Below are 144,179 nucleotides of genomic sequence, written 5' to 3' on the forward strand. Positions count from 1 at the left end.
GCTGTCAATAGATACGCTTTAGAATGACATATCTATGAATGACATATATTTATTGCATTTCTTTTACTGATTACAGAATGTTTATGTCGTCCCACCAGCCGAAGAAGCGTTGTCAGTGTGGAAACTGCCATAAAGGGGAAAGAGAGACTTGAATGCGTGCTGCATAAGCCATGATGTTTTGTTTGAGTTTGTTGCAGTAGATGAATTTGTCTAATTGTATCAGCTAATACTATGTGAGTGGCCACGACTTGATGAATATTTTTAATAAAAGCTTTATGCCGAGATGAAAATATTTTTGCTTGTAAAAATTATATAACAAAATAATATTGTTGAAGATAATGCAAAACATGATTTGCAGAATATTGTAGTGAATTGGATATGGTATATGGATGTCCGCAGAACTAGAGAATGTGAGTTCAAATCCAGTTTGCAGCAGACTTCTCATCCTTAAAACTCTATCCCTGTCTATATTCTTTTCAAAGACGTGGCTTGCTTATTTCACTTCGGTAGTATTCGGTAAGAATACTACTAGTAAGAAACTAGTATGTAGACAGTGTGGGCAATGATATACAGCCCTGCCCCAAGGATAGGCGACATAATGTAGGCGGGGCTTATGGGAGGCTGCATATAGTATGGGTAGCTGCAGAACTGTGCTGATACAAAGACCACGTTCTACATAGTTGACTTGACAGAATTACCGTAGACCGGTAGAATTGGTAGTCGGCACCCAAATGTTTACACAACATTTGGAGAAAGTGAGTAGAACAAATTTTCGATTTTCGTTACTTGAGGCCTTTGAAACATTCCTAATAATGCATCTGTAGCAGGATTTAAAATTTTATTCTAGCCAACATGAGCAAATACAAAATAAGATATATGCCAATAGAGCCGCGTAAGACTAGACTTTTATCCCAAATAGCCGATGTGAATACGAGATATAGAGACAGGTTGCCTAAAGCGTGACATCATTTTGGGCAAGTCTTGGCATGTTTTTGTGGCCTGAGCGTTTTTACGGCGATCAGATTTTTTCGGTTTTAATCTTCAAATATCTTGGCAATGCGATCGCTTAATGCAACAAACAACATATCAACTGATAGAGAAAAAAAAATGCTTTCTTTTAAGATCAAGTTAAGTTTGACGCAACCACATCTTTAACTGAACTTGGTAAGGAGTCAACACTTTGGAGCCTGTTTTATGATTAGATTTAACTTCAGAGCTGTTGGATTTGTGTTCTTCCGCCATAAATCTTTCAACTGAAATAAAACCCAGTAGGTTGAATTTTAGATATATTTAATAGGAGAACAAGTTCAAGTGAAGTGTTTATTTTTTAATAATTGTACTAATTAAAAGTAATATGTGTTTGTGTGTTCCTTTACATTTAAACATGTACTCGTGTTAAACCTACTGTAAGTGCTGTAACTCGCATTGACAGAAAAAGTAAAAAACTTGAAACCTTTACTTTTTTTACATTTCCTTAATCTTAGGTTTTATCAATAAACACCTAGGCAGAAATATAATGGATTTATTTCATGACTTGATGATTTATAAACTAAATTCTGTACCGCACACATATTACATAAAAGTTATAAATTTTTAATTCATGTACTTTAAATCTGCTAGAATTGAACCAAACATAGTGTTATGTCTTTTTTTAGGCAAGCAAGTCTGTGACATTCTCAACATAAAACCATAAATATGTTTGACGTTTGGCTATCACCAGTAAATAATAAAGTTGAATGTAGTCATGCTAAAAATTTATGGTAATAGGCTGTCTCCATATAATGTTCCTTAATAAATGTATGACAATCTTTTTCTTTTGTTTTAGTGTTAAAATATACTGTATTTTCAGAGAAATTGATGAACACATAGACTATTGTGTCTACTTAGCAAGAGTCTGTTGTGGAGAATGAATCAAGTTTGATTTATAACTATTCCAAGATTTATTAAGCAAAGTTTTTCAAGCTGATAGCTAGAAAAAGCTTCTAACTAGTTTGAGACGCCGCTTTCAAGCTTTTCTCCTACTATGAAGTTGTTATGAAGTTGTCGGTCTTTTAGCAGGTAGTCAAACAAACTTTCCCAAAGTCTAGATTTACTGACAAGTTTTATAAAAATATTATGTTAGTAAGCTGGTATGGTACAAGCTGGTTATTGGAGTTCGTAGTGTGAGAGGTATTGCTTTCGTCAATATACTGCCCATGTTCTATATTGCTAAGGGTACATCATCTGTGTTTATAGGTACCTACAGGCACATTTGAAGCACTTAGACAGGCGTGCAATCAACCAAAAACTTTTGTCATTCTGTTGCCATCATCCGTGTCCATGTCCCTTCCATGCTGCTATAAGAAAGGTTTAGTGGCTATCGCATTCTGAAGTGTTATTTGTGGTTGATTTTCTTGCCAATCAATTTTTGAAAATATACTTCAAAGTATTATAACATAACAGATTAGAGTTTTGTGATAAAATACAGCCAACGTTTGCAGTTAAAATATAACCAAAAAAGTTGATTTATACATTTATTCAAAAACTTTTCTCTCCTTGATCACACTTAGGCTAGAGCCAGGAAATACAAAGCTTGTAGTTATTAACAACATAAACACGTAGACTTAAAAAGGCTTCGAGTGAATAACATATATGATATAAAAATTTTCTACTTGCTGCTAAAGAAAATTTCGAAAATGATTTTCTGTAACACACTCAAAAAGCATGACAAATCCTACAAGTAAGTTAATAAGCTTAGTTTGGCTAGTTATGACTAGAATCATGATTTCCTATTTGGTGAGCTTACTCCTTAATGATTTGAATTCAAGCTGTTACTTTTAAGGCAGCACAGCCTCAACTTGTCTCAGTCTCGATAAGATTTTTTATCTCCTATCACTCTTAACTCATTCGCACCTGACTAATTTCCAAGCGATTAGCCCCAAATACTGCTCAGTTTTCAGAAAGTTGTCATAATTCCTATTACTACTGCAAAAAACAGACTAGAGATAATTTACTCATTTAAAGTGCACAAGAACTAACCGAGTCTCCTCGTTCAAAGGGTATTACATTCATATCCACAACTTATATCTATTTTATGTGGATCTGTGTCTGTAAGAAAGTAGTTTCAGAAAATTTTTGACTTTGAAGATGATTTAAAAATGAAAAAGTTAATTAAAATGTGTGCAATTGCAATAACTTCTTTTAAAAATTTATTACGTTAGATTTACTCTCAAATAATAAAAACTTATGGTTTTTGCAAACCACTGTAAAGTAAAGGGAAAAAATTTGAGAGCAGCTTAAGTAAATAATATTATTATTAGCAAATATAAATTAATATAATGATACTAAGTGATATAAATTACATTTAAATTTCCTCCTAAATATGTTCTTAAAAATTTATATCTGTTTCAATACATTCATAATGTTTAGTTCATGCATAGTTTTTCATGGTGATAGTATGAAAAACCCAAATAGATGTTTTATATACTGTCATATATATTCACTTAAATTTTACTGATTTGTAATCTGAAATAATAACCGCTAATTGAAATTTACATGATTGCAACAGAATCATCTTTGATATTTATTAGGCTAGATTTATTCTCAAATAATAAACTTATAGTTTTTGGCAGCATACAACTGAAAGTCAAAGGAAAACAAATTGAGAGAATTTTAAGCTAATAATATTTATAGTAGCAAACATACATTTGTGTTACCTTCTAAATTTCTGTTTGAAAAATTAAGATTCCGTATTTTAGAAAAAAATAAGTCAAGCTGTGTTGAGTGTCTATATGTGTCTCATAATCCATAATTATGTACTATGTAAAATTTTGTTTTAATTATAACTTGCAGTTAAAAAGAAACCTAAGACTAAACAGGTGATCAAATTCTTGATCGTCAATTGTTGTACTCTTTTTTATTTAAAAACTTTTCAAAAATGAAGAAAACTTTTAAACCAAAAATAGATGCATAACAACTTGGTTTATCCTTTAGTGGCTAGGGTATCATCTATGTTAATTTTTTGCTGCAACATCACACTCTTGTGTATTACTTGTGTATGCAAATGTATTAATGACTACTTATTTCGTGATATATTTTAGTATACCATTACATTTTCAGGCAGTTTGTAGAAACATTTTTGTGTTTTTTAAGATAAAACATAAGGTCTAAATATTAAGGTTAATTTAATAGCTTGAGGTTGTTAAAAACATCCAACTATATCATCTGACCTGGTGTCATGTTTATTACAATTGCAAAAGTGTTTATTTGAAGTTGTAAATAATTTTCTTTAAATATTTTGTTTTTATTTAATGATTTCCGGTTTTTTAATTTCATTCGGTGAACTTCACTTTAAAGCTAATAGCATCATCTCATAGCTAAAATTTTACCATGTTTTTTAGGCTTCATATCAATTAAAGCTTGTAAAAAGATCTTTGTAGGCTTTTTGATAGCTGACATACAAAAAAGCTTTATATCGTTTAATATTTGAAATTTTAAAAATTGACAAAATGAAACTCAAAAACTTTGCAGCCAGCAGTCAAGTAGTACATGTAGTATAATAGGACTCTAGACAGTTATTCAAAGTTTTCCTTTTATTTTGAAAATATTTTGGTAAAGGTGGAGTCTGCGAGTATAGAATGCTTTTAAACTCTGTTTTCCCAATGATTCACTGTATTTATAATTTCTAAAATGATTTGCTAAAGCCTTAAATTGGGCTGTTTTTCTAATTTAACAAAAAAATAATGAATAATAAATTTATTGCATATTCTAAGGAGAATTAATAATTAGCCAAGTTTTATGGACAGGTTTGATGCAAGACATTGTAAAATACACTCTAATAACATAAATTATTTTGCTTGTAATATGTGTTACCTCAGAACTGTAGTGATGTGTTTGAATACACCTCATGCTAATCCTATGATCATTCTGAAGAGAATATGTGATCATGATATCAAAAAATCTAAATACTCTGCTGGAGAGAAGAACGGCTTTACAGAAAGAAACAGTTATTTCTGTTTACGATAGAAAGTTTAGAGTATGGTAGATCATACCAGAACTTTCTAGAACATTTTGAAGCAGTTTTACAAGAAATAATTTAAAGGGCACAATGTTGTTAGAAGCAAACATTTCAGACAATAGTACATGGTGATACAGATCAAATAATTTCCTTTGATGCTATACAAAAGCATGTACTCTTTTAAAAAAAATTATAATTATAAGTATCATATCTGAAACTATGATTAGAAATGCAAATTAACTATATATAACTCTGTATTGCATAATTTCAGATGCTAAATTTACCCAAAACTAAACTGAATGTGCAAGTTAAGGTTAAATCATAGAATTAATTAGTTTATTTCCGAGAAACAAAATAACTTATTGTTTTTAACTATGGCAATATATTGATTTGGGTGTCATGGGTTTGTCATTTTCTCAGTTGAAAACTATTATGTTTTGGTGTTTGATATTTCACAGTTGAATTTAGTTATATACTAAAATAGTTAGCTAAACTTGGTGTCTAGTACAGCACTTAAAACTCTGAAGCTGTCTAGCATGTCTTTTAATACAATAACTTAAAGAAATTATTTCATGAATCTTATTTTGAATTAACTCCATCTTTAAGCAAACTTGACTTAGAGTAAAAACATCAACCACACAGTAGATCTTGAAAGTTACCTGTAAGATGCAGTGCTGACAGTTCATTATTTAATAAATTAACCATTTTAATGAGATAATTAAATCGATATCGCTGAGTTGTACATAAAACGGGAAAAACGTATCTGTTGTTTTCATTGTTATAGTTACAAAACTAATGAGAGGTTAAAATTTCAACTAATTAAGATAATGATACCAAGTAATTTTCTTGAGGTTTTTAAGCTTTTTTCTCAAAACTGTACTCTACAAATATTTTGAAAAACTGCTCATCAACAGAGATAATCTGAGATCAAATAAAACATGTTAGGAGAAAGAATGCTCATGGGCAGCATTTGTGTAAAAATTATTTCTGTTGCTGATACAATAAGACATCAAATACCTGAGCAAAAAATCCCACATAGTGTCATACGAAGATTCTCTTGAAAGATCTTCAATAGAAATCAACTGATTCAAATCTGTTTCATGGGTACAATTAGCGTAAAATTAGAGTAAAATTTCTTTTCTCGTCTTTTTTTGATTTCAATGATATATCTGTTATAACATATAAAAGTCAGATATTTAAAGCTAAAATATTTGTAATAAAAATTCTTTTTAAATAAAGTGTTTATTTAATCAATAAAAGTATAAATTCTAGGTATAGGTGGTTGTCTTCCCTTAATTCTAAACATGTAGTAGTGCTAAACAAGGCTGCTATAGTATTTAGTAAATATTGCTAGAGTAATAATCTTTACTCTAAATGATTTATTAGTAATCAGTTAACCACCAGGATTTACAAATTTAACTAATCACTAGATCACATTTTTTAGCTAAAATGTGTATGGTTCATATATTACACTATTATATATAATTTTTACATCTGTAGTAAAAATACTGTAAGTGTTCAAAGTATGAGCCATTAAAGTTATATTTCTCATAGCAAAGAAATGCTTTTGTCAAACAAGTTTATGCATTTCTAGTACCTAGTCATTTGCTACAACTATTCATAAGATCAAATGCATACAACTTTACAATACTTGACATACTTTTAGCTGACAAATTATGTATAAACTAGTAGTATAATATACATGTAATATTACACACGCTAGAAGATTATGTGCTGTTTAAAGTTATATATATATATATACAAGATGTACTTTTTTACATTTGTTTACGAGCGTTTATCCTTAATAGATTACTGCAAAAATTTTACATAAATATGGGTAGGCATCAAATACTTCACAGTTACTGAATTAGGCACCTCAGAGTGTCTATGCTCCTTGACACTTTCTGATTGGTTAGTTTGGTATGAAGGAGTGTATCACACAATTTTTGAACAATAAAGGATAAATAACTTTTAAGGTGGTGAATATTTAAAATAAAATATTTTCTTATAATTATAAAGTTTTTTAAGCCCCACTTACAAGTTAGAGTTTGGGGTGTTGCAAAAACCAGATAAACTCAAATTCAAATGTAGTTTTTTTAAAAAAGGTCAAGAAAGTACTGAATGAATGTCAAAGAAATGTCAGACTCTTGCCTATCGATTAGCTACTATATGAGAGTAGGAGACTAGCAGGCTTGCTCAAATAGCGTATAATTATCTATCTTACTCTGTACAGTGTCAAGCAATCTACAGTTGATCTGTTGTAAAAAAAGGTTTCTAGAAACAACTTCCTAAACAACTCAACCTGATAAGGTAGGTAATACAAGTCAGGCAAAAAACTATAAAATTACTTTAAAATTAAACAAAAAAATGTACTTTGATACTTTTATTTTTAAGATTACGTTACTTTATTCTTACAAATCAAATTCATATCAATAAAACAGTGATGCATCTAGTCTGACGCACCTTTTGAGTTGTAAGTAAGAAGTCAGGTAGTGTTTCATGTTAATTGTAAAAAAAAGTATATTTATAACTGTATGGACCCATTCATCATATTGTTTTTAATACTTTTCTCGGAATTATTACCTATTAGCAATTATGTTTTGAAATTTTTTTTGTCAAATACTAATGCAACAATGGACTCAAAATTATTGAATAACAGAGACAAAATTTATAACATGCTACATGGATAATTAGTAAAAGTTATCTGACCCTATGATTTGAACAATTCCCCAAAAAAACCTAAAAAACCCTAACAATGCACTCGTTGATCACCTGGAATAATTGTGGGCTTATTCAGCATCTGGACCCTAACAAAATGTTACACACGGTTAAATTAAAAAATATGTATTTCAGATAAACATTGTAATCAGATGAGTTTTTTAGCAGCTGTTGTGTTTTCCAATGTACAGTTCGATCTGCGTTTATAACCTTAACCCTCCTTCCAAAAATATTTTCAAACAGAAAATAGTTCAAAGCTTGAAAATAATAATGGTACATCAACTGATGTAGTAAAGGATATCTGTTCAAACAACATAATAGGTTTTCAAGGCACTTCCGTGATAGTATTTGTAATAAAATGCATCTTACAATGCAGATAGCACACAAAGTATACCGAATACCCTATACATAGCACACAAACCAAGCAGCTAGACTGGAAGGTATTACTGTATCTGTAACATCTCAAACAAACCTAAGTTCATAACATATGTAACTAACAGTTATTTACATTTTATTTAAATATATTTTATTTGATACGACACTAATTAGCAATGTAAAGTAGGCTCAGTGAAACAATATATTGTGAAGCTCTCTTCTCTTAGAAATAGTGTTTGGCTCCTAACTGATTAGGGTGAGTTTTCATGGCTTTGTTTGCGTCTTCAGCCAATCAATCGTTCTCTCTGTTTACTGTAATCATAGTTGTAAAGCATGCTCAATAAACATAACACATATTTCGAAAAAATTTTCACTGAAATTAACACACCTGAAAATCTGTATGAAAATTAAAGACCTACATAATTTACAATGATTAGATTGTTTTTATATGTTACTATAATTTTCCCATAAAACAGCCCTTGTTACAAGCTAAAACTAAATCATAGACTTACTCATTTCTGTTCCATAAAATGAAAAACAATTATTATTTTTAATTATAACAATAGATTCCGGTGTTATGGGTTTGTCCTTCTCTCCATGTAGAACCAATCCATCTTCATTTGTAACTACTACATGCTTTTGCAATGCCTTTGCTGTTATTCTGACGGTAGCATCCAAATGTTCTAGCAGACATTCGTACTCCCCGGTCTTTTCAAACTCTTCCAAAATTAATATAAAACCTTTTTCACCTCCTGGGAAAAAGAGAGAGTAGTACTCGGAGCAGTCTCTTGCGTGAGAACAAATTTGGTTTAATATGAAAAGAAGGTGGACATCAACACTGTCATAATGCCCTGCTAACGCGATGAGGAAACAATTGTCAAAGGCAGGATGATCAATATCCGGCCATTCTTCATTCAGTTGACCATCAAGCCTGATTCTGCCAATTGAGTTTGGCCAGTAGTTCAGATCAGCTAAAATACATTAATAACTATTTTCAAAAGTTTCATTGAAACGTTAAGTTGCTATGATAGATTTCAATAAAGATAATTGGTATCATAAGAAGCTCAAAGAAAGTAAATTTCATAAGTGTTAATATCACTTTCCTTGGTAAGCGCAGATATCAGTTAGTAATAATAGCAAGTCTTTATTAATTTTGATCATAAAATTATTATTGATCCATCTGTTTTTGGTAAATTATATTTAGACTTTAATAAGTTGATCACTTTGCTTTAGAATTCATTCTACATTTTTTAACATGATTTAAAAGTTATTGAAACTTTGACGCTATATGTGAGCTTTTCATCAACTTTTAACATATGCATATTTATATATCGAGATTAATTCTTTCCGGTAACTGATAATTTTTTAAGAATTCTTAAATTCTTTGCTGCTGGTCTTATGAGACAATCTAAAAAACTGAAAAGATAGACACTTATTGCAGTACCTTTGTGAAAATGGTTTCCGTATACTTCAGCTTTCACTAAAGTCATAAAATTTTCATAAGGTTCATTAGAAGCTGGTTGAATTGCACTAGTTTCTTGAGTTAAATTATCATCAGAGTAGTTGGATTCGTCTTTTGCTGCTGCTATTGATTTTTCATCTAGAATGAATAGAAGTCAGTAATTTGGGTATCTGATATCTCTTATATTAAAACCATTTTACGTCAACACTATGGAACTAGTTTCATGATCAGAGTTAACTTCAGAGCTGTTGGATTTGTCTTCTTCCGCCATCATTCTTTCAACTAAAATAAATGAAAGCCAGTAAGTTGAATCTCAGATATATTTAATAACAGAATTATTTTACATAAAAATTTATTATTCTATATTTTTTTTCAATTCAAGGTTTTATTTGTTAGTGTTGTCTTCCCTTACACCCAATGATGTACCAGTGTCTAACACAGGTGCTGTAACCAGCAATTGATAACTGAGGTAAAAAATTTGAACATTTACTTTTCTTATTCTTCCTTGTTCCTATTCTTGCACTTCACTGATAAACATCCAGTCAGCAATCTAACAAGTCCATTTCAAACCTTACTAATCCATAAACTAAACTCTGTACCCATTACATAGAAGTTATAAATCTTAGATTCTTCTACTTTACTTGTGATGAAGCTAACATAGTTTTATGTCTTATTTTTATGGTAAAATACTTTTTATTATTAAATGAGGTTTACAAGATAAAACCACAAACACATTTGGCGATTACCAGTAAATATTAAAATTAAGTGTAACCATACTAACAATTCATTCAGCATGTTAATAGGCTGTCCCCATATAATGTCCCTTTATAAATGTATGATGTACTTTTATCTCAAGTGTTAATATGCCGTATATGTCTTCATAACAACTGATGAACACATAGAAGATTGTGTCTACTCATCAAGTCTCTGTTGTGGAGGATGAGTCAGGTTTGACCAGTGCCTCTTCCAATGATTAAGAAGCAAAGCTTTTTAAGCTGATAGCTAGGAAAAGCTTTTAACTAGCTTGAGAAGAAGGTTTCAAGCTTGTCCGCTATTATAGAGCTGTGTATTTTCTAGCTGATTGTCAAACAGATTCTTCTATAGTCAGGATTTATTTATAAGTTTTGTGAAATCTTTATGTTAGAAAGCTGGTATGATAAAAACTTGTAACCAAAGTTCATAGTTTGAAAAGCAATTCTAAACAAGGTGACTTCATGATATCCGGTAAAATGATAAAAAAAATAAATAAATTAAGAGACTGTAGTGGCAGCTAATCAGGCACTAGATGTCTGAAATATTACATTTTAGACAGCACTCATTGTCTGTAATATTACATTAGTCAATGTGTGTGTGTGTGCGTGCGTGCGTGCGTGCGTGCGTGCTTGCGTGCGTGCGTGCGTGCGTGTGTGTTTATTTTCATCAACAAAAACAATACAAAAAAATAAACTGCATATTAGTAAATATATCAGGTTAAATACAAATTAATGAGAAAATGAAAAGAGTATAGCAAAATTCACTCAACCTGAGCACGAGATAATGATGATGGAGCCATAGGTGGGCTGTAGCCCAGCTAATGTTGCGCAAGCCCCAAAAACAGCCAACAGCATCAGAACAAAGGCAGGCCTCAGCCTACCCCAGTCAAAGAGACTGGAGGTAGCATTTTACTTGCTTTTTTAAAGTCAAATTTGTTTACAATTTTGTTCAATCTGTCAGGGAGGTTATTCCAATATAAGGTTGTTTGATATTGAATAGTTTTTTGCCCAGCACTAGATGTAAATAAGGGAATATGAAAATTTAGAAGAGAGTGACGAGTGCCATAAGAGTGTGGTGGTCTCCCATTTCCAGATGAAGGAAATACAGTATGATCCCTTAGCAGCAGCTTTAACGTATATAACTTATCTATAGGTAAAATATTAGTTTGAGTGAACAATTCTTTTGATGGATAGTCAAAGGGTTTATGACATATAATTCGCACTAGCTTTTTCTGAAAGACTTTAATTTTATTTAAAAATATGTCAGGCGAATTGCCCCAAGATTCAAGGCAGTAAATAAGTTTAGAATTCACCAAGGAGTTATATAATGTAATCATTATTTCTCGTGGAAAGTACTTTGATAACCTATAGAAAAGTCCAACCGCTGGACGAAGGTCTTTTAGTATGTTAGATATATGAGTAGACCAATTCAGATTATTATCAAGCCAAACACCTAAGAATTTAAAATGATCAGTCTGTTTTAATATGTTATTTCCTATTTGCAGAGAGGGCATTTTTAAATTAAATTTGTTCTGCAGATTTTTCATAGCATATAATTAGTTTTCTCAATATTAATTGTGAGTTGGTTACTGATGCACCAGCATCGGAAGATTTCTAAATCTTCATTTATCTGAGGTAACATGCTGTTAAGGTTACTTGATTCTAGAAAAAAGAGTGGTGTCAACTGCATAGAAATTAGGTTGTAAGTATTTTAATGATTTGCAAAGATCGTTTATATAAATCAAAAACAGTGTTGGGCCCAAAATTGAACCTTGTGGAACCCCACAGGTTTCGCGTTTTTCAGTAGAAAGTACACCACTAATTTTTGTTCGTTGAAATCTGTCGCGTAAATAGCTTCTAACCCAATTAATACTTTGACTACTGAAATTTAATTTTGTTAGTTTTCGTAAAAGTATATCATGGTTAATAGTGTCAAATGCTTTGCTAAAATCAGTAAAAATTCCTAAAACACTGTTTCCTTTATTAAAAGCCTCAAAAGTTCTATTCGTAAAAGCTGACAAAGCGTCAGAAGTTCCACATTTTGCTCTAAAACCAAATTGATAGCTATTCTACAAGCTATTTAGTTCAAGATAGTTTATTATTTGATCATTTACTAGCCTCTCTAATATTTTGCTAAAAATTGGTAAAATAGATATAAGTCGATAATTTGAACATAGAACACGATCACCTTTTTTTAAAGACGGGCTTAGTTGTAGCAATTTTCATTTGTTTAGGAACCATACCTTGAGTAATGCTATTGTTAATTAACTTAGTAAGAGAGATCACTAACGACTGGCTAGCTGCTTGTAAAATTTTACCAGAGATATTATCTAGTCCTGAAGCCTTGTTGGCTTTAATGGACTTTATTACACTTTCCACCATACTACTGTCAACAGTTGACACATTAAAATGTGCGGCATTCGAATGCGAGTAATTTTCAGTAGAGTCAGATCTTAAGTTTTGGAATTTAGAAGCCAGTTGATGTCCTATATTACTGAAATAAATATTTATTTCATTTGCTATCTCAAAACTATCTCTTGATTCTGCAGGACGTTTGCTTGTAATTTTAATCTTTTTAGGCTCACCAGTGTTAGCTTTTTTCAATATCTCATTGTTTATAATTTTCCAAACCTCAGTAGGGCTATCACAGCTTTCAAATGCTAATTTGAAATAATTAGCTTTGGATTTTCACAATTCACTGGTGAGCTTGTTTCTTAAAGCCACACACTTAGCTTTTAGCTTGGTATTTAGAGGGGATTTTAAAGTCTGTTTAAATAGCTGGTTTTTTTGCAATAACTGTTTTTTTAATTCAAAAGTAACCCAAGGTTTATTTTTCCTAGCAGACCCATTAATTTTCTCTGATTTGACGGTTGTAAAGCAAGCAATGATTGATTGCAGTTTAGATAAAAATTTGTTATATTGCGATTCAACATCAGCAGTGTTAATATCCCATTTTACTGCTTTCAAATGTTCAGTTAGATTTTTATAATGAATAATCTCAAAAGTATTTAGTTTGTCCTGATCATCAGGCATTTCATTTTCGTCAACAATTGCAAAACTAGGGAAATGATCGCTAAAGTCAGCTTCAATAATTCCAGAAGTTATTTGCAATGCATTTTGATTTGTTAGTATATGGTCCAGACAAGACCATTTTTGGAAATGTCGAGTAAAATGTGTAGGAATGTCAATTAAGTTTGTTAGGTTATAAATGGCTCGTAAATTCAAGTAGCTCTCACATGCCTGCGGCTCAAGGGCATCTATATTCATATCACCTGTGATAAAATGAGTGGATAAGCAAGAATATGAAGAAGATGATAAGAATCGCTCCAGGCTGTGCAGAAAATTATTTACATCAGAGCAATGTAAAATAACCTTTAATTAAATTTTGTTTTAAAAATTTTTTTTCACCATTTTTTGTTATAAACTTCAATATGTGTGTTGCATTTCATTTTAAATTTTATAGGTTGTTTAAGTTTTGAAATCAACTCTGCTAAATATAATAAATTTTATACTATATTAAATAATACTGTGATATGCAAAATATTATTTTATTATATTATAAAGTGCTATAAAGATTATAATGCAATATGTTATATAATAACACATTGCATTATACTTTTCATATAAAATTATATTTGAAAGTGGAAGTATTACGTAATATTGTATTACATATTGTTATTCTATGTTATAATTATGTTTACCTATATTGTATTAATTACTCAAATGTTACTTTCCTTTTCCAATAAATTGTATATAAAGGTATTATTATTATAAAGGTATATTATAAAGGTTATGTTAGGTGTCCAGCGTAGTGTCAGGCATGCTAAGTATGTAGGCTGTAAACTACATGAGTATGTGGAGTTTATGCATAATCATGTGAGCAGTAGTCAAATGGTATGGAAAGGACAGCTTGGTATAGGGGTTAGTATAGCTGTCTGCAATTCTGGAGGTTTTGAGTTCACATTCAATGTGACACAGATTTATTTTAGTAAATTTTAGCGCTAAAACTAAAAGATCAACATACAAACACTAAGATTGATATATAAAAATGAGAAGCAGGATTTATAAGCCTATACTAAAAAGAAACAAACTACTGTAAGCTGGAGATGTAATGTTCAAACATTTTATAAATTCTTATTTGGTATTTGTAAACTCAAGTTGAAGCTTTTTCAAACTATTACCTTACAAAATCTAAAAGTGTAAAAAGCTCTCATAATACGATGTCTTAGCATAGCTGAAGTTGTTATTGAAAAGTGAGGCAGGTCAGTAAACCCCGTTGCAAACTGAAGCATAAGCTTATTATAACCTGATGACATATAAAAGCCCTTCCAATATAAAGCTCTTACAACACGGTGAGCTAGAATACCTAAGGCTGTTATTGATATCCGAAGCAGGTAAGTAGACTATATATATAATTTAACAGGTTTTGAGTTTCTGCAACCTTCAAATGGTAATAATCTTTTTCTGAGTAGAATACTTTTTTTCTGTAGGATAGGAAGTTTTTCGAAGTGTAATGTACAAAACCTACTTACGTACATAATACTTGACTGTCAATCCATTGAAAATTCCTTAACTTTTATGATTGAAAATTTGTGCGGCTATAGCTAAAAGCTTTCTTTAAAATCTTTACAGTTCTAAAAAAGCTTGTTTCATTAGGCTCGCATGTATGTAAAATAGTTTTGTATTGTTACATTCTGATGTTTTGTTTTGCTATACAATAAAATATTTAATCAGCACCGGCAATGACATCTAAAAATATCAAAGCTGACTTGTCAATATATTCTCGAAAGATGCATCTGCAATTGATAAGCAATATATATATATTGGATTCAGCAGGCTATATAGCTATATAGCATCTAACAACCTGTTATTCTAGAAAGTTCCATTCAAAGTTTATCAACAATAAGTATGTAAAATCTAACATGTCACATTTCTGGAAGGTTCTATTTTCAGTATATCAACAACTGCTATGTATAATATGTTTTGGCTCCTTGTTAGTCTAGGGTTTCTGTCTACAATTGATCAACATTAGATATGTATGCTCTAGGACATTGCTAGCTTAAAAGGTTTTGGCCACAGTTGATAAGTAACGAGAATATAATATTTAACATCGCGTTTCTTCCTAAAAGTTTCTAGCCAGAGTAGATCAATATCAAACATGAATAACTTCACTGGTTGCTGGCATTGACCCAAATAGATAGTTTGTTATGCAACTAAATGTTCAAAATGACTTTCCAGTCATGTACCGTTTGAACTTCTTTGGGTGTAATACAGAATAATCTTTATTAATTGTTGCAATATTCATAATTACTACTTAATCGCCGACTTACCTTCAGCCAGTTTAATAATTACAGTATATCAATTTTAGAATTGTAATTGTTCCTATCAGCATGGCAGCGGTAGAAAATCTTATGTTCCTGGAGAATGATTCTACTCAAGAAATGCACTCAAACAGATGGCTTTCAAGAAGATGTGACTTTGTCATGCCTCGCAGATTTTTTTCACATCATATGCGCAAAATGAAAGTTATGAAATATTTTGTTTCTTTTGTCTCTTATATCTATATGCAATTTAATTGATAGGTTGGTTTTCCTTATTATATTACTAACAACCATAATCCAACATTTTGTGTAATAATACCTTTATATTCTAAATTTGTAAGACACCAAATTGTAGTCCCAGAAGTCTAAAACATTTATGTTGTATATTTTATAGATCGGATGATCCTTAGACCTTTACTAAGAAGATTTAATAATCGTCCCTTGACAAGACAAGGTTACTTTTGAAGTTGTATTAGTTTTATTACAGAAGCCTCATGGTGGTAATTTAAAGCTAACCAGACTCTCTAGTTACTGACATTGAATAGTAGTATCTGGCTTACCAATAGCACCATTTCACTTTACGATATACAACGTATACTGTTCTGTGTCCCAGTTAAAGTTTCTCAGATCTTGATTACTATAAATCTTGTTCCCAAATCATTTTTACTATGACCAGAACCCCTGAGCCAACATAATCTTAAAACGCATAATAAAGGTGATGAACTAATATGAAGGTCAACCCCATATATTTATAAAATGAATGGTGCCTAATATTTTTGTATTGAGAAGGTTTGTTAGTTTTCCTGACCACAAACTATGTTTTTTCACAACATATGGCTGCAGTCACTTTGCTGTAGATTATCACTACTGTATCTAAGATGACTGGAAAATGCGCATTTGTTTTCTCTTAACTTGCTAGCTTGCTCCTTTAAGGTACAAATAATAATAGATAAAAATAATACTAATATTTTATATTTTACAGGTAGGATGATACTTAGACCTTTGTTAAGGAGATTTTATAATCATCTCTTGACTAGACAAGGTTAGGTTTAAAGTTGTAGGCCCTATCAGTTTTTTTGCAGAAACCTAATATTGCCAATTTAAAGCTGACCAGACCTTTTAGGTACTAAGAGTGAGTAGTCGTGATTGGTTTACAATTAACAGCACTTCACTTTTAGGATATCAGAAATATACCGTAAGTCCTCATGCTCAAGCCGCGCGGCTTGTGCTCAAAACCAGATGATTCACGAAAGAAAAAATAATCCTCCAACAAGCCGCATATGCCCACAGACCGCGGCTAATGACCGAGGTTTTGTCGTCCTAGACCCCCTTCAGGAGCGAGAGTGTTGAGAAGGGTTTCGGGATACCCAGTACTCTTGAATAAGAAAACAGGCTACATCAGTACATGTGAAAAGAATTTTCTTTTACTTCCAAGTTCGAATTAAAATTTCTAAACCCTTGCATCAACAACTTTTTGTCATGTCTCAGCTAAATTTTTATTGCGCTGTTAGAGAGCTTCACGTTTATGGAAATATGCGGTCAGGAATGAAACGGTTTTAATGACCTACGACTGTGGTGAGTTAAACATTAGCAATAAATTCTTCGCTAGTCTAAAGTATTCCATAAACATGACCCTGAAAATAAACGAGTAGGTCGCCAAAATCCCGTACATAAAATTGTATCATGACTGCGGTTCTATGGTTATAGCGCGGAACTGAGCAAAGACCGCATTTATCGAGAAGCCGCCCTAAGCCTCACGTAAGTTTTAAAAACTTGGATTTAGCCGCGGCTTATTACCTTGAACCAGAAGCCGCGCTCAACGACAAGCCGCGCGGCTTGAGCATGAGGACTTACGGTACTGTTCTTTGTCTTGTTTATCTTTAAGTAGATTATTTAAAGGGCTGATAAGTTTTTCGTTACCTGGGTGCTAAAAACCTTTTACCAAAATTCTTTTTCACTATGACTAGAAGCGCTGAACAAAGCATCTTCTTGAGATACCTAACATACACTTTTGTAAGTCATGAACTTATATATGAAGGTTAAGACTATATGTTTATACAATGATTGATGACTAATATGTTTGTATCAAGAAGGTTTGATAGTTCTCCTGACCACAAACTATTTTTTTACAAAGTACTGGCAATTTCATTTTGCTGTAGGTTAGTACTAAAATATGCATCTGTTTCTTCTTTGCTTACTAGATTGCTCCTCTAAGGTACAGTTAGTAATATATAGTAATAAATACATATTTGGTTCTTTTAAGGTACAAATAGTAATATATAGTAATAAGTACATATTTGGTTCTTTTAAGGTACAATTAGTAATATATAGTAATAAATACATATTTGGTTCTTTTAAGGTACAAATAGTAATATATAGTAAAAAGTGTTTCACCAGTTTTAAGAACTAGAACTAGTAACTGAATATCAACCATTAGTTTTGTTGTAGATGATTTGGACACATATCTTATGCTTCATGGCAGAACTCATGATATTATGACTTATGACATTGTCCATCAATTTGAGTCTGTTATTAAAATAATAGGATTTGCACTTAAGAAGACTATCCTTGTCATTAATGAAAGAGGATCAGTAGTATTTGGAGATAAGGATACATCAATCACATCTGACACCATTGTTGTAATTGTATATAATGATCATTCATTCTCTGGAACTAAACTAAGTGAGTACATTTTGACTACATATTATTCTGCAATTAAATTTGATCATCATTTTTACCAAGATCTAATATTATTGAAATTCTATTGCTTTGATGTCTGTTAATGGTAGAAGTTAGTTTGTGGTTAAATAACCATCATGTTTCCAATATAAAAATCTAATGTTACTGTTTTTGCATTTTATTGAAAACAGTGGAGGCCTTGAATCCAATAAACCCAGATTCTTCATATCTAAGTGTGAAAGTCATTTAACGTCTCTAAGAGTCAATCACAACATCTTGTACTTTTTTCATAGTTTGTTTTGTAATACTCGGTACTTTTTAACATGTTTTTGTAAGTTTCTTTGCATTTTTGTCAATATTTTTGTAATTTCATAGTTATATTTACTTCTATTTGCAATATTTTTTCCTAATTTTTTGCATCTTTCATGATTTTTCTGCACCTTTGTATTTTTTATAACATTTTGCATAGTGTTTTTTGTACTTTTTTAAAAAATTTTGTACCTTTTAGTAATTTTTGCACTTTGTGTGAATTTCAAAATTTTGCAATTTTGGTACTTTATGAACTTTTTTGTGAGTTTTTGAATTTTTTGAGTTAATAGAGTTTATTCAGTATTTTGTATTTTTTTGTATTTTTTCATTTATTTTTGTACTTTTGTGTGGTAATTTTGGGTGGTACTTGTGTAGGTACTTTTTATAAAAACAATTACCACATGTTTGATTGATAGGTAAATCTGCCTTTTTAAATTCAATTTTCGAAGGTAGCCAAGTAAGCTTAGTATATTCCTAGTCTCTATATATACTCCTAGTTTCAGTGAAACAAAACAATCGGCAGCACAGAGTTCTTTCCGCTTAGATCAAATATGTAGTGTATATAGATAGACATTGCCTTGTCAAGTACATGATCATGTATGCACATCTTTGTATATCACTAATGGCAATTTCAACACCTGAGATCATGTCTAAACATCACCTGTATATAAAACTAGAAATTCCACTGTCATACAACCCACGACCAAAGTGATATTGGAAAAAAGAATTGGTATTGATGGTTGAGAAATGCAATATTAGCAGTCAAATAGCACTGCAGTGCAATATGATAACTGCAATGGTAGCTGTAATGTACTGGGTGTGGGTGTTATTATGTACAACAAACAGCAATAATGAAAGGAAAAGATTATATGTTTATATCTCTCCTCCTGCAATAGGAGAAATGCAATATTGGCCAATATTAGAAGTAAAATGCACTGATATTATTAGAATAACCAATATTATTAATATAGCAATACAGTAATAATAGAAAACCAATGGAAATTTTTGTTTAAATTTCAAAACGTCATAGCTAACAATATCAAGAAGTATCAAAAAGAATATCCAAACTTAGTAATAGTCATACAGTAATAATAGAAAACCAATGCACACTTTTGTTTACATTTCAAAACGTCATAGCTAACAATATCAAGAAGTATCAAGAAGAATATTCAAACTTATAATTAAATGTTCTCATAAGAATCGTTAGAAAAATATCATTGTTATTTCATTTAACAATGCAGTAACTTGAACAATTTCTTTAGTAATACAGTAATAATAGAAAACCAATGCACAATTTTGTTTACATTTCAAAACGTCATAGCTAACGATATCAAGAAGTATCAAGAAGAATATCCAAACTTAGTAATAGTAATACAGTAATAATAGAAAACCAATGCACAATTTTGTTTACATTTCAAAACGTCATAGCTAACGATATCAAGAAGTATCAAGAAAAATATCCAAACTTAGTAATAGTAATACAGTAATAATAGAAAACCAATGCACAATTTTGTTTACATTTCAAAACGTCATAGCTAACAATATCAAGAATTATCAAGAAGATTATCCAAACTTATAATTAAATAATCTCATAAGAATCGTTAGAAAAAAACATCATCGTCATTTCCTTTACTTACACAGTGATGGACATCAGTTAGAATACCAAAGTACTCAAATGTGTCTAAAATGTCAGTTACTTTGAAATCGGTAAAAATGAAACGATTTCAGTACTCCTACGTTAATTACAGGAACCTTCGGCAATTCGACAATGCTATAGACAGGTGAAATGTGCACGTTATTTTTTTGTGAAATGCGGACGACTTAATCGTTCTATTCTCTGTCGCTCGGCGTTTCAATTTCCGGTCTTGACTTTTACAAAAGTGAGGCTTAGCAAGTTTTAATATTGATTTTCGTCCAAATAAATCTGTCTATTTGTGTATAATCCGATCAGATGGGTAAGTTTTAAGATAATAACGACGGTTTAAAAAGACTTGGTAACATATTTAAATAGGCTTATAGGTGTTTTGTATTGTTATTATACTTTAACGACTACAAAATAATGGTTAAATGTGTTGATGAAATTTCAAGACAAGGGTTCGTCTCTTGTTGATAAATAATTTTTGTAAGTTAGTAGGCTTATAGGTGTTTTGTATCGTTATTATACTTTAATGACTTTACAAAACGATGGTTAAACTTGTTGATGAGATTTCTGTGCAAGGGTTTACGACGGCTGTTAATGAATAGTTTTCGTGAGTTGTGTGCACATGTGCATTTATCCTAAATCTCCCAACCAATCATTCCGCTCTCATTTAGTCGTGGGAAAATCAAATTAATAACCCATATGTAACTGTGAAAAAAAGAGAAAAGTTATGAGGCACTATCACAGCAAAAGTTGGTTATCAGGAATCACTACCGAAACAGCTAGATGTTTTCAGATAACATATTCTATTGTCTTCATCAACTCATTCATAACCATCTAACCAAAATTTGCTTTATAAATTCGTTTTGAAATATACACAAAAGGTATGATGAAAGGTACCGTGATAGTGGTAAAGGCAAAAGTATTACATTATTTAGTTCTATGGTTAAGTGTTGTGAAGACCATTAGCTAACTCAGAAAATCGTTTGGTTTCTGAAAGTTGATGGAGATAATGTCCAGTTTATGTTTGATACCAGGGCTGAGGTGTTAGCTGTAATCAAAAGAGACAGCCTTTGATGATGTGGCACACGCATTTGACCCCTACAGCGGCGCAGCCGAATGGAACTGTTGTGATCGATTGTTCTGATGATGATGCAGGTGGCAATGGTGGAGGTGATGCTTGTAAGTGTGATGCTAATGATGGAAATGACGGTTGTGATGACAGTGCTATCAAATATGGGGTAGATCATGAGTGTTGTGGTGAAGATAGCTGAGCTGGTTGCATTGATAATAGTGACAATGGTAAAATTGGTGATGGTGGTTGTGGGGCACACAGACACTTGCACGCTCAAACACACGCGGGCACATTCACACACGCACACAAACCTGTGAGCACACAGCCACACACAAACACATACACACACACACACGCGCACACACACGCACACACGCGCACACACGCGCGCATACACACGCGTGTACACATATACACATACGCTCACACATACACATGCGTGGGCGTATGTGTGGAAATACGGCTGGAAAAACCATTGACTGTCTTGGCAAAAATTGAATAGCGTGAATTAAGAGTAGATGGTAAAGTGGGAGCCCAGAGTGAAAGTAAACATAGATTTGTGGAGAGCGAAGTGTACATGTTGAAAAGGCTCAAAGGCAAAATTTTTGGGCATATCTGAGTTGAAGCAGCTGAATATGTTGCCTGTGGTCAACACAGGAAGCAGCGTGAGTTTGATTCAATAGGAAAGTTTAAAAAAAGTTATATGGTCTAGGCACTATGCAAGGTTTTTTTTAGAAAGAAGATAAATAGCCAGTCAGGCTGTATTCACCTAGACTCATGGTTGAAGTGGAAGTACTCACTGAGTGCTGTTCAGGACTAACTATATCACCTAATGCAGGAGGGTAAAATAAGGACGTGTGTAGATTTGAGAGTTCTGAACAGATCTGTCAAGCGAGATGTTTATCCTCTGTCTAAGATTTCAGATTTGCTCTAGAATTGTCAAAGGGAATGCGGATTTCAAAGGTAGATGCAAATTGCTTTAGGTAATTGGAAAGTTCAGATGAGGAAAATATCAAAGTCATTGACGACTTTTATTACCCCTCAGGGTAGGTATAAGTTTTATCGGATGATATTTGGTATCTCCTCCGCTAATGAATTTTTCAAAAGAGCAAGGAAAACAGGTTATAGGTAGTATGAAAAGAGTAGTATGTTTGATGAACAGTATCCTAGTATACGGGAGAGATGCGGATGAGCGTTGGTCGAGATTAAGTGAGTTGTTGAAAATACATGTAATCAGTTGTTCAGGCATCACATTGGGGAAAGATAAGTTGGAGTTTGGCAGAAGTGAGAGCAAGTTTATGGGCCATTTGGTTAGCATGACTGCCACTAAGCCAGATTTCTGTAAAGTTTAAGCAGTTTTAGACTTGAAACCGCCGGCTAATAAAACTGAGATGAAATTTTTTCCAGAGATGATGAATTATTTGAATGAGTTTGGCAGGAAGTTAGCAGAGTTATGCATACCAATTCCCAAGGTTTCAGGGAGTAGTTCAGATTGGTATTGGGCCTGTTGCCACATCATTACTTATACGCACTATGCTAAGTTTGATATGTGATGTGCTATTAATACTGTTCCAGAACATTCTAATGATTTATTACTAAATGTAAGCTTTAAGCTATGTAAGCCCTGTAACCTATGTAAGGCGTACTGGTTTGGTTATATGAAAACTCCTGTTACATGAGTCGTTGTAATAGTCTTTCTCTATTTGAGTTACTTAATATACTCATGGCAATTGGAAAGTATTTATCATCTCACTGGTTGCTAAAGAGTTGTATAATATAAGATATTTAGTTAGATTTTTTTCTCAACACCAGTCATTTTATGCTGAATGTGGTGATAATTTTAAATTTTAAAAATTGTCTATGACCTTAAGGCAAGTTTTTACAATTTTCAGCTCATGATCTGCTTGAAATAAAAAAGGTTTTTGTAACACGCCAAACTGCATTAAGATAAAAACAAAAACTTCTATTAAAAGTAAATAAGAGCTGCATGAATTAACAAATGTCCTGATTTGTTAGGAAAAACTTTCTTTTGAGAGGAAAACTCAAATATTACTTGCTTAGAACAAGTTTGAGTGAGAAGGTACCAAATCTATAGCAAGGGAAATTTTATTTTTACACTCACACCCACAGTCACTCTAGTGAAAGACAAACAATTAGGAACAGTTATTTGATTTTAGTCGGAATTGAACCATATGATTTCTTAGCTAAAGTAAGATTAAGATAAAATAATATCTTTATTTTCCTTAGCTTTTACCTTACCTTAGACAAAAAGCAAATTTTTCCGAAACTTCGAGAGTTGTCTATTTGTTTGTTAAATTGTATGAGTCTCCTGTTGCACTCAATTACACACACACGCGCACACACACGCACGCACACACACGCACGCACACACACGCACGCACACACACGCATGCACACACACACGCACACACACACGCACACACACACACGCACACACACAGATGCACACATGAACACGCACACACATGCACACACACGCAAATACACACACGCACATGCATGCACACACACACACATATGCACACACACGCACACACACACACGCACGCACACACGCATGCACGCACACACACATGCACATCATGCACAGACCGTTGAAACCACAAGCACACCCATTACACATGCATGCACACATGCATGCACACATGCACAAACACACCACACATGTACACCACACACTCAGACCACACCCACATGCATACACACACCACACACCCACATGTAGGCACACCACACATGCAATGACACAAACACAAACAATGACACAAACAAGCAATTTAAATACTCTTCGCAACTAAAATTTTATTTTACATACTCACACCCACAGACAAACTTGAAATGCAGACAATTGGAATCAGTGATCAGATTTTAGCAGGAGCTGTACTGAACTATAAAATTCTTACTTTCTTGCAAGATACAAGGGGTTAAAAAATTGAAGACGTCCCATATTTTTGGAAGTCCTCAATCTGTATGATAAATTATAATGTGAGTTTCTAAATGCATGCTTATACAAGTGTACACAAAACACATTCAAAGTTAACCTTCAACTTTTCGGATAAGCATTTGTCTATCACAAGGTACGCATAATACTTGTCCCATTTATTCTCACTCATCTACAAATTTGAAAAAATAATGTGTAGGTCTATGGAAGAAATTTTGCTAATAATCATTGAATCAGATTGCACATCAGATTCACACAAGCCCACACATGCATTAGCACAGAAACACAAACAAGCATACATACCAACAGACATGGACACACACTTCTACACACCTGACATGCAGAACCAAAAACAAACACACACACAAACTGAAATGAAAAAATGCATCCACACTTATCAAACAAACATACAAAGATGCGAATAAAGCCACAAAAAGTCACAAACAAAAACACACACACCGAAACATGCAAAAACACCCAATTGAGCAGCCAAACACTTGTGGGCACACATACAGCAAACATACACATCTGCTTACAAATTCATACAGCTTGCTAAAAAACAAGTGCCACTCCAGCAATTAAAAAATATTCTCAAATTCAATGTGGATTCAAGTCTAGAGAAGAGAGAAGCCAAAAATAAAATAAACACTATTTATATCATAGAACTCAGCATTGAGTAAAAAAAGTATGTGTTGCGACCATGGGAGAGTAGTCATATCTTCAGGTGTCTTACCAGTTTTTCAAAAGATACACCAAGCAAATAAGCCAACAGTTTGTGAGCTTGTTGTATTAGATTTAGCATATACAAGTTGCTTGTAACCAACATTAAACTTGTACAAACTTGAAGAAGTACCAACCAATTGAAAATTAATATGAGCCCTGACAATTTCTTTTGTCTGGTGTGTATTCCCGACTGACAAAAAACTAAAGAACACTTGTCATAATGCAACGAAAATTAAAAAAAACGATTTGGTAACATGTGTAAAGTTTTCAACAATTTGGATTTTCAGTAAGGTTTTTTTTAGTCTGTATTAGCAAGCGATGTCAAGCATTAGTGTCTCTTATTCTTAGTTACCATAAAAGTCTTACTAATAAAGCAATCATATTAAAAAAATAAAATAATTCCTTTTCTGAATCTAAATAGATAACATAACAACTTCTGCTATCCCTAAACATATTTTAATGAATTATAGATGAAAGCCAATAACTGCACCTACTAAAACTTATGTACAAAATAGCAAAGAAAATTCACTACAGTAGTGCACAATCATTTGTAAGGGCAACACCAAATCACGCTATTCTTCTCTACAGGAAAAGTAAATTGTTTGAAATTTATTAATTATTCAAATAAAAAATTAGCAACACCAGATGAAGCACTCATAGAGTTGAACCGACACTTTCAATAGTTAATTAAATAACAAATAAAGTTAAGTCTGCTATGGACATAAAAGCACACCAACTAATTTAAAAGTAGTACAGCAGAAATAGCTCATGTAAAAGATTTAAGTTGCCACCTTTACAAGCTCTACATAAATGAATAACTTAGTGAGCATTGAGTTTAATAAGTGTATTCGCTACGCCTATTATTACACAATAAAGCATTCAACAGTTCATAAGCAGGATCAAATGGGCTCTGAACTTTCTTGTCTTGGCTTCGCCTTTTATATGAATCTTTGCTAGGAGGCCTGCCTCCTTATGTATAACCCAGGCCAACTGGCTTAGGCTGTCCTGAGTTGTGCTGATTTGGCTCAGCAAGGCCGTTCTGAATCGAGCCGAGTTAGTCTAAACTAAATCGAGACACCTTCCTTCACACTCAGCCTTTTAAATAGGACTAATAAACTTATTAAATGTTCTGATTACAGCAATTTATGACATAAGACATCTAAACTATCCTTTTCAGCAAAAAACTGTTATCACAAAGTATTTTGCTGCAGAGACTCTTTTTTTGCTAGCTAACAACACGAGAAATGACTAAATAGAAGATTACTCTGAGATAAGGTGTTCCAACAATGTCAATACCCCCTTTATGCTGCCTGTCCTGCAATAGGAAAATCTTTTTGTCAAGATTTGTCAATAAAAATGCTCTTGGTAAAAGCAATTATGTCAGCAGACATACTTATTCTGATATAGCTTTAAAAAAGATTGAGAATTCCACAAACTTTGTTGCATGAAGTGAAGTATTTACATGTATCGTAGCAAAAAAGAGTTGTATCATCCTTTCGTACTTACGTGTATATTGCATAATACGACATAGCCACCTGGTATTATCCATTATCAAACGGTCATGGCTGCGACTAACTGCCCAACTTTGATTGTGTCAATAATGACTCCTGAACTTCAGCTACCACCTCCTTCATCTTAATCTCACTCTTACTTATAGAAGTGAGCATGGCAGATGTGTTGTGGAAAGGTTATCTACCACCTACTTCATATCTAGAGACAAATATTGCCTCAATATTACCTCTAGATCACCTTATATTGTTTGTTTTTACTATATTCTGGACTCCTCGCCTGGCCTACTAAAATCTATCTCATCACTACTATCTCATTTGCGTTTTCCACTGTCTCTTGGACTACCCCAGGAAGGTATCCACTTTTTAGATCATACCCTCTTTCACTACCCATACGGTTCTGGACACCACTGCTTTCTTTTGACACATTCAATGCCTCCTTCTCAATCTCAATTCCCAAGAAGCCCCCAGAAGTATTAGTTTTTAAAAATCTGTTCGAGCTATTAACCTTCTCACAAGCTCCAGTGTGTGCGCTTATGTATATGCGAGCATGCAAGCATGTCTGTATCGGTATGTGTACACTTGTGTGCATGCGTGTCGCGTCTGTGTGTGTGCGTGTGTGTGAGTGAGCAAGCGTGTGAGTGTGCAAGTGTGTGTGTGCATATAGTTGCATGTGTGGATAGGTGCATGTGTGTGTGCTTGCATATGTACAAATCTGACTGTGTGTGCACCGTGTGATATATTGATATAGTCACCATGGTATAGCATTTGAAATTATAATTGTCCAAAGAGTAAAAAAGCTTGAAGACCACATTTAAGTAACATACATGCCTATAAAATAGAGTGGCAAAGTTGAATACAAGTTTGTAAGTTTGTGTGTTTGCAAACTGGTTTTATATTGTGATGGAAAAATATGACACTCAACTGCTTCACATCACTGAATACGCAATAAACAATTAAAACTAGGCTGCACACAATACAGAGACCTGCGCTAGATGTTCACCCCAAACAAATATATCTTCATTGAAAACTCCAAAAAAACTACAGAAAAATCAAAAAATATTAGTAATAGTAACAGCTTAAGATATCCCCAAAGGTCAGATGCCAACATACAGAGTTTTAGTTAGTAAATATGATATAGATTGATTGCGTAAGTATATGAAAAGGCTATTTTGCAGCCTCCTGCCAAGTTTTGAGTGTCAAAAGATAATCTGTAATAATAATATCCAAAATTGCCGAATAAGCAGAATTGATTTGTATAAACCAATCAGCAGGCAGCAACGGTTTGCTAGGTAGATGCGTAGAGCAATCCTAAACTCAGCGCTTGCGTTTCAACATGTATATTTCAACTTTTTTATTTTCGGATTGTCATCAGAAGCTTTGAAGGTGCGCTTTGAGTATCCAGGAAAAAGGAAAAGCTTTCGGCGGCGCGTGAAGGTGCAGATTGATGTTGGCACATTTCCTCCCAGCAGATAGTTGGAATCACAAAGACTGACTTGGCGTACTCTCTCCTGAATCTATAAAGACCATCTAAAATTCTCTAAACACTAATTTGGTATCAATTTTTCATTTTGACCTGTTCACTGTTTAAAAATTTATTTTTAGTTGAAATATCCTCTTCCTGAGAGTTAATATATAGAAATTAAAATCACTTACTATTTTGAATAGACTCTCAACGTCTCTGTGGCATGCATGTTTGTAGAATGTATAAACTAATATCCGTATGAAAAATGATCCATGAGTGTGAGACCTTGTTGATGTGTAGGCTGTAAAACAAGATATAGTCTGTTATTGCACTCTAATCAGGCATGGAAACTGAACACTTTTATAACCTGTTGTATTATTTATGTTAGTCTAAATAAAGTTTTTAGATAAATGTCATTAGGAATTTAATATAATAAATAATAATGATAATAACAAATGACTGAAAAGAAAGCTTATCAACATTAACATGGTTTCATCGAGCTTCAGATGAAGAAAGAAAAATAATTAACACTTTTATTGCTCTCTTACTAGCCAGACTACTACTACATACTAGAGATGCCTGAATACAGTTGATACACACATTCACTGCTAGCCTTCATGATGCAGAAGTCATCTACATTTAGTACAGTAGGGGGATTTAAAGGAGGTCGTAGTTCATTCTTAGAATCTGTGCCGAAAAGAGACTGTTTTGGACCGCTGGCAGCTGTAGATCCTAAATCAGCAGATGAGGACGCAGTATGCCTTGCAGACAAGTTGTGTGATACTCCGTAATCAGAGAGTCCTGAAGTACAGTAACAAAGAGTAACTTCGTGAGTGTTGTGACTAGTGTACATAAAAAGTTGTCGTAAGTTCACTAAGCTGATATTTGGGGTCTAAGAATAGAGACAAACTAATTATCCCCAAAAATTTACGGCTCACTTATGGATGTTATAATAATAACTTTCCATTTTCAGGTCGAATAATCCCTATAGTGCTTTGCAATCATCAAGTTAGTCCATCTAGTACTTTTATTGTTAAAAATAGTATGTTAAATAATAAAGTTGTTCATTATTAGTTACACAAAAAATTGTCAATTTGTTTCAAGCTTGTATTGGGGAAAAAAGATTTTATAACCATTTATCCAGGATTGCAGTTTGCTATGATCTATTTCTCTTATACCAACCTCCAGAACAAGCTTGTACAATAATGAGTTTAGGTTTGCCAGCCATTGCAGGAAATCTCTGTGGAGACAAACTGTCTCTAATAGATACCAATGAAAACTGCTCTCCATGGTGGTCTAAGATCATGTCTCCATCCGTTCCATGACTCATTATGATCAGTACAAACATTCCCAGTTTGTGGTGCTCTTCTCTTTTCGTTTCCTTTTCTATCTTTTTAAGAATTTCCTGTTACAAATGTTAGATTGAATGCTTTAAAATTAAAGAGCGCTTCATTACATATATGGTGAGAAATTTTATCTAAATTCTGCTTGTTTTTGCTAAACTAGTAGTATTTCATATAAGTTATTTGTAAAACTTTTTGATTTAAATAAAAATTACAGTTGGTATTTTAATATGTGCTTGTCTTGTTAACAGTAAAAGACTTTTTATAAAATGTTTAAACTTTTCCTTAAACCTTCAATATATCATTTTTTAAAGATTACTACCAGAAGTAGTATATTATTTATCAAAATATATATGCTGATCAATGTTATTTAAACTTTGTTTAGTTTTACTTAAATAAAAACATTTAATTAAGGTGATTAAAACATTTCAATTAAGGTGAATCGTAGAACAATTGGAGTCGGTATTAAAGCATATGCTTGTCTTGGTAAAAAAGTAAAAAAAATTTTTATAATTGTTCAAATTTTTGTTAAATCTTGAATATTTCCTTTTTTAAAAATTGTTTGTAGAAAAATTGGGTTTGTTAAAAGAATTAAGTAGAAACTAAACGGTACATGACTAACATTATTTAATAAATTGCTTGTCTTTAATTATGAAGATTTACCGAGCAGCTAATAAAAATCTAGCGTGAAAGTATTCCATCAGTATGGAAACTGCATTTATGACACTGATGATGATGCAACTACATTATTCTAGTTTAACTAAACTCATCTGTATCTTGTAAAACTTATGAGAATTTGAATACACTCGTGTATTTCTACGAACAAACTAGTTTCTGTTGTAGCTACCTCACGACTCAAGTCAGTATGTTCGGTTTCGGTTTTGGCAACATCAAATTTCAAGTCTTTGAGCAGTCTTTGCAAGTTTGCATAGTCAACTTCAGAGCCGTGCCTTGTTTCGCCAGTGTGCTGAAATGTTTTGATGTTGAAAATAAGGGCTCTCCCTTTGATTCCCTCACTCATTTTGTAGATCTAAAACACAATCAATGACCAATTTGTTGTCATTCGTAAAGAACCTATTTAAGTACATAACTACACATTTTCATAGCTCAATTTTTTGTAACTTTACCAGTTACATTATTTCTGTCATTTAAAGTCATATATAACACTTATAAAACTGTGGTATGACAAGCTGGTCTAATGGAAAAGTTCTAGCTTAGCAGGTATTTATCTATTTGCCTGTCTCAATTGAATAACTTCAATATATATTTTTATGATAGTAATTGAAGCTGGGGTGGTAGACAGGTATAGAATTGTACTGAAATATTATTAGAAAAAAATGATGGTAGAAAAGGTTTGACATGTAAATTTACTGATGCTGATAAGAATCAAAAAATTAAGAACAACAATACTGTAATATCAACAAATAATCAATAATCATTAATAACAGTAATATCAACAAATGAGATAAATAAGAGGAAGTTAGATATGTTATTATTATTAAATGAGATAAAATAAAAGCTGTTTTTTGCTGACGTAAAGTAGAAGCTATCAGTTAGGTTAGCAAAGTTTACCACATTCACTATGGTATTATTATTTTACCAAAAAGATATTTTACGAAATCAATTATATTTCTTGTGATCTTTCACAAAATGTTCTCTAAGTCATATTGGAATTGCTTTAAACAATAACTACATGTAGATTTGAGCAAGTTATAAGTGGTCTTTGATCTTTGGTTTTCAATAAAATTTCTATTATAGCAAATCATGCACAAACTTAACAGGTGCGGGTGATCGCCACACAATATATTATTGTTCCTTAATTTGTTTTAGACAGTTAAAAAGTTTATATTTGGTTGTGTTGGCTCACTGATCTAGTATAAGTGTATGTCTCGTTTGTTTTCTTTAGCAGATTCAATTTTTTTGAAGCTATTTGAGCATGTAAAAAATCAAATCAGGTCAAAACTATCATACTATAATTAATTCATAGTAGTGGGAAATTTTTCGGTACCGGTTTATTATCTTTTGGTACTGCTTATTTCATCGCAGTTTTACAATCACCAAAATATTATGTTAGAGACAGATTTGATTGTAAAATATTTTTTAAAGTGTTTGTACAAACTCATATAACTCAGTTCTAAAGCATAATGATTGCTGTTTATTTAGTTAACCATTAACAATGTTCTAAACAATGCTAAAATGTTCTGTACCTTTAGAAATAGTTTAGCAAGGTAAGTTCAGACACTTTAGTTCATGTTCAAAGAAGTTTACCGTTTAAAAATTTGTTAGATTATTCGCATATGGCAATAGTTGCAATTTTAAATAAAAAATAGAAGATTTTGTGAGAATTGATATTGTGCGCAATCAAATTAAAATAATTAAAAAAATCTCACTCTAAGGCCCAATGAGTTTGACATGATTCTCTCATTCAGAAAAGAAACCGTCAATTAAAATTTGTTGAGTCATATGATATTCATTTTAGGAATCGAATGAGCTACTCTGTTTTTATATTACAAAGTCCATCTTCTGTTGAACCAAAAATACCTCATTTTCATTGCTATAGAGGTCCTTCACATGTCTCTTTGTTGTGGGAATCAGCCTGATTATAATCTGTTTTTCTGTTTTCTCATCACAGTATCCTTCTTGTTCAACATCAGATAAATCACTGTCCTCATCAATGGCTGAGCTTTGCGCTTGATCCATGTGTTCGACATTACTCATTGCTAAAAGAAAAACACATTTAAAATTAAGTTTGACGTTTCATTTTAACGTAAAAATAAACATGTTTCAGAGGAAGTTTCTTGTACCATTCAGCATTGTATTTACATACAAGAGATTACAAATAGTTCGATTATTTATTTTATAATCACCTGGTTTTCCTGGATGTTGTTGGAAAATACATTTGAAAATGCTTCTAGCCAACATGATTTCTTACCTCTTGCAGAGCTGGATTGGAAAAGTTCCAAATTAGAAAGATACTCATCAAGAGCAGCGACTTCATTGTCAGTAAGTTGAAAACCTACAATAGAAAGTTGAGAGGTTCCTATGAGCTTTATTCAATTTGATGCTTATATGGATTAAAGTTTACCATGTTTAAACTGCACATTAATTAGTTTATGAGGGTAATGATCTAATTAATTGGCAAATTGCAAATTTGCTAATTGCAAAATAAAACGGTATATCAGTGCATCGTTTGGGATCTAACAGACTCCACACAAAATTTTTAGCAAAAATGATATTTTACTCACATGGAAATTTCAAAGGGGTTGGAACCTGTGTAGAAGAAGTAGAATGTTCTTTACAAACAACTGGTTCTATGCCAGAAAATGTAGAAACCTTCAATGCAGTTTTTCCGCTTGCCTCGTAGAGGCAGTAAAGCCACTTGGGGTTAACCTGTGAATCTGGCTCCTGATCTCCTCGGAACATGCAGTGTGAACAGTAGATACGAACAGCTACATGGCAAGCCTTCCATGATTGAGACAATTGTTGGATGATGGCATCAGCTACATTAATTAAACGCTGCCAAGATGTGCCAAGTTCTCTGGAGGTAGTTGCAACTTGTACTGATACAACTTTTTTGTTGAAATCATGCTTAACAGTGGTTACGCTATTTCCATGTCTGATAGTCACTCCGTTTTTGTATGCCGAGGATTGGTGAAGAGGGTTGGAAAGAAGGTTGAGCACTGTAACGGATAGTTGCTGATGAACATACTTTGGTATGGACAAGCCTCTAAGAAGGATATCAACCTTCACCCGCAACACCCCTTCTATTTTGAACAAGTCTTTCAGAGATTCGGAAGCCAAAGATGGAACCAAAAATTCTGCATGAGGGGACTTCCCAAATGGACCATGCATCATTAAAAAAGACTCCAAAAGCCCTACTGAAACAGCAAAGGAAAAACTAGAAGCTTCGAGAAGATTTTTCAGAAGAGCCTCAGCCAGAATGCCATTATGTAGGAGTCGTTGCACTAGTGCTTCATATTCAAGCTTGTCAATTACTCTGCCTTGGTGGGCAAAACAAGCAAACTTTGTAAGATGATCATTCCACTGCTTTTGTGAAGAATGATGAAAGAGCAGATTTATCATAGATGTGATTTCACCGAACCTGTGAAAAATGTAACCGGAGAGGCCCTCAATCTTTTCAAAGAAGAACAGTCGACCACAGTTGTGCATGTATCGCAAGACAATCAGTGGGTCTGCATCTGGAAAATGATTCAGAACTTTTGAGACTTCAACATATGGCTGTTCAGAACATTGTTTAATGAAAAGCTCCACAGAATGCCAAAGTTTTGGCAGTTCAATAATGTGATCTTCGCATCTGCTGTTCAGATTCTTCATAAGAAGTTTGATGTTGGATGTCACATCCAGATCTTTTCCAAACTCAAAAATCTCACCTTCATTGAACAATGGTAGCTGTCTGTTAGATAGATGCTTAATTGCGTTAAGAGTTTTTGGAGAAAGACTTTCAAGTTTATTTTCCTCTTCCAGAAGTTTTTGACGTATCAGCTCAGCCTCTGTGAGAAGATCCATACGTGCTTGATTTACCTGATCACTTGTCAGTTCATCCGTGTGGGTGAGAACAAGAATTGGTGAACCAAGCTTTGGGCAAGCCAGGTATAGATGAGCCAGCCAATCGAAGCAAACATTTCTGCATGCTTGTTCTGGCCCTTCAGTTTGTGCTCTTTGCGCGAAGTCGGCCAAGTCCACTACAATAAGGGGAATGCACTTCTCCTTGCTAAGAATACAATAAGCATGGTGGTAAATTTGATTACCTCCATAATCAAATAGCTTAACTTGTGTGGTCTCAAGAGGTAAATCTTTTACTTGGAAAACTCTGGTTGTCTCATCCTGTTCAGAAGTTTTTTCCCGATATGTCAGAACACGCTTGCCAGCTTTTAACGTTTTAAACAAGCTTGTCTTTCCTGAGAGTGGACTTCCGATAACAGCTACTGGCACTTCTATCAGCTTCACCGGTTTTTCAGCAGCAAGATCAATAAAAAACTTTCTGATAGCTGTGATTCCTTGTTGACAAACACTGTATGGAGGTTCTTTCAAGCTGTCATTACCTCGACAGTCAAGCTTAACAAGACTCTTCATTTCTAAAACTGCACTTTCTATTTTTAACAGTTTTGTATTCCAACCCAGGTCTAGAAAAGCCAGCTTATCCAGCTTGTAGATCCACAGTGGGAGAGATTGTATGTTGTCGTTGTTAGATAAGTTCAAAACTTTCAAATTCTGAAGACCATGGCATCTAAAATAATATTCTTTTGTATTTCATAATTTTCAAACACAATTCATTTTTTCATCTGGTCAAGAGATTTAATAAACAATTACATTATATTATACATATGGCCATGCCGATTTTAGTGCGCTATTGATCCTTTAATGGTAAGTGAAAACTGTATTATCTGAGAGCTCACATTGTTCAATTATAAAATAAAGCAAACTATGAGGATATAGTTGAATGTGATTGCAGGCTGTAAGCATTAAAAATATTCTTTAGAGCATGATGTGATCTTATGATAAAATTTTTTATGAAAATAAACTCGACGCCACTAATGCCTCTAAAATATAGCACTCCCAGAAATCCAGCTACGCAAAGCAACTCACCAAACCTTTATCTATTTATATTAAAAACAACAATAATAAATAGCTAGCAGAGATGTTTGTAATAACAACTATTCTGCCCTATGTTGACATAACCCTATATCTCTTCAATTTTTCAAAATTGATTTTTTAGTCTCAAACTCATTTTCCTTGCTCAATGTAAGCTGGAAAAAAAAATTTCTCAAAAATTTCCATGGGAAAGCCATTTTTTACACTTCATAAACCCTATATCTCCCACTAATAAAATATAAACTGCGGACATAACCCTATATCAGCTAATACAGGGCTTTGTCTGCATAATATGCTATTCAATTGATGTCCAACCTGCAGACAAAGACAATCAACAACATTATGCCATCAATTGTTTGCAATTCTTGTCGCTATAAGTTTGCCTTGTTGTTAACGACTAGACTGTGAGGCTTCATGGATAGGTGTTGCAGAATGGTAATATATTCTGAGTTCATGGAATCATATCACACTGTCTGAAGTTGTGTGATATAAATTTTGCTGGCAGACTAATTTCACCAGTGAGTGCTAGTCAACCAACAGCAAGAGTTCACAGATATATTCAATTTTACAACTCGCAGATGTATTCAAGTTTACAACTAAGTACTACTTTTAATTTATATTTTTTCATATCCAAATGGATGGAGAAGCCGGACCACTTGATATCAGAGCTCCAGCAGCAGCAACAGGTATGCCTATTTCATCATTGCGATCCATCCACTACGAGTAAATTTTGTGCGATAAACTTGTTCCAATATTAATATGATATAGCATATTTATCTTGTCATATTTTTGTATATTCCAGTGACAATAATTAATTTATGGTTTATGTTTTAGGAAACCAAAATGATATTGGCACCACACCAAAGTGTAGGAGGACAGATGAGGCAAAGAGGCAGCACAATATTGAAGAAGGCTGTAAATGTTTATGACTTTGGTGACTTCACAAAGTGTGTGGCAGCAGCCTCAGTTAAGGTTTCAGTGCCTGAGGTTACTCAGTTTGTTAACTACAAGAGCCACCAATCGCAAACTAAGCTGCAAGCAGCTGGCCGTCCAATGCTCAGTGAAGTTAGTGTGGTAAAGTTTGTAAGAGGAAGCAGAAACTTCACTTACAAACTTAATCATGAAAATGACACTCATGGCTGGAGTTCGACTTTCTAAAGTCATGGTATAAAATTTTGGCTGACCAAGGACTGATGCAGTCAGCACATCGGGGAGTAAGCAAGCAGAAGAAGCAGGGACTGGTCAAAAACCTGGTTGAGAAACATACGCCACCGAGCCGTCACCGATTTTGGAAAAATTTGGTAGTCAGCAATGCTGTAGACTTGGTCACAGACTTTGAGTGGGCCCATATAACTATATGTTAAGCAAGTGATCCTTCAATTATTATATAGCGATACCGAGGTTTTATAATCGGTGTGGTATAATGATTATATTTGACTGATCTCCATATGTGTTTTGCAATGTTTCTCTCTTCTAAACCATATATCAATAATTCAATACATATTTGTTCAAATGTACATGCTAATATGTGGATTATTGCAGGTGATAAAATGCTCACAAAGCCCTATATCTCTAAGTAAAGGGTCTCATCTGCATAATTTTAGTCAACAAATGACAATATTAGCTCACTAAACCAATTATCTCATTGTTTATCTCATTGTTTTCCTCGAATCAAAATTTCAATTGATAATTATATTTGAGATAACCATACAAACATTGTGAAAGAAATTTTTTTTTATTATATTCATATGTTTAGGCTAGACAACAAGCGCTCTTAAATCATCTCTGCTGAACAACTTCACATTCCGGAGATATAGGGTTATGTCAGCACAGGCCAGTATTATAAAGCTCTAAAAATGCTAAAATAACTCCATTTTGGTGTTATCGCAATGACAAAAATTGATTCATATGAAAAATGTGCACTATTGTTCAGATCGGGTGATTACCTTTTTCTTGATGTATTAGGAAAGCGTTACCTGAATACTTTTAAAAAGGAGTTAGCTGCTACAACAAAAGCCTTGACAAATGAGCATGGGTGAGGGGACATTAAATGAGTGAATGGCTAAACAATTTTGATCTGAGGGACATTACTTATTCAAAGGTCTAGGCTGCTTTAGGAGGCATGCAACCAAACAGAGAGCTTTAGGTGCAGGAGGAAGGAAGCTCCTACTGGAAGAACTTCCTACTGGAAGAAATCCAGGAAGAACTGTGGAAAGCCTGCCAAACGGACCCAATAGATACACTGCTCCAGGAGCAGAAACCTACTGAGGGCTCCGACAGGACTTGCCTGAGGAAGCGGCGTGCTCCTACTGGAAGAACTTCCAATGGGAAAAAACCCATAAAAAAAACCAGCGGCCGCGGACACAGTAGAGGCACTGCTCTGGGAGAAGAGCAGAAACCTACTGGAAGCCAGACATGGCCAACAGGAGAGCCAGGAGCACGGGTGTTACTGATGCCAAGAGCTCAGGAACCGGCACCACGTTTCAGGACTTCCCAGAATACTGGAAAAGGAGATGTGGAGTATTTTATTGCTCGCTTCACAGAGGTAGCCGACGCTAACCAGTGGACAGACGGAGCAATGCTATTGCACTTCCGGGAAACACTGGGCAAACAGGCTGAGGACTACAGGCGGGCCGATGACCAGGAGGCCATTTGCAATGCCCTCCGGGCAAGATTTGGGCTATCCGCCAGGCAAGCGCTAAGCCAGCTCAACACCCTTAGGCAAGAGGAAGGAACGACGTTGCAGGAGCATGCTATGGAGGTCGAGAGGTTGGTGCACATTGCGTACGGGGACCTAACGAATCGTCACCGAAATAGCATGGCTATGGAGACCTTTTGCAGCTCGCTGAGGGACCCTGCCCTGCAGAGACATCTGTTGGCCGTACCTACGCCCACACTGGAGGATGCTGTATGGGCCAGGAATGACTACCTCCAAATTCAAGGAAGCGAGTGTAGACCCACCGAATCTTCAGTACGAGCCCTGGAAGGAGGAGCCTCTAACCAGTTGAACTCGGTCAAGACCGATGTTACAGAACAACTAGCCTGACTGGTCCAAACTCTCATAGAAAAGGTGGAACAGCTCCAGGAGCAGATTCACACTCAAATCAAGAAAAGGAGCCAGCCAGCTACTCTTTGCTGGGGATGTGGCCGACAGGGGCATGTACGAAAAAATTGCCCTCGCCACACCAAACCGGCTTCTTGAAACGAAGGACGGCCACAGCAGTAGCTCCAACAACTGGCTGTGTCAAGACCAAAAAAACACGGAAAGACAATAGGATTTCCCGAGACTCGGCGGCGGCTGGTCTCAACCAGCAAAGGCTAGCCCAAGGGATATTTGTGCACAGGAAGGGCCTGTGGTGACACGGAACTATTACCAGTCCTTGGGTGAGACTGGTCTGGACAGCCCCCCTGTCCCGGACACGGCCTATGCCCCTCCGTGCGAACGGCAGCGACGTAGCCCGAAACGCAGGAGAGTGACCACCAACGCCCCTCCACCCCAGACACTGAGGACCATTCCCACTGGATCGGACAGTCGAAAGTCTGCCTTAAAAACGGCAAAGCCGACCTCTTCTCCACTTTGTGGGTGGCGATCACGGGAGCAGCAGATTTACTCTGAACGTGGGATGGCCCGAGGGATCGACCTCGCCCTACCATGGAAAGGAAGCCTTCCAGGCCTCACGGAGGATGTCCTGAAAGATCCCACCAGGGCGCAAGCCCTCAGCCGACTCCACTCTAACAGCTATTTCCTCCTGGGAAAAATGGAGGGGCGGCCCATCCAGTTCCTGTTGGACACCAGATGCACCACCATTTTGATCAATAAACAAATATTTGATCGATTGCCAGGAGCCGTGCGGGACCGACTCGAGGAAAGTGACAGCCACAGGCTATTGGCTGACAGGACACGACTCCCCTTCTATGGGATATTCGTCTGACGATCCGCTTGAGGGATGTAAAGACAGAGGAAGTCTTCGTAGTTAGCCGACTGAGCGAAGATGCCATACTCGGAATGCCGTTCTTCATGGCCCCTCAATGCGCTCTTAAGTTTGAGCAACCGTTGGTCCAAGTGGATGGCAGACAGCTAGTCTACATGGACCGGCTTGGTGGCTGCTACAGAGCAAAGTACAGGTGATAAGGGGAGTAGTGGTTCCCGCCCGAACAGAGATGGCGACACACTGTCGCATCACCATGCGGAACTATTGCCCCATGGAACTAATCGAGGGTCATCACCCGCTGCATTAAGACTGGAGCAACCTTTGACCTTCCGGTCCAGAGCCACTATTGGCACTTACACGGGAGTGGAGACCCCACTGGTCGAGGAGGACGATCCCTTATTGTGCAACGCCGGTCTGACTTCAATCAATGGAGTGCCGGCTCACCTTGAGGAATTGTTCCAGTTGCGTCCCTGCTGCGTCGGTATGCTACAGTGTTCAGTACGGGTGGCGACGATGTGGGAAAGACCTCAGAGGTGAAACATTCTATTCCGCTTAAAGAGGGCACTCGGCCAATCCGACAACCCCCTCACAGACTCGGACCGGAGAAGAAGGCAGAGGCCGGGAGGCAGGTCCAGAATGTGCTCAAACGAGGGCTCATCGAGCCAGCCGGAGGGGCTTGGAGCTCCCCCGTGGTGTTGGTCCAGAAGAAGGATAGGAAGTAGGGTTTCTGTATTGACTAACGGTGTCTCAACGTCGTCCCGGAGCAGGACGCCTACCCGCTACCCAGGATCGACGACAGCCTGGACGCCCTGTCCGGCAGTCGCTATTTTAGCATGCTCGACCTAGTGAGCGGGTATTAGCAGGTACCCCTGGATGCAGAGGCGCAAGAGAAGTCGGCTTTCTCGACACCGTCTGGACTGTAGAAATGGAAGGTGTTGCCTTTCGGACTGACGTCTGCACTCGCCACCTTCCAAAGACTCATGGAACACGCTCTGGATGGCCTCCACTCGAGAAAGCTGCTGCTATATCTGAATAATCTTATCGTCATTGCCCCGGATTTCGATACGCATTTCCATCGGCTGGAGGAGGTTTTCCGGAGACTCTACAAAGCCGGACTGAAGTTGAAGCCCTCCAAATGCGAGCTATTGCAATCCCAAGTCCGCTACCTGGGTCACATAGTAAACCAAGACGGAGTCTCTACAGACCCCGACAACGTGGGGGCAGTCGCAAAGTGGCCGAGTCCGCGCGGAGTGAAGGAACTCCAAGGATTACTCGGGACGGTCGGCTACTACTGGCAATGTATCCCAGAGTTCGCCACTATAGCGCACCCCTTGCACCGACTGACTGCAAAGGGATAGTCCTGGTGATGGACAGAGGGAGAACAGGCCATTTTCAACACGCTGCAGGAGAGCATCAGTGCCGCCCCGATCTTGGGCTATCCGGATCCTCGGAGGCAGTACATTCTAGACTTGGATGCCAGCGGATGTGGAGTGGGGGCCGTGCTGTCCCAAGAACAGGAGGGCTGCGAGAGGGTCATTGCCTACTACAGCAAAACCCTCATCCCCTCGGAACGCAATTACTGCGTCACTCGACGGGAGCTACTTGCGGTAGTGAAGGCGATCAAGCACTTCCGGTCGTATATGTATGGCCAGGAGTTCTTCCTACGGATGGACCACGCTTCACTCCGGCAGCTATGCTGGAGGAGGGAGCCCTCAAACCAAGTAGCCAGGTGGCTTGAGATCTTGGCAGAGTTTCGCTACATCCTGGAGCACCGGTCAGGGATCCCCCACAGGAATGCAGATGGATTGAGCAGGCAAACCTGTGAGGACTGCCAGCAATGCACGAGCATTGAACAGAGGGACGGGCCCTCGCGGAAAATGTTGGCAAGGGAACAAAGGCCATTAGCCGCGTGGGTACCGACCAGTTGCCTGGATGTTACTCCCGCCCTCGTTAGAGCGGGATCGACCCTGGGTAACGTTGCTTACCCCGGGTGCCAGCCAGCAACCGCGCATGGGACTCCTGCCTCAACAGCAGCGGGATTGATCCTGGGTGCCGGAGGTTCCCCCGAGGGGCTATCAGCCCAACCAGGAGTGACAGGACCAAAGGGCGAACTTGCAAGGACACAGGCTACCGGACAGGGACCAGTGGCCATCACGCACCGTGCTATCGCTGCAAGAAAGGAGGTGACAGCAGAACACCTAGAGGTCGGGAGCAGAGAGCTGGACATCCTGCATCGCATGCAGGGCTTTCTGCGCATACGACGGGACGGCGGGCTGGAAGCACATGTAGCCCTGCAGGGCCACGCCAGTTGGTGCGCTATCTGCCCCCCGGCCATACGGAAAACCACGGTGTCGCAAACACACGCTCTGGCTCACTCTGGGGTGAGAAGGACGATATGTCGCCTCCAACTGACGTGGTACTGGCCCGGACTGACATCCACAGTCAAACGGCTCGTCAGGAGTTGCGAGGTGTGCCAGGCCGCAAAGCATAGAGAGACAAAGGCGGCCGGAGGAAAAAGGAGGCTCTACTCAGGACGACCATGGCAGAAGGTGGCCGTGGATCTGGCGGGGTCATTTCCTGTCACGCCAAGAGGGAACAAGTGGGTGCTGGTTCTCACCAACCACTTCACTCAGTGGCAGGATGCATTGGCACTACTTGACGCCACGGCCCTGGTGGTCGCCAACACACTGGATGAGCAGGTGTTCTGCTACCTGGGATTGTCAGTGCAGATCCACACGAACTAAGGAGCACAGTTCGAGAGCCAACTGATGGCCGAACTGTGCCAACTCTCTCTGGAACATAGGGAAGACCTACACGACTCCGTATCATCCACAGGCAAATGGAGTCGTGGAGCGAAATAACCGGAGACTCGGAGACTCATTGAGGGTGCTGCTCCTGGCTCAGAGGCAGGACGAGTGGGACCTACTGCTCCCCCATCTGATGAGGGCATACAGAGGCACCCCCACTTCACGACTGGAGAAACGGCCAACATGCTTATGTTTGGACGAGAGCTGAGGTTGCCAGATCAGCTAGAAAGCCAACCCCCACCGACCGAGTTTTTTTTGCCCACGAACTCTCTCAGGAGGTGCAGCAGAAACTGCAGACAGTGCACGAGGCACTACGGCAAAGCCAAATGGAGATGCGGCAAGAAGACAAGGAAGAGCCACCGCTGTACGCCCCAGGCGGCTGGGTGTGGCTCACGAACAAACGCCGGAGACGAGGAAAAAATCCCAAGCTGCAGGTGATGTTCATTGGACCATACCAAGTCTTGAAGGCCTGGAGGAACCACACATATCTGGTGGAACGGCAGGGCCAGTCTTTTATCCAAGGAGAAGGAAAGCTAAAACCCTATCATGCTTGCCCAGAGAGGTTGGGACAGGCCCCAGCCTCTCTGGAGCCACAGAGGGGTCCCAACATGAAAGCAGTGCAACCCAGCAGGTCGGAAAAAAGGCAGGAAGAGGTTAGGGTAGATCCTGTACCAATAATGCCAGCCCCCAGATAGGAAAAGTTGCTAATAGAGGCTGCAAAAATCGAGGGCAGGAGATAACTCCGGGAGAAATTCCAGCCGGACCGGAGGAAAAAGGAAGTCAAGGACGCCATCCAAGTTCCGAGGAAATCAATCCGGCCACACGGAAGTAAGTTCAGGGTGAACCGGAATCAAACCCGGTAGACACCGAAGAGACCACAACTCCAGATCCCATCAGCCCCGCAATCCAATCAACTCCGGTTCGGCACAATATGAGGCCGGCCCGAACAACTAGGAAGCCGGTACGATACGGAAATGGTGTATGCTACTCTACGGAATTAACGGAAAACGGTCCGGAGGTCGCGCGGGAAGGAGGTAAAACGATTCTCATGGACACAACCAATGATTTCTTATTAAAGCACTCGTTTTCCCTGGACAACATCAGAGTGCTGGAAAAGATGGAGAGCGAAGGCAACATATTTCTACAGGACTTACTGACTTCAGTCACAATGAGCTTGGAAGAAGCTGGAGAAGGAGTGAGTAGGCCAACACCGGCAAACGTGGTGGCCTACAAAGGGAGTAACACGGAGAGGGATGTGGCACGACGGCCGGATTCTGCCATGTTGGAATTCACTGAGGAGGGAGTAGAGGCGCTGTTGGATGCTACTCTGCCAGAGAACAGCGTGGAGGAGCTGCCCAACGAGGCCATACCAGAACCAGTGGAAGAAGAGTGCTGGGTGACTGCTGTGTGCACGAAGAGGAGACGGGTAAGCCCCCCTTCACCGGAGTTGTCTTTTTCTCCACCGGCTGTTGCTGTGAGAGAGAGCACACCCGTGAGGGAGCCAAAGCCAGAGAAAATCAAGTCGCGGAAGAAGGCCATCGTAAGGACTATCAAGTACCTGTCTTTCCGGACTATAGCACGAGCGGAAAAGCAGATGAGAGATGGGAGTTGCCAGATCTGCCAGTTTACAACCAGCACCGGGCGGATCCAATCTCACGTACGGCAACACTACACCATGTTTGTGTGTCCCTGCAATTGGCAGCACATGTCAAGGGACCAGATGTTGCTGCACTGCGCGACTCACCAGCAAGGAGGAGTGGAGCCGGTGGTGCATCTGATGGACCAAGACTCCTGGGAGTAGTTCTGCCAAGAAAACATGAAAGGCTCCCTGACGATGGCTGCCTGCACACTCACTACCAGAGGAAAGAGGGGCCGCAGCCCCCGGAGAGGAGCACAGCAGGCCAGGACACTACTGTGCCCCCCAACCCAGGCGTTAGCACAGGACGCCCAGGCGTGGATGAGGGCTGCCGAGACGATGCAGACGGTCCTATGGCAGGGATAGCTAGATGGCCGGGAACGCCAGTTATTATTGAAGGAGATAGAGCGCCTCCGCCACAGAGCCCGCCAGCATGAGGCTCTGGCCCAACTAGTACTCCCTCAGGATGTGAATTGGAGACCGTAGTCGCCAACGGGGGGAGTGTGTGGTGGATGGGGTCCCGTAGCATTTAGCCAAACCAAGCCGATGCACAGCCAAGTCATCTCGAGGCAAGCCAAGCCACAGCCAAGCTAGAGCCGTACCGACTTAAGACTGAGCCGAGCTGGACCGATCCATGCCGGGTCTAACCAAGCAGAACAAAGGCGGGGTCTAGCAGCTATATACATGTAAGCCCGAACAATTTCAGAGCAGAGCAGTTCTGGGCCTGTTCATTGCCTGTTACTTGATTATTTCTTGTACACATTGATGAACTAAGCAGAAATATATGTATTGTACTCATGCACGAGTCTTGTACTAGTGGAGGAAAGTGAAGGTCGCATTAAACTTTTACAATACATTACCTGTCACTGTTTTAAAAACTGTTTTTAATACCCGTTCAACATCGGGTATTGCGCTAGTGTATATATATATATATATATATAAACTATATTAAGAACTGAAAACTTTTAAAACATTTTACAACTTAAAGTTTCATGGTTGCTACCATTCATCAGGTAAAATTAAAATGATTTGAAGCTCATATGACTGTACGTAAAAACACATCGAGTAGCTTAACGATAAAGGCCAGCTACATATATGGTAATACAACAATTTAATTGGTTCATGTCACAGCATTGCAAATTAAGTGCTTATTTGAATGTCTGCACTTTGACACAAGCTCGTTTCTTGAGTTTAAGCTTGCAAGCTCAGGTTTGTATAAAATGAAGTATTTCTCCCAAATACACAAATTACAGCGTTTACTGGTCTTATTGTAACTACTCGCTTTTTTCAATACTCTCCACTTGATGTCGTACTGGATGGATCGATCTTTAAGCTGCCATATATAATTACTTAGTTCTGTTGAAGTTCGTTTTGATGGATTGTGGAAGCTGCTACGATGGTTGTAATATCTTTTCTTGAATGAGCCCTCTGTCAAGCCAACATATGTCTGTTTGGTAGCATTAGGTTCTTTGGTCATAACTGTAGCCTGATAGATGACGGAACTGGACAAACATGCATTTGGCAGTGGACACGTACTTTTATCTCGACAGTTGCATGTTGCTGTTGGCTTTTCATTTGATAGCTGCGCTTTGTTGTTATTTGTAATAATCTGTCCAATATTCTTCATGCAGCTATAGCTAAGTTTTAAATTGTTTCTATTAAATATCGAATAAAGTTTGTGATCTTTGGGAAATTCTTCACTCAGAGCTCTGAAGAAAAGCTTTCCTATATTGGTGGCAACATTTTTAGAGAAAGGGGGGTTATACCAAAGTATATTTCTCCTGCGTTTGCTTCTGGGGTTATGCGATGTTATATTCTCACTAAATGTCAGTTTATGATGGTATCCACTTCTATTAAGGGCTTCTTGGTGCTCTTTTGTATTTTGTCTAAATATATCTTGATTTGATGATATTGCGGAGAGGCGCAGGTTGACTGATGCTGGAATGTTTTTGATGATGGAAGGTGGATGGTTAGATCTTGTGTGCATGTATCTAGGAACATTATTAGGCTTGCTGAAGGGTCTATATAATTCATTCTGTAGATCTAACGATATATCCAAAAAGTCAACGGTGCTTTTATTTGCATCTACAGATATTTTCAGCCCATATCGATGGAATAATGTGCACAGATTTTTCTTGAGCTTCTCAGTCTGTTTAGGAGTTGCTCTCACTACGCCAAGTCCATCATCTCGGTATAATCCAAAAGTCTCTTTTGTGATTTGGTTTATCTGATGTAACATAAAGCAGCCAACCAGTTCACATATTTCTGCTCCATCATAGGAGCCCATAGCCACATCGAAGCAGTCTGCATGTCCTGATTTCCCCCATGCTTCATGATCACTATATACCTGCAGACAAAACAACTAACTACTACAAGCTGGATTCCAACACTTACAATGATCTTCTCAAAAACAGTATCACCAAGTCTTATAGCAAGGTCGATAATAACACTATATCCTCCATCACGAGAGAAACAATGGAGATAGCTGATTCTCTTAACATCAGTGACAGGATAGACTCATTGGCAACCAATGATGCCTTTATCACTTTAAAAGACCACAAGGCGAGTTTTGCATCTAAACCATCTTGCCGCCTAATCAACCCTACTAAGAACGAACTTGGCATCGTAAGCAAGAACATAGTAGAACGCATAAACTTTAAAATAAATAGCGCCATCAGCATAAATCAATGGAAGAACACACATGACGTAATCACATGGTTCAATGCTATTCCTAATAAGAAAGAGTGTAGATTTCTATCTTTTGATGTTGTTGAGTTCTACCCCTCCATATCTATTGACCTTCTATCTCTAGCTTTAGACTTTGCTACCAACTACGAGACTATAACATCTGATGAGCACAGAATAATCTTGCACACCAAAAAGACCCTGCTATATAGTGATCATGAAGCATGGGGGAAATCAGGACATGCAGACTGCTTCGATGTGGCTATGGGCTCCTATGATGGAGCAGAGATATGTGAACTGGTTGGCTGCTTTATGTTACATCAGATAAACCAAATCACAAAAGAGACTTTTGGATTATACCGAGATGATGGACTTGGCGTAGTGAGAGCAACTCCTAAACAGACTGAGAAGCTCAAGAAAAATCTGTGCACATTATTCCATCGATATGGGCTGAAAATATCTGTAGATGCAAATAAAAGCACCGTTGACTTTTTGGATATATCGTTAGATCTACAGAATGAATTATATAGACCCTTCAGCAAGCCTAATAATGTTCCTAGATACGTGCACACAAGATCTAACCATCCACCTTCCATCATCAAAAACATTCCAGCATCAGTCAACCTGCGCCTCTCCGCAATATCATCAAATCAAGATATATTTAGACAAAATACAAAAGAGCACCAAGAAGCCCTTAATAGAAGTGGATACCATCATAAACTGACATTTAGTGAGAATATAACATCGCATAACACCAGAAGCAAACGCAGGAGAAATATACTTTGGTATAACCCCCCTTTCTCTAAAAATGTTGCCACCAATATAGGAAAGCTTTTCTTCAGAGCTCTGAGTGAAGAATTTCCCAAAGATCACAAACTTTATTCGATATTTAATAGAAACAATTTAAAACTTAGCTATAGCTGCATGAAGAATATTGGACAGATTATTACAAATAACAACAAAGCGCAGCTATCAAATGAAAAGCCAACAGCAACATGCAACTGTCGAGATAAAAGTACGTGTCCACTGCCAAATGCATGTTTGTCCAGTTCCGTCATCTATCAGGCTACAGTTATGACCAAAGAACCTAATGCTACCAAACAGACATATGTTGGCTTGACAGAGGGCTCATTCAAGAAAAGATATTACAACCATCGTAGCAGCTTCCACAATCCATCAAAACGAACTTCAACAGAACTAAGTAATTATATATGGCAGCTTAAAGATCGATCCATCCAGTACGACATCAAGTGGAGAGTATTGAAAAAAGCGAGTAGTTACAATAAGACCAGTAAACGCTGTAATTTGTGTATTTGGGAGAAATACTTCATTTTATACAAACCTGAGCTTGCAAGCTTAAACTCAAGAAACGAGCTTGTGTCAAAGTGCAGACATTCAAATAAGCACTTAATTTGCAATGCTGTGACATGAACCAATTAAATTGTTGTATTACCATATATGTAGCTGGCCTTTATCATTAAGCTACTCAATGTGTTTTTACGTACAGTCATATGAGCTTCAAATCATTTTAATTTTACCTGATGAATGGTAGCAACCATGAAACTTTAAGTTGTAAAATGTTTTAAAAGTTTTCAGTTCTTAATATAGTTTATATAAATGCTCTATTTTAATATTGAGCATTCTCTTCTAGTGAACTGCAACCTTCTTCTTCATCAGTATATATATATATATATATATATATATATATATATATATCTGAGTGTTTGTTCATTAGTCTGCCATCTGTATGTCTAGATATGGCAATAAACTAATAGGAACAAAATGATCGTTGTACACTTAACATGAACTTGAGAAATCTGTTTCTACAGAAAAGCTGGCTAAGCGCTATGCACTATGAGTTACGAGTGTCGATCAATTGTAAGATCAAATCGTCACAACAATGCCATCAAAAAATATATAAATCTATAAGCTATATACTGACATTCTATTAAATGCTACAATTATATATCCATGAACAAGTGACATGAATGAACCATGCTTATATTTACAGAAAGTAAACTTAATGTTTTTCAAACCAAATCAATTACATCATTTGCTCGGAAAGCTGGGTTCTGATTGTAGCTATCAATGGAACAAACATCTTCTGGTTGTTTAATAGCTTCTACAATGTATTCTCACCTCAACTTTTTTTCTACTCTTCCGAACTAGTTGAAATTAGCGTCCAAACAAGTTTTTGACAGAGCCAAACCTTCACGCATTGCATGGAACCCAAAATCAACCGGTAAAGGTTTTGCTCGCTCACTTAACTTTTGTACGGTTGTAAATGTAAACTGTTTTTTATGAGTTTTAGGTATCAAGAACATGTTAAACAAAAAACTGTAATTAGCCTGCAACAATTATTAATTATTTTTATGGTAGCGCTTTCTATTATTATTGTCATGGTAATGCTTTCAAATATCAACAAAAAGAAGAAAAGCTTTGAAGTCGGACAGTGAGATAATTAGTTGTTATTGATGTATACGATTCATTATTAATATTATTTTGTAGACACTTTTCGACTGACTGTCAAAGACTGTCAATAAATTTGAAGATTGTCAACGTGGCGGAAAAATAAAAATCGTGTTCAATTAAAGAGTGGCGCTCTATTTTTCAATCCCTCTTAGGATGGCCGTTGAATAGGAGTGGTGTTCATTTAGAGGTTTTATGGTATACATGTATATGTTAATATATATGTATACACATATATATAGATATATATATATATATATATATATCGCAGATATCGTACTCGATATTCAAGGGATTGCTAACTAATTGCCAGAATTCTAACTAAAATTAATCCATTATTAATAACAGAACAAGATAAAACATGAGCCAATTTTTTGCTAATAACATAACATAGTCAGGTCCGAGGCTTATAACTAATTTTTTATTTAATCGACCATTCATTTGACTTTGACACCATTTTTCAAACTTTAAGGCAAATAGACACAGCAAATAATCACCTGGCATATTTTTATAAAAATCTAATTGATGTATCATTAAAGCCGCCGGCCTGCTAAAAATAAAGTTGACAGTTTGATAAAATTAACAAAAATTACTAGTTTTTGTTTTAAACCTATGTGAGAAGATGATACACACATGAAAGGTTACTGTATTAGATATTGAATTACAAAGAAATAAGGGTGTTTCAACAAAGAAGTCGACATGGCTGCGTATTAAAACGTAGTAAAATTTTCTCCGATATGGATTCCTATAAAGCATATACATATGTACTTCTCTGGGAGTTGTTTTATTTGACAGTCTTGTAGGTCCAGTTCTTCTAGTAAACTCATTGCTGCGATAGCCTCAGGAACCTCTCCAAAAGGGTTAAAAGAAAGATCTAATTTTCTTAGAGACATCATTGTGTCCAACCTAAAACCAAAATATTGTAAACCAGTAGGACTCTCACTGAATATCCCTATATTTCATGAAATTTTTGTAACAGAAGTATTATAATTAGAACTATATTATAAAACTATAACCTCACAATATTTGTTTGTTTACATAAAAACCAAAGCAGGACAGGCATGGAGAGCTATGGCTAGTCAGAAAATATATAGCACTAATACATACTACACCCATAGGTATACCCAACAAATAATAATCATACATATTATGTTACTCATCATACATATTATATGTTACTCATCATATATATTAAATGTTACTCATCCTGCATATAATATGTTACTCATCATACATATTGTATGTTACTCATCATACATATTATATATTACTCATCATACATATTATATATTACTCATCATACATTATATATATTACTTATCATACATAGTATATGTCACTCATCATACATATTATATGTTACTCATCATACATATTGTATGTTACTCATTGTACATATTATATGTTCCTCATCATACATATTTTATGTTACTCACCCTGCATATGATATGTTACTCAGCATACATATTATATGTTACTCATCATGCATATGATATGTTGCTCATCATACATGTTTTATGTTACTCATCATACATATTATATGTTGCTCATATTATATATTACTCATCAAACATATTATATGTTACTCATCATACATTATATATATTACTTATTATGCATAGTATGTCACTCATCATACATATTATATGTTACTCATCAAACATATTATATGTTACTCATCATACATATTATATGTTACTCATCATACATACTACACGTTGTTCATTATACATATTATATGTTGCTCATCATACATATTATATGTTACTCATCATACACTATATATATTACTTATCATACATAGTATATGTCACTCATCATACATATTATATGTTACTCATCATACATATTATATGTTACTCATTGTACATATTATATGTTCCTCATCATACATATTTTATGTTACTCACCCTGCATATGATATGTTACTCAGCATACATATTATATGTTACTCATCATGCATATGATATGTTGCTCATCATACATGTTTTATGTTACTCATCATACATATTATATGTTACTCATCATACATATTATATGTTGCTCATCACATATATTATATGTTGCTCATCAAACATATTATATGTTACTCATCATACATTATATATATTACTTATCATGCATAGTATATGTCACTCATACATATTATATGTTACTCATCAAACATATTATATGTTACTCATCATACATATTATATGTTACTCATCATACATACTACATGTTGTTCATTATACATATTATATGTTGCTCATCATACATATTATATGTTACTCATCATACACTATATATATTACTTATCATACATAGTATATGTCACTCATCATACATATTATATGTTACTCATCGTACATATTATATTTTACTAATCATACATATTATATGTTACTCATCATACATATTATATGTTCCTCATCATACATATTACTTGTTGTTCATTATACATATTATATTTTACTAATCATACATATTATATGTTACTCATCATACATATTATATGTTCCTCATCATACATATTACTTGTTGTTCATTATACATATTATATGTTGCTCATCATACATATTATATGTTACTCATCATACACTATATATATTACTTATCATACATAGTATATGTCACTCATCATACATATTATATGTTACTCATCGTACATATTATATTTTACTAATCATACATATTATATGTTACTCATCATACATATTATATTTTACTCATTACACATATTATATGTTACTCATCCTACATACTAAATGTTGCTCATCACATATATTTACTCTTTTATAGTAGTTTAATACTAGTTTTATTTCTTTTGTTTTATAAAAACTGTTGTAGTTCATATGATCATATGCAAATATATCAGTTCACACAAATGGTTATGCTTTAAATTTTTCTACCAGCATTGGTAATCGAGACAGGTTATTCAGAAATATTCTATAATAACTGAGAAAACTATTAAACAATCATGTAAATCCAGATTTTCTTATTGATTCAGCTGTATTCATCCTGAATACATAATGCTGAAATGCAAAATTTCCTGAAATGTGATGGACAGGACAATCTTGAAGTACATGTAGCTGCATGATGTTTTCCATAAAGTTGTAATCTCAAACTAATTATGGTTATAAATTTTAATCATGTTACAGAGTTTATTATATTCAAAATTAAACATTTTAACAAATTATGAGTATTCCTGCTTTCAATCTATACACATAAATCTCAAAGTTTGTGTGTGTTTCTGTGTGTGTTTGTCTAGCTATAGCTATTAAAATCTTGAAATTAAAAGCTCGCTGCTTGCTGGATTTGAACTCACGTTGATTACAACTGCAAGTCTAAAATCGACAAATTTAACAATTGAGCTTTAGAGACTTAAAATTTTAACATGCTCTAATCATATACTGTACACCTTTTACTCGATTGCACATGCTACATGACGTATTGATAGAAACTTTATTAATTCTATGAAACACAATGCTTTTTTGTGTTTGCTTGAACTTTTATTTCCGGTTTTTCGTAAGATTTAATTGCTTAATCGCGGTCAAGGCTAATACTTTTCACATGGACAATTGTATTATCTCGAGTAGAAATAGCCTCTACATTCTCTCTCCGTTCGATCAGACAAAGTACCAGACAAAGGCATTCCGGTATCTCATTTTTACATTTGTACCAGTATTGAGCAGCACCATTATCGTCGTATTCAAAGAGTAATGGATATCTTCTGCTGGAACACTAACCTTTTGTATACACAACCACTTTTATGCATGCACTGTTATTATTAATTCAACAAATTCCAGATTTTTATTTTGTTTTCTCAGTTCGTATTAATAGTATCATTACCAAATCATATTTTATTGTAATCGCAACAAAAGCAACTCATTTAGCTATTACTTGCTAATTATTTCATGTTTACATTTAAACACTTTAGTAGTTGTTTTACGTTGTTTCTTAATTTATTTGAACTGCACACAACACTTTTCTCATGATATGAAAATGGAAAGTTAGAGTTTTAGCTGCTGTTATATGTTAAATGAAAATAAGTTTTCTGTTCAAAGACTTTTATTACCCAGGGAGCGCCGAGCATTCAACTAGTAAATATTTAACAGTCGTATGTATCATATATACAGATTTATTCCTTTCTACACAAAAATGTGGTTTGCTTATGGTAGAGCAGTAAAGGGTTTACAATCTACAATAATTTTTGATCAATAATTTACATGTTTTAAGCAGGAAGTTGGAATAGGTAAAATTGTGTCATAAATCATTACTCACTCAGCAGATGTTAAAATTACTACTACTTGAGGTACCAAAATTATTGAAGCTTTATTAAATAAATTTTCCATTTATGTAGCTTTCAATAAATAGCTTGCTTTGCTGGTGGCAAAAACTGAATCAAATTTTCTCATACTATCAAAATGGCTGCCTGTGATCACACTTAAGCGCAACGTATTTTCAATTACGAATGGCTGAACTAGTAGTTGCACCATCAACACACTGAAGATGACAACTCTAAGTTGGTGACAGTTACCGAATTTTAACTATTAAATATGATATTTAATTGATATTGAACTAATGTTTTTTTGTAACTATATACATGTATTTACTTTGCATGTATTTGCTATTTACCTTTGCAGGCAATTATGATAGTTGAATGATGAATGACTAGTACCATTCACTTTTTGTTTCTACTTACTACTGACTTCCTGTGTACTACTGAAATTATGGTGAGAAAGGTGGTGAGAAAATAGATAAGTGGCAATCATGTCAAAATGTGTTCTTTTGCAGAAACTTAGACATACAAACTACAGATTAGAGTGTATTTTCCCAAAAAGGTCACTGATGAAAGGAAAAATGTCATCTTTAAAGTGCTCTTTTAAACTAGGCATTTTTTTTAGTTGTTGAGGTTCAATTGCCACTAAACAAAGACATGTCTAGCCAGGATCATAGAGCAACAGTTTGTGAAACAATGTTCTTAGAAACACGAACAGACTTTGCTTGCGATAAGCTGAGCAGATGTGATACTTGATATTCGCGGGATTGCTAACTAATCAACAGATTTATAACTAAAATTAATCCAATTTTAATAACAGACGTAAATTAACACATGAGCTAGTTTTTTACTCATAACATAATATAATCTAGTTTGGCTCTCCGCTTGTAACCAAATTATTTATTTAATTTTTCATCTATTTGATTTTGACCCAATTCCTTACACTGTAAGGCATACCCAGCAAATAATCGTCATGCATATTTTACGTTGCTCATCGTACATGTAAATGACCAATAAAAGCACTGTGATGTTTTATTAAACTATGTTAATTCATATTATCACATCCAGAAATTTTACCTCACAGGTGAAAAAAGATGAAGGAAAGAAAATTCACAGCGGCAGTAATTAAACGTTGTTTTGCATGAATATTATCTTATAATTGAAACAACTACATGTATTTTGGTATCACCACAGTTATCTTGTGTTGTAATGCATGTATATGCATGGACAAACTGAGAGCAGTTACTTATTCTTATCTACAAAGTTCAATGCACAATAAATATAATCATTTTACATAGTTTTTTATTTATTAATTTGTTAAACACCTCAATTATTTGTGAAAGAATTAACATAACAATTTGGTGGTATGATTTAGTTATTTAGAGAGAAATTTTAATGTTTTTGTCACATTTTTTAATCAATAATTAATTTTCTATTAATTCAAAGCGAGAAGTTCATGTCTTTTTTAGGCACGGATAAAAGCTTTTTGAATATAAGATATTTCTAGACATGAAAATTTCAGTTCCTGGTTGGTTTTTAATGAAAAAAAGAAATGATAGTAATACCAACAATACAAAATGTAAACTTTTCCATAAAAAGAATATGTTGTGATGTCATATTCTAATCTTGTTACAAAATATATTTTAATGAACTTTACAAAACAGCTACGAAGCTAATTTAATGGCTATTTTACGATGTGCAATGTAATATGACAAACATTAGTGGTACTGAGTGAAGAGTTTTGCATCTGTGTAAAGACTTCATAAGAAACTTTAATACTATTTTCATAAATGTTTATTATGGAAGGTATATCAAATACTCTAAACTCAGTTTAAAACCAAGCAAAGCACTACTGAATTAATTCAACACAATTTATTGCTGCCAGTTTAGCAAACAAGATGCATGCAAATCCTAAAGACTGTTTCATATAAATCTACTGAATGTATCATTGAAGCAACAGCCTTTTCAAAAATAAATTTGAGAGTTTTATAAAATTAACAAAAAATGACAAGTTTTTTGTTTTAAACCTATGTGAGAAAATGATAAACGCATGAGCCATTAGTGTATTAGATGTAGAATTACAAATAAATTATGGTGTCTCAGCAAAGAAGTCGACATGGGTGTAAATTAAGAGGTAGTAAAATGTGCTCTCATATGGATTCATATAAAGTATTTAAATATTTACTTCTCTGGGAGTTGTCTTATTTGACAGACCGATAAATTCAGTTCTTCTAGTGAACTCATTGCAGTGATAAAGTCAGGGACATCCCTGAAAAGGTTGCCAGAAAGGAGTAATCTTCTCAGTGACCTCATCGTGCTCAACCTAAAAAGAAAATATTGTAAACTAGTAAAACTCTAATCAAGGATCCGTATTTTTCTTGAAAAATCCTCTGACAGAAATACATGTATTATAATTGGAATTATAGTACTCCAAATTCCAACAAAAATGTTATATTTAGAATTATGTTATAGTATTATATAACCTCAGATTCTTTGTTTGTGTACATAAAACCAAAGCATGGCAAACATGGAAAGCTTTGACCAGTGACAGAATATACAACACTAATACATACTACACTCATGGGTAAACCCAAATAATAATCATACATATTATATGTTACTCATCATACATATTATATATTCCTCATCATACATATTATATGTTACTCATAATAAATAATATATGTTACTCACCATACATATTATATGTTACTCATCATACATATTATATATTACTCATCATACATATTATATGTTACTCATCATACATATTATATGTTCCTCATCATACATATTATATGTTACTCACCATACATATTATATGTTACTCATCATACATATTATATGTTACTCATCATACATATTATATGTTACTCATCATACATATTATATGTTACTCATCATACATATTATATATTACTCATCATACATATTATATGTTACTCATCATACATATTATATATTACTCATCATACATATTATATGTTACTCATCATACATATTATATGTTACTCATCATACATATTATATGTTACTCATCATACATAATATATGTTACTCATCATACATATTAAATGTTACTCATCATACATATTATATGTTCCTCATCATACATATTATATGTTACTCACCATACATATCATATGTTACTCATCATACATATTATATGTTACTCATCATACATATTATATGTTACTCATCATACATATTATATGTTACTCATAATACATATTATATGTTCCTCATCAAACATATTACATGTTACTCATCATACATATTATATGTTACTCATCATACATATTATATGTTACTCATCATACATATTATATGTTACTCATAATACATATTATATGTTCCTCATCATACATATTACATGTTACTCATAATACATATTATATGTTCCTCATCATACATATTATATGTTACTCATCATACATATTATATGTTGCTCATCATACATATTATATTTTAGTCATCATACATATTATATGTTACTCATCATACATGTTATTCTAAATACTAAAGGTGACAACTCTCAGTTGGTGACAGTCACTAAATTTTAACTATTAAGTATGTTATTAAATTGATACCGAATTAATTAGTCTCTGAATATATACTTACTTTTGCATGTATTTACTATTCACCTTTGCAAGTAATTACAATAGTTGAATGATGAATGACTAGTACCATTCACTTTGTGGTTCTACTTACTACTGACTTCCTGTGTACTACTGAAATTATGGTCATGTTATTCAAAAGGTGGTGAGAAAATACAGCATTGAGAATCATGTCAAAATGTGTTCTTTTCATGGGTCCACAACCCCAGATCTACAAACTACAGCTAAGAATATATTTTCACAAAAGGTGGCGACTAAAATGACATCCACCCTTAAAATGTTCTCTGATACTAGACATGTTTTCAGTCGTTGAGGTTCAACTTCCTTTTGACCCAGACAAGTCTAGCCAGGATCACGGAGTGATAGTTTGTGAGACAATTCACTTAGAAACATGCAGTAATTCTGCTTGCGGTAAACTAAGCAGACCTCGTAATCAATCTTTGTGGGATTACCAGCTAATGAACATATTTCTAACTAAAATTAATCCAATATTAACAGCAGACCCAAATTAACACATGAGCTAGTTTTTTTATAATAACATAACACAGTCTGGCCTTTGGCTTGTAACTAATTTATATACATGATCCACCATTTATTTGACTTTGAAACCATGCCATCCACTTTAAGGCCTACCAAGCAAATAATCGTCATGTAAGTTTTATATTGGTTATCATGAATGACAAATAAAATTATTATGTTTCATAACACCTACTTTAGTTCATATGATCACATCCAAAAATGTTTGCTCTTGCCAAAAAAAGCGAAAGAGAAAAATCTTAGAGCAGCAGTAATTTAAACTGGTTTTGCACAAAACTTTTCTTATAATTGAAGTGACTATTTTGGTACTGTTGCAGCCTCCTTGTATCCTAATATAAGCTTGTAGTATCAGAAACTGAGACTGCAAAAAAGGATTTTAAGCATTTACATACTTTATCTATAAAATTGAATGCTCAGTTGTACCTTTCAATAATACAAACATTTTACAGAGTTTTCTATATATTACACCGTTAAACAGCTCAATGTGATATTTTGTGTAAATGAATTAAAGCCAAGATTTTGGTGTTATGATCTAGTTTTTCAGAGAGACATTCTAAGGTTCCTGTCACATTATTTATTCAATATTTATTTTTCTATTAATTCGGAGCGAGAAGTTCATGTCTTTTTTAAGCTCGGATAAAAGCTTCTTAGATATAAGATAATTCTAGACATGAAAAATTCAGTTCCTGGTTAGTTTTTAATAAAGAAAAATGAAAGTAATACGAACAATACAAAATGGGAACTTTTTCCATACAAATAATATATTGTGATTGCCTTATTTTAATCTTGTTAGAAAACATATTTAATGAACTTTACAAAAAATAGTTACCTACAATAGCTTTAGTAGGCATGGTCTACAAAGAAATGTAACATTTAGTGCTTTCATTTAATGTTACATACAAAGAGTTCTTACCTTTGAGATGGACGTGTAACATAAATGTCGAATCTAACTTATATGAATTTAGCTTATTAAAACATATTTGAAGGAAGTTTTAGCATGCATTTTAGTTAACTTTTAACTAAAGGTTTATCAGTTATCTGTTTCTGAACCTATTTTTACCATAATGGATGATGCTGAACTGAGATATACTTGCCAAATGTTAATTTCGAGAAAAATTGTTGCCAATACCGTTTTGCAAAAAAACAAATTAGCCCTAGTACGACGAGGAAAAAAAGTCATCGTGTTTCATGAAAGTAATAAAGTTGCTACAGTTTCACTTACTACGCCATTTAGTGTGTAAAGTCAGGAAAAGGGTGTATAAAGTATACAGTGAAAGCTATGAATCGTCAGATCCTTCATGAAATCGTGGATAGACAAGTGGATTACAAACTTGCAGTTGCAATCGCCGTGAGTTCAAATCCAGCAAAATGCGAGATTTTAATTCCAAGATTTTAATAGCTATAAACAGACAGATATCCCGACAGACAGATGACAAGCTTTGAGAAGTAATCAGATATACGGTATAAACATAATTACTTCTCTGGGAGCTGGCTTATTTGATTGTCTGATAGGTCCAGTTCTTCTAGTGAACTCAATGCAGTGATGTTCTCAGGAACCTCTCTGAGATGGTTCCCTGAAAGAATTAGTTTTCTCAATGACTCCATTGTATCCAACCTACAATGAAATATTTCAAACTAGTAAACCTATCACCAAAGATCCTTAATTTTTGTGAATAGTTTCTAATGCAAGTATTATAATTAGAATTATATTACAGTAATATACCAATATGCTTTTTTGTTTGCTTTTATAAAACAAAGACATGACATACATGTAAGCTATGATTAGTCACAGAATAGATGGCGCTAATACATGCTACACTCATAGGTAAACCCAACCATGAATCATCCTACATATTATATGTTACTCATCATACATAGTATATGCTACTCATCATACATACTATATGTTGCTCATCATACATATTATATGTTACTCATCATACATATTATATGTTGCTCATCATACATATTATATGTTACTCATCATACATATTATATGTTACTCATCATACATATTATATGTTACTCATCATACATATTATATGTTACTCATCATACATATTATATATTACTCATCATACATATTATATGTTACTCATCATACATATTATATATTACTCATCATACATATTATATGTTACTCATAATACATATTATATGTTACTCATCATACATATTATATGTTACTCATCATACATAATATATGTTACTCATCATACATATTAAATGTTACTCATCATACATATTATATCTTACTCGTCATACATATTATATTTTACTCATCATACATATTATATGTTACTCATCATACATATTATATAATAATCATCATGCATATTATATGTTACTCATTATGCATATTATATGTTGCTCATCATACATATTATATCTTACCCATCATACATATTATATGTTACTAATTCTACATATTATATGTTACTCATCATGCATATTATATTTTAGTCATCATGCATATTATATGTTACTCATCAGACATATTATATGTTACTCATCATACCTATATGCTCTGATATACTTATATTAGTTTTAGAGTTATATTAGTTTTATACTACTTTTATTGAATCATTTTCATGTTTTATAAAAACCTTTGTAGTTCATACGATCATAAGCAAATCTCTCAGCTCACACAAATGGTTAAACTTTAAATTTTTCTATCGGCTGCAGTAATTAACACTAGTTTGGCAGAAATATTTTATAATAACTGAGACAACTATAACAAAATTATGTAATTCCGTGTTTTCCTATTGGTGCAGCTGCGTTTATTTTCAATACATAGTTTGTTGAAATGTGATGGACAGAAGAACTTTGAAGCAACTGCATCACCCTTTCCATAAAGTTGAAGTCTCAAAACAACTATTATTATAAATTTTACTTATATTACAGAGTTTACTATGCTTTAAATTAGGAGTTTTAGCAACTATTAGTGTTCCTGCTATTAATAATACATAGTCTTTTTGTTTTAAATAGTGAGTATTTGACAAAATTCAAGATTAAATTACTAAACTGCTATAAATTAAAGAGCCTTTGATACTTGACTCTCTTACTGTACTTTGATACTTGACAAAATTACAATCAGATTTTACTTGACCAAGTTTCCCTGTTTCACTATTGAGTACACACGGTACGGAATTGCTTGCAGCAAAGAACACATTATTTTGCAGCTCACTTTGCATATCAGACTTTGCGGCAAAAAACTTGCTATACTGCACTTTTAATCTGTAGCAGGTCTCTAAATATAGAGATTTAAAGGCATTTAATAAAGGCATCAAAAGGTTAGAAACTTTTTAATATCTGATACATGTTGTTAGCTGATACCTTATATACATACATGTATGTTATAATCTATGTTGCTTTCAGTTGGAGACGTTAATAATTTTTTTTCAGTTTGCTAAAGTTGCAAGCCATTTTGGGTTTATAGCTTGCTTATAGTTAACACTTGAAGATTTTGACATATGATTCGGAATTTTATTTGATCATTTAATTTTTTCTATTGGATAAAAGAGCTTGAATTTTTTGATCTCTACAATGTATCTCACAAAGTTGCAAGAATGTTTATGGAACTTATTCCAACATTCACTACAGTTCCCTGCAAAAAACTGAATTTTCTTTTACGATCAAAGTTGAGTCTTAAACCTCTACTTATTACAAGCACTTTTGAAAACTTGTCTATGCACTTTTCCCGATTATGCAATAGATGCAGAATGTGTGTGTCTATCTCAAAATTTTCTAAAAAAAATGTGCAGTTTTTATTAACATGCAGGGTTCTGCAGTAAGAATCAATTCTATGTAAAAAGTTATTCAATCAGGCTACTTAATATTTTACTGTGATACGCAAATAAAATTAGTTAGTTATAATCCTATGACAGATCAATGTTGTTTATTTTGCTGACTTAATGACGTTAATGCTATGACCAGGAGCATGATCTAAGTAAACTTTTTGGCTGTATGCTGTGGATGATCTATGACACGACTGTTGATTAATTTTTAGTGAATTCTCTGCTAAATTGTCACTCCTTGTAACCAACCTTAAATAATGGGTTCACTGGCAGGGCAACAGTGGTGTACTCTGAGGCTAGTGATTCTAATGCCTTTCAGGCAGCACTACTGGTTGGGTAAAATATCATTGCTGAAGGTTATAGAAAGGTTGCAAAAGATAAGTCTGATTTCAATGAATGCACTTAGCAGTTTTTAATGATATTGAACACAGTACACAAAAATCTGTTTCATTCCACTAGTGCCATGACTTTTCATTGGTTTTAAAGATAATGACATAGGAGTAGTTTATTGATGTGTGTCTAAAAGAAGATGAAAAGTAACTCAAGTTCTTAGTTTGTGTATGCACACATGAGGGAAGTTGACCTTCTTTTATGTAGAAAGCATATGACTGCCAAAGTATTATCTGCCAAAGTAATGGTGTAGATATATACACACTTTGTTGTTTGCATATTGTGAGATTTCGCATGAGTCATGTGGCTTTCCAAATTTAAGTTGTTCTACGGTCGTATTGTGTATTGCCTATGCATAATCTTTATAGGTTTTGAACTTTGGAAAAGGTCAATGCAGATATTGTTAATGCATATCAATATGAGTTTGAGTTATGTGAGAAGCTTGAAGACACACTTCAGTTGGAAAGAAGAAAGTTCAAATTGTCTCATCACTGGTATAAGCATTATTATGAATGTACAGATATGAAGTGGTGCTTATGGCCTGGTGATCAAGTTTTTATCTTGTCCACGGATACCAAAATCATACTGATGCAGTTAAAAGGCCCTAGTACGATTGTTCATAAAGTCTGCTTGAGTGATTATGATGTCATTTTAAGTGAGAAGAAGATGATTTTCTATGCCATTCAGGTGAAGCTAATCCTTCTTATGTGAACACTAGTTTTGTGTCCTACACAAAGTTGGTTGCTCAGTTGATGAGATTATTGATGAAAACTTGGCAGAGATTTTTAATGAGATCCCAGAAATTGGCTGTTATAATTCAAAAGAACCATGGAGTGGTTTCAGCTACAAATACAATTTAAGTAAAAATAAGAAAGCAGAGCTAACATTAATTATTGAGAGATATCTAGTGTGTTTACAGGTAAAGCCAAAAATAAAACTCTCGTAGAACATGAGATCAACTTGACAATTAGTAGTCTGGTGTGATCTAAACCTTTTGGTGTGGTTCAATTTGCTATCTGTAACTTATGAATGAAAATGTAGAGGACATGCTGCATATGGAAGTGACTTGTAGCAAAGTGCAAGCTAGGAAACCTCATGACTAAGCTGGCCCATTGACATGACTAGCTCGGCTCAGCTTTACTCAGCTCAGCTGCTCAACAGAATATCAACAAAAAACCAGATACAACGAAGTGGAACTTACCTAATGAAGAGCTTAAAACAAGGGAACAGAAAACATGAAACAGACATGGAAATCTAGCATTTTCTCATTATATGTACCATTTTGGATATGCCTATGTACCAAATTTATCTAAATATCTATGCTAAGCTACAAATGTGCACCTGATTGAGATTAATGTAGAGCAACGTGAAGAAGTATTTTAAGTTTGCTTTAAACTGGTGGCATTAGTGGTATCAAGCAATAACTGGGTCTGCACCAAGATTGCTGATAGATAAATTTCCCGAAACTGCTTTCAAAGTGGCAACTAAAAAAAAAAGTGTACCTAGCCACTTTCTGTCTGCAGCTTTTTAGAGACTACAGAAAACTAGACCTAAGCAAAATCCATCCAAGTGTGAGCTGTTTTATTCTGAAGTGTGATGCTTAGACCACATAGTTAGCAATGACTGAGAATCCACTTTCCACGCCAGGTTGAAAGAGGTGAAGTAGCGGTCTGCATCTTGCGGAAACAAGGAGCTACAAAAATTCCTGAGTACCATTGAGTACTATAAGCAGTACATCATTCGGTTTGCCACAATACATCTGCGCACTATAAGCATACGACCAAAAGATAACTTTGCAGGCGATTAGAAAACAGATGTAGTTTAAACACCTTAAACGCAGCATCACACTGCGCTTTTTTGAGGTTGTCACATTAGTAGGAGCGCTATATCTTGGAGGCGGTCGCCAGCAGACAGGGTGTAGGAGCGGTGCTATTCCAGATGCGAGATGACAAAAAGAAGGTTGATCACTTACTGCAGCAAGATTGTGGCACAGCAATGGTTAAACTGTTGTGAAAGGTTAAGCTATCGGTTGAACTATTGTTAAACTATGTGAAGAAAGTTGCTAGCAGAAATTAAGGCAGACTGTAAGAATGCAAGACCTAGAACTTCTTTTACCGAAGGATGACATTTCTCCTTGATGGCTATGTCAAAGAAAGGAGCTTTCCAGCCAAGTGGTTGGTGGCTGGAGATACTGGCAAAAACAGAACATAATGAAACATTGGGCCAGCCAAAAGCACAGAAACGCCAAAGGCCCAAGTAGACATACCAACAAAGTTTGTTGCCAGCGCGAACCTAGCGATTTGAGGGATGAAGGGAAAACTAAGAAAGTTCGACTCTTTAGCAATAAACCGCATAGGCACCTGTAGACTGCATGAAAGTGATTCATGTATTAAAGTCATAGAATTGATCCAAAGACACTGTTGGTAGCTCTCTTGAGCCCAATAAGTCAGACCCAAAACAGATTTAGTCAGTCGGTTGTCCAGAAGTGTCTCACATCATACAAAGGGTAGATTGGCCCCAAGCTACGAAGACAGCCCTGTGAGGGCAACCAGGCCCTTTCAACGCCAAATCCCATGCAGAGTCTTTCTTGCAACGCTGCTGGCAGCCATGGGCTCAACTTGGCTCGACTCAGCCAAGATATTAACTATGAACCAGATACAAAAGGGTATATCCTATTTAACAAAGAACCAAAAAGAAACAGTGAGACAAAAGTGAGTGAGACAAAACACCTTGAACTTTTCTTTAAATGTGCTTGGTTGTCTATGCTTATATACCTAATCTAATATATATATACTTATACTGAACTACCACTGTGCAGCTGTTTGAGATGGGTGTGCTGCGACGTGAAGGAGTCTTTCAGGCTTCCTTTACAGCAGGTCTGATTAAAGTTATATAAGCTCAGTAGTCGTTGTGAAAAATCTGATGACACCGATATGGTTTGAATTGATTACAGGCAATTGAATAAGACCACACTGTTAATTCTGACCCAAATGAAACAAATACTTGAAATTTATTACAAAGCATCCTAAGCCATGTCCTTTACCGAAATTTATTTCAGAAAAGGTTGTTCACAGACTCTGGTCTCAGTAGGTGTCAGTCAAACATATGGAGATGACTGCATTCGATACTAATGATGACGCATTTGAGTTTTCAAAACGCCTTTTGAACGGATGAATCCAAGTACAATTTTTATGAAGGCCATGTGGAAGCTTATTGAAAGACACCTATATAATTACTACTGCATGGATGATTTGATTGTATGTAGCAGTACTGTGAGTACAATATGCAATGTTGCCTAATTAATAGGAAACATAAAACAGGCCAATGTTACTGCTTGCCCTCAAAGTGCTTGCTTGATATACTTTGAGCTGAGTTTGTGAGTCATGAGTTACACTGTTACGTCGCGAACAATCAAGAAATAATATCGAGATAATATAAGATGCACCTTAACCTAACGCCAATAACGTTTTACTGCCATTTTTTTGTCGACCGTTGAGGTTGAAATGAAGTAACTAATAAAAACGTATGTATTGATATCAGAGGCATCAGACATTGGTATAGATGCTGTGTTGATGCAACAAACAAATGAAAAGCTTTTCTCTGCTAGCTTGGTCAGTGAACAGTAAAACACACAACAGATGTGCTGCACTATGAAAAAAGAGTGTTTAGCTATATAAACATTGTTCATTTATTGTGAAATCTCCTTTGTGTAAGGGACTAAAAATGCGCCTTTGAATAAACTCGATGGATTCCGGTATGTTAACAACTGCTTCATGAAATGGAAAATGGTTTTTGTAGAGCTGTCTTGTCAGAACTGAAGTTTTAAAGATAATCAAAACCTTAGAGCAGACTTCGAGTGTAAAGTTGTTATTGACTAAAATTTGTGGGTTTTTAATGAAATTTTTTGTCTGTTTTTGAACCAAATAAGATTATTTTGTATAATATATTGCCAAATATTAAACATCGAATTGATTTAATAACTTTTGAAATGGTGTTGCTTCATGCTGCAAAACAATGCTTGCTTTTGAACAAAAAACTTTTAGAAAATATCTAATTAAACATACACGTTACGGATCAAAAGTGCAATCTTAGGAAATACATGATACATGTAGGTCTGCAATGGTCATGTACAGAATTGAATAAACCATTCAGTAGTCTCATCAAACCATGCTCTATGTCTATATAAACAAAGTGTTAGGTACACACAACCAAGCTAAATGAAACAATAGCACAAGTAAATAATAAAATCACATAAACACCTATATGTACTTGACATGCACAGCCAAACCCTGATTTTGTGAAACAAGCCCAATGTAGAAAACAGCCTGTTGAGCATCAATATTAGCTTAATAATAGAAGTGTAAACTAAAGTGTGTTAAATCAAGCTGCCAATTCATTGTTATAATATAACTTTACAAATCATTGAGCTGAATTTAAAGTTGTTTAATTAAATTTACCACTATCAAAAGTTGTCGGAATTGAGTCTTACAGCATGCAGCCTCCAACAGATCTTGTGAAGACCAGTTTCAAAAAAATTAAACAATGGTGCAAAGATACTCAGATTTCCAAGTCATGATTTAATTTTACCAAAAACATACATAGCAAAAATGTGCTGAACCAAATGAAAAGTGTACAATATAAACAATATCAACTACAGCTAACTCATAGAACTTACATGTAGCATACATTTTGTTATGCGCCTCTTATGTTTGAAACTGAACTCTCAAACTATGTTAGTGTTTAAAGCTGTTACTTATGTATTTGTTATAAACAAAATGAACTGTTGTAAGAATTTCCACATACGGTTGTATTTAATATCACTAAATTCATTACATTGAGTTCTCAAAAGTGTAAAAAATGATTTCTTTTGAACTACATGTAGTCAGTATTCGACTGCTTAAAGAGCAAACTTATTTTCATGAATTCTAAGTGACATCTCCTGGGTGAAAGTTAAGGATTGCCTCTCATTTTACCTCATTCCACCTTCATTAAAAATGTTTGTACAAAAGTAACTAAGCTTTAAGAAGTGTTTCCTTGATTGGTTAGTTAAGGAAAGAAACTATTCAACTGCAACTTGGCAATAAAACAATTTATGTGAAAGGGTTTATTAAAGAGAGGATCTGACTTTGTTTGATCTAACTATTTCTGATCCCATAAGTGCTTCTGTAAAAGGTAACAAATAGACAGAAATTGGAAAAACCCTAGAATTAAGTCATGGTGAGTCTCAAAGAAAAAGCTGTATAGCAGTACAAAATGTTGCATGGTATATCAAAGATAAAAACATGTCAATTTAGTCATATATCCAAATGATCATTTCTACTATTCTAAGAGCACTCACTCATTGCTTATTTTGCACTTTTATCAATAAAGATTTCTTTCAAAAAACTTCAAAAAGGTGTACCTTCTTGGTTACCAAAATGCTGTCAAAAATGTACAGTGTTTGCTGATCTGTCATATATAAACCTTTTAAAAGAGATAATATTGTAGAGGACCATATTTAATTGTTTACTGGTTGGTATATTTAGAAAGATCTACCAGACATTCAACAACTTTAATCAGAAGAACTTCAAAGTAAACTCTAAATATATTGTAAAGAATTTTGACCAGCCTTTACTCAGGCAAGATCTAGCTTGTGATAAATGTTGCACACATGTAAAAGAATGAGTTCGTTTTTTCTTTCGTTTTTATTACCGAAGGAAATTCCATTAGTCGTGGAGCTTGCGACTACTGCTCTGCCCTCTCATCGAGAGCGCGCCCTATGTATACATGCGGATTACTCGTTTCGAATAATGGAACCGAGTAAGAATTTGTATAAAGGTAAGAACAACAGCATTGCTAATACGTTGGCATGGTTATAATAAATAAACAGATTATTAATGATACGATACAATATAAAAGAGCAAACACAACATGTTATATATAAAGAATGGTCATAAGGAGAATACGTTAATAGAAAGTCATGGCACCGGCTTCCGTCACATTATTTGTCTAAATTAACATTTTTTAGATGTTTCAAGTGAGAAGTTCTCATAAATTACTATTTATTAAATTAGGTGTACTATTTCTTACTACTAATTAAAGTACCAAAAACCATGTTTTAAGGTTTTCTTGTAAAAGAATCAAATGTATGAATACTTTATTAATTACCTTTGTGGTTGGAATATAAAAGCTAACTTTATAGCATTGTCAAAATAGTCATTTCACTGATTGTATATGTACTGAATGTATATGTAAGCCGGAGTGTAAGCATAGCAAATCATAGACCAAGAGGTAGAGTTAGTGGTAAAGATTCATGGTATAATTTTGTGTTCAAATCTGCAGGTGTTGATTTCTTCTAGTTGCCTATTGATTTTTAATCATGATTTTAATTGCAAATTTTTTGCTCTGGTACGTTTTCATGAAATACATTTTTTTATATCTAATAACAGGATATCATAAGTTATCAAAAAAGCTTTTTAGTTTGTAAATTTTGCAGTAAAGCCCAAATGCCTGAAAAAGTCTTTAGTGCGCATAGAGGCAAGGATATAAAATTTTGTTCCTGAGTAAACCAGAAATGAGATTTGTATAATTTGTGTAAAATATATTTATTGAATTGGCTTCGATTTATAGTTTCATTTATGTGTGATTTTCAAAAAAATTTAAAATTTGAGTATATTTTCATTGCAACATAAATATCAAGTTTCAACATAGGTTTTTTAAAACATTCAAAATGCAGCAAACAACAATTTGCTTGCAAACAGGAAACTGCCTTCCACATAGTTGGTTTATTAAACAATATTGAAAAATGCTACAGATCTCCAGATTTTAAAAATTATTTTGAAGTCTACAACATATCTTTTTGAATAAAACAGGAATATTTGTTAATTTCAACAGGCACATGACATACTGTATAAAATCTGTAGGTTGTTGACAAAAAGCAAAGTGAACTGGCTTCAAATTTGGATATTGAAATAAGAAAGGAAAAACTTCACAGCAGACAAAAAGTAAAAACAATATAATTTAGTTTAAATCATGCCATGAACTAAATTAATTTAGTAAGTTTAAACCAAAGAAAATTTTAACTACTTCAAACTTGACACAAATTCATTTTTTTAGATCATGTTCCAAAATTATGTATTCAAAATTATTTTTTGATCCTGTAAAATTGTATTGGTGTTCTTTTGATATAAGATGCTAGATTTTTGTTTTTTAATATGTTGCACAGCCTATATTTACACAATTATTTAACGCTGAAAAAGAGTAAAACAGTCTAATACTGGAATTATTTTAAAAATAGCATTTTGATAATTTTACTTCGGATTCGCTTTCAGAGTATAGTAAACAACTAGCTCACAGGGCATGACCCCTAGTAAAGGCTGTCATTAGCAATTGCTGTTAAATTTAAATACACTTCAATAATATTTTTATTTATTAATTACAATGTATAAAAAACTAAAGCAGGTGTATAAATGTTTCCATAGTTCTATAATTTCCGTAGTAAAAACAGTTTTAGGGCAGTTAAAATGGTTAAACGACGACCTGATTAAATGTAATTAAAAATAGCTACAACATTTTTTTATTCATATCTATTATCAAACTTGATAAATTTTGGTAGCTTTTAAAACTGCTAAATAACTTGCTCAAGCTATAGCAGTTTTTGCAAAAAAATAGAAGTTTTTGCGGCTTTCTGCTATTTGCAAAGTCAACAAGGCTTTGTAACTTATTTTTTGCTGCACTTGCCTTATGGCAATCTATTGCTGTACTAAAATTAGTATTTTAGTTAAAGATATAATTTTTGTGTTGCGAATACAAATTGTGCAACCTTAAATTTTGAAAAATTTAATTGAATGTTAATCGCTCATAACACAGCCAAATGAGACTTGAATAGTGTGAGATCTGTCTTTTTGTTATTAATCATTAATAAAACAGAGTGCTTGCGGTTACCGCCAATAAGATACAGGCTTTTCACTAATAAAAATACTTCATGGTTTTTTGGCTCAGCTCAACCTCAAAGGTTATTAATCAGAGCAAGTATCAGCATCAGGTAAGTTGTCTTATGGACATGAAACTTTTTTTTCTTACCTATCTGGGAGCCAATTGATCTGGTTGTATGACAAGTCTAGTTCTTCTAAAGACGTCAATTTGGTCACTACCTCAGGCAATGATTGAAGAAGACCATGCATACAAAAACAACCAGTGATCTTCAGAACCTTTAGTCTTTGTAGCTTGTCAAACCTAAAATATTATGATATGAACAAGATCTATGGTATGTTAGCCATGTAAAAATTAAACTCTACAAATAATGGTGAAAATGTGATTACGTAATTCAAATGGCAATAAACCAGAATGTATTGCTGTTATTACTGTCAGTGTGATGACTTCAACAATAAAAAGCATTTTAACAAAGGTTTAAATAATATTTAAACCTTTGCTCTTAATATTAAAAAAATGCTGTTGTTAAATTTTGATATTGTTGTAAGACAAGTCTAGTTATTTTAATGAAAGCAGTTTCGCCACTTCTTCAGAAACCGATGGTTGAGAGCCAAGGTAAGAAAAAAACTTTTTATGATCTTCAAAACCTTTAGCTTTAGTCTTTAGCCCAACCTGAAATATGATGATATAAATAAGATGAGCAATTTTAAATACGGTTCAACAAATCATCAACTTTAGACATAAGCTAACAGTACCTGTGTAATTATGAGTTCACTTCAGTAAAAAACTAGTTTAAAACACTAAAGACATGGTGAACCTTTTGATACCAACAAACTGTTATATAAATTTTGGTACAAGTCAACCTTTAAATAGGCAAACATGAGGGAATATAAAGAAAAACCAGGAGGGATGCCCCACAAGATGCTATACAAGCTGCTGCAAAGCTGGTTAATGATGAAAAACGATCCCTGAAGCAAGCTGCCAAGTCATGTAACATAAACCATGTTACTCCATCTTGAGCTCTCAAAAGGCGTGTTAATGGCTATCCAAAGAACCGACTTGTATTTAGCACCCACCAATGATAATGATGAAGAAAGTGCGGGTAGGGAAATCATAGATTACATCAAAAATTTACAACAAAATTTTTATGTAGTTGTACGATTTGCCTGCAAAAGGCGAGCAAGCTTCTTCGTTGGCAGAGTGGTGAACATAAATGCCGGTACAGAAAATATAGCAGTGCAGTATCTTAAGCGGAGTGAAGAAGGTTTCGTAACTCCAGATGAAGATGATGTTTTCAGTAGACAGGATAGCGCAAGGGTACTGCAGATCCAATTAATGTTGGGGGGGGGGAGAGGGAGCATACTGCTAGATTGGCACATCGACTCAAGTTTTTAACTGATCTTACAGAAGTCAAAGAATAAAGAATTTTATTTATAGATTATAACAATGATCGATGTTGATGCCTTCACATTATCAATTGTTATTAAAATACTTTTAATATTCTATTCAAATACAACTTCTGTGTTATACGAGGCATTATTCTGGAGAAGAATGTCTGTTTCAACCAACCCCTATCATGTTTCAACCTGCCCCATATGCGGGGCAGGTTGAAACGATGCACCTCATCATGAAAATTTTCAATAATTGCGCTCAAGGATTGAGCTACAAGTACTGTTTATTTTTGCATTAGTAGCCTACCCCATACATTTTTAAGTAGTAAAGAACAATGGCTGGCGGCAGAATAAGATTAAAAGTAACATCTGTTTCAACCAACCCTACTCTCTTACGCTATTAAGAGATATGCATTGCTCGCCATGACGAGTTCAGCATTATCCTCTAGCATATACAGTATAACGCATGCATGCGCTAAATGACGTATTATTTGAAACTCTATGAATTCAATTAGCTCTATGAAACACAATGCTTTTTTGTGTTTTCTTGAACTTCTGTTTTCGGTTTTTTGTAAGGTTCAATTACTGAATCTGGGGTCGAGGCCAATTCTTCTCATGCAGACAATTATATTATCTCCATGCGAACAGCCTCGACATTCTCTCTCCATTCGGTCAGACAAAGACAGTTCGATATCTCATTTTTACATTTGTACCAGTATTGAGATGTACCATTATCGTCTTATTTAAAGTTTTGATGGATGGCTTCTGGTGGAACAGCAACATTTTTTATACACACACACACTTCTATGCAAGAATTGTTATTATTAATTCAACATATTCTAGATTTTTGTTTTGTTTTCTCAGTTCGTATTAATTGAATCATTACCGAATCACCTTTTATTGTAATCGTAGCAAAACCCACTCAATTTAGCTATTACTTACAAATTATTTCACATTTACATCTAAACCTTTTTATGGTAGTTTTACTTTTTTTAAATTATTTGACCTGCACAAAAAATTTTCCTCATGATATGGAGTTTAAAAGTTAAAATTGTTTGACACAGTTTAAAAACATTTACAGTTGTTTTTATTTTCGTTTAAATTATTTCAACTGCACAAAACACTAATTTTCTCATGATATGAAGTTTGTAAGTTAGAATGGCAAATGTTGGTATATGTTAAATAAAAATCAATTTGATGTCCAAATACTTTTTTATTACCCGGACTACGCCAGGTAGTACAACTAGTTCATTTATATAAACTATTTAAAAAAACAGGTCATATTATACCTGCCTTACTACATTCAGACCCCATAAACATGCTGAAAATGCAATTAGGTTATACAAATGGCAATGAAAATAATATATTATGGTCAATACTTTTAATATTATTACATCAGCAAGTAAATTAAACAATTTTAACAAATAGTAACATTCTATACTATAGCAAAAGCAATATCCTTCCAAATGTACAATGTAACAGTTTACAGCAAAAACAGAAACAGTTGATGGCAAACAAATTACATTGTGTTGGATTCAAACTCACAACTTTCATTATGGTAGACTAGCACTCAAACAACTGAACAAATTATTTGTTTACTGGCATATCAGAATACGTGTATGTAGGGTTATTACATATCTCATGACTTACTAGACTGCCAGGATCCTAGTAATATTATAACAATATACTTTAAAATATGAATGCTCATATAAACATAATATTCTTTATTATAATAAGAACCATGTTCATTTATTCGTCCGTCAAAAGCCACAGTTGATGGCAAAAAAGATTGTATTGCGTAGGATTCAAACTTGCAATTTTCGTCATGGTAGACCGGCACCCATACAATTGAACAAATCGACTTCTCACTGATATATCCAAATAATAGTATGGATCTCTCATGGCAAGGTCCGAGTAATAATATTAATAGGCCTTAAAACATGAATGTTGGTATACACTTTTCAATTATCTGGTTTTAGTTGAAATAGTTAATGTCATCAAAGCATTTTTGTTAAAAATCAAAAACAAATGTTTCAGGCTGTATTATTGTGTTTAGGATTTTTAAAAGTTCCAACATACAGTTTTGTTGCTGTCATTAGTGTTTTACACATGGCATTACTTAATATTTACACTTTATTTATTAATAGTTTCAAGATCATATTTTTTTAAAAACAGTGTCGAACAGATTTTAAGAATTTTAGTAAGTTGTAATAGCAATAGTACTTTTATAATTTGTCTAAAATACACCTTCATACAAATTTCAGATAGAATGAGTCTTTGGCTTATGATCACTTCTACCTGCATTTTAAAGCAACCCAAATTGTTGAATTGTTTTTACATAAATAATAAACTTGAAATTGAGAACTTTCATTATTCCATGGTCTGGTTCTGTACCTAACCAATATACAATGCACACAATATTACAATCATTAATACCGCAGGTCCTTCTATGGTGGACGTCGGGTATGACCTTTTAATTCTTGTAACTATTTCTATATGTATATATTTTGCATGTTGTGTTTGCTCTTTTTATTGTATCATTAATAACTTGTTTGTTATACCATGTCCCTATTATGTTTTGCCTTCATTTATGTTGTATCGCTGTTGTAATGTATTATAACCATGCCAACGCATTAACCATTTGCAATCCAAAACCGAACTTTGTCGGTTTACGAGCAATGTCTCAGCGTACCATAACCGAAAAAACCCAACATTTTTCCGTTTTCGATAGACCTTTTTTAAACGTTTTATTTATTTTAAAAATATTGTTAAAATTAAAAATTAATATTTTGAGTGATTTCAGCAGCTTTTTTACTACTGTTTTGAGGCTATAAATAATCTCTTATGCGCATGTACAAAAAAGAACACGTTGTAAAGATTTGATCTTTCTTTAGGAAAGCTGATCAACAAAGACAGACGCGATTATTTGAGCTCTGCTAAAAAAATCGTTTAGAGGAAGACATCGAATAGTTTAGAAGTTAAGAAAATGATTTCAGGTCAGAAGAATCTAGGGAAGACGATGGAAGTGAAAAAGTAAGGTCAACAGAGTGAATTGGATTGCGAAAGTGGGATTGAAACGGCTGGCGTTGAAACAGAGAATAATGACGGATATCAAAGAGGAGCTGATTTAAAACAAAAATAATTACATTTTGATGACAGCTTGGCAGGAGATAAGTTCGAATTCTTAAACAGGTAAGTATTTTTTATTATTTGAAGCTTTTTATAACATTGGCCATTATAAAGCTTCGGAGCCTGTCGATGATAAATATATATGGCGAGTTATTGGTTTAGTTTTGCATATAGGTATTCTCAAAAAGCCTACTCTGTTGTCTTACTGGTCCACAATCCTTCATTATCTACGCTGATTTTTAATAAAATTGAAAGTATAAAAAAAAATAGAAACAAGTTTACCTTTCACTGACAATTTTGAACACCCTGCTGGCAATAAATTGTTCAAGTTGGAAAATGTTTTTGCTATGATATGCAACCGGTTATATTCTGTTTTGGTGCCTGGTAAATTTATATCTATAGATGAAAGCTTGCTGGCATGGAAAGGACGGCTCAACTTCAGACAGTGTATTCCATCTATTATTCCATCTGTTATTTGCTCTCCGATGCTGTCTCTGGCTATGTGCACAAGTTGTCTGTATACATGGGTGATGAGCAAGAGCAAGCTGAAGGTACCGGCAGCAGATTCTCTTGTGGAATATCTTTATGCGAGTCATATTTTGATCCCTACCATGCAAAATAAAATTATTTACAAACTGTATTTTGTTTAGTTTCTGCAAATGCTTCCTTGCTTTGTATTGCTAACTTTTGTACATACGTTCGCTGAAATGTCATTATCTATTGTATTTGTTGTGTATTGATATGTTGTATTTGTTGCCCATTGCCCTTATCCCCCACCTAATCAAAAGAGTTCAGTTATCATATTGTTTTGCCATCTAGCAGAATGATTTCTCCATCATTTGCTGTATCTGCTCATAATAAATGTTGCTTCCTGTCTTTTGCTCCTTCACCAAATGTGTGAATACAGGCTAACCACTCAATTCTTCTTGTGCACAACCAGTTAATCTTTGCTGCAGCACACATGAATCTTAGCTGCAGCACACCTGACTCCGTGCAATGAGTTTATATGCAAAATTGTTACTTAAATTTATAATTTCAAGAAATGCACATAAATCTGCCAGTAAAAAATCGTATATGTGAATACATTGACCTCAAGTCGCAGTCTTGGCAAGCTGCTTGAAGGAAAATATCTCAGCTTTCAGATGCATATTCATTTGCAGTCTTATGCCAATTTGTACGAGAATTATAGCAGAGTTTGAGGAGCCATGTCGGGTAACAGTTGCACTGCTTATTGCCAAGGCGTCATGAGCATTTCGAAGGACTGCTCCTGCAATGCACAGAGGCACCTAACTCAACTTTTGATGCGCTTGGATAACCCAATTCTTTTGCAAACTTTTGTAAACATATGACACCATGCAGATGCTTATCGTAAACCAGTTTTGGCAGAGATATTGCTTTTAAAAATATATTTGTAATCGATATTTCATGATAGAGAGGTAACAAGTTTGGCAAATCATAATTTTGACTAAAGTGTTCACATCCGATTTGCAGGGAATAAATGGCTGTCCGTTGAAACATTTCTAAGCTTTCAAATGCATATTCATTTATAGCTCCAAGCCAATTTGCATGCGAGTTATAGCCAATTTTAGTCGACCATGTCAAGCCTCTTTTTTTTGCAGGTCGTTAATGTCACGCGCTGAAAATTTGGAAAGGCGCTCCTGCATTGTAACGGAGCTCATAACTACACTTTCAATGCTCTTCGACGACCAGTTCTTTTTTGCAAATTGTTGTGAAGATATGAATCTAAGCAAGTATTATTCATACAACACTGTCAATTGCCTTTATCAATTAGAAAAACACAACTGAAAATGACGTACAAAAATAAAAAATTCATAGCTTCAACAAATTGAGACTTGCGTTGGTAAGTATTTGCAAGCTATCTACATAGAAGAAGCATCAGCTTGTAGAGAAATTTCTCAGCTTTCCTATGCATGTCAATTTATGTAACTGCCACAATTTTGATGTAAGTTACTGCAGTTTCTATGCAGTCATGTCGAAAGCTCAAATCACGCCAGTTAATGCCTGGTACGCTAGTGGTTTTTCCATCCTAACCTCGCGGTCGCTAAAGGGTTAACGATTTTAATTATTCCCATTCTTAGTCAGTTTTTCCTTACTCGGTTCCATTATCTAGAATGAGTAAATAATTGTATATAAAGTGAGCACGCTTGATAAGAGAGCAGAGCAGTAGTCGTAAGCACTTCAACTAAAAGATTTTCCTTCATAAATAAAACTAACGAAAAGCCATACTTGTTCTCTCTTTTTTATGCAACATTCTAGATAGTGCCAAAATAAAAGCTGGCAAATTCCTTTACATTGTTGGCAATAATGGGATTTTGTCGACCCCGGCAGGCACCATTTAAAAATCTAATGGTCACGACTCTGAAAGACCACCTGTCCTGCTTGCAAAAGCAGCATCAGTAAAGAAAAACCAGAGTAAGCGCGACAAACACCAGGGGTTCAGAATCTGGTCAAGATAACTGTACGGCTACCTCCCACATTCGTAGAGAAACCTGATGTTTTAGAATAAACAGGTGATCCAGCACTCTAAAAAATAGTTGATGACTGGCGCTACGCCAACTATCCCCACTCTGTAAGACGCTCGATACTGCCAAAAAAGGTTTAAGGACTTCGGGTCAGGCCGTGATAGTCTATGATGGTCCCCCTCACTCGGAGAGAAGCTCGAAGTCATGTTTCAAAAAAGGGCAAAGGAGTGTAAACTGGGGCACGGACTGACTAACTGACACCATAGGACAACTTGTCAGATTTTACCGGAACCCGGAACCGGCCTCCCAGTTCAAATCCCCCAAGTATAATGGCGTTGGAGACCCAGAATACTTCATTAGCAGATTTAGAAAAATCAGAGCTGAAAATAGGTGGGCCGAGGGGCCAGCACAATGCATCTCAGAGAGGCTTTGAAGAGGAAGGCAGAACCCTGCAAAAGGGCAGTCGGGGTGGCAGCCATCTTTGAAACCATCCGAGACTGACTTGGACTCGCTCTCCGACAAGCCCGAGCAGAGTTGAGCAATTTGAAAATAGGAACCCAAACCTCCCTGCAGGGTCACAAAACTGAAATTGAATGGCTAGTTGAAATAGCCTACGCTTAGCTGCCCAAACCTTTCAGAAGCAACATGGCCAAGGAGTACTTCTCAAACTCCATAAACCACCCCGCCCTACAGCGGCACCTCTAGCAGTACCCACAGAGACTATTGCAGACGCGGTACAGGACAGAGAAGTTCTCCTGATCAAACCTGGAGGAAAAACAACTCTCGGCAGAGCCGTCCAAGTAGTGGCAAAAGATGTAGCGGACCCAAAAGCTAATACAAGACAAAGTGCAGTAGGTGGGGTCAAACAAGCTACCCTGAACGTACTCCTATCCATGGTGAAGCAGCTAGCAAAACAAGTCAAGCAGCTGCAGAACAAGCCAACGGAGCCTCCAGAAAGTAAGCCCATTATTTGTTGGGGATGTGGAGGCACTGGACACCTTCGAAAGAAGTGCCACAGTCAAAGGAAAAAGGTATCGGAAAATGGACAAAGTGTGTCGAAATGATTATTTCTACTAATCTAAGAGCACTCATTCATTGCTTATTTTGTAACTCTATCTATAAGGATTTCTTTTGAAAAAATTTGAAATGTACACCATTGTTGGTTACCAAAGTGTGGTTAAAGATTTACACTGTTTGCTGACCTGTCATATATAAACACTAGCTGCATTACCCGTCTACAGGAAAAGATTCACGTGCAGCATAAGGTTTATTGAGAGTTGTCTTTCATGCTGTAAAACAACTCCAAATAAGCAGTCTACTGAAATTGTTGTCCTGATCAGAGAATGCATGCACATATACATGTCAATATTGGTGAGAACAATGGAAATCTGCAATGTGTCTTACAGCTAGATGCGTGTAAAATCTAGTAATTATTATAGATTCAAGTGTCTAGAATCATGCATTCGTTCACCCTCGCCTATATTTGCAGTTGACGATCGCGCACTTCTGCCGATGAGCCCCCGCCTCAGCTGACCAGTCTTTACCCGCCAAGCAGTTGACAATTGCGTTCTTGCACTCGACTCGCAATCAATCGCTTCGCACTCGCAATCAATTGCCTTGCAATCAATCAGCACTCAATCGCCTTGCACTCTCCTTGCAATAAATTGCCTCGCAATCAATCGCCTCGTACTCGCCTTGCAATCACCTCCCACCCGCCTCGCAATCAATCACCTTGCACTCAGTCGCCTCGCAATCAGTTGCCTCGCACTCGCCTTGCAATCAATCACCTCGCACTCGCCTTGCAATCAATCACCTTGCACTCGCAACCAATCGTCTCGCAACCAATCGCCTAGCAATCAATCGCCTAGCACTCGCCTTGCAATCACCTCGAACTCGCCTTGCAATCAATTGCCTCGCACTCAATCGCCTCGCACTCGCCTTGCAATCAATCACCTTGCACTCGCAACCAATCGTCTCGCAACCAATCGCCGAGCAATCAATCGCTTTGCAATCAATCGCCTCGCACTCGCCAACTCATTCATCCAGAAAGCCGCGCCTGGAGACTTTCGCTGTACTCGGGGTAAAACAGGTCTTCTGCACATCCCCGAGTGACGCCACGGCCCCAACCCTAGCTGTGCTACCCGGCATTGCCTGGGTAGTAAAAAAAGTCTTTGCACAGAAAATTGATTTGTATTTAATATATAACGACATTTGCCATTCTAGCATTCAAACTACATATCATGAAAGAAGTGTTTTGTGTAGTTGAAATAAATTAAGAGAGAAAATAAAACAACTGTAAAGGTTTTCAAACCAAAGTAAATTAAAAATTTTATAACTTTCAGCGACCTATATCTTTTGATAACGTATGGTGGAACCTCAGTTCTCGAACATAATCAGTTCCAGAAGGTAGTTCGAAAACCATGTTGTTCGAGATCCGAAACAATTTTTCCCATTAAAATAAATTAATGCAAATTTTAATCCGCTTCAAGGTGAGAAAACAACTTTGGTAAAGTATTTTTTTCAACATTTTACAGCATAAGCTGTACTTGTACCTGGGTAATAAAAAAGTCTTAGCACAGAAAATTTATTTGTATTTAATATATATAACAACATTTGCTATTCTAACATTCAAACTACATAGGTAACATGAGAAAACATGATAGGTAACGTATCATGAGAAAAGTGTTTTGTGTAGTTGAAATAAAGAGAAACTAAAAACAACTGTAAAGTTTATCAAACTTTGTCAAACAACTGTAACTTTCAAACTTCATATCATGAGAAAAACGTTTCGTGCAGGTCAAATAAATTTTAAGATTAAGACGACTACAAAACGGTTTAGATGTAACAGTGAAATAATTAGCAAGTAATAGCTAAATTGAGTCTGTTTTGCTACGGTTACAATATGAGATGATTCGGTAATGATACAATTAAAACAAACTGAAAAAACAAAATAAAATTCGTGAATACGTTGAATTATTAATAAAAATTCTTGCATAGAAGTGTGTGTATAAAAAAGTTACTGTTCCACCAACAGCTATCCATCAAAACTCTGAATACGAAGATACTGGTACGATGATATGCTATGTAAACAATAAAATATTGTGGTGTCCTTGTCTGATCGAAGGTGAGGGAATCTGGATGCTATTCCTACTCGAGATAAAGCAATTGTCGGCATGAAAAGTAGTGACCTTAACAGCGATTTAGCAATTGAACCTTAAGAAAAGCCAGAAATAGAGGTTCACAAAAACGGCATCGTGTTTCATAGGGTTAATAAAATTTAATTGCCAAGTTCTAATATCGAGAGAGTTTATTGTCCATATCGTTTTGCCGAAAACAAATTAGCCCTAATACGTCGAAGACAAAAAAGCATCGCGTGTCATGAAGCTAAAAGAAAGCCATAGAGTTGTAATTATTACGTCATTTTTGTGTAAAAACGGCAAACAATGAATAGGTTATGTAAAGAGGCGTGTACTAACCGTAGATTCCCATTAACGCACCCTAGATACCTAGTAGCGGGTAAAAGTCCGAAAAGTACGGTATTCTATAAAGCGGACACTCAATCTCACTTGCAGACAGACAGACAACGATTGCCGTTTATATAGTAGATTTTTAAGGACATAATATTGTAGGAAACCATAGTTAAATGTTAACTTGTTGCTATATTTAGAAAGATTTACCAGACATTCAATAAGTTTGAGCAGTGAAAGTTTAAATCTAACTATGAATATATTGGCCTAAATTAACACTTTTAATTCTTCAAGTGAGAGGTTTCCATAGTATATTTAATTTAGTAAATAATGATTCATCTCTTACTACTAATGCAGGTACCAAAACTCATATTTTAAGGTTTTCTTGTAAAAAAGTTAACTTTATGAATACTTCAATAAATACATGTACATGTAGGTCGATGGCTGGACTAGAACAGCCAAATTTTGTAGAGCTGTCAAAATAGTCATTTCACTGATTGTAAATGTAGTGATAGTTCAATTTATAGTTCAATTTCATTAGCAGAAAATAGTTATAGGGCAGTTAAAATGGTTAAAGGACGACCTAATTAAATTTACCTAAAAGCAGCAACAAAAACCTTTTTTATTCATACCCATCATCAAATGTTAAAATGTTTGGTAATTTTTAAAATCGTCACGTATCTTGTTCAATGTTTCACAGTTTTTGCAGAGAAACAGAGGTTTCTGCCGCTTTCTGCTGTTTTGTAAAATCAAAAATGCTGTTCAACCTAATTTTGGCTACACTTGCCTTATGATATTCTATTGGTGTACTAAAATGAGTATTCTAGTCAAGAATATAAATTTTGTGTGATGTGCGAATACAAACTGTGCAGCTGTAAGTTTTGTAAAATTTAATCGAATTTGAATTGCTCAGAATTGCAGTCAAATGAGATTTGAATAGCATGAGATCCTTCATCTTTTTTGATGAATGACATAACAGAGTGCTTGTGGTTACCACCAATAAGATACTGGCATCGTATGAACAAAAATCCTTTCATGCTTTTGGCTCAGCTCAACCTCAAAAGTTTTAAAACATAGCAAGTCCCAGAGTCAGGCCAGTTGCCCAAAAGAAGTGAATCTCTTATTTCTTACCTATCTGGGAGCTGATTGATCTGGTTGTATGACAAGTCTAGTTCTTCTAATGAAGTCAATTTGGTAACTACCTCAGGCACTGATTGAAGAGAACCACGCTGAGAACGAGAACCTCTGATCTTCAGAACCTTTAGTCTTTGTAGTCTGTCAAACCTAAAGAATAGGATCATAACCGTAAAATTCATATTATGTATGCCTTGCAACAGTTAAACTTTACAAATGAGGACGTGATTACAGATTTTAAATGGTAAAAACTAAATAATTATGGTTATTACGGTCAGTGTCACTAATTCAGCAATAAAACAAACATTTTGACTCAACTAATAATAAAAATATACTTTACATTAGGAATGTTAATGTTTAATGTAGGAATGTTTAGACTTTTTAATCTTCTGGTTTTAGTTGAAATTACTAATGTTGCTGTCATCAATATTTTCTGTCAAAATTCAAAAGAGAAATTTAGGCCTTTGTTCCTATGATTAGTAAATCATTGTTATAAAGTTTGACATAGTTTTAAGACAAGTCTAGTTCTTCTAATGAATGTAAATGGGCCACTGCATCAAGAAAAGATTTCAGAGCGATTGCGTTACAAAAACTTTCTGTGATCTTCAGAACGTTCAGATTTTGTAAATTGTCCAAATTGAAATATGATAACATTAATAAGATAAACAATTTTAATAGGGAAATTTTGCTACTTCCTTAGAAGCCGATGGTAGAGAGCAAAAGTAAAAACAACTTTTTATAATTTTCAAAACCTTTAGTCTTCAGCCTAACCTGAAATATGATGATATAAATAAGATGAGCAATTTTAAATATGATTCAACAAATCATCAATTTTAGACATAAGCTAACAGTACCCATGTAATTATGAGTTCATTTAAGTAAAACACTAGCTGAACATATTTTATCTGCTCCAATGTAACTAGCTTCAGCACCAACTACGGATATCACTCACATATTGATAATTAGATCTTTCTTTTTAATGTTTAGTTTTATAGAAATTCTCTGTTCTCAAAGTTGAGTAAATTTTTTAAATGGGTAAAGAAATAGCAACGAAATTACTGCTATCACAAGTTATAGTTTTCTTTCACCAAAAAATTAGTTGAAAATAATACTGGAAGTTTGATTTAGTAAAACCAGACTGAGATTCATTTCATGAATAGAAATAAAATATTATCTGTTTGGTGTCACAATCAATGTTTTTTATGGTACCAACCTATTTATTTATATAAACTATTATAAGAAAATATTATGTAATATTATATTTGCCATACTACATTCCGACTCCATAAACAAGCTGAAATTGTGATTATGTTATACAAATGGCAATAAAAATATTATTTTATTGACATTATTTTTAATGTTACTATTTCAGCAATCAAACTAAACATTTTTAACAAATAATAATAATCCACACTATTGTTAAAGCCATATCCATTTGTATGTACAAAGCCACAGTTGACAGCAAGAAAAAGATTACATTGTGTGGAATTCAAACTCAAACAACTGAACCAATCAACTGCTCACCGGCATAGCAGACTAATTGCATTTATCTGTCCTAGCGTATTAAACTGTCGAGATCTTAGTAATAATATTAATAAGCCTTAAAATGAATGTTGATATAAACTTTTTTATCATATGGTTCTAGTCAAAATAACTAACGACGGTGTCATCAATGTTTTGGTCTGATATCAAAAATAAATACTTCAGCCTGTGAATTTGTGTTTAGAAGGTTAAACAATTTCAGCAGAAGGTTCTTGTTGCTGGCATTAGTGTTTTATACACGACATCAGTTAATATTTACACTTTATTTAATAATAGTTTTCCTAAATACTAACATGTGTACATAATAACATACTAAATAATGTTAAATCTCGTTTTATGACATGTGAGTTGACATGCGCTTCTATAATCTAAATTTTAATATTACATATTTTTATCATAAAAATAAAATAATATTTTCTTTATAAGATTTTAAAAGTAATGCTGTACTTGAAAGTTTGAGCACAACAGGCCAAGCATATTTTTGTAGAGACATTGTCTCACAGATTCCAAGCGTTTTAGTAATTTGTAACGGTAATAATAATTCGTCTAAATACAATAATTAATCTAATAACATAATTTGTCTAAAATACATCTTTGTACAAATTTCAGATAAAAGAACCCTTTTGGCTTACGATTGCATATACATTTACATGCATTTTGATGCAACTAAATTTTGGAGTTGACATTTATTTTCACATCAATGATAAACTTGAAAATGATAAAGTTGTAAAAACACTCCAATTGCATCCAATATTATGTATGTAAAATGTTTTCTCCCATGTCTGTCGGACAGATTTCAAGAATTTTATTAATTCTAGTAATTATCTTGTAGATATAACAAAGCAACAGCTCATTTCAACTATTTTCAAGGTAATGAACTGATAAGTGCTGCCAGGCTAGTAAACCTTTTGTATATAATTTTAGATAAACAAATACTTATTGACAAATATGCTTATCTTCTCTGCAATACAAAACCTGCGCAAAATAGTAAAATTTTGATGGGCTGTTGTGAAATAATAGTTTCAAAGGGGCATCATAATCTTTGAGTAGTTTATTCAAGAAGCATCAGATGTTTTATAAACAGTTACAAGTTTTTGCTGTCAAAAAGCAGAAATGTTACCTTATTTTACAATACAAAGCATTTTAAGCTAAGCTTTTCATACCACATCAACAGCGTACATATAATGACTAATTTTTTACCATATCCAATAAAAATAGAGTAACGTGGCTAGAGATTATTAGAGATCAGATTGATGTCAGATTTGCGGGACAATTAATTTTTAAGATGTTATGATATTTATTCACATGTTGAACTAAAGATCAGTTGACATGGCAGTGCATCAAAAAGTAGTCAAAATTTTTCTCATGAAAGGTTCATATAAGGTATATACATATTTACTTCTCTGGGAGTTGATATATCGAGCAGTCTGATAGGTCCAGTTCTTCTAGTAAACTCAATGCAGTGATAGCCTCAGGAACCTCTCTGATAAGGTTATTGTGAAGAGTCAATTTCTTCAGTGCCCTCATTGTGCCTAACCTAAAAATAAAATACTAGACACTGACAGCTATTATGGAAAACCATTTTCTCTGGTAACTCAAATAATTGCTACAAAAATATTCTGATATATCATTGTGTGGCCCTTTATTATGGAATAATGATTTTAATTTAAATACAATTAGTGTTCATATGGAAAGTCCTTTATTTATGTGCATGTTTTATTTGGTCTTTAAGGTATACTTTTTGAAAGTTTCATATTTGAATCTGCACTCCTTGTTTTTACTAATGGTTTACCGTAGCGAATTCATTGGGCAGGGTGTTAATAGTAATTCTAGTCATTTTCGGCACTATGTAACATGCTTAATTAGTATAGTAACTAGGGTTAAAGAACAGTTTCAAAGTGAGCATCACAACTACTATGAAAACATTGAAAATTGTTCCTGATGTCATATTTTCGATTACAGAAAATTAGCTTCGTGAACCAACTTGATCTAAACTATGATGCAAACACTACGGGTTGCACAGAAGGAAGAGAAAATAAGAAAATACTATTCAAAGCTATTCTAAGAATATGAAGAAGCAGCTTGTATGTTTCTTTAAGATATTAATCCCACGACCAAACACGAGCGGAGCAAATGTTTGAGAGTTTTATGATAAATGCATGTGCACACAACTCACAAAGATTATTCATCAACAACGTCACAAACCCTTGTACCGAAATCTCATCAACAAATTTAACCATTTTTATGTGGAGTCGTTTAAGTATAATAACGATACGAAACACATAAAAACCTATTTAAATATGTTACCATGTCTTGGTAAATTGCCGACAATATCTTAAAACTTACCCAACTGATCGGATTATACACAAATAGACAGATTAATTTGGCTGAACATTGTTATTAAAACTTGTCAAGCCTTATTTTTATCAAAATTAGGACTGGCAAACGAAACGTCGAGCGACAGAATAGAACCATAAGGTCGTGCGCATTTCATGAAAAAATAACGTGCAAATTTCACCAGTCCATGGCATTGTCGAATTGCCGAAGGTTTCTGTAATTAACGTAGAAGTACTGAAATATAATCGTTTCGTTTTTGCCGATTTCAAAGTAACTGACATTTTGGACACTTTTGAGTACTTTGGTATTCTAACTAATGTCAAAAGCAGTGAAAGTAACGGAAATGATGATGATATTTTTTTCTAACGATTCTAATGAGATTATTACAATATTTAATTATAAGTTTAGATGACTATTGAAGTGTTATAGTCACACTAACAACATCGATGATAGGTAATATGTTACTGTTGTTATTTTTTCTGAATAGTTTTGTTAAATAGATTTTCTAAAAATCTATATAAATATCACAACGTCTTGATATGGTTAGCTATGACGTTTTGAAATGTAAACAAAATTGTGCATTGGTTTTCTATTATTACTGTATTACTAGATTAATAATATTGGCTATTCTAATAATATCAGGGCATTTTACTTCTAATATCACATTTTTCCTATTGCAGGGGAGAGATATAAACATATAATCTTTTCCTTTCATTATTGCTGTTTGTTGTACATAACAACACCCACACCCAGTACAGTACAGCTACTATTGCAGTTATCCTAATCCACTGCAGTGCAATTTGACTGCTAATATCGCATTTCTCAACCATCAGTACCCTTTCTTTTTTCCAATATAACTTTGATCAAGGGCTGAATGACAGAGGAGTTTCTAGTTTGTATTTCAAATGATATGTTTGCATGAACAATTTTGTTATTGACAAAATTTCATTATAAAAACTGTAAGTACAACTATCTATCTTATACTATCTCTCATAAATTTATGCACCAGACTAACAGAAAGATGACCCTATATGTATAGGAGCTGCATTTATTTATACAAAACAATCAATGATTTCTTATATTTTTGCCCGACAAGGCATGCCTTATCATAAGGTGCAGTACTTATTCCATGGCCTGGTTCTAGACCTAACCAAATTATAATGCACATTATATTACAATCTTCAATACGCAGGTCTCTCTTCAGCGTTGTCTGAGTCAGAATTGGCGACCAGTTGCAGTTAAACATTGATGTCAGTTTTCTCAAAATTTCTAGCGACAGAGACTGGTTTTACCTTAGCCTATGCATCCACAATCCACTCACATATGTTGGTGTAACTTGCACGCAACTGCTTCCCAGTTTAAACTCAACCTCACAAACATGTCGCTTACCTATGGAAGTACCTTTTACTTACTTCTGACTTTTACCTGAATGGATGTTTTAACAATGCCCTTTTTTGGTTTCTTTAATGAAGTAAATAGCATTGAGAAGCACACCTCTGCTGTATACCTAACACAAACTATTGTTTCTTTAGCAAAAATGGTTTATGAAATGGTTGCATTAGTATGCTTAACAAACGCACACAAGAGGTTTTATTCCTACTAGCTATTATCAAAAAACAGGTCATATTATATCTGCCATTTTACATTCAGACTCTACAAAACTGCTGAAAAAATGTAAGTGTGCTAGACCAATGGTAATAAAAATAATATATTTTTGTCATTGCTTTTAATATCATTACTTTTCAAGTAAATCAAACATTTTAACAAATAATAATAATCTTTACTATAATAAAAGCCATATCCATCTGTCGGTCCAAAGCAAAAACTGACAGCAAAAAAAATCATATGGTGAGGGGTTCAAACTCACAACTTTCACCATGGTAGACTGACACTCAAACAACTGAACAAATTGACTGCTTAATGGCATAACAGAATAATTGTATGTATAACTATTACACTTTAATGGATCACTAGACTGCCAGGGTACTAGTAATATTATTATATTATACCTTAAAATATGAATGTTCAGATAAATATAATAATATTTTTATATGAATCTCAATATTTGCCAGCCTGTCCTATTTGGTCGTGTTGTTTGTCTGTTGTTCATCTATCCAGTTGTAGCAATAAAATTTTAGCAACTAAAAATCACCTTCGTACAAGATTTGAACATGCGTCATTCAATTTGCAAGTCTTCTAACAACAGTTAAGAACTACAGTTCTTGCCACACTCGTTGTTCCTACCATATACCGTATGTCCTTTTGCGATTGCACACACTAAATGTGCGCTTTTTATTATTAATGCACTGCGCCAGCGGGTTGGGTGTCCTCGTTTGATAATTTTTTGTTTTACGAAGTAGAACGCAATGGTTTCTTGGTTTCACCGTACAAGGACAAAAACTTTAAGATTTTTTTCTGCCAAACGATATCAACAAAAAATTCAATCAAAATTAAAATTTAGCAGCTGGTGTCCTGATTACATAAAAATAGCAAAGATGCCAATAGGTTTTTTTGAAATCCTTCTCACAACGCCTAAAAGAGAAACGGTGCTTGCTCGCTCTCTATTTTTGTTCAGCATTATTGGTTAGAAGCTACAGCAAAAAACATAGCCAAATACAAATGGTTGATAAAATATCAGCAAATGACAAGATTAAAGTTTCGTTTTGTAAAATACATACTAAAACTTAACTTTAGATAAGTGTTTACAAGCTAAATTCATTTCAACTGCACATAAAACTTTTTTCATGATATGGCATTTGAAAGTTATATTAGTTTAAACAAGTTTGAAAACCTTTACTGTATTTCTATTTTTTCCTAATTTATAAGAATGGTGCAAAAAACACTTCAACACTGCAGACAATTCCTGTCACTGCATAAATGTTTTAAATGTGACAGCATTTAATACTTTCACATCATTTAATAACAGTTTCCATAACTATTAACAAATGTCGAATCTCTTTTGTTTGTCACACGATTTGAGTTTTGCTTCCGTGATCTAAATTAAAATACTACCTATGTTCATCATAAAATAAAAAACATGCTTTCATAAGCATATGGCAGTGATGCTGTACTTTAATTTCAAGAATAACAGGTCAATAATAATTTTGTAGAGACAATGTCAGACAGATTCTAAAAAATTTAGTAGTTTGTATAGTATTTTTATAATTTCTCTAAAACACATCTTCATATATAGTATATCTCTTAGATAGAGTGATCCTTTGGCTTATGATCACATCTACCTGCATTTTAAATTAACTAACTTTTTGCGTGAACAATTATTTTTGCGTAAACAATAAATTTGGAAATAAAAAGTTGTAAAAACACTCAACTTTATCCATTTTCATGTATGTAAAAAATTTTCTTACAAAAATAATTTCTTTAACAAATTTTAGTAATTATATTAGTAATCCTTTCGGTATACTTAAACTATTACAAAGCAGAACCTCATTTCAACTATTTTTAGAGTAATAAACTGGTAAGCGCGGCCATGCTATTAAACCTTTTGCATATAATTTTAGATACACAAATGTTTATTGACAACTATGATTATCTTTTCTGTAATACAAAACCTGCAAATTTTGGTGAAATATTGATGGCTTGTTGTGAAGTTATATTTTAAAGGGGCACCATATTTTTTGAGTAGATTCTAAGTTTTTGCTGTCAAAAAGCAAAAATGTTTACCTTATTTTACAATACAAAGCGAAGCATTTTAAGCTAAATTTTTCATACCACACCGACAGTGTATATATATAATGACTATTTTTCTACCATATTCAATAAAAATATAATAACGTGACTTGATATTATTAGAGATCAGATTGATGTCAGATTTGCAGGACAATTAATTTATAAGATGTTATGATATTTATTTACATTTCGAACTAAAGGTGAGTTGACATAACAGTGCATCAAAAAGTAGAAAAAGCGCTCTCATGAAAGGTTCATATAAGGTATATACATATTTACTTCTCTGGGAGTCGTCTTATCATGCAAGCTGATAGGTCCAGTTCTTCTAGTAAACTCAATGTAGTGATAGTTTCAGAAGCCTCTCTAATCGGGTTATTAATAAGAATCAATTTCTTCAGTGCCCTCATTGTGCCTAACCTAAAAATAAAATGCTAGCAACTGTGGTAGCTCTTAGGAAAAAATTTTTCCCCAGGCAACTCAAATAATTGCAACAAAATATTATGAAATATTTGTGCGTAATAATGGTTATGGAATAATGTTTTTAATTTGAATACAATAAATGTTTATATGCAAAATTCGGTATTACTGTGTATGATTTATATTCCTTTTCAACTATATTTTTTGGAAGTTTCACACATTCATCAGCACTCTTTGTATTTCCTGATGGTTTAATGCAGCGAATTCATTGGGCAGTGTTTTATATTACTTTTGGTGATTTTCTGTAGTATGTACCATGTTTAATTAGTATTGTAAATACAGTTGAACAAGTTTCATAGAGAGTGTTACAACTACTATGGAAATATTGAAAACAGTTTCTGAGGTCATATTTTCGATACAGCAAATTAACATCGTGAACCAACTTGATCTATAAAATTTTGTAATCTTCACATTTTGCACAGATGGTAGAGCAAATCAGATAATAATAACTAAAAGCTTTTTTAAGAATATGTAAGGCAACTTATATATTTTTTAAATACAGTCAAACATGGATAACTCGTCCACGGATAGCTCGAACACATGGTTAATTCGAACATTTCCTTTGGTCCGTTCCCACGTAATGATAAATTGCTATAGATAACTCGAACTCAACACTGTTAATTCGAACTGTTTTTTTGCCCAACAGCTACCGAAACGGTTGTTATCGCTTTAGAAAATCACTTTATTCAAAGCCATAGAGGTAAACTTCATCTTTTCGTAATTCATAAGCGTCGTTATTACCACCATCGGCAAAATATTTTTGTCCACGACTTTTCTAAAAGTTTGGTGAAATTTGATTTATACTGCGATACGATGAATAGCACGGACTAGCCGGGTCACGCGCGCAAGAATTTTCGCCACGCACATACAAAACAAAAATCGCATGTTGTTATGTATGTGCGTGGCGAAAATCCTTGAGTGCGTGACTCGGCTAGCCCGTGATGAATAGTTTTCCGACGTTGATTCCGGAATCAACGTCGGAATGTTGAATGTTTAAAATGTCTTAAAAAATGTTGTAATTAAACGTATACGTTGTCTGAGCTACAAAAAACTATTCATCGTTTGACCTAAACACAGAATACGTGTGTACATTCAATAAGTATCTATTAAAAAACGTGAGTGATATAGAATGTACGTAAAACCTCGTAAAACTTCTAATTGAACTGCCTCGGAGTGTTGCTCTTAACGAATCCCAGGTAAAGTAAGATAATCTTTGCATAAACTTCAAGAAAAAACAGCAAAATTGATCGTGGGTAAAACCCCAAAAGAAAAAAATGTCTTTTCTTTTGAGCATTTCAACAACGATCAAGTTTTGCCAATGTCAATCTGAAAAACGTCCTGGCAATAACATCACCTCAAACAACAAGCCAATCTCAAGTGATAGAAAAATCTCTATACTTTTTCATGAAAACGTTTTAAACTTTACATTAGAAGCATTTAATTTGAAACAAGCCATTTGTGCTTTTGATTTATATTATAGTTTGTATATGTACATGTATCTACTAATAAATAAGTAAATATATGGACTTGTGACAGTGCTCTGATAACTTGAATGCTCTGATAATTCGAACACTTTTGCTCGGTCCCTTGAAGTTCGAGTTATCCATGTTTGACTGTATATTGATTTGTATTTCAAATGGTATGTTTGCATAAACATTTTTGTCACTGCTAAAACTTCATTAATAAAGCTGTAAGTACAGCTATCTATCTTATATTATCACTCATAAATTTATGTACCAGACTAACAGAAAGATGACTTCATATGTATAGGAACTTCATTCATTTATACAAAAGGATCAATGATTCCTTATATTTTTGCCATGCAAGGCATGCCATATCATAAGGTACAGTATTTCTTCCATGGCCTGGTTCTGGACCTAACCAAATTATAACGCACACCATATTACAATCTTCAATACCGCAGGTCCCTCTTCAGCATTGTTCGAGTCAGAATCAGGGACCAGTTACAGTTAAACATTGATATCAGTTTTCTCAAAATTTCTAGCAATAGAGACTGGTTTTACCTTAGCCTATGCATTCACAATCTACTCCCATATGTTGGTGTAACTTGAACACCACTGCATCTCAATTTAAACTCAGCCTCACAAGCATGTTGGTTATCTATGCGTATGCCTTTTGCCTTCTACTAATTTCTACCTTCTACCTGAATGCATGCCCTACCCATGTCGTTTTTGGATTTGTGTTCTGATTGTGTCAATATAGCGAAGATTCCAATATGCTCTTAGCCGAAATCCTTCTCACAATGACTCAAAAAGATATGGTGCTTGCTCGCTATCTATCTCAGTTCAGCATTATTTGTTAGAAGTTATAGGAAAAAAATAACCAAATACAAATGGGTGATAAAATATCAGCAGATGACGAAGTTGAAGTTTAGTTATTGTAAAATGCATACTAAAACTTAGTGCTAAGTATGTGTTTACAAGCTAAATTCATTTCAACTACACAAAAACTTTCTCCATGATATAAGAACCTAAAGTTACGTTCGTTTAAAAAAATTCGGAAACTTTTATTGTAATACTATTTTTTTCTAACTTATGCAAATGGTGAACACTTTAAAACTGCAGCTAATTTTTGTTGTTGCCATTAGTGTTTTGAACATGACGGACTTCATATTTGTACTTTAATTGATAATAGTTTCAATAACTACTAACAAATGTTATGTATCTTTGTACATCCCATGAATTGACTTTTGCTTCTATGATCTAACTTTCAAAATCACCTATTTTCATCATAAAAATTTTAAGAATATGGCCTTCATAAGAATTTGGCAGTGTTGCTGATGGCAAAACATTAGTAATTTGCAATAGTAATAGTAACTTTATAAATTGTCTAAAATGCTTTCTCATACAAATTTCAGATAGAGTGACCCTTGGGTTGTTGATCACATCTACCGGCATTTGAAAGTAATTAGCATTATGAGTTAATGTTTATTTTCAGAAAAAATAGGTTTGAAATGTAAATTTTGTAAAAACACTCCAACTGTATATATTATTATGTATACAAAAAGCTTTCTCCCTCATAGTATGGTCGTCAAATAGTATTATAAGACAAGTTACATTTTCAATTTCAAAATTGCAAATAATGTATAAAAACTGTCGCTATTAAAAAGGTAGTAGTGGCAAATAAAAGAAAGGCAAAGACCAATAAAATCATATAGCATTGTGTTGCAATATTTTTTTAACTGACCAACCTTCAATGTTAAAGTTGTGAAAATGTGTTGTAAAAATTGTGAAGTTGAGTTAAGGTGAAAATCTGTATGTTTCTTTGTATTAAACTTATATAAATAGCTGATAATACGCCAAATATACTAGCTTTATACAGATGAAACAAAAATGCACTGTTCATATAATAAAACGCAGGTTTTGATTTTTGTTTCAAGAAATACATTTAATTTAGCCATTAAAAGTGCTTCCTGAATGAACATTTTTTCAAGCATGACACATAATTTTTGCATAAAGTTTAGCAAATTTAGGTAAAATTTAGAACTCCACGAAAAGATTTTTCTTTTTCAGAAGGCACAAAATATAATCTTTCAAAATTGTTTGTAACTAAGATGTAAGATGAATTAGTCTTTTGAGTAAAAGTTAACTTAAATTTTAACAAAATTCAACTCTGAATAAAAAAGTTCCCTTAACTTTGGCATGTCCTATTTATTTAAATCGCATTTGATTTTTTAATCGTACAGCACTTTACACCTTATAACACTTACATGTATGTTCCTTTAATATGAGGAATTAGAAGTTTTTTGTAACAGGTTGCATAATACTTGAAAACTCTAAAACAAAAACCATCGAGGTTCCAAGTTTGAAAATTTGAAGTTATGTGTCCAACAATATACATTCATGCTATGTAATTTAATGTAGCATTGATTTTACAGTAGAAAAACCAGTATAGTCATAGAAAATTGCATTTTGCACTAGTGGATATAGTGAAAAAGCCAGTGCTGTCCACAAAGTAAAAGAGAGTATATTTTCAACTATTAACCCTTTCGCAGGTGAGTTTTTGAGCCTATATCAGCTTGTCATGGGTGAATTAATTTTTCAAAAAAATGAAAACTCTGAAACTTTATTGAAATGATATTTTTTTGCTACACTATGGTTGTATGATATGTTTGTATCATATAACAAGGCAATGTACAAACAGTTTTACACCCTTTGTGCCTATATGAGCTATTTAACCCACTCAGGACTGTTCCCGAATACCTCGGGAAGAGTTGTGCTCTCCAGGGCCCATTCCCGAAGTACTCGGGTTAAACTTTGATTTGCTCTATTGCTTAGCTGTTTAGGTACATCGGTTTTATTCATTCACCAAACGAAGTTTAAGAGTCTGGGCATCATTTTGATACCAAATATGTGATTAGACAAGAAAGTTTTAACTAACAAATTATGTGATAGATATCAACTGTTTTGGAAATTTGATGATCGCCATTTTGGAAAAGGTTTATCCGAACGATGGCAAAATTTTTAAGTGAATTAGATGTGGTAATCAGCTCAGGGGAAGAAAATAGCAACAAAAGTAATGTTCAAGAAGAAAATGAGAATTTTCTGATAGAAGAAGGTAAGTTTTATGTGGCTATTTATAGAATTTTACCGAAAAAAAACGATAAAAAGCCGAAATTTTTCTTGTGAATTTCTAACAAACTTTATTCTAACAGTGTAAGATATGGATTTTTTTCATGATACACATGATTATAACATTTTCAATCCAATAAAATTTAGATCTTTTTGCAGCATGAACTCATCACTCTATTACCCCATAATAAACAATAGTTTTATGATTTCCTTGTAGAACTACAAGATAATAAAAATTTCTTATTTCATTTATATCCAATTGTTCAACCCACAATTAGTCAAGCATATAGTTCTCAACCTCAACATCTACTATAAACTAGCCCCAACCACTAGGCTCTAATATTGGTCGATAGGGGACACTTACCACAGTAATCATCTTCATGAATTTTTGTGTTTATATTTACAGTATCAAAAAATATTTGCAATTTGTATTACCAATTGTTAGCTGCAGTAAACTACTTATTTTCAATTTTTTATCAGGTGTTTACCCTGAAAAGCTACTAAAGCACAATTTTTTAGGCTGTATCATATTTGCTACATGAAGGTGAAGACAGTCAAGGGCTTGTGAGTGATGATGCCGTTGATGATGAGCCTAGGGCTTCAACACCAATATCTGATGAATACTGCATCAACTAACTTATAATGGCAGCAAATATGCATGTGTAGCTGGCATCAAATAACTCTCACCGTGTCATAATTTTTTAATGAACACACCCTTATTATACATGTATATATTGTTTCGTTTTCATGCATATTCATTTTTACTGTATTTTTTACAATATATTTTACTGTATTTTTACACCTATTTTTTTGCTGGTAATTGATTGTCTGTTAGCTGGTAACTTGAGTATTTTTTATGCATAATATATTCATAATAACCTCTGCAATGCATTTCAATATAAATTAACAAATTGTTTGATTATATAATTGATAAAACTGTCAGTGACGTAGTGTTGGTTAGAAGCTAGTAACACCTGTTCTATTGCTCGGAATTGAGAAATCTTTTTTTTTATTTGCTGCTGATAAAGTTTGCTATCAATCTAACATAGATCCAACAAATTCAGTATCAAAAAACTGCTTGTGAGCTGCTACGAAACATGAAAATCAATTTTGATAAAAAAAGTTCACAGAATTATTAGAAATTGTGGTTAGTAGAATTTGTAAAGGTGCACAAAAATTTATATCACATTGTAGCCTGGAATGTCTTTGTTAAGCTGCAAAAAAACAAATCAAGATTATTTTGAAAAGAACTCTAGTTATACTCAATTTTGTGTAGCTCTATTTTAATTGTAAGGCTAGTGAAAAATTAATTGGGCTGGGGGAGCAGTCAACCATTAACTAATTAGTCCTGAATGGGTTAAACTACCCTTACACATGTAAATTTTTAAGAAAATTGAAAAAATTGATTGTTTTTGCGATAATGTTATATTGTTGAATAAAACATATTCTGTATTTATATTACAAACAAAGCATTTTACAAGTAGAACCACACTTTGAAAGGCTTAGTATCTTACCGAGTAAAAAAACACATCGATATTAATAACGATCGCCCAAAACGAGTTGAAATGAAAAGATACACGTCTAAAATGTAGTTATTCAAGTCTTCACATGTGTTCTTTTACTTTAAAAGTATTTAACTTGATAGAATAACGAACACAGACCAAGACACGCGAGTTCTTTTGTTCACATAAAAGCATAAAATTCGATTCGGTGGAAAAGGCTTAGTATCTTACTGAATAAAAAAACATTGAACAACGTTTGATAACGATCGCCCCAAAACAAATTGAAATGAAAAGATACATGGCTAAAATTTAGTTGTTCAAGTCGCCACATGTGTTTTTTTACTTTATAACGTATTTAAATGATTAGAAAAATGAAGACAGACCAGTAGTAAGTCTTAATACGTAGTGCGTGCGATATCGACATTAATGTCGCACCACCCACTAGGGTCGATATCGCAAAACGACATTAATGTCGCACCACCTGTAAAAGGGTTAATAAAACAGAGTTCAGTATCAGAAACAACTCAGTACTACTACAAAATGTCTGCTACTTATAATCTTTTTGTAATATGTCGCCTAAAATCTTTTGAATAAAATTTTTAAACTCATGACTAAGTATGTGCTAAAAGAAATATTAAAAAATAATTTAAAAACATTTTTGCATGAAAACAGGTTTAAAAGCAATTTCAACAAATAGAAACATTGTAAAGGTTATATATAAAACATTCATTGGATTTAATTGATTACCAGTTTCTCATTTTATATTTCTTGTATACAACAAATTTGAAAAAATGTTGCTTTAAATTGATGTTGTTGCAAGGAGAGCAATAGAAATTACAAAAAAATTGTTGTTGCTAAAAAATAATTTTTTGCAACACACAACTGGAAAAATATAAACCTGTTAAATAAATTTGGAGTGAAATTTAAACGTTTTTCATTTTTTTTTAAATTTTTGGCAAAATATAGGTTGATCTTTGTGAAAACTATCTACATACATTACTCTTGGTTGAAAAAGGGAGCACTTGTTGTTTAATCAACTCAAATGAGATACAGTATGTTCATTTTAAAAAATGTTATGGTTTTGTTATGTTTCAACCTCAAATTTATTAAACACAGGAAATAGCTCCACTCTACTTATATTGGTCATTTATAGTGAACCTGAACCTTATCAGTATCAGCAGAAATACGTAAATATAGAATGTGTCAATTTTATGCTAACAGCTAAACATGAACAGTCAAAAATGATACGACTTAAATGTGGATAAAACACCCATTGAAAGTTGCACACTTGAAGTAAAGCTCGTCTTTCTTACCTATCTGGGAGCTGATTAATTTGGTTGCATGACAAGTCTAACTCTTCCAATGAAGGCAATTTAGTCACTACCTCAGGTACAAATTTTAGAGGTCCAGGGCTGAGAGTAAAGCCAGAGATCTTCAAAACCTTCAGCTGTTTTAGTTTTTCAAACCTGAAGTATAATGAAATGAATTAGCCAAATAATCCCACGCCCAAACGACCAGAGCGAAGTTTGAGAGTTTTTATGATACATGCATGTGCACACAACTTATGAAAATTATTCATCAACAAGAGATGAACCATTGTCTTGAAATTTCATCAACAAATTTAACCATCATTTTGTAGAGTCGTTAAAGTATAATAACGATACAAAACACATATAAGCCTATTTATATATGTTACAAAGTCTTTGTAAACCGTCGTTATTATCTTAAAACTTACCCATCTGATCGGATTATACACAAATAGACAGAATTATTTAGACGAAAATCGTTATTTAAACTTGTTAAGCCTCACTTGTATAAAAGTTAAGACCGGAAATTGAAACGCCGAGCGACAGAGAATAGAATGATTAAGTCGTGAGCATTTTGCGAAACAATAACGTGCACTTTTCACCAGTCTATAGCATTGTCAAATTGCCAAAGGTTCCTGTAATTAATGCAGGAGTACTGAAATCGTTTCATTTTTACCGATTTCAAAGTAACTGACATTTTAGACACATTTGAGTACTTTGGTTTTTTACTGATGTCCAACGCAGTGTAAGTAAAGGAAATGACAATGATAATTTTTTCTAACGATTCTTATGAGATTATTTAATTATAAGTTTGGATATTCTTCGTGATACTTCTTGATATTGTTAGCTATGACGTTTTGAAATGTAAACAAAAATGTGTATTGGTTTTCTATTATTACTGTATTACTATATTATTAATATTGGTTATTCTAATAATATCAGTGCGTTTTACTTCTAATATTGCATTTCTCCTATTGCAGGGGGAGAGATATAAACATATAGTCTTTTCCTTTTATAATTGCTGTTTCTTGTATATAATAACACCCACACCCAGTACATTACAGCTACCATTGCAGTTATCCTATTGCACTGCAGTGCCATTTGACTGCTAACATTGCATTTCTCAACCATCAGTACCCTTTCTTTTTTCCAATATCACTTTGGTCGTGGGCTGTATGACAGTGGAATTTCTAGTTTAAAATATGATTCAAATAAATATCTATTCTGAACCAATAGCAAAACCCATAGTAACCCCTTTATTTCTGAGTTTACTCAGCAAGAAATATAAATGCATATTTTCTACTGAATCTAAGGTAAAATTTTCAACAAAATCTTGACATCGCTTATATATTTTTAATCAGATCTTTACTTTTTAATGTTCAGGTTCCAAGAATTTCCCAGCTCTGCATCAAAGTTTTAGAAGTTAACATAATAAAAGAAAATGCTCAATTTTATTTCAGCAGGTAGAAAAAACTATGACCTAATTTATCAATGATGAAGTGAGCTTAGGTAAGAGTTTGTTGCATGAGAATAGCAGTCATTTTTACTTTTATAGCCAATGTAGATCTAAACAATCATTAGTAACAAGCAGTAAACCCAGCTGTGCTCACAACTTAATAAAATGTCAATCAGCATGTACTTGTAAACTTTGAAAAAGATTTGGGCTAATTTTGTGAAAACGCACATGATTTATGCCAACTAACACACACACGCACACATGTACTTGATGTGTTGTGCACATGCATGCACACAAGCATGTGCACAAGCACAGGAGATAAATTTATTGATATATATTCATATTGGAAGTCCGACTGGTATAGATTTTAAATAAGCTTTAAGCCACTCTAATCAGTGTTACAATTATAATTTGACATCAGCCGCCATTTTAACATATTATTATGTCTTTTGTCTTGAAGTGTAAATATGAAAAGCCTATTTCAAGCTCTGTTAGTTTCCTCTTTCGTCTGAAGCTGACACCAAGTATGTTAGTGAAATATTGATAGTCAGCTACGAGATGAGATAGTTGAATGACTGATACCTTATTAGCAGTAATATTTTATGAGTACAAATAACTAGCTGGGATTATTTTAAGTGTTATTTTAATATATTTTTTCACTCAAAAGCTTTCTTTAGCGTTAGATCCATTCTTACTAAAATCCATATATAAATGATTTCTTTTAACACTTCTAAAACTGTAAAAAAGTTTTGTCAACCAGCTATATGCGTTTATAAAGTAGCAGGCTACTATTTAATTTTGTAAAAGATTTTCATAGAGAGACAACCCACAATTGTCTAGCTGGCTTTCTCACAAGCAGTAATACATGTAAATCAACACATGAACAAAAAACTTTACAGTTATGAAGCCAATTCACATCTCGCATAGTTAAAAACTGTTGTAATTGGCAATTCAGGATACCAACTTATTTGCAGCATCTGAAAATTATCACAGTGCCCCTCACTTTGGAAAGCTAAATATAGGGAAAGAAAAGTAACCCTACAAAACTCTTAATTGCAAGTTCATTGCTAACAAACACAGTTGGATGGGTTTCATTGCTCAAGTCTTAGAATTTTATGTTCAGACTTTCTATATGTTTGAAATATATTACATTAAAGCTATTAGTATATCAATCATATTAATGGTAATTAAATTTATACTGACGTTTTTAAACCTATCCAACTGCACTATCATTATTAAACCTTTTACTTATATGTTACACTAAATAAATGCCCGGCGTTGCCCGAGTTATTAAAAAGTTTTTGCGCAGAAAACTTACTTCTAATTAATATATGCAACACTTACTATTCTAAACTTTGATTTCATGTCATGAGTAAACCGTTTTGGGCATTTCAAATAAGTTAGGAGAAAAAATAAACAATGAGCACATGAAAGTGTATTCATCTACTATAAAACAGCAAAATTTGTGTGTGCGTGCATGTGTTTGTCCACCTTTGCCCACCTATCTTCTTTTTTCGATTCGGTCGTACAACTGAATTAATATGAGTAGTAAATAAAGCAATAAAATTAAATAAAATTTACTACTCATTAAATAAATTAATGAGTAGTAAAGTATATTAGTAAATGAGTAGTAAATTAATATTTACTTCCAACGGAAGGTCATGTGAATGTTTGTTTTGTCCGGCAACTTAGACAATTGTCTTCGCTTCGAAAATTACCTACTAAATTTCTACTTCAAAAAGTTAAGTACTTTTCATGCAATGTTGTATATTGTCTATGAATTGCCACACCTCCACTACTTAAAAACGTTGCATTTGCCACTGTTGGTGATAGTAAGCATGTTCATTTTCTTCTGTAGCTGAGTTATTATTACTTTTTCCCAGCTACAAGTACTAAAGATCTACATCTATTACAGATCTTGGACGGGTACTCTGAGCGCTGTGATAGGCGACGGTGAGAAGAAAGAGAGCAGCTGGCATCGACTTACTGTCACCCTACTTTAGTCATGGCCAGCTGTACGTTGCTTGCTCAAAAGTAGGCACAAGCCAAAAACTGTTTGTTCATACACCTAACAGAGAAAACAAAAAATTTTGTCTATCTGCAAGTGCTGCGTTGAATTAACATTGCATTATTGGTATGTCATGCTTGCATTAAATTAACACTATGTTATTGTTATGTCATGATATGTTCTTCATGTTCTGCTATACCTAAATATTATCCACATGCAGAATTTTCTAACATATTTTTCAGTATGTACACATATATATTGTCATGCATTTATTTTCCTTATAGTATCTCATAAAAAGCTATCATGTTGGCATTATGTTTTATTATTGTAAGGTGCTAATGCTGTATCTGCGTTGACATCATACTGTCTGTGCTGTTATACATATAAATTTTATCAACTCAACCACATTACTGCCACACTGTTTGTATATACCATGTCCAAACACAGGCTAAACATAAAAAACTGGTTAGCCAAAACTTCAGTTTGCCTAGCAATTATAAACTTCATTATCAGTTTTCTGTACAAAAATAGGACAGCCCCAATTAGAGTGGTTTGAGCCTGATGCGTTGTAGACTTGCTGTAAAACAAATTGCCGATTTCCATTGTTCTCCCCAGCATTATTGACATGTATAACTGTATATGTGTATGCATAGTTTGATCAGGGCAACAATTTCATTAGATTGCATATTTGGAGTTGTTTTACAGTATGAAAGACAACCCTCAATAAACCTCTTGCTGTACATGAATATGTTCCCGTAGACAGACAATGCAGCTGTACATATAAAAAAGGTACATATAAAAAGGGTTACTGTGGCAGCAGAAGCTCGTTGAATTCAAAGTTGGACGAATGATACTGTCACCGGGCAATACTGGTACAAACATAAAAATGAGATATCAGACTTTTTCTGTCTGTAACTGTCTGACTAAGTAGAGAGCGTATGTAGAGACAATTCCTTCTTTAGATAATACAATGTCCACTTGAATATATTTTGTTTTTAAAGATTTATCGAAAGCGGAAACATCAGTAAAGCGGCACATATGAAATTGAAATGGCACATTTAAAATATCTCCATTAAACAATAGGAAATGGTAAAAAAATTAGATTTTAAATATTTCAGCAAAATAGCAAACACAAAAGATATTAATAATTTAATATTTTGCTGGAAAAAGGACATAAATGTCGTTTATCGGTTCCTTGGGGAACCGACACAAGTTTCGTTTTCGGTAGAGGTTTGAAAAGCTGTCGCCTAGTAACAAAAAAAGCATATGAGTGCTGTTGAAGTTAAAATATGTTCATGAGGATATTTATCTATAAATTACATTATGAGACAAATATTTGAAGCACATTTATTTTCACTACATGCCAAACAAAGACGAAATCACGGTTCTATCGCAATAATGTAAAATGGAAAAACGAGTCAGCAAGTGATTCGGCTCTCGAAACAAAAGAATAAAACTTAATTTATCCTGTAATAAACAGGGATTGTTTGGCTGATCCATACAATAATAATTTGCATGACAATCGTGATGGCAACTCTAAAAACTTAAAATATGTAGTAACAAGGCGTGATTATGGTCGCTCGAACAATGATAATGCTATACCCACTTGTGCTGTTGTTGTGAATCCTAGAAAAGTGCTGCATAATAGTAACTCTGATACAAGCAACACCCATGATACTACATGTAGCTTGAATACACCAGTTGCTACTATTGAGAGATCAGAAAATTAAGCATATAAAATCACCCTGGGTTTTAGTAGTTTAGAAAATGTTACTGACGTGGTGGTGACAAGCCTTCATCACCCCACAATTTCTTCTCTCACTACTGGCCCAAATTCACACCACCTGCTGAGACTCTACTGTTAGGGTATTTTGAGTACGTCTTCCTTTTTACTGAGAAAGGTATAAGTAATGGGTAAAAGCTGACAGTAGTAGAATCTAACAAGTATTACATGCAAATATTGGAGTTCTGCAACCAGTGAGCCCAAACTGCATTTACGGAAAAGTGCTACAACCAATCGATGACAGGCAATCATTTGACTGTGTCTAAACAAACGTTTTGGAAAAGCTCCAAAAAAAATAAATTACTTTAATAAAAAGGATCACATCTAAAACCATCCAATAAATATCAGCTCAAGCTATGTTCGTAGAATACCGACTCTAATGAACTTTCAACAAAAAAATACACTACTTTCCAATGTTTTATGATATTTTTACCCTGCGAAAGGGTTAATAACAAAAAGTGCACATTTAGCATGTGCAATCAGTAAAGGATTATGCAATATATGGTAAGAGCGATAAGAATAGGAAGAATAAATTAGTATTGTGGTCATGTACGCTTGTTTGTGAATTTGCGATTTGAATGTTGGGAGTTTAAATCCAGCACGAACACGATTTTTTGTTGCTATAATATATGTATCTATATATATATGTATATATATATACATATATATATATATAATATATATCGATATAGATTAATGTGCAATATAAGCAACAGATTTTTATTACTACAGACATGTCCAACTTTAGATTAAAATAAAAGTAAAACAAATATTTTTACTTCTTCCATAGTAACCTTGTACAGCTAGCAGGGAACGCTTGTAGACAGTACAATGTTAGCACACGGAATAAAATTTAGTCTAGTTGAGAATCTTTAAAACACTTTTTTCTGTAAAAAAAATCCTTCTTTGAATCTAAGTAGCAAAAGGTAATTACTTTTTAGATCCTAAAACTCACATTCTACAGCTTGACTTTGCTAGACCAACTGAGTCATTAGTTTATAAATTTTACAATAATGGTTGTTTCAGATTTGCTAAAAGCGATGTTAATATCTTTCATTAAGCTAACAAGCTTAGCTTTTTGTTACAAGCATTGAGATAATCTATGACTTCAACTTATATAAACAATCAAGCTGCCAACAATAGTCAGTAGTTGCTTTGCGAGCCCACCTCAAAAGATCGCTTGAAAGTGTGCCAGTCGTTCTACTTCTCCACATAGGAACATCTGAATTAACAGTAAGTTCATTTTTATACTTTAACTACATGTTATTTTGCGATGTTTAATGTCTTTTTGCACACATACTAAAATGGACCTAGTTGGTATATTCTAGAATGCTATATGATTCACAACAGCTAGTCTTTAATATATATCGACCCCTTAAACTGGGGCAAGGCTAACTATTATTTTGAGGATATCTCCTAACTATTGTAAGTGCTGATACTATATGTTCAATTCAATTAATGCATTTACCTGTTTCGTGCTATTTGCCCTGTATATATTTTTAAAATGTTTGTGCACATTCCTTTTGTGTTCATATGCATGGTTTGCTCTATACAGTGCACAATCAATCAAATTAAACAAATAAAGTGAATATCAGCTGACGAGAACTCTATTCATTGTCGCCATCCATACATTCTAACTAGATACTACAACAATGGTATGTAAAGTATGCTGTAACTTGAACTCCCTACAAACTTTCAACGTCATCAATGATCAACTACTTCCGTATACCAATCTGAATACACAACTCATGACATCATTTGAAAGGCAAATAGTTCTATTTTAAAACATATCAAAAAGTTTATCACTTGCATAAATAAAAGCTGTTAAAGCAAGTATCAAAGTTTTATAGCAGCTTTTATAGAAATTTTAGGGTATTGAAGTTATCATTAAAACTTCCTGGAAAATCTCTGCCAAAAAAAACTTGTCGACTAGTGCAATTGATTTTAAAATTGAAATCAGTCGACCATGTGTCAGATGCCCATTATAACCACTGGCCTGATCAGACCAAAACTAAAGATATCTGACCATGAAAGCTCCAGCCTGAAAGCGGCGGTGCCAAAACCAGGGGCCAACAAAAGGGAGGTCTGACCTTGCCAGCCAGTGCAGATGGAGTAGCTACCAATCCAGAGAAAACTCCGGCGGCCCAATAACGGCCGACCTCCGAGAGGCTCTAAAAGCTGCAAGGCTTTTTGGAAAAAGTAGGGTACCAATAAAAGTACTTACCTGATTTTGCCAATATAGCCCGGCCTCTAAACTAACTCATGAGCAAGGGAGAGGAGCGGGTGTGGGATCTACACAAGCAGACAACCTTAAGCAAAGTAAAGGAGCACCACGCCATGGCTCTAGTGTTGGGCTATCTAAATCCTAGCCTCCCGAATATCATAAAAACAAATACCAGTAGCTGAGGGTATTGGAGTGGTATTATCCACTATACAGAGATGAACTGAGTGCCTGATAGCCATCTTCAGCAATTTACTGACACCGAGAGAAATTACTGCGTGATCCAGAGAGAGCTGTTCATCATGGTAAAGGCCAACAAGTACTTATGGCCATACCTATACATCACAAAGCTCTTTTTACGGATAAACCACACCACTTTTCAGTAGCTGTGTCGCCAAAAGGAGCCCGCTAATAAAGTAGCTAGATGGTAAGAGATTTTGGTTAAAAGCAAATTCACACTAGAGCACCAGGCATGTCTGAGTCATAGAAATGTTGATGGGACGAGCCGACAGACCTGCAAATACTGTCAGCAATGCGATATCATCAAACTGACGGACAGACGACCGACTGACTCGGAGGAAACTCACTCTGGAAAGCCGGCATCTCTTGAAAGGACTTAAGAAAAACCCTGCCAAGAGTGGCCAGGACCATGCGCAAAGGGTTTGTCGAATGGGCGGAGTCGGCCCAGGACTGACGGAGGCTACCATGGAACTTTGCGGCACAACATAAGTGAAGACTCGAGAAACCACCGAGAATGAGTTGGTGCAGATGCAAATCACATGCCAAGGACTATTGGCCACCATCTACCACACTGTCAAGCAGGCCGATGAGCTGACTTGGCCGCATCTGGAGCTAAGAAGCCAAAAACCTCTGTCAGCTGCATAAAATTGGTCCGTTTCTTAGGCTACAATCCATTGGTGTACTGGTGTTCTGGAACTCCCTCAGTGGCCAGCCATGACGGTGCGCGGTATGCCCACCAGCTATTAGGGACACAGCCATTTACGCTCTTGCTCACTTTTTGGTGGGTAAGAGGATCAACCAGCTGCCGCTGACCTGTTTCTGACCAGAGATAACGACCGCAGTGAGAATACCGATTAAAAGCAGCAAGATCTGTCAGGCTCTAAAGCACGTTGGCACCAAGACAGCGGGTGGCGGGCATAGACTCTATCCCAGGTGTCCCTGGCAAAAGGTGGCCTGGTGGTACCGATGCCGAAGACTCCAAGAGGGAATAAATGGATCTTGGTGTTAACAGACCACTACAAGATGGCAGGATGCCATAGCCCTCCTGGAGGCCACAGCTCCAGATATCGTGATAATGTTAGACAAGCAAGTGTTTTGTTACATGGGTTTGCCAAAGCTGATCCACACCCATCAGGTGGCACTACTCAAGAGCCAAATAATGACAGAGCTGTGTCAACTCTGGCTGGTGGAGAAGATGCGCATGACACCCTATCACCCGAAAACCAATGTGTGGTCATACAAAACAATCGACAGCTGGGCAACTCCCCGCGAGCACTACTGCTGACCAGTAGTCGCAAGAAGTAAAACAAGTTTTTCCTTCAACCGATGTGAGCATATCGTGAAATGCCATTCTCAGCCACTGAAAAGACGGTCGATCTGTTGATGCTCAAATGAGAGCTGCAACTCCCTGACCAGATGGAGTTTAATCTTTTATCACCAGAGGCCCAGCCTTCTCAGGAACACGTGGAGAAACTGTGGAAAAGGTTGGAGGAAGCAAACATGGCACTCTAAGAGGAGCAGATCGCCATTCAACAAGAGAAGCAAAACGAGCATTCCCTATATGCACTGGAAGACTGGGTCTGGCTTCTAAATAAAAGAAGGCACGGGAACAACTTCAAACCGTAGGCAACATTTGTAGGGTCCTAAGCTAAAAAGGTTTGGTCAAACCATATGTACCTATTAGAACGACAGGGTCAGTATTTGGTGCAAAATTCTAGCAGGCTGATTTAATTCCATGCCTGTCCAGAGGGTCTTCAAAAAGCACCAGCTACCATAAAGCCAATGAGATGGCCGAACATGAAGAGATCAAGAGCTAGGAGATAAAAAGGAAAAACTGAGCTGGAGCTGGCAAAACTGAGGACAGAAGCTTGCACTTCTTTTGCATTCATCAAAGAGCTGGAAGGTCGGCTGCAGGAGCTTCGAAGGACCCAAGAACTGGAGAAATGATTGGAACAACCAAGAAAATAAGTTCCAGAAGAGGCAGTTGAGCCCACGAGCCCAGACCCAGTCTAGCTCCCTGACCCATAGAGAAAAGCACTGGGCCATAAGGTACAATCCACAGCAAGCTAAAAACACTCGGCCACCGGAACTTTATGGGGATTGAGAGTGGTAAACCATGATGAGAGCCAGAAAGGAGCACAACAGGAGCAGTGTTACAATGCTACCTGCTTTTAGCAACCTCAATACCTCAGTCATTTAATGACCTCTGGCTCATTGTTAAAAAAATATTTTTCGTGTAATTCAGGCCAAAATCAGGTTAGCATCTGGTAGAAGATAAACTGTTTTATTCAAATCATCCCAATTATTACAACAGACCCACCATTAGCATTTGAAAGGATTCAGTTCTCTAACAGTGTCTGGTTTGCAATGACTATCAACCACTCACAAGGTCGGTCTATCATTGTAGCCAGTGTTGACTTACTGTCACTCGAATTTTGCCATAGCCAGCGCTATGTTGCTTGATCCAAAGTAGGCAAATGATTTAAAATATTTTAATTCACATTTGACAAAAAACCTTTATTTGCGAGTGACGTGTTGAATTAACTTTATGTTATTGTTACTTTATGTTATGCTGTTCAAGCACTGCTATACTCAGATATTATTTATATTTAGCATTTTCAAACATATTTTCTATGGTTTGTTATAATACCATGCATTAGTTTTGCTCAAGGTATTTCATAAAGAGCTTATCAGGTTAGTATTAGCTTTTATTACTTTGTTTGCTAATACTTTATCTGCCTTGAATGAATACTTCTTCTGCTGTTCTACATAAAATTGTTAATTTTAAACATGTTAATTTCCACATTAACTTTGCTAGAACATTTTTTACTGACCATAAGGTAACTAGGTTTTGTACCAACTGCAGAAATCAACCGTATACAGTAGACGCTCCTGTAACATATACCTACTATAACGTAACTTACCGATAACGTAAATAATTTATGTGAAGTTTTGGCTCTACGTAAAAGTTTCATATAACGTAAAGTGCCAAGTTGAGCGAGTTCTCAAATTTGATTTGAATGTGAATCTATTTTGCCACACTTAAAAGAACACATGTATAGCGTTATACTTACATATAGCGCTTTATGCATGTATAGTGTTATATGTAAGTATACAAACAATATTGTACGCATCCAACTTTTGCAACAATCTGGTTTGTCGTGATAGATTGTCAGATGTGTCGACAAAACATAGAATAGGATAGTTGTGCTTAGTTAATAAATACAAAGTCGATCGATTGGTGATGGTGTTACATCATGGGTCCACCAATCTGAATGACACCAATTGAAGAATTATCAAAATTTCTCTTCTATCCTAACCTTGACTCCTGGATACAGATAGACCACAAACAGGTAGTCCTGCTTTTTCGTAAAATATTTTGTTGTTTTGCTTCCTTGTAGATGTATAAAATATTTGTTATTAATTTTACTAAGACGAGTACACATTGCTGTTTAGATAAATAAACAAGTTGTTTTGAATGAATGTTGAAGATGTACGCTCTCCATCAACGTATGGTAGAATTCTCTCTCTCTCTGCAATCCCTCTCTTTAGAGTAAGATGTCTGCTTGCTTTATTGATGTGTTTGGTGTGTTTTAAGATGGCTTCGTAGTCCGATCATTGCTCTGCATTGACGATTGCAATGTGGACATTGGTAGTCATCATTCATCAAAGTATCAGATGAGCTAAGCCGCACTTTTCGTGCTGCCTTGAGCTCTTCTCTGTGACGCATTTTTTCATTTTCAAGTATCTTCACCCCTTTATGAGTTAGAGTTCTCCATCCAGTTCTTCTCGTGGCATTCCATTCCCAGGTTTCACATCTGATGTGACAACGCTTCAAGCTATCTTTGAGACAGTCTTTATAGCGCTTTCTTTGTCCCCCCTGTGACCTCTTCCCATTTTCTAGTTCGGCATACAGAATCTGTTTTGGTAGTCTGTAGTTTGGCATTCTAACCAAGTGTCCAGTCCAACGAAGTCTGTTCTTAATGATCATACTTTCGAGGCTGGACATCTTAGCTTATTGATACACACTATTGTTAGTGCGTTTGTCAGACCATTTGATCATTAGTAATTCTCTCATTTTCCTCATGTGATAGTTCTCCAGAACCTTAACGTCAGTGCTGTAAGTAGCCCACGTTTCTGAGGCATACAGTAGTGTGGGGACAATTACTGCCTTGTACACTTTTAGCTTGGTGTCGACTTGCAAGACTGGATTTTCAAACACTCTTTGTCTCAGTTTGCTGTATGCTATGCTAGCTCCCTGCAGTCTTCTCTCTATCTCCTTCCCTAGGTCGGCCTTGGAGGAGAGATTACTACCTAGGTATACAAAGTCATCTACAGGGCAAAGTGGTTCGCCTCCGGCAACAATGCGTGGAGTGACTATGTTTTTTCCAGGTTTCGGCTGGTACAATACTTGAGTTTTCTTTGCATTCAGCTTGAGTCCAAAAGCCCTGTAAGCATTTTCAAAAGCTGTCATGACTTCTTGAAGATGTTTTTCTGCATGAGCCACGAGAGCATTGTCATCAGCATATTGGAGCTCAAGAACACTTTGTTTCGAAGTTAGAGTTTTAGCCCGAAGTCTCTGCAGGTTGAACAGATCGCCTATTCGGTAGTTTAATGTGATACCTTCAGAGAGTTCTTGTTTCACAAAGTATAGTACAGCACATAAGTAGATAGAAAACAGCGTTGGCGCAATCACGCAGCCTTGTTTCACACCAGTTTTTACTCCAAAAGGATCCGTTTGTTGGCCATCCACCAAAACTGATGCGTTCATCTCATTATGCAGAAGCTGCACAATAGCCACAAATTTGGGAGGGCAGCCGATTTTCTCAAGTACTTTGTAGAGAGATTGTCTGTCAACAGTGTCGAAAGCCTTGGTAAGGTCTATGAAAGCCATGTAGAGGTCCTTGTTCTGTTTTCGGCATTTTTCCTGGATCTGTCTAGCAGCAAATATCATATCTACTGTACCCCTGCCAGGCCTAAAACCACACTGCGTCTCTGGAAGAATTTTTTCCGCAACACTGGAAAGTCTATAGGACAGAATTCTAGCTAGAATCTTCCCCGTTATTGACAAGAGGGATATCCCCCTGTAGTTCCCACACATCGTCCTATCTCCTTTTTTGAAGATGGTAACAATCAGTGCATCACGTAATTCATCAGGTATTTTTTCAGTTGTCCACACAAGTGTAAAAAGGCAGTGCAGTTTCTTGGTAAGTTTAGTTCCACCATACTTGAAAACTTCTGCAGATATTCCATCAGCGCCAGCAGCCTTCCCACTCTTCATTGCTCAAATGGCGGATTTCGTCTCGACTAGTGTTGGCTCTTCTCCTAGCTGCTGATGGGTTGGCAGCTGTGGGACTTTCTGCAGGACTGGATCAGCTACAGTGGATGTTTGGTTCAAAAGATTTGAAAAGTGTTCTTTCCAGCAATCTCTGATGGCATCTTTGTCTTTATGGAGCACACCATTCTTGTCTCGAACAGGTACGGAGCCATGTGACAGAGGACCGTACAGTTTTCGTGTCTTTGCAAAGAAATCCCTTGTCTTATTCTGATGCGCCAAGCTCTGAAGCTCCTCTGCCTTTTGTGTCCACCATTCATTCTGCATCCTTCGAACTCGTCGCTGCACATCTGTTCGTATGCTGTGGTATGCCTTCTGTTTCTCCTTGTTTCTCAGATCGTTTTGCCAGGCTGCAAATTTAGATAGTTTTATATTTATAAGTTGTTCTATTTCTAGGTCATTCTCATCAAACCAGTCTTGGTGGTGCCTTTTCGCTTTGCCTAATACCTCCTCGCATGTCTCAGTGATACAGCTCTTTAGATTTGTCCAAGTCGAGTTGACATTTTGGTCATAGATTTCAGCTGATAGTCTCTCATTGATTTTTGTTTGAAAGTCTTTTTTCACATCCGGTTTATTGAATAGATTCACGTTGTACTTTGGCCTTGCTGTCCGTTTAGCTCTTCTCTGTTTGGGCTGTAGAGTGAAACTCAGCAGAGTTTTCAATCTGTGATCCGTCCAGCAGCTGTCTGTTGAGTTGATCGCTTTGGTTACTCTTACATCTGCCAAGTCCCGCTGTTTGGTGATTATATAGTCTATCAAGTGCCAGTGACCGGAGCGAGGGTGCCTCCAGGTTGTTTTCCTTCTATTCTTCTGTCTGAACAGGGTGTTTGTAATCACAAGGTTAAGTTCTGCACATTTGGTGAGAAGCATGAGACCATTGTCATTCATACTGCCAATTCCCTCTTTGCCGATGACGTCCTTCCATGTCGTGCTGTCCGTACCAACTTTTGCATTAAAGTCTCCAAGAAGCACAACCTTGTCGGCCCTAGGAATATGCGATACAGTGTCATCAAGAGCTGAATAGAATAGCTCTTTATCCTCTTGCTCGGCCATCAGGGTCGGAGCATAGGTACTGATCAGTGTTGCTTTCCTGTTCTTACTGATGTTTAGTTGTAAAGTCATCAGTCGATCTGAAATGCCGACAGGAAGATGGTCCATGTGCTTAACAAGCTCATTTTTAACAGCGAAACCTACTCCATACAGCCTATGATCTTTAGCATCTCTCCCTTTCCAATAGAATGTATAACCACCTCCCACTTCTGTCATCTGGCCCTCATCAGCAAGTCTTGTCTCCTGTAGTGCAGCAATATCAATATCATGTCTTCTGAGCTCACGTGCCACAAAAGCTGTGCGACGGTCAGGTCGATCACTGCGCTGATTGTCCATGAGCGTGCGTACATTCCATGTTGCTAGTGTAATCTGTTGTTTTCTACTGCAAAAAGGTGAACCATCTGGACGCGGTATTCCAGCCAGGTGAGAATGGAACAGACCATATATAGGACACCTTTTCTAGTCCCTTCCTCGGATTGAGGTGAGCAGGGCGGTCCCTAAAAAGGGCTGCTCAGTCGTGAAAGCAACTACCGAACATCTCTCCTGTTCCATTCAAGAGACGAACGACTGATAAACTTCCACCGCCTGCGTGCTGGTTGGGAGCTGAAGACTCAGGTTTCACTACCCTGTCCCCGTTGCCACCTTCCAATCGCCGCAGGGCTTGGTTGGTTGGTTTGGTGCAAGCAGAAAGCTGTGCGTGGATTTAAGTGGTTCTTCTGATGCACTGCAGAGATCCACTAACTTGGCTAGTCATACTCTGATCCAATGGCAAGAAGACCTAGACAATTGGAAGTATGACAAGTTGCAGTATGCGGCCGTTGATCTGCAAGAGATTCTTTCGTCCTTTCCAACTGGTGTTTTTGCTGTCGGGATAGTACATGCCCGAATGTTGGGTGGATGTTGTTTTTGGTTCCCTCCAAACCCTCCTTTCAAAGAAAGGGAGGGGTTGCCGGTTTAGTCGCCGGCGACCCGACCCATGGCACAAGTAGTACTGGGTTACATGGTTACCAGTAGCAGGCTAGCACCTGACCTGACCATTCTACCAACGTATGGTAGAATTACTGCTATCATGGCCTATACAACCCAGTGAGATTGGTCATAAAATGACAAAGTTGTCAGCGCAAACTAATAATGCTGCCGTTATGGTACAGCCAACTAATTAAAATAATTACATTTAAGTCAAGTTTGTCTTTTTGGGGTGAGTTTTTGTATGAGTTTGGAAAAATCTTAAAATGGATTAGGCAATTTCCATGTATTTTCCTGTTCTTATAACGTAAAACACCTGCAGTGTAAATAATCCGTTTTAGGTTGTAAATGTTCCTGAAATGGATTATTTACATTGTAAGAGCCCTTACGGCATTTGTAACTAAAGTTACTCTTTTAAATGTTTCAACTTTGATGAAGTACTATACTTTGCATCAAACTCTAGAAATTTTTTGTTATGCGTAAAAAAGGAAGATTGATCAACTTCATCGACAACATTACATTTTGTTGTATTAAGAAAGCAGGCCTTTTTTGTAAAAATATGTATGACAGTTTTATAGAATTATTAGCAATAGAAAGTGAGCCCAGCGAAGCACCATATTTATTTTATGTTTAATTAGAAAGTCTTCTAATAGGTGTTAAAGGTGCTAATTCTCAGGTACAAGACAGAATCACGTAATCTGTTATCTCCAGCAGTTTAAAAAAAAGCATATGCATGTGAAGGTTAAATAAACACATGCGCCCGCCCATGTATTTGCACATGCACTGACGCGCACACTACTTTTATGGTTTGGGGGAATTCTCACAAGCAGTAAGCTATAAATCAACACATTAACTCTTCCTTTCACAGTTGTAAAGCAAACTGACAACATAAGTATTTTTAAAATTTTATTATTGGCAACACAGGATACCGACTTATTTGTAGTATCTTAAGGTTAGCGGTGTGCACCTCACTTTAGAGAACCCAAGTGTGGTGAAAAGAAAGTAACCCTAGAGAACTATTAATTGTAAGTTCATTGCTAACGAGCATAATTTTAGGGCTTTATAGCTTAAGTCTTAAAATCTTATTTCTGGATTCAATCAGTTTAGGATATATTATTACTACAATATTTTAAAACCCCTTAGTGATCGTCTACTATCACTAGCAAACATTTTGCTTATAAGTTACATTGATGTGCAACATAAGCAAAAGATCTCTATTATTACAGACATGAGGTAAATTCAAACTAAAGTAAAAGAAAAATTATACTTTCTCCGTATTAACCTTGTACAGCTAACGGTGAAAATATGTAGACAGTAAAGTGTTAGTACAGAAGATAATAGGTAGACAAAGGCAGACTATAATAGTTTCCTTTTTGCTTTGAATCTGAGTAACAAAAGATAACAACTTTTTAGGTTCTAATACTCCTCTCCTAGCTTTACTTTACTAAAAAAACGGACAGATTATTTTATAAATCGTACAATAACTATTTATAAAGTATGCTCTAACTTTAACCTTTTTCAAACTTTCAATCTCATCAGAGATCAGCTTCTCTGTACCAACCTGAATACGCAACTCATTACACCAAGTGAAGGTGGTAAAAAGTTATATTTTAAAACAAAATCAATCAATTTACCGCCTGCATAAATGAAAACAGTTGAATCTGATATTTCAATTTTGTAGACTTCATTTATGGAAATATGAGCAAATTCAAGTTTTTAATAAAACAGCCTCACAAGCTCAATCAAAGAAAACTTAGACCAATGTAATTGACATTTTACCAATAATTCAAAAACTTTCAATTAGTGGTTAAAAGTTTAGCTAGTTTTGATAAACCTATAAGTATTAAACTGTTAATTATTAATTTGTGGTTCATCTTAGTTATTTAGTTATTAGATATCAGATTATCATTAATAAATATTCTTTAATATTCTTTATTTATTATGAGTAATTACTTTTATATAACTAAAGTTGTGAAGGAGCTACCAAATGGCAAGCAGAATGTGACTATGCACTTTCAAAAGTGTTCTTAATAGACTGCAATAAAACTTTGCTTGGAGTTTTGCTTTGCTTAAGGAAATTTAATTGAAATTAAGCTCATTCTTCTGACCTTTCTGGGAGCTGATTGATATTGTTGTATGACAAGTCTAGCTTTTCTAATGAAGGCAATTTGGTCACTTCCTCAAGCACAGATTGTAGATGACCTGGAGTACCACGAAATTTAGTGATTTTCAGAACCTTCAGCTGTTCTAGTTTGTCCAATCTAAAATATGATATGCAAAATATGAAAACTGTTCATACTATAGTTTACTATACACAATACAGGTAAACTATAAATAATGGTGAGCTTTTGATTATGACATTCAAATGGCAATAAAAATATATTGTTGTTCCTATTGTTAGTGCCATTCTTTCAGCAATTGAAACAAATATTTTCCATTCATGTAATAATTGAAGATCACAAAGTAAAATTATTAAAAACAACTTTCTTATCTTCCGATTTAAGTTAAAATAATTAATTATCCTGTCATAGATGTTTCCAACCAAAAATAAAAATGTGAATGTTTCAGCTTTTTGTGATTGGACAGAAAGCTTCAAACACACTAGTTCTGTTGCTATTATTTGTGTTCTATACATAAAAATACTTTGGCTCCAAAACAATATGTTTTAATATTTTTAATAAATACTGGGAAAGTAAAAACACTTTATAATTGTTGTGAGTTAACATTTTTGTTGGTTATCTTTTTTTTAATATCACATATTCTTGCCATGAAAATTAAAGCCAATCATAGACATTTCTTAAGAATACCCATGTCAACTTTGACCTCATTTATACAAATACACGCACCTCATTTTATTGTACATATATTATCACATTCATACTATGGTGTCAATATGAATTTTAACTGAGTTATAAGTCATCCCAATGAAAATTTTAAGGAATAAGAAGGTACCTGATGCATTGCTAAACTATCATAATTTACTGCATATAATCTCAACCGGAAATACATGTTCATGGATGGTATTGCTTCCACTTTATTATAAAGTATATAACTACATTAAAGTGAAAGCGTAAAATAAAGTATAAGACGTTTCGGTATAAAATAGATGGTTTGGTATGAAGTAACCTTTTAGTCTAATTATTTTTTTTGTTTTGAAAAAATGAAGTAAATAATTTTTTTAAAGTGTTTTACCCAGGCTATTCACAACCGCTCTTGAAAATGACTTCACCCAAAAATGCAATATTTACAGCCACCCCAAAATGACTCACTTTTTATGACTTTCGTTAAGTATGCTTATTAATTTTTTATAAAAATAATGTGGTGAAAGCACTAGCAAATGACAAAAAGAATTTGACTTAACACTCTAAAAAGTGTTCATAATATACCATAGTAAATTTTTGTTTAGGGTTTTTATAAGTAAACTAACTTGTTTTGTTAGAATTCATGACATTTTATTTTTTCTCAATAATAATGTGAGCAACAAATGTTGCTTACATTGTTTATTATGGTATTTGGCCAGTTTTATTAAATATTTAATTAGAATTATATTGCTGTTAAAGATTATTGTACTACTAGTACGCTGTCAGTCCTGTGTACAGTAAGATATATCCAATCATTATGTACACCATTATTCTTCGATGAGGATAAGTGATTGAGTGAGCGGATGATAGTGCACTTGCCTAAGAATTCAAATAGCCGGTTTCAACATTTGCGCGGTGATATATTTTTCCTAACTCTCCGGGTCTCTTCAGACAGCTGAATGGACAAGGGAGCATGGCTGTTATCATAGCAAATATTATTCAGCAAGTCTTTGCTACACAATTATATGCCAAAAATGATTTGATCAAGTAGGCTAAAAGTCAATTGCAAAAAAGAACCAATGTTTTATTAGCTGACGTATTTTTAAATACCAGATGAACCAGATCATCAACAGATCACTCTAGTGATACTTAATAATTACATAATTGTTTACTTGGTCATTTGACAACTCTTGTAAAGGAATTTGCCGGCCTTTACTTGGCACGATCTAGATTATTTCATACAGAAATAAATTGCATGTGATTTCTTTCCATGTTTTATTAGTGAAGGAAATTCATGAGCCGAGAAGCGTACGGCCATTTGCTCTACTCTACTAAGTGAGCGTTGCTCCCTTATATACGATAAAATTGCCCCTTCCTGCTAACGGGACCGAGTAAAAACATTGACTAACAGTGTGAATAATTAGGCCCACTAGTGCGTTGATATGACAACATAAACGACGATAATTGATGGCATAACGAGTAACAAGGCTATAATAAAAAAAGGACAACACATATCATAAAATATTTACAAGAAGTGTAAAGTATTGGCCCGGCGTCCAACACACACTCTCCACCATTAAAGGCATTATCTAATTAAGCAACACGGGTGGAGCAAACCAGCCTGGCCCAAGTCTCAAACTGCTTAACACGATGCTCCATGCAGTTAACTTCTTGATTAAGCAAATGTTTGTCATCAGTAGCTGGCGTATATCATTTCTGGTGCTGTGGGCTGCCTTTTGGAACTGTCTCTTTTCTCTCTGAAGTTATCGCGGCATGGCTTGAATACAGGTGACCAGCTGGAGGCTGTCCTAATAGAATGGTCAAGCAGTCTGGACTAGACTCCCAGGTCATCTGGTCTGTGGCTAGGTCGACATATCCTCTTGTTGTCTGATAGACCCAATCACAGTACCGTTCCAGTTTTTTTCTAGTACGGGACGAACGATGATTTAAATCTTTTGTAGCGGAGCAGAGGTTTTTCATGGCCTGAGGGGACATCGCTAGGTGTCCAGAGTCCAGGTCCGTAGCTAACTCACTGGGAATTTTTAGAGGGGGAGGGTTTATCTCCTCTCTAACTTCGTTTTAGGGAGGTGCTGCAGGAGGTCTGGAGTTTGGACCCTCGTGCAAGTTTTCTCTTCCGGTATTGGTCTGTAGAGTCGCCTTTCCCATTTCGTCGAGCTTATCAGCTAGACTCATTTGGGAAGGGAACTCCATTAATTCTTCATCAGGTTGCGGGAAGCTTCTTCGTGAGGGCCGAGCCCTCCTGGCTCCTTTCATCTTCGGCCCCCTTCGAGGCTCAAGTGTTGCCGGAGCACGGCCATAGCTCCCTGGGCAGGCATGATAGGGTTTCAACCTGGACTCGTGTTGAGTCGAGGTTTTGCCTTGTCTTTCCACCACATAGGTGTGGTTGGGGCAGGTGGTTATGACTTGGTAAGGGCCCACGAACTTAGCTTGTAGCTTAGCATTTGCTGCTCTTCGCCGCCGCCTGTTTACCAACCACACCCAATCTCCAGGTCGCTGGCTGATTGCATATCCGTAGAAGGGCGATGACATTCTAACTGGTCGGGCAGACGCAACTCCCAGCCGAACATCATGAAGTTGGCCATCTCGCCTGTCACGATGGGGGGGGGGGGGTGCCTCGATACGCCCGCATGAGCTGGGACAGAAGCTCATCCCATTCCTCCTGGCCTCGTTCCAACAACATGGCCCTCAGAAAGTCACCCAGGTCTCTATTGTTCCTTTCTACAATCTCATTGGCCTGGGGATGGTAAGGAGTAGTCCGTGTCTCGCTCACCTTACCGAGCTGGCAGAGCTCTTCCATCAATTGGCTCTCAAATTGAGCGCCTTGGTCTGTATGGATTTGCTCTGGAAGCCCCAGGTTGCAGAACACTCTTTCATCGAGGGCGCTGGTGACCACTGGAGCCGTGGCATCCGGAATGGCCATGGCATCCTGCCACTGGGTAAAGTGGTCCGAGAGCACTAAGATCCACTTATTGCCCCTTGGAGTGGTGGGAGGGGGCCTACCAGGTCGACGGCGACCTTCTGCCAGGGTCGGCCAGCATATAATCGCTGCTGGCTTCCTGAAGGCTTGGTCCCCCCGTGCTTGACGGCCTGGCATATCTCACAGCTTTGTAGTAACCTGCAGAGAGTGGCTGTCAGCCCGGGACAGTACCATGTAAGCTGGAGGCGGCTTACTGTCCTCCCCACTCCGGAGTTGGTCATTGTATGTGTCTGCCAGACAAACTGGCTCCCTCATAGCCAGGGAGCACACGGCACACCACCGGATTTGACCATGAGGGGCCACTCTGGCTTCCAGCACGCCATCCAGCTTGATTCTCAGGGATTCCTTTCTGCTATGCAAAGCCCTGAGCTCCTGGCTCCCCAACATCAACTGTTCTGAAGGCACTTCGGTGTGGCTCCGAAGTGCTCGGTACATCAGGACTACGGCACTCTTGCCCTTGCTCTGCAGCCGAGCCAACTAGGTCTGGCTAGTTAGCTGAGCCAATGTCTTAGGTCCCAGGGTGGCCTCGACTGACCTCGAGCCGGCCCGTGCTCCCGTTGGGGCAGGGTGCCGGCCCGTATGGCCGGTCGTCTCGCTCGCAGTCCTAGCGACCTCTGCCCAGCTCTTATGTGGTTCCTGGTGACGACTAGTAGTGCCTCGGGTCATCACCCACTCAATGTCAGGGGATCCCAGGATGGCCTCGACCGGTCCCAGGTCGACCTTGGCTGTTTCAGTGGAAACAGGGGGTCGCACCCATGGACCAGCAGCCTCTCGCACGGGCCTGGCAATCCCTGACAGAACATGGTTTCTCCCGATCACCCTAGCCTCATCCTGGTCCAAATCCGACCGGGTTGGACCCCCATCGCAGTACTCTATCTGGGCGCACTGTTGACAGTCTTCGCAGGTCTGTCTGCTTAAGCCATCAGCGTTGCCGTGCTTTAATCCTGCGCAGTGTTCCAGCTTATACTTGAACTCGGCTAGCACCTCTAACCACCGCGCCACTTGGTGAGAGGGTTCCTTCCTGCGGTAGAGCCATCGCAGAGAGGCACGGTCCGTGCAAAGCCGAAACTCCTGCCCGTACAAGTACTGCGGAAGTGTTTTACTGCTTTGACCACTGCCAACAGCTCTCTGCGTGTCACACAGTAATTTCGCTCCGAAGGGGTGAGTGTTTTGCTGTAGTAAGCAATCACTCACTCCTGGTCGCGATACTGTTGTGACAGCACAGTTCCTACACCACACCCTCTGGCATCTGTGTCCAAGATATAAGTATTCCCCGGATCCGGATACCTCAGCACCGGTGCTGTGGTGAGACTGTGGCGCAGGGTGTCAAAAGCTGCCTGCTCCTCGCCTGTCCATCGCCGGGGCTCTTCCTTCCCCACTAGCCGGTGGAGAGGTTTCGCAATGGAGGCAAAGCTAGGGATAAAGTGTGGGATACAAAAAGGGTAAAGTATTGGCCCGGCGTCCACCACACTCTAACAAACATTACAAAAATTATTTTTGTACTGCTACAACAGAGCGCCATGATCAGAGCCAAAAAGACCGACCCAATGGCCACTATCATCCCCAAGCCATACCTTCCTACTATCGGAGAAGGCTTAGTCAACAATGAGTCAGCTTGGTTGATCGAGCAATGAACAAAGAAAAGGGGCGGAGCTGACTACAAGAATGATCAATATAAAAAGAAAAAGAAAGTTGTCGTTGATCAGAGCTAGCACAGGCTTTCTGCGCAGATTTGATTGTTCATTGTATGCATATTCTTTGGCTTCATGTATTTATATTTATTTGATATAAAATATATATATTCTCTGGTGACTAAACACTCAGTGTGTTTATTTATTGCTTGTTTTATGGAGAGTAAAGAAGCACGTGGTTTCCTTTACAGTGCATGAAAATAAATTTGTAGCTGAAATGATCTCACCATAACATACGCTCACATATTTAACAATCATTTGGCAGTACGAGATAACATTCATGTTTTTATTACCTTGAAATATAAATTCTTAGTATTGACTAAAATGGGCTTCTAATACAGTTTGTTAAAGTCATATAAAAGATAAATAGTTCAATTCCAGCTAGGAGGTTTTTACACTTTACTTTCACTAACATGAAGTTATTTGAGAAAATTTTCAAGCAAAGATGACCATTCAAAAGAGAGAGGTCAGTTTTACTAAGTTCCAACTTCTTAAGGTTGACAAGCGGTTTCAGAATGAAATACATAAGAGAAGATTTCCTTTAACTAGCAGCCTGTTAGCTCATATTGTACATAAGCAGGTTATACCTTTCTATCTGTGAGACTTTATGCAAATGTAAATGAGTCACATGTGGAGCAATGCCAGGTAGTGACAGGTTGTTGACTCTTTCAATTCTAAGGTGAGTTATTTGATGCTCTCCGATTTCTGCTCTAATCTCCCTTTCATCTTTCACATGTTTGCAATCGGGCTTATGAAGCTCACCTTCCCATTCTATCTGACCAGAATGTCTGAAGCCAACCAGAGTAGCTAAAACAATAAAAGGAACTATTAAAACGTAATTGCAGTTTATGTGAGAAAGTATTTGAAAAATAGCACAGTAATGCACACTTGATATTATACCATTGTGAAATGTGATCTACCGAGAGTTGAGCCTAGGGCTGAGCTAAACCAAGCTAGGCTGTGCTCAATCGTGGCAATAACGAGGTGGAGAGAGTTAAACCGGTCAGAGCCAAGCAGAGCCAAGCCGAGTAGGGCCAAGCCGATCCCAGTCAAATCCAATCAAGTGGAACAAGAGGTGGGAACTACGCGCTATATAAGCTTGAATGTTTGTTAGAGAGCACAGCTGTTCTGGCCTGTTTATTACATGTTGCATGTTTACCATTGTAACCTCTTATGAACGAAACAGACAAATATATGTATAAACTCTTGCACTAAGTCTTGTACTTGTGGAGCAGTATAGGTAGTGCACAAAACCTTTACAATACGACTAAATAATGCATTCACCGCTTGTCAGACCAAGAATGCAATTTTGTAAAACATAAATGTAGTGAATTTTAGCTATGTTTTCATTACATATATTGTACTGGCATGCCAGTTGGTTATAAAATTTTACAGTCTCCCTTTCAATTGGCTAATTGGTTTATTGACTTTGCAGTCACCATGCAGCTGGTCCATTGATACGCTTACCCACAGTATCCCATCAAATCTGTTTTTAGACGAATGTGGTAGTTGTGTGGCTCCAAGCCCTTGCCGCTTATGCCGCTCACACCCACGTATTGCAATTCCGCACACTCACACACCCGCAAACCCCCATACCACATACCCACAAACCCATACACCCCATGCCCACAGGCCCGCACACATCCACACATGCCCACATACCACATACAAGAATAAATATATCTATATATGCAGTAAAACCTTTTCTTATAAAAGATTTTACGCACAAAATTTTCAAGTTTCAAAACATCTTTTGGTAGAGATTTTTCTTTGTTATACGAAAGGTGTTTCTATATACCAAATCTAAGTAAGAACTGATTTTCACATTATTTTCAAACAAGCTCATTTGCTTGTTTGTTTGTTCGTTTGGTATCTTGGACAGTTTTCTTTTTGTCGGTACAATTTTCAATGCCCCTCATTTGTTAGCAGAAGTCAGCAAACAAGTTTAATGTATTCACTCATAGTATAATTTTGAGTTCGCATATATCACATACAGAGTAGGAAAATTCACATTCTAGAAACTCAAGTTGAGTGTTTTTTATATATGATGACGCAGTTTTTTAGCATGTTGGATGCACATAAATCTTTTTAATTTCGTCTTTCAACATATTTATTCTGAGCAAAACAAAGCTGAGAAAACAATACAATGACCACCTCCCTTCCATCCACCACCACCATCCCTCTACTCTCAGCGATTTCTACACATGGTTTTGTGTACACTGCAATCGCTGAAGGTAAACAAACGCAACACTTGTATTTTTTTGTGTTGTATATCTAGCTTAGTAGTACTACATTTTCAGGATGGATTTTTTAAAGTTTTTATCATCCCATAAATTCATAATTTATACAAACTTTATGCCTAAGTCTAGTGGTGATTTGGAATAGATAACAGCATTTATGTGGTGAAATCACTTTCTATTCACAAAATCTTTTACCTACAAAATGGCTTCCGGAATGATTTACTTTAAAATAAAACAGTTCTACTTACTTGGCTTCCTGGAACAGAAACTCCTTTTAAATTGATCATTGTCTTCTCTCTTTATAGACGAAACCTTATCCATTGCTAAAAGTAGAACTCCATTTCTGAGAAGAATTATTGTTGATTCTCATTCAGATTGAATAATTGATGAAAGTTGGTTCTGACCATGAAGTTACTGTATATACAACAGATTGAATTTGGAAACTGGAATAAAAGCTGAAGGATCATTAGTTACTTAATGATCATGACTGTATAACATGCATTACCTGCTGTGTTTAATATTGAAATGCTTAAAGCAACTGTTTTCAATGCATGTAACATTATACTAATATTTTTAGTTATCAATCGTCATATTGCAATCTATGCATGAAATGATACAACCAGTTATATACAATGTACTTTTCTAAAAAATGTTGGTAATTTTTTAAAAATACGGGCTACTTAAAAATGTAAAATTGTGTAATACTGGGATAATTAGTTTGAGCACAAACTTGGATACTAAAATATTTACCAATAGGTGCAGTTTAATGACTGATAGTGTGTGGTATCATGTTATTAGATTATATTAATTTTTTTGATTTTTATATATATGATAGTTGTATATTGCTGACCGGTCTGGGATAACTTATGTTGAAATATTCAAAGGCCAGTTGGCTCAAAGATGCACTACAGTTAATAGTTCTAGTAATTCTCTACTAGCTGAGTGACTGTATTGAGCTCTACTACTCTTTGATTCACATGGTAAACAAAATAAATCTGTTCATGACAATTTGAACACATGCATAATGAGTATGATGTAAGATGTGTGTTAGTAGTAAACAAAATTTTGAAATTTAATCTACATGTAAATTAAATATACCTTAAAACCTTTAATTGAATGCCACCTCTATTAGAACGCCACCTCTATTTGACCACCACTGCAAGATAAAGGTTAAAAAATAGAGTATCACTCTCTATTTGAGCGCCACCTTCATTTGACTGCCACTTTGACTGCCATTGATCTTTATGAACCCATATTATCAAATGATCAGTAGAAAAGTGTTCCCAAAACTGTATCAATAATAAATCACTTACATTGTTAACAATCAATTCTCTTGTTGTCCAACTCCAAAATTTTTTCACTTTTTGTTAAAACTTTGAAAGCAAAACTATAAAAATAATCAATTACAGTCTCAGGCTAATAGTAGTTTCATATTTATTGCTGTATTGATACTTCAAAGTACACGTACCTATATTAAAAACGGTTTAAATTTATGCTGGTAGATGAACTTTGAAAGCAACACTATAGAAAAAATTACCAACTCACTCAGGCTAAAAGTAGTTCCTTGTTTAACGCGATCTTATTGCTTTGAAGAACATGCATATAAAAAATGTTTGCAAGCTTTGGCCAAAGGTTATGTTTAGCAAGCAAATTTTTATGCAATGCATTAGTGCTAGGGTAAATAAGGCGTGTAAAAGATTTGCTCTGGCAAAAGATTGTTTGGACGCTAATAATCGACTAGTTTAGCAGTGCAAAAGAGAGGTCGAGGCCAGAAGATATTGTGGAAGGTATTGGACCACTCGAAAATGTTTATTCTATCGAAAGCAACAATCCGAGCGCAGCTATTCTAGCAAATGATGGAAATATTTTTGTTTTAAAAAAGCTAACTTTTGTTACTGCATGAAATATAGGTATGGTTCGTTCATGTCACTTGTTCATAAATAAATATTTGTATCATTTGATAGATTATCATTATATAACTTATATATAATATGCAAATTTATAGCGTGTTATTTAATAGCATCCTTGCAACTAGCTTAACACAGATTTCAATAGATCGATGCTCGTAACTCCATTGCTATTGCACATAAAAAGCTAGTTTTGGCTACAAACTGTAGCAAATATATCAATGAAGGCAATAAGCTTTTATGCAACATTGTTAAATATGAGTATAAAATAAAAATATGTTTTCAAATTTAGAATGAAATAAAAATTGAAAATACCAACAAATAGCAAAAAAGGACACAAGCTATAATATCATTGCAAGTTAATTGGAAGCAACAGATATCAATTGATAGAGATATTTCTAGATGTATATTTATTAAGAGATATTTGACAAGTTGGAGATAAATTAGCAGATTTATTGCATCTAAAAGATTTAATATCGCTGCACCGGAAAAAAAGGCAAAACATAGGTGAAGTTCGCCTTATCCGTAATAGGGCTAAATTTATCTCCCAACAATTCTGACGAGCCATTTGAAAAGTACATTGCCAGCCTATATTTAAACGTCACCTCCAATTGACCGCCACTACAGAGAAAGGGTTGAAAAATAAAGCGCCATGGAGTTCAATTAGAGGTTTTACGGTAAGTACAAAAGACTGCGAAGCGACCAGCTTGTTCAATATTAATGTTCATGTTAGGTACTAGTTTTAATTATACATACCGTATGGTCTTCTTTTTCTGTTATTGGATGCCAATTGTGGTAGATAACTTGGTGATCATCAGTTCATCACCTTAAATTTGAAAGAGCTCATATGAATTACATAAAAATTATATAAATTATAGCGATTATTGAAATTGCTGGACATATTTCAGAAAGTTTTTATTCATACAAAAATAAGAAAGCAAGACAATGATTCAAGAGCTAAGATAGACTGTTATAACTGAGCTAAAAGTATCCTGTTCTGTACATGAATAATGCTTTAAGGAAAACCTTTATAATATGCTATAGTTGGGTCACACAAAAGAAAAAAGGGGAAAAATGAGACAAGTTTCTAAAACAGGTTGCTCTAAAATTAAAATTTTATCTAATAATAATTACTCTATTTATAGACTAAAATTGGAAGTTACCATCATAAACACATGCGGTGCTATTTTAGTAATTGATATAAGAACCTACCATTTCTTACAGCGAATATATGACTTGTGGAGTTTAATATAGAAGCAAACTACAAGCTTAAAATTTTTGTATGAAAATTAATTGATATAATCTGTTTAACTGACCAGATTTTGATAGCTAAACATTTACACAAAATCTTGATTTTTTTCATTAATTAGGAAAATTTTTATTTCTATTTTACCAAGCCAACTCTGGTTAGTAGAGAAAACTAGGGCGACTCCTTATCACCCGAAAGCCAATAATGTAGTCAATTGCAATAAAAGGCAGCTGGGCAGCTCCTTGCAAGCATGACTGTTGACCCAAGGTCAAGAGGAGTAGGACAGATGGTACCCTCAGCTGATGATAGGGTGCTGAGAGACACCAAACTTGCCTACAGGAAAGATGGCAAACCGTTGATGCTTGAACTGGAGTTGTAGTTGCCTGACCTGCTGAAATTTATGTCACAGCCTACAGAGGTTTAGCCTTTAGGCCTCTGTATGTGGTGGAGATGCTGAAGCAGCTGGCAGCGGTAAATGCAAGAGCAAAAAACAGTAATGACAACCTGAAGATCTAGGCCAACTTTGTTTGGCCATACCAGGTTATTAAAGTTTGGCCCAACCAGACTTGCTTGAGAGAGTCCCAAGGCGAGTCTTTCATACAGCGCGACAGCTGATGAAGCATTTTTATGCTTGCTCAGTAGTGCTAGAACCAGCACCAGCTATATTAGAACATCAGAAAAGCCTAACATAAAATGTTCCAGGGCCAAAAGACAGGGTATTAAAGCTGAGCTAAGGACCAAGTTAAAATTGGCAAAGCGAAGGGCTACAGCTACTACCTCGGAGTTCAGCAAAAAAGTAGAGGTTTTGCTAAAAAAAACTCCGAAAGCAGTTAGGACAAAAGTACAATGTTCCGAAAGAGCTTGCCAGGGCTGCCCCTCCTGTGTGTACTAACATGCACTGCATGTACTAGCATAAAAAAACATTGTACTAGGATGGACAGTTTCCATAAGCAAGTGTGGTATAAACAAAAGTGAACAGTGTGTACTAGCGCACATGCATATACTATGTTTTATCATATACATGTACATTATGTATAAGCATGGATAGTGTGTACTAGCATTATCTATAAGTATTAACATGTAAAGTATGTGTTAATTTAAGCAGTATGTTCTAAAAGGTGCAGCATGCACTTGCATGTACGTATGTATTTGCATATACAGTAAATACTAACATGTAAAATAAGTACTACAATGAACAATATGTGCTGACATTATATCTGTGCGATTTGAGTTTTCTGCATATCGATACGATGTGCAATAAATATTGACGATACCGATATTCGACACGATATTTGCATTCCTAATGAATAATGTTAGGTTTTGCAGCTACATAAATGAAGAGTGTATTGTAATAAAACCAAAAGTTATAAAACATCCAAACATGTAAATAACATTAAACTCAATTACTCGAAAAATTGAAAACCACTGACAAAACGAATTAAATCATATGAGGCACACCACATCCACATTAAGTGGTCCAGTGTGAAGACAATTACAAGATAAAACGAGGTAACTGGAAACAATCTACTTCGAAATAAAAACACCAAAACAAAATACAGCTTAACAAAAATGACTACAACAAACTGAAGATCTAACTACAAGTTTCCACCATTATGAAAAATTTTCGCGAGGGGCGGTCATTGCCGATTTCATGCGTGGCATTATAAAGCCCTAGGTCCATTGATGACTTCAACCTCTATGGATGAAAAACTTTGTGGTGTCCGACAACTTTCTTGCGCCACGGTTATTGTGTAATGGCAATAACTTTTCTGGCTGTCCATTTAATTAGTTTTGACGCCACAAGCAGTAAAACGTCCATAAACTGCAGTCAATATTTATAATCTGATTATAAAAAATGGTTTATTACCAGAATGAAAAATTTGGCCATAACTATGCCTTATATCAATATAAGCTTAGCATTACATGGCCATGTCAATATAGCATCAACATCGACACGAATCGACACGCCGATATATCGCGCAGCGATAGCTGGCATTGACAGAATGTGCTCATATGGTCAGTATATACTAGCATAGACGGTATATTACAATCATTTAGAAATTTATTAGCAAGTGTGGCATGTACTAACATGTAAAGCATTTACTAGCATGTACACTATATACAATTATCTTCAGTATGCACTAGCCTTAAAATGCAGTATATATTATTATGAACAGAGTATACTAGCGTGTATGGTATGTCATAGCATAAACATTATGTAAGAGCGTGTAGGTCTGTATTAGCGTGTATCTACATAACTATACTATACATAAATTATATACATATGTGTAAATATATATAATATATATACATATATAGTATATATATATATATACTATATGTCTAAATATGTATAGAATATACATATATTTTTATACATATATGGACATATATATATATACTATATTATACATGTATACATACTATTCATATATATACCTATATATACTATACATATACATATATATATATATAATATTCATAAATATATATACATCCATATTTAAAATATTTAATATATATCTACCATATAGATTATACATCTATCATATATAGGTATATTTACATGTAGCCTATATGATAGATGTATAACATCTATCATATAACTAACATCAATCATATATATGAATTATATGTATAAATACATATATACACATATTTTTATTTATTCTTCTATATACATATACACATATTTAAACATATACATATATACATACGCACACACATGTGTATATACATATACCCATATATATACATGTATATATGTATATATACATGTACATATACATGTATATATATATATATATATATATATATACTTATATATACATGTATATATACATATATACACGTATATATATGTATATATACATATATACATATACATATATATATATATATATAGAATAATATACGTATATATGTATATATACATATATATACATATATATATATATATATAGAATAATGCCACGCTTCTCTAGCATAGTGCTCTATTACTGGAAGTAAGAGCCAAAGTATAAAAGAAGTAGGAGATGACCTAATCGGGTGGTACAGGCTTGTACCACCCGGATAATTTAATTTTAATTTTTTAATGATGCAGTGTTGAATGTGAGCCCTAACATTGGCAACAGGGTAGTCATTTTAGCATGAGTTATTGTCTGATGATTGTACTCTGTACATGAAACTATTAGTAATAAAAACTCCTTTTCAGTCATCTCCTACTTCTTTTATACATGGTATATATATATATATATATATAAATGTTTATATATATATTTATATTTAGACACATATATAGACACATAAGTATATACATATATATATATGTATATACTTATGTATATATATATATATATATTTATATATACAGTCAAACATGGATAACTCGAACTTCACGGGACCGAGCAAAAGTGTTCGAATTATCAGAGCGTTCAAGTTATCAGAGCACTGTCACAAGTCCATGTATTTACTTATTTATTAGTAGATACATGTACATATACAAACTATAATATAAATCAAAAGCACAAATGGCTTGTTTCGAATTAAATGCTTCTAATGTAAAGTTTAAAACGTTTTTATCAAAAAGTATAGAGATTTTTCTATCACTTGAGATTGGTTCATTGTTTGAGGTGATGTTATTGCCAGGACGTTTTTTAGATTGACATTGGCAAAACTTGATCGTTGTTGAAATGCTCAAAAGAAAAGACATATTTTTCTTTTGGGGGTTTACCCGCGATCAATTTTGCCGTTTTTTCTTGAAGTTTATGCAAAGATTACTTTACTTTACCTGAGATTCGTTAAGAGCAACACTCCGAAGCAGTTCAATTAGAAGTTTTACGAGGTTTTACGTACATTCTATATCACTCACGCTTTTTTAATAGATACTTATTGAATGTACACACGTATTCTGTGTTTAGGTCAAACGATGAATAGTGTTTTGTAGCTAAGACAACGTATACGTTTAATTACAACAATTTTTAAGACGTTTTAAACATTCAATATTCCAACGTTGATTCAACATGGAATCAACGTCGGAAAACTATTCATCACGGGCTAGCTGGGTTACGCCACGCACTCAAGGATTTTCGCCACGCACATACAAAACAAAAACAACATGCGATTTTTGTTTTGTATGTGCGTGGCGAAAATCCTTGCACGCGTGACCCGGCTAGCCCGTGCTATTCATCGTATAGCAGTATAAATCAAATTTCACCAAACCTTTAGAAAAGTCGGTGACAAAAATATTTTGCCGATGGTTGTAATAACGACGATTATGAATTACGAAAAGATGAGGTTTAGCTCTATGGCTTTGAATAAAGTGACTTTCTAAAGCGATAACAACCGTTTCGGTAGCCGTTGGGCAAAAAAACAGTTCGAATTAACAGTGTTGAGTTCGAGTTATATATAGCAATTTATCATTATGTGGGAACGGACCAAAGAAACCGTTCGAATTAACCATGTGTTCGAGCTATCCGTGGGCGAGTTATCCATGTTTGACTGTATATACATATATATATATATATACATATATATTACTGTATATATATATATAAGATTTATATATATAGATAAGATATATTAGCAATTTTACAACTGCAATCTTTTTGAATTCAGAATTATAACAAGGCTTTCCTCTGGCACTAATTCACACTTAGGTGAGTTCCACTTGCAGGTTCAACACTAACATGTACAATTCATTAATTTAGTTAAAAAAACTCTAAAATGTGTATGAATATGTTCAGTTGTTTTATTTTCAGGAATTTAAATAGTTTTTAAAATGTGTTTGTTCACAAATTACCAGGTTTTTTTGCAGAAATTAAACATATCATTTTGAAATAAATATAGAAAAAATTTAAATGGATTCATCACGAATTCAATGTTTTTGTAGCTGAGCAGCAAGAAAGAAATAGATTCTTAATAGAGGAAGGTCATATCGGCTGCCAAAATATTAGCTAAGCTATAACAAACTGAACTACTGATTTTCATAGATGTCAACTATAATGAAGTATTTGACTTTTTGTGAGTAACTATTTATATTTACAGCCAAGTTCAAAACATTTTATCGGAAAACAAATGCTAATGAGCTCAAACTGCTAACATCGTTAACTGAACCATAGATAATAACTCTATAATTGTTCAATATAATAATAGATAAAAGTTAGTGAATGCTGTCAACCACACACTATATTTTTCCTTTGGTGTTCGCTCCAGTCTGTCTCTCAGAAGTTTTGCATAAATCGAGTAGGAATCAATTGTCACACTTAACAAAATAAGTATCGGTTTTTAACAAAAATGTGCTCATACACTGGTGTGATAGCATCTAAATGTAACCACCTTCAAAGCCTTAGAGTTAACGCCCAAAAGTTGACACACTAAAGGTGAAAACACACTAGGCGATATTTAGAGCGATATCGCGCTCCGTGGCGTTGATCTGCGCTGGCACCCGTTCAGCAAGCTCATGCAAAGCGATAACGCTAGACTTTACTCTACATAACTTTATCGCTAGTGAGATGCATTTTGATTGGTTGGTTTTTACCATAATGCAATTTTATGGCGGGTAATTATTTCTTATCGATGTTCACCAATGTAGAACAGCGACAATTTGCTGTTTTATTATGATTGAAACATCTTCAGAACAAATACTGAGTTGTTCGTATGTAATAAAAGCATTCCCAGTCCTGTACACCATAACAAACAAAAATTACAAAAACTCCTAGTAGAAAGTCTACATTTGGAGTCAATGGTTGCGCAGATTGGCCATTTAGAGAATGGTAAATATTTAATATATCAAATATAAAAAAACTACTTCAAAATAAAATATATATAAAAGTCGTAAAATATTACAGTTAAAAATACAATAATCATTTTTTTCCTATGTCTTCTTGTAGTGCAGGCAGTGTACAATCCATGAAAGTGAGATAGGTTTAATAACGAAACCAAAAGTTGTTTACGTTGTTGCCTACACGGCGTATATTGACTTACCTAAATTTATTAGCAACTTTGAAGAAACTAATGATACGGAATTTTATTGGCCGTTTGTGAACGCGCCATTATATTGTTTGCTAGGGAATCGCTCAAGTGTGTTTAGGCACACACCAGCGATATCTCCGCCCTCCTCATGACGCTCGCAATAAAATCCCCTAGTGTGTTTGGACCTTTAGAAAGTGCTGTTGCCGGGATAGATTATTGACTGATGTTTATGTATATAATAGATGTAATGCTCTTAGCCAAGCTAAGTTACTATTGACATAATTCAGATAGTTTATTGTCTGGTACACCATTCATAGAGTTCATATCATAATGAAGTGTTTTGTTCAAATATGAGTATTGCATTATGAGTATGTTATTTCAGGCTTTTGTTATAGACCCTATTCTTCTTATTGATCTTATTGACACATTTAGGCGGGTAGCCTGGTCACATTCCGCATAGCGAATGACTCCTATGGTCATTCGCATAGCGAATGACTCCTATTCTTTTTAACCTGGGTCTGGTTAAAAAGAAACACAAGAGCCTTCAGTGCTTTTGTATGCTGAGCATTAAAAATAGAGGTTTTTGAGACTTTCTTCAGATGCAACTATGAACAAAAAATATTTGCTCCAAAATTGTTCTTGCTTAGAAAAAAACTCAAATTACATATATATTATTCTTTTATTATAATTTGAGCTGAAATTATGACAAAGCTTCTTGTTCATGTGTTGATCTTAACTTTATATTATTAAGCTCAGAAGAGTCACAATGGCTGACATATAGTTCAGTAGACTAAGTGGTACCATTAATATTAACAAGAAGATAGGAAACAATAATTTGATGAACTTATTAGTGTTAAAGGAAACTTGCACAAAGCACCAAAAGAGTTGAAACAATATGATTACTAATGTCAAGGGAAAAATTTGTTATTTAATTTAATTTATTATATTTATTTAAAGTTTATTATAATAATGAATATAAAAAGTAGGCTAATAATAATAATTTGATATTTAAATAATAATATGAAATGTATCGTTTTTGTGAGTTTCCTTTGAGTGAAATACTACAATGGTTCTATCGTTCTATGTGTAATGGTTAGCCTCTGGACCTTGAGTTCAATTTCTCCCAAGACAAATTTTGACCGCAGACAAAGTGGCACTTCTGCCCCAGAAAATCAGACCGTTGCTATAAAGCAAAATTGAAATACCAACTCAATCAATGGAGATGGGCACTACTATAGTTATCCTTGCAATTTGTTTTGACAGTAAGGTGTTGCTGTGTCGATGAGCCCAAGTATCAAGTATTATTGAGATTATGAGGCCTACTATCTCTTGTAGGCAACTCTCTGCAGGTAATTATCTTATAATTGACAATAACACGCCAGTGGTTTGTTTCTAAGTGTCTGCAAACTCTATTTTCCTCCAAAGGTCAAAATAACAATTATTCTGTCAAGGCTTACTAGCTCAAGCAAAAATAACAATATGCTTAGCCCTATTTGTTATGGCCTTACTAGGTTAAATGAGCACGTATCTGTTAGGCGTGTAGCAGTAGCTCTTACTGTAAACAGGGGTGGCTGAGTTAACTTTCTTCTCTCAGGGCTTTATGGCTTCCTGGCTTGCCACCTCTTTTTGGGTGAATCGTGTTTGTTGAGTCTATCCTCGGCGAGCTGGTTGCTGCTGGCTCCTTGGCTATCTTGGGCTTCTGTTAATCCTCCTATCTTGGCTCTTCTTTGCGGCTCCCCTTTGCTGTCTGGCTCGCTGCCAGCTTCTCCTTTGCGGCTCCCCTTTGCCGCCTGGCTCGCTGCCAGCTTCTCCTGCTCCTCCCTTGATTTTGCCCCTCTTTTATACTTGTCCTTGAGCCATTGTCGAATGTCATTGGTTGGTTGTGTTTTACTTGCGGTCTTTGCATAAGCTTTTGTTTAATTTATATTTCAGATTCCTTGCAGTGAGCTAAAATTCCTTACTGTGGTTGGGATTCCATGACAAGCGAATGAGAAGTGAAAAATATTCTAAGTCCGGTAACAAATTGTACAAAACTGGCCATAACTCAAAAACTAACAGTGGCAGCATTATAAAATTAATTTTACAGTAATCCTCGTCCTAAGACGCTACTAGCTAGCTAATTTATATGAAGCAAGAGAAACTATTATCATATTATGCCTTTTTTTACAACCATTTCGTCAATATTTTCTCATAAAATACAATATCTGAGTTAATGAATAATTATGCTATATTTTTCTACTGCTCTACAATACAACATTTTCTAGACTATAATGATGTTATAAGCTATAACTAAATATACTAAATAAAGTGTTGTAAATGATTCTTTTACTGATGGCTGGTTGCTGATCTGGTGCACGCCGGCTGCTTCTTTGCTCCAGCAAGTCATAAATTTGGCTGGCTCATGTAATATTGGCGATATACCTCCATTCTTGCCTGATACTCTGTAGAGTTGTTTGCTTCGCTGAATATCCATTAATAATTGTTGTAACTAGTTAGTCTCTTTCATATTAAGTGGTGTTGATCAATAATAATCGTGATTTAGTAACAATTTTATGCTGTTTTTCATTCATTAAGCTTTTCATTATAATGATCAGACAACTCCCAATCGAACTGATGTCCCATATATTCACATTGCATCAGCTGTGATGGTTGGACAACTCCCAATCGAACTGATGTCCCATATATTCACATTGCATCAGCTGTGATGGTTGGACAACTCCCATGATTGATATTTCTAGCAGCATAGCAATTGCCATATATTTCATGTCTGCTTATTGATGCATCACAGTGTTTGGTGCAATGTTTTGCAGCAGTTGTGGTATTAGGTGATCCCACAATTTATCATTTCTTTTGACTTTTGGTCATCTATTGCTTCAAACCCTGACACTAATAGTTGTATGAAATTATCTTAGGATTTTTTTTAACAATATGACAGAGCAGCTGAATGTCCAACATTGTTCAAATGATAATAATTTTTTGCACAGAAAATGTATTTATATTTATTGTATAAAGCATTTACCATTCTAACTTTTAAACGTCTTATCATGACAAAAGGTGTTTTGTGCACAATCGTGGCTTATAATTGCCCACATATAGTTGAAAAATTCTACTGAACCATCATGGTGTCCATTTTTTGTTTGAAAACATAACTTTTGTACATAACTGTGTAAGATACATTCTGTAACATACATTTTGTATTTGACACTTTTTGGTATTATAATTGAGTTGTTTAGAGGACATCTGTTGGGATTAGGTAATGATTTTTAGTTCTCGACTTCATATTCTATGCTAGTACATACAGAATACACTAACATGTACAGTATGTACTAGTATATCTACTATGTAAAGTATGCACAGTATGTAACAATATGTACATTATGTTCTGGTATGTACAGTATGTACTAACATATACACTATGTACTAACATATACACTATGTACCATATGTACTTGGTATGTACAGTATGTGCTAGTATATACAGTATGTACTAGTTTGTATAGTATGTTCTCGCATGTACAATATGTATTAGCAAAGACAGTATGTACTAGAATATACAATATGTGCTAGTGTATACCTCATGTTTTAGCATCTACAATATGTTCTTGTTTATAAATATTATTGAGCTGCACAATTATAGCGTTAATTAGACAATTAATGCGATCAATACAGTTGAGCTAACTAATCTTCGAATAAAATGCACCCGAGGTGATGATCATGATGTGGTTCTTTTGTATGGTTTAATATATTGTAAAGGATTTTGCCAGTCTTTACTCAGGCACGATCTAGATTGCAATAAATGTTGCATAAATTGTAAAAAAGTAAGAATGGTTGTTCGTTCGTTTTATTCCTAAAGAATTTCCGTTAGTCGTGAAGCTGCGACTACTTTGCTAGCGAGTGCTCCCTATGTACACATATATTTTTTCAGGACCGTAAAATGGAACTGGATAGGAAACCGTATAAGAATAATTTATTAATAGAGTTGCTAACATGTTGGCTTAATTACCGCCAAACTAACAAAGTATTAGCAATAAGACACCTAATAAAGACAGACAATATATGGAAAATATATATAAGAGTAGTTATATGCGAGTATATAAAACATCAGAACTAAATTCGTGGCCGGTCATCTGCCAAAGTATAACATTAACATAGCAGGTTACTACCATTTAATTTACTAACAAATAAATATTATGCTAAGCAACACTTTCTTATCAATTAGATACAACCACAGTTATTTTGCACTCAACTCTGAAAACACTGAGTCACTAACATAAAATTGTTTGTACACTACAATGACGCGAGCGATGCCTCGATCTAGTTGTAAGCGGCCATGTTGTTAGCTGTTTGAATATGTTTCTAAGTAATAGCAACAAAAAAAATTTCAGTATTATTTAATATCTTGCAGTCTATTTTTTGCTTGTATATAAAAAAAAGTTATACATGTACGTATTTTCATTTTTCAAAAAAATCACAATCATTTTTCAGCCTTACAAATAATAGTAATATAAGATTGACACTTTATTAGAACATGGAAGCAGAAAAATGTCCTCTGTACTAAGTAACACATTTTCATATGCTGTTGAAAGCATAAACAAGAAAGTGAAGTGCAATATATGCCAGGAAGAATTTGACTACTAGCACATCATAATTGAGATATCATTTCAATAATTCTTATCCTACTGCTCAGATATCCCAACCAGCTGTTGCAGACTATAACTGTCACTATTGGCTACTGCCCTCTGCCCCTACTGTACCCAGTGAGCAGCTATTCTCAAAAGCTGGCAATTTGTATGTAGGAAAAAAGCATCTCTTCATTCAAATAATGTGAATAAACAGTGCTGCCTAAACTATTGGCTGGCTTAATTATAGACTTTCATAGACTATTTTCATACTCATATTAATTATTACATTGTAACCTATCTACATTGTACATAACATGTACTCCTGCTAACAATAATTGTTTCAATTATAATTAATTTTTATGTAGCTGTATTATTTGTGTTTGAATACGCAGATTTTGCTAGATTAATTCTAAAATTAATCAAAGATTAGCTGATTTAGACCAGTTATTAATCACGATTAATTTTATAATCGTTGTGAAGCTCTGAAATAATATAACTTTTTAAGCTAATTATAGCTAACTGAAAAGATTTACTGTGTCAGTTACACTAATATTCTCTACTCTATACAAACATAATGTACTCACAAAAACTGCTGTGTCTGTCCTGAATGTACATAAGTTAAACATACAGCCCGATTGCAATATTTGCTAATAATCTATTACATGTAATTTTTTTGGAACATTAAATTATATTTCGTATCTTTTTATTCACTATAAATATATTTATTCAGCTGACTGAAATTCTAATAAAGAAAGATTAAATTCTCTAGAATATTTGAGATTTTGTGACTTTGTGATCTCAGGTTGGCCTGACGTTATTGCTGAATATTGCTATAAAAATGAGAAACATTGATAAACATTAGGTAAACCATCAGTACTAGCTAAACCATCAAATTTTTGGTTTAGATGGAAAAATGTCACTTCATAATTTTGTAACATATATTTGTTTTAGATACTTTTTTGTATTTTACTTTATGTGTATTAAATTCCTTTTATATTACTTACTGACATTCACTTCTCGACTCTTTACTCTACCAGCATATAAAATATGTACTAGTATGTACAGTGTGTACTAACATATACCGTATGCACTAGCATGCAAAGTATGTACTAGCATGTGCAGTGTATACTATCATGTACTACTTTTACTAGCATGTACAATATGTACTAGCATATGCAACATGTACTAGTATGTACAGTGTGTACTAACATATACAGTATGTACCAGCATGCACAGTAAGTACTAGCGTGTACAGTGTGTACTAGCATGTACAATATGAACTAGCATGACAGTACATATTAATATGTAGAGCATGTATATATATATATATTATGTATACATATATACATATATGTATATGTAATACATATATACATATGTATTATGTATATTATGTAACTATGTGTAACTGTAACAGTAACTAGGATAAGTTAAACATGCATTTTATAGGTGTTTTAGGTACTAAAGAGGGTTAGAGTATTTCTAATATAAAATTACTTTTTTTAAAGTACTGTAATTGAACCAAGTAAATGTTTATTGTCAGTCATATTCACTCTCAAAGTTCTTTCCATAATAAAAAATAATATCAGGTTACATCACTTGAAATGTTGTGTAAGCCCTAAATCATTGTTTAGGTTTGTTCAACGATTGAGCAAAATCCTCTCTACTCCCATACTCAGACACTACTCTACTAACACACACAAGGTAGATGTAAACTACTAACAAGAGTAGACAATAGATTAACAATAATAGTCAGTTTTCAACGAATAGACAGAAGGTTACAGTATGGACTGCAAACTGTGTTAAACAATGGTTTGTTTTTCATAAAGAACCAGAATGTCACTGGCGGATGAATTTTGTCATACACATGATGCAAAAAAATTTTTGATTTTAACTGTATGCTTAGCAAGTGTCATAAGTATTGAAGTGTTCCTAAGTAATTATAGATAATAACTATAAATAAAAGTTATGGAGTCCTGTCAACTGCATGCTCTATCTTTTTGCTATCTTCATCTCGCCGTTAGCTTTATCTTCTCCTATCTTTATCTTCAGTCTGTTTCAACGCATTTTTGCATAAACAGAGTTGTACAAAATTAGCAAATTTAAATAAATGAGTTGGCCTACTCACATGTTGGCTCATAATAAAAATGTACTCACGCATTGATGTGATAGCGCGCACGAATATCCACATGCATAGCATTAGGGTTAATTCCAAAAAGTTGCCACACTAGGCATCTGCTGATTACCAGGAGAGACTAGTGACTGATGTTTACCTAATACATGTAAGACTCCCAGCCCAGATGAACAGCTATGGATATAAATAAGTTAGTTTGTTTTTCATTATCTATTAATTCAGGAGCTTAATTAAAAAGCTATTGTTCGGATATTGGCTTGCATTATGAGTATGTTGTTTTAGGCTTTTGTGTTAGATTGTGTTTGATAGCATGTAAATTCAACCGCATTCGCAGCCTTAGAATTAATGCCCAAAAGTTGACACTAAGAAGGTGCTCGTTGCCAGGAGAGATTATTGACTAATGTTTATATAATAGATGTAATGCTCCTAGCCAAGCTAAGTTACTATTGACATAACATAGGTAGTTTACTGATCCATCTGACACCATTCATAGAGTTCAAATCATAATTAAGGTTATTGTTCAGATATTGGCTTGCATTATGAGTATGTTATTTCAGGCTTTTGTTATAAACCCTATTCATCCTATTGATCTTATTGACACATTTAGCCTGGTCACAGTCTGCATAGCAAATTAATGCTAATGACTGATCGGGTTGGAGAAAACAAAAGAGTCTTTAGTACTTCTGTATGCTGAGCATTTAAAAAAAGAATTTTCAGAGAATTTCCTTGAACAAAAAAAATTTGTTTTGTGATAGTTGCTCTATTATTTACAAACCCATGTTATGTGTATATTAACTTAACTCAACCACTGTTTTATTTCAAACAAAAGTGACATCTTTATGCTTCTAGGCTATGGTTTAACAATAACAAAGTTTTGCTACATGAATGAACTAACACACTTTATTTGTCGAATAACCCTTTCTCTAGCACGTGATGCAAAATACTGTTTATCTTGCATCTTTTTGGCATATGGTGCAACTATAGTAGGGTCATACAATTTTTTTCTAATTAGTGAGTAAGTAATTAGCCTATTGTATCTGAAAGTAACAATTATCTCCATGTTGTGAGACAGTAAAAGCATGTTTACAACCCATCTTAACATAGTTTTGTAAAGAAAATTTTATCAAGTTTTCTAATTTGGAATGACTAGTCATGCTGAATGTATTACAGTTAGTGAGTAATTGCATATTGACTAATTGACTAGGTGTTTGAATAATGACTAATTGTTGATTAATAGACTTTAGGTAATTTTTAATAAAAATTTTTTAACAAAAAAATTACTATTGAGGGTGATTCTCTAGCAGTAACAGAAATGCTGTAAGCTGTAATGATATCGATAGCTTGTCTGACTCAGGTTCATTTTTACTCAATATAGTAACGGAAATGGTTGAAAATGTATCTGAGCTCATTCTGCAACACATGTATAGTATTCTTATGGCAAAAGCTGATGTAAAATTTTACAAATGAATAATGGTTATTGTGGTATCAAAACATGCAATTTATAAACTTTTAGTAAACAGTTCTAACCATTTATACAGTCGCTACTCAGATATTAAATTTTATCACATATGTAGTTATGTCCAGATAAAGAAAACTATATGGTAGCAAATGAACACTAGGTTTGTTAGTGTTTAATGCACTCTTGCAATATATGAAAGATGAGAGACAAAAGAGCTAATAGTAAAGTTTACCTTTGCACATAGAAAGCCTAAAATAAATGTCTAATTTGGCAACAAAGAATTGACATTTAGTGTCAAATTGACATTTAGACACAATAAAACTTACTACGACTTTTTATATTGTCATACATCAATTCCACCGGTCAGAATTAAACTAAACCTGCTACCACAACCTCTTAGCAAACCGGTCATTGATGGTGTACCACGTATACATACATGCATGTGTATGAATGTGCATGTGCAGGCACACTCATATGCGTGCATGGGCATAGGTATGTGCATGCATGTGCACACCTACACACATGCATGTGTATGTGTAGGTGTGTGCATGCATGTTTACGAGTGCGTGTGCGAGTGAGTGTGCATACACCTGCTTGTGCACGAGTGTGTGCACAAGTTTGTGCACGAGTGTGTGCACAAGTTTGTGCACGAGTTTGTGTGTGTGTGTGTGAATGTGTATGTGTTAGCGTGCTAGTATGTGTATGTATATAGTGTTTGTGTAGTGTGTATGTGTTTGTATATGTGTGTATTATCTTCTAGTTGCCCAATGCTTTCCACAGTGTCTGTTGACCTGAACTCTTTCTCTACACTGCTGAACAAGTCAATATTAGAGTTCAAACAATTTTTTAGAAGAGCGAAACCTTTACGAGTTGTTATCTGAAAAACCTTTCATGAAAATAATGATGGACTTTTAGCGCTTAGCACAGGTTGTCCAAAGATTTTTAATTGCTAAAATGTTTTTTACTTGCATCGTATTATCAAACCAAATTAAACAAGAAACTACTATTAGCCTGATACAGTTGCTAATCATTTCTATGGTGTTGCAATCACAATTCTTATCAAAAAATGTAAAAACTTAGAGTTGGAAAACGGACTTTGATATGAATAGAAAAACGAATGAATTAATTATTACTGATATAATAAAGTCATAACCAGTACATTTTTGTGGATATTTTCCTACTGATCACTTGCTACTCTCATAAGAATTAAAAAATGTCAAATAGTGCCAGCCAAATATAAATGGCGTTCAATTAAAGGGTGGCACTTTAATTTTCAACCATTCTCCTATAGTGGCACTCAAATAGAGGTGGCGTTCAAATAGAGATGGTATTCAAATATAGGTTTTATGGTATATAAATTACAGTGTTTGTCTTTTGTCTATCGTTCACGTGTCCAGCTTTAGCAAAGTTTTTTGGAAAGTAAAATCCCCTTCACACTGGAATTGAATTCAAATCCTTCATGTTTACAGGCAGGCATGATAAAATACTAGGCCAAGTGACTACATTGCAATACAATAGAATAATTGCGGTCATGTTCATTACATTAGTTAAGATATACATGCTTGAACTGCTAGCAAAAATAATATTAGTTACTAGCACGCTTACTATACTACTAGAGTTCATTATGTGTTACACAATAATTATTAGGCTTGCTTCAGACACCGCTCTTGTTATAGTGTGGTGGAACACCAAGTTGCTATCCTTCTTGTATAATTTCTAACTGGAGTTATGTTCCCTTTTTATCCTTTTGTAACCCCGCCCCTAAAGAAGGCTGGTCCTTGCATCTGATTTACATAATTTAATGTACTTAAGGCAGGGCCTCGGCTCTTTATGTTTGTTCAATATATGCAGTGCATTTGGAACCATACTCTTTCTGCTACCTTGCGTGATATCAGAACCACCCCAAGCATATAGCTATCTCCAAAGACCTAGTCTATGGACTGTGCTGTGGGGATAAACTCGTAAAAACACTGTCGACCTCGTCGACCTCCGGTCGACCTTGTCGACCTAGTGCAAAACCCCTCGGGGTGCAATCCCTTGTGTAAGGTGGTTAATGTTGATCGGTGGAGTAAGCCGACCTAGTCGCCTCCGCGTGTTGGTCACGGGAAACCAGTACACAGCCCCTGTGAAGGGTGAATGCAGACCGGTAGAGTAAGCCGACCTAGTCGCCTCTACGTGTTGGTCGCAGGAACCAACACACTGGTGGCAGCGGTGGAATCTGACTGCGGTAACTCGGACTTTTAAGGCAACCTTTGTAACCATGCCAAACAGCCGACGGAGTGCTACCAGACATCTGGCTGAGGCAGAGCTACAACAGGTCGACCAGATTGGTCAGCAGACAGAGGCTATTACTAGAGCCTTACAAATGCCTAAGAAGGAGGCTAGCTTCAAGCCACCGAAGTTCGATGGGAGTGAAGATGTGGAACTATTCATCTCCCAGTTCGAAGAGGTTGCAGAAGCTAATGAGTGGAATGAGAAGGCCACTCTCCTCCACCTGCGTGAGACATTGAAAGAGGGAGCCAGAGGTTGTAGTCGAGGAGATTCACCTGCCTCCATCTTCTCGGCCTTACGCACCAAGTACGGGCTCTCCCCGAGAGAGGCTAAGAGTAGGCTCCACCTCAAGAGGGAACCAAAGACTAGCCTCCAAGAACACGCAACGGAAATGGAGCGTCTAGTGAAGATAGCATACGCTGACCTTCTGGACTCCTACCAAGCTAATATGGCCATTGATGCGTTTTCCCTGACTCTAGGAAACACGCACCTCCAACGCCATCTTTTGGCAATAAGAGCCCAGAGCTTAGAGGAAGCAGTGCAGGCAGGGAATGAGTTTCTGCAAATTCAGCCCACTCTTCCTCGGCCTGGTGCTCGACCCATAGTAATGACAGTGGAGGAGGAGGAGACTACCCCTGCTACAGTCGCCCCCATCCACTCGGATCCTCCATCAGCCACCCTGAATGACGTCCTATTGGCTATAAAAGGGTTAACAGATGGACTAAAAGAAGGAAACCGATTGGGACGACAGGGAGCGGAGAAAAGGGAACCTAACTGTTGGGGCTGCGGCCAGACAGGGCATGTACAACGCCGGTGCCCTCAAGTTATCCAAAGACAACCACCTCAAGCCACGAGGTCGGGAAACGGTTCCCATCCACAGCAGTAGAGGGAAGTGCTGACTGTGGATCTACTATACCAATGCAAGGCCAGTGGCAACGGCCACGACGGACTAGGCGACACAGGCTCCCCCCCTGCTCGCCACCGGTCCCCTTGCATAACCAGTATCAGCCCTTACCTGAGTGTGCAGGTCTCCCACCCTCAGAAACCAAGGAAGAAACATACGTCTGGCCAAAGCCGTCTCGGCCTTCCAAAAAAGGCCCCAAGAGAATGAGCGAAGCCAGACGAACTCATGGAGATGAATTGTGGAAGCCACATAATAGCAGCTATTTCTTGCCAGGTCGCATCGGAGGGCAGCCCGTCCAGTTTCTCGTGGACACCGGATGCACATCTAATCTGTTGGGACGACATGTTTTTGAGCGCTTACCCAAGGATGTCAAAAGCCAATTAGAGTTTCGAGAAGACTATGGGCGGATGGCAGATGGTACACGGCTGCAATTTCACGGACTCATCACTCTCCCAGTCAGAGTCAGGAGTGTCCAAGTCACTGTATCTCTAGTGGTGTGTGCCCTGAAGGAAGATGCCATCCTGGGCATGCCATTCTTGGTCGACCACCACTGTGAGATGAATTTTCAGCAACCCACGTTGGTGTTAAATGGGCAGAAATTGACTTGCACTGACAGAGAGGGTCGACCCCTGACAAGTGGAGTTCAGATAATGCGAGCCACAACGCTTCCCCCTCGAACCGAGGTCCTAGTTGCTGGGCATCTCACGTCCTCATCCTATCAGCCAGTCGGGTTAATCGAGGGAGTAAGAAGCAGTTATATGGTGGCCGCCAGCCTACATCAACCCGGTAAAAAGGGGAGAGTGGCCATCCGCTGCATGAATCCCACCGACCATCCAGTCAGCGTGACGGCAGGGACGATTGTGGGACAATACACTGGAGTAGGGCCGGACGAAATAGGGGTTCCGTGGACAGCAAAGGAGGATGTCGAGACACCTAAGGAACCTCCCCCTTCTCCTTCAAGTGTGCCCCCCCCCCACATGCAGGACTTGCTCCAACAAGCAGCGCCACATTGCTCGTCCCCTACCGAGCACCAAAGGATGGAAGACCTTTTGGTTCGTTATGCGGATGTGTTCAGCCAAGGAAGCGAAGACGTGGGGCGAACCACCCTGGTACAACATGAAATCCCCCTTCTCCCAGAGGCACAACCCATCCGTCAACACCCATATCGAGTAGGACATGAGAAAGAAGCCGAAATCGAGCGACAGGTTTCGGCCCTTGAGAAACAAGGCATGATTGAGCCCGCTCACGGGGCCTGGAGCTCTCCAGTGGTCTTGGTGAGGAAGAAGGACGGGGCGTGGCGATTATGTGTGGACTATAGAAAGCTCAATAGTGTCACTCGCCAGGACGCCTACCCCCTTCCCCGGATTGACGAGAGTTTAGATGCCTTGTCCGGCAGCAAGTTTTTCAGTACCCTGGATATGATGAGCGGGTATTGGCAGGTACCTCTCTCTGCCGAGGCCCAGGAACGATCAGCATTCACCACACGCAGTGGATTATGGAGATGGAAGGTGCTCCCCTTTGGGCTGACCTCCGCTCCGGCTACCTTCCAGCGGCTAATGGAACGCGTCCTCCAAGGGCTACACTGGAAAACTTTGCTGTTATACCTAGACGACATCATCGTCATGTCGGCAGACTTCTCTAGTCATGAAACTAGGCTGGCAGAGGTGTTGGAACGATTGAGGCAAGCAGGGTTAAAATTGAAGCCCTTTAAATGCAGTCTGTTTCAGACCTAAGTTAAGTACCTGGGCCACATAGTCAGCGACACTGGAGTGGCTACCGACCCTGAGAAGATTCAGGCCATCAGTGAATGGGCAGCACCACAGGATGTGACTCAGTTAAGATCGTATTTGGGTACCACTGGGTACTACCACCGATATGTACCTGACTACGCCTCGATCGCCAAACCTCTCACCTTGTTGACAAGCAAGGGGGTCCCCTGGAAGTGGGAGGAAGATGAACAGGAAGCTTTCCTTAAGCTCAAGTGGTCACTGACGCACGCTCCAGTACTGGCATATCCTGATCCCTCTTTACCCTACGTACTCGATACCGATGCTAGTAACGTAGGGACCGGGGCTGTGCTATCCCAGGTCCAGCAAGGCAAGGAGCGACCTATAGCCTACTATAGCAAGACCCTCTCCCCCGCCGAACGCAACTACTGCGTGACTAGAAGAGAGCTGCTGGCAGTCGTGCTAGCTGTCCGACATTTCCGGCCATACCTATATGGCAGAGAGTTTACTATCCGGACAGATCATGCCTCCTTGGTTTGGCTGCACCGGAGAAAGGAACCCTCTTGCCAGGTGGCCCGGTGGCTGGAGAGCCTAGCCGAGCACAAGTATCGAATCATCCATCGAAAAGGCGTTAAGCACGGTAACGCCGATGGGTTGAGTCGACAACAGTGCATCGACTGCCGACAGTGTGCTGCCATTGAGAAGCGGGATCGGGGGCCAACTAGGTCACAAGTGTGTGACTCGCTAGTACCCCCAGGGACAAATCGGGAAACTACCGTACCAGTGGACCAAGTTCCAGTACAACCACCAAGAGGTACGGGAGGACCCAGTCCTAGCGCCCACCAGTTGGATGAGGACGAATGGCCTCGACTACCCAGCAGCAGACATACATCAGGGCCCAGCCTCCCGATTCCCACCCCAGCCAGCCAAGTCTCAGTACGGCTGCCATGCGGTGCGGGGTCATCCGGAGTGTTGGACAACCCCCTCAGAAAGTCTCAAAACCCTCGGTTACGGGCCATCAAGGTGAGAAGCATGGCATTATTCTATATATATATATATATATACATGTATATATATATTTTTTTTTTCAAAGTATGCCTGTCATTTCGGCTAT

The 144,179-nt window shown here is 35.4% G+C and overlaps 1 protein-coding gene and 1 pseudogene across 1 annotated transcript; both read right to left on the reverse strand.

The window, feature by feature from the left end:
• Positions 1 to 27,275: 27,275 nt before the first annotated feature.
• On the reverse strand, positions 27,276 to 88,560 carry LOC137398787 (malignant fibrous histiocytoma-amplified sequence 1 homolog). The gene is made up of 15 exons (XM_068084964.1): positions 88,432 to 88,560; positions 83,528 to 83,665; positions 80,584 to 80,736; positions 69,133 to 69,285; positions 58,362 to 58,499; positions 54,916 to 55,053; positions 49,238 to 49,375; positions 32,573 to 34,575; positions 32,260 to 32,343; positions 31,869 to 32,047; positions 30,175 to 30,357; positions 29,167 to 29,389; positions 28,585 to 28,785; positions 28,176 to 28,285; positions 27,276 to 28,036 (listed from the first exon to the last, which is right to left on the reverse strand). Exons 1-15 carry the CDS (start codon positions 88,557 to 88,559, stop codon positions 27,851 to 27,853), a joined length of 4,155 nt encoding a protein of 1,384 aa, XP_067941065.1. The 5' UTR covers position 88,560; the 3' UTR covers positions 27,276 to 27,850.
• Positions 88,561 to 109,022: 20,462 nt separating this feature from the next.
• On the reverse strand, positions 109,023 to 115,885 carry LOC137398788 (uncharacterized; annotated as a pseudogene).
• Positions 115,886 to 144,179: the final 28,294 nt, after the last annotated feature.

Source organism: Watersipora subatra, chromosome 6 (genome assembly GCF_963576615.1).
Source record: "Watersipora subatra chromosome 6, tzWatSuba1.1, whole genome shotgun sequence".
Taxonomy (NCBI): domain Eukaryota; kingdom Metazoa; phylum Bryozoa; class Gymnolaemata; order Cheilostomatida; family Watersiporidae; genus Watersipora; species Watersipora subatra.

Coding starts and splice junctions, on each gene's coding strand:
- LOC137398787 (XM_068084964.1), bottom strand. CDS start 88,559: ATGAGGGCACTGAAGAAATTGATTCTTATTAATAACCCGATTAGAGAG. Junction 55,054..58,361: donor ATAAGCCAGCTCCCAGAGAA/GTAATTATGTTT, acceptor TTTTCTTTTTAG/GTTGAGCACGATGAGGTCAC. Junction 29,390..30,174: donor ATACTGACTTGAGTCGTGAG/GTAGCTACAACA, acceptor CATTTGTAACAG/GAAATTCTTAAAAAGATAGA.